Raw genomic sequence first — 144,179 nt, 5'->3', positions numbered from 1 at the left:
CAACATCTTTTAAATGCAAAAGTAAAGAGAACAATGGTTAAACATAACATGACATTTCATATAGGTAAAATAGAATAAGATACTTCAAGCAAAGCAGAGTAAGACATTTTAAGCAAAGGAAGACAAGAGCTCCCAGTTCTTGGGGAAAACCTGCACAGCCTGTTAACCTACATACAGACGGCGAGGTTGTCCGTTGATATCTGTGGGTGCTCCCTTTTTATATCATTTTGTGGGCTCCTTTGCACGCTACATCTACCTACGTATGCTACCCAAAAGCTTTGTCTGCAGATTTTACCAGACATATCGTCATTTACCCACTTAATGCTGACAATGGACTGGGTGAAAAGGTCAGTCTCTCAGGCCAATCGCTTATCGTAAGTTCCATAGAGCAAGCAGAAAATAATGGGTATTGTACAGGAATTCAATATATTCATGTATAAAATCTCCTCAGTTCTCCTAACTTGATGCTCTGCGGTTGCCACTTCCTTAAAAGCGGGAAACCTGCCCAGGAAGCAAGTACCAGTCCAGGATGCAGCCTACTGTATGTCGACAGCTTCAGGGGGATGTTGAACTTTGATACCGAGCACGGAGCACTCGGGTAGGGTGGGGGCTACTAGTTTGGAGCAGAAGGCCTCGCAGACCTGCCTTCAGACTGCTATACACTAAAATTGCAGAGCTATGGTCAATTTAACAAAGAGGCCTACATATTGAACAGAAGGGCCTACACAGGGGTTTTATGCTGGCTGAGTGGTAAGGATGTCTCAGGATAATTATATAGCAACACAGGACCCGCTGGTCAATTTAATACGGCCTACAAATGCGGCTGGCAGGGCAAGGACAAGGGTCTCATACTTCAGGTGTGGACAGAACGGGCCAGGGGCCCCCTGTGATACAAAATCTACCCTCCTTCAAGGCTGTGGCAATGTAATAGACCATTGTGGGCAGAAGGAAGAGGCAATGGTAGTACAACCATACATGCCAACAGACCCGATTCAGCCAGGAAACGTCCAATGTTTTTAAGCTCAAATGGGCTTTATTTGATCTGTCTCCTGTCTACAATATCCTCTTTTTCAATGTAACTCAAAGGGGAAAATCAATACCCCAGTTTTTTTTCAAAATCTCCCTCTTACCAAGTTCAAAATGTTCGCAAGTATGGTACATTGGATCATGGAAGGAAATTGGATAGGGACATGGACTTGGATAACAGAGGACAGGAGAGACATGGAGAGGTGCACCAAACTGACCCTGCAGGGCAGGCATCAGGGTTTGCAGCAGCACAATACACCACACAGGGCATGCAGGACGGGAGTGCAGCACAACAATCCATAGAAAGCAAGAGGGAGGGGACAGGACCATGCACATGGACAACAGAGAACAGAGGGGCAAGAGGCAATGGTAGCTAGCTGACCATAATGGACAGACAGGAGAGAAGGCTGCAGCATAACAGACCATAAAGGGCAGGAGGGACGGATCAGGGGCATTACAATGGAACAGACAAGCCAGGAGGGAGGGAGTAGGGGTCTGCACATGTAAACAGAGGGCTGGGGGCAAGGGGGCAGGGCAGGAGCAGCAAGATAGCCATGGAGGTCAGGCAGGATGGGCACTAGAAGCAAGACACAACATGAAGAGCAACAGTGAGACTGTGATGGCATACACACAGACCATGGAGGGAAGGTGGGAGGGGGTCAGGGGCAGCTAACTGACCACACAGGGAAGGTGGGAGGGGCCATGGCAGCACAGAAGACCATGCATGGCAAGTGGGAGGGTTAGTGGCAGCACAATGGCTATGATGGGCAAGGAGGAGGGTGCAGGGGCATGCACAAAGGACGATGGAGGATAGAAGGGAGGGTTAGGACCTGTGCACAGACAAGAAAGTTCAGGGGAAGGGGCCTCACAACAGACCACACGGGGCAGGCAGGAGGAGCAGTTGCAGCACAACAGACCAGGGAGGGCAGAAGGGTGTGGCAGTACAATGGACCATGTAGGACAGGAGGAAGAGGATAGAGGCATGGCATGTGGACAGGCAGGGTGGAGGTGGCAGGGACAGGTTACAGTCATCTGACAATGCTAGGCAGGTGGGAGGGGAGTGGCAGCTCAACAGAACACTCAGAGTAGATAGGAGTGGCAGGTCCATGGGACATGGTGGGCAAAAATGATGGAGCAGGGGCATGCACAAAGACATCGGAGGGCAGGGGGAAGGAGAATAGGGGCAGCAAGCTAAGCACAGAGTTTAAGCAGGAGGTCAATGATGGGGCATAGAATTGGGCAATGGAGGGCAGGAGGAGTGGACTGGTACATCATACTAAATTGAGGGCAGTGGCAGCACATCAGACCATGCATGGCAGGAGGGAGGAGGCTAGTCCATGGATTCACACAACAGAGGATAGGGAGGAGGGGGATGGGGCAGCAAGCTAACTGTTCAGAGAAGGCGGGTATTAGAAACGTTATTGTTTTTAAAACATTTTGTCTGTGCAAACTACTTAAAATATGAACAAGTATGCAGCATAATCTCACTTTTATTCAGGAAGAAGAAGACGTTAGTGACCGTGACTCCGGGCTCACTTGGCAAAAACACCCCCTGACCCTCCACCCCCTATCGCAAAATGTAATGCCCGTGAAAAGGGTAGGTGAACACAGTGTTATATAGAACATAGTCCTGAGAGCACGATTGAAAATGAAAACTAGATATAGTGTATGGTATAAACTATGCACCAAAAAGTGTGATATAAGATGAACCAGGCGTGAAATATAATATGCAATACATTGTGCGCAATGACAGATTCATTGGAGAGCGCGAGATAGCACAGGCACTAGCGCGTGCTATGCGATATGCGCCTTGGAGTGTAATATGCACAGGGCAGTGTTGTGTAACCTAACTAGTCTCTAAAGTTGTAATATAAAATATGTGCTGGGGAGTGTAACGTTGCACATGCACTGTGACAAAGATATGGATCCCAAATTGTAATATGTATGGCATAGCACTGTGCGTTATAACATAGGCATCGAGGAAGGCACGTTTGATGGGGCAATATAACCCGTGCGAAGACAAGTGTGGCATGACATATTCACGGGGTGGTGTTACAGTGCACATGGGCTAGAGAGTGTCATAGCATATGCACTAGCTAGTGGAATACAACACAGAGGTGTGTGGCACTCTGCAGGCAATGGTGGGTGTAACACAGCATTGGGCTCTGTCAGGAGCGCGCTGTGACTCGCAAGTGATGTTCGTCCCCTTTCCAGAGAGTAAAATAAAAAGTATTACACATCCGGCAGTGGATGTGTGTTTTATTAACCGTGAGGGGGGTTTCTTGCATAGTTTTGGTCGAATTTTTGTCGAATCCCCTTTGAATGGCTTGGTGTGCATGTGTATTAAACGTGCCCGTCAATAGCTACCCATGTTTGTATAAATAAACGACAAGGGTGTCTACCGGGATTAGGCACGGTAGAGCATCAGACATGTCAGAGCTTCACTAGTGGTGTAAATACATTCCACGTGGATTAATTGCATGCATAGTCGCCTTTTAATGAATATCACGCAAATCGTCATGGTGATAGGTACGTACGGTTTGTCCAGCATGTCCTAGGTGTGTCTATAAATATATATTTTTTAAAAATAATAAAAAACAGTGGCCGGCCCTGGGGATTGGGGTCAAAAAAATATAATTAGGAGACAGGCCCTGGGGGATGGGGTCATCAGGGCCAATAAATTAGAATAAGAAGGGGAAGCACACAGCCCCACTTCTTAAAAAAATAAAATAAATAAAAGACTGGCATCGTGCCGGAGGCCATGCCCCCTCCGTGCAGCACTCTGCAAACGCGCCCCCAACAGGCATCTCCAGTATGCGCCAGGGAGCTGCGCTGCAGACAGGTGTTCTGAGGCCAAGCCCCTTTTTACACCTCTCTGCAACGCAGCTCTGTGGCGCTTACTGGAGGTACCTAGTGGTCTAGTGTGACCCTAGGGACCCTTAGGATTCAAGGGGACTTAATCTCTCAACTTAGAACAGCCACAGGGCGCGTTTACACAGTGGTGAAGGGAGGGGACGGGTCCTGAGGTGACGTGTGCAAACACGCACCATGGCACGTTTTAAATTGGGGATATAATTTCCCTTCAATACTGAGGGCCCCTGGGGGCTAACTAGCCCACCAAGTGCTTCCAGTAAGCGCCACTGAGCTGCATTGCAGAGAGGTGGTCCAGGCTGTGCCACTTTTTACACCTCTCTGCAACGCAGCTCTGTGGCACTTACTGGAGGTACCTAGTGGGCTAGTTGGACCCTAGGGACCCTCAGGATTCAAATGAACTTAATCTCCCAACTAAAAACGGACACAGGGCGTGTTTACACAATGGTGAAAGGAGGGGACGGGGCCTGAGTTAACGTGTGCAAAAACGCCCCGTGGCCTGTTTTAAGAGGTAGTTTTAATCCCCATGCCCTATTATATACTAGGGGCTTATAGAGGAGGTAAGGCTAATCACAGGGGGACCCCAACGCATAATGTTCCCTAGTGTATGTAGGTGTTTTCGCTGTATTCTAAGTGTCTTTTAACATAGCACTGGCTCTAGGACTGGTTAGTCAGACTCAGTTACCACCAGTATCCGTCTGAAAAAGTTGAGGGTACAGGATGATTTTGCAACAAGGCTTCTTTCTGCTCTTCTTTTTGTTCTTTCTGCACGTTATCCTTCTTCCTGCACTTATCTTCGTATTTGAGGACTTCTGTTGCTTCTTTCTGCACTTCTTTTGTTTCTTTCTGTGCATTTTTTCTTCTTTCTTCACATGTCCTATCTCTGTAGGCATAGTTAGAAATTAGCATTTAAAAAACCTTTGAAATTAACAGAAAAAACCATAGGTTTCAGGCACGTTATAGTTAGGAATTAGCATTTAAAAAACCTCAGAAATTCACTGAAAAAACCATAGGTTTCAGGGGTGTTATAGTTAGCTGGACTTTTCACTTGTACAAAACCATTGAAATTCCCCCGTTATAGTTAGTTCAGCTAACTATAACTCGCGCGCCCGCAATGCACTGCTGATGACGTCACATATTACATCACTCATGACATGGTCAGTGACATCACTCATGACATCACTGATGACATCTCAAATGACATCACTGATGACATCACTGATGACATCATCCTTGTGATAGAGTGGCAGACCTCCTCTCACCCTAATATAACCTTTGATACACACATTCAAAAATAGAGACTAAAATTTTCAAAACAATGGACATACCAATACCAGTTACAACAACCTCTTCAGTAATTCTAAGATCCACATACACATCCACTCATTCACCAACAGTCCAATACAGTCACTCATACATGTACTCACTCATCATATGTACTCATACACCTATACATCCTGTTACACAATGCCACTCATCCATAGAGTTACTCACACACATAGTCACTCATGCTAATAAAGAATCAAACATACATTTACTTGCATATACAGTTATACACACACCACCACACTTACTTCTACGGAAACTTACACATACTTAGTCTTTTAAACAATCACTTATAGAAACACATACTTATTCATACAGGAACTCTTTCAATCTCTCACTCTCACATATACTCACATATATACACCAATAGTCACATATACTAGTTTAAAACATATGTAGTTACTCATAAAGACACTATTGAGACAGTCATTCACTCACTAACACACCCATACACACACTCATCCAACCATACAGTCCTGCACACATACTGTGTTCAACACATACAAACAGTGAGTCACTCATTCATGCACCTATGCACTACGTAATACCCCCCACCGAACCATGCAGACACTCAGACTGATACTCAAAAAACCAACTAATAACCTATATAGACACCCATGTAGCTACTCACCAACCCATGCAGCCACTTATACACAAAGTGAGAGACTGATACAGATATTTACATATTTAAACATTACTCACTAAGCCATGTATTCACTATGATACACTTAATCAGTCAGTTACACAATCAATTTTTCAAAAACAAATCATCCATTTAGACACTTATATACCCATTTATTCTTCCATCGACCTTGAGATATACATATATAAAACATATTTAATTTTCAGAATAACACACATTCACTGGATGATGTCATCAGTGATGTCATTTGAGATGTCATCAGTGATGTCATCAGTGATGTCACTGACCATGTCATGAGTGATGTAATATGTGACGTCATCAGCAGTGCATTGCGGGCGCGCGAGTTATAGTTAGCTGAACTAACTATAACGGGGGAATTTCAATGGTTTTGTACAAGTGAAAAGTCCAGCTAACTATAACACCCCTGAAACCTATGGTTTTTTCAGTGAATATATATATATATATCACCTACTGGCAGTCGCCAGTAGGTAGTTATAGTTAGGACCTATTTTCAATAGGAAATCCGCAACATTCTATTTGGAATAACATTGGCGTCGATTGATGAATCTTCGCGAAAGTTTCCAAACTTTTGCCCAGCTCCGGTCCGCTCCTATCCTGAAAATTTCACGGAGATTCGTCAAGCGGGCGCAGAGAAAAAAGGGGGGTCTCAAAACGCGTTTTCCCCATGCATTTTCCCATAGGACCTGTTGACGCAGCTACAGCCCGAAGTGCTGAACGGAATTACACCAAATTTGGCAAAGAGGTAGTCCTCAGTTCAGACTTGCTGGTGTAAATCCATTCAGTAGTTCCTGAGAAAATCAAAAGTAAATTCACATATATATCTGGGCGGAGCCTAACCACACATCTCATCGTGAGATTTGATTGGCTGTCAGCACTTCATCCAAGAGGTGTTGGCAGCCATCTTGGGACCAATATACATGATAGCACCTCATTAAAAAGCATTGCAGTTAATAAAAGGTTTTAAGACTTTAGTTACATTATAAATCATTTGTTGATGGTATCATACTCATTTTAGGAATTGTGGTGTGTTCTAAGGTGATTTTACCATGGGAAAAAGCTTTCTGCTGTGATATCATGAATCATGTTTGAGAGAAAACTATTTTCTCATGCTTTTCCCACAGAGGTTTGGAAGGTGATCTATAAGCTAACTGAGAGCATATTTTCTGTAAATTCACATTATCTTTCTCAGTCATGTGAGAATGAAGTCTGACATTCTCAGTAAAACATGTACATCCAACAAGGGCAGAGACTGTCAGTTGATTCCTTTGTGTTCTACTGCAGCTTCCCAGAGTGTTCTAAAGAACAACCAGAGTGCTAACAGTCCTACTTATGACAAACGTATGGCACACCTGAAGCCATCTTGATTGGAATTAAGTGGTAACTCTTAAAACATTGAATTTAAAAAGGAACAAAATGAGGGGGTTCATTTTGCCATAGAAACTATGATTAGTGCTGCAGAAAGAAAAATTAGGGCACATTTTGAGTGACTTCTCAAATACTCTACTATTTCATAAAACAATTCTGACATGCAGACTGAAACATGCACTTTCAATACCAGCAGCAGACTTCCCTGGTGAGCAGTAGCTTTACTACAGTGATCTAATGAGCAACTAGAGGGCTAACATTCTGAATTCATGGCAAATGTGTGACACATCTGAATGCCTTCTTGATGGAATCAAAGTAAAAAACTGAAAGTATTTCCTACTGAGGAGACTGTAGTAAATGAGGAAATTAGGAAACTTCATAACAAATAAGTCTCCCAAAATGGCCACCAGAGACAAAAGAGCCCAAATGTAGCACAAATATCACCCAGATGTAGCCCAAGTAAAGCCCAATGACAGAATGTCCCAGAGTGTTCTAACGAACAACTAGAGCACTAACAGTCTTACTTATGACAAAAGTATGCCACACCTGAAGCCATCTTGATTGGAATAAAGTGGTAACACTAAAACATTTAATTTACAAAGGAACACAATGAGGGGGTCATTTTGCCATAGAAATTATGATTAGTGCTGAAGAAAGAAAAATTAGGGCACATTTTGAGTGACTTCTCAAATCCTCTTCTATTTCATTAAAAAAATTCTGATATGCAGACTGAAACATGCACTTTTAATACCAGCAGCAGACTTCCGTGGTGAGCAGTAGCTTTACTACAGTGATCTAATGAGCAACTAGAGTGCTAATATTCAGAATTTATGGCAAATGTGTGACATATCTGAATACCTTCTTGATGGAATCAAAGTAAAAAACTGAAAGCATTTCCTACTGAGGAGACTGCAGTAAATGAGGAAATTAGGAAACTTCATAACAAATAAATCTCCCAAGATGGCCACCAGACACAAAAGAGCCCAAATGTAGCCCAAATATCACCCAGATGTAGCTCACATGTAGCCCAATGACAGAAGTGTGCAAAACACTTATTTTTTGTGTATTTGTAGTTTTATATAGTGCAGACTTGTCAGGTATTGGAGTGCTTTACAAGCGCATTGGTTGCATCACACAAGATCAAATTCATTTTGGTTGTAGACAAGGGAAGATTAAGTGATTTGACCACAATCACAGAATGTTGAGCTGAAGCAGAAACTCCAACCTGGTTCCCCAGTTGCAAAGTCTGCAGCTCTGGAACTAACACCACCTCCTCTCCCCTAGGTGCAACATTTAATTAAGTGGTCAACTGGATAAAAAAAACATAAAGATTACAAATAATTTAAAAGTTCTTTGTCGCTATTTGAAAACTCAGAAAATATGTCCTCATTTTAGTTTTTTAGAGCACTATCCATAATTTTGATGCAAATAAGACCCTCTCATATATGTAATTTCTAAAGGAAATGCTCTAGGTATTACAGTTTTGATTACATCAAGATGATGTCAGGCGTTCCACACTTTTGTAATAAATATAGAATGTTAGCAATCTAGTTGTTCATTGGGATACTGTTGAGAGGCAGAGGCCAGGGGCACGGACTCTGAAAATTGAAGACAGGTAGGAGAGTGCAGAGGCAACAATTTGACCACACTGGGCAGGCAGGAAGGGCAGTGGCAGAACAACAGACTATGGAGGGCAGTGGAAAGGGGGGCAGGTGCAACAATCCAACAATACAGGACTGGCAAGAGAGGCTGTGGCAATGTAATAGACCATTGTGGGCAGAAGGAAGAGGCAGTGGTAGTACAACCATACATGCCAACAGACCCGTTTCAGCCAGGAAACGTCCAATGTTTTTAAGCTCAAATGGGCGTTATTTGATCTGTCTCCTGTCTACAATCTCCTCTTTTTCAATGTAACTCAAAGGGGAAAATCAATACCCCAGTTTTTTTCAAAATCTCCCTCTTACCAAGTTCAAAATGTTCGCAAGTATGGTACATTGAATCATGGTAGGCAGTAGGAATTGGGGTAGGGACATGGGCTCGGATAACAGAGGACAGGAGGGACATGGAAAGGTTCACCAAACTGACCCTACAGAGCAGGCATCAGGGTTTGCAGCAGCACAATATACCACACAGGGCATGCGGGACGGGAGTGCAGCACAACAATCCATAGATAGCAATAGGGAGGGGACAGGACCATGCACATGAACAACAGAGAACAGACGGGAACGAGGCAATGGTAGCTAGCTGACCATAATGGACAGACAGGAGAGAAAGCTGCAGCATAACAGACCATAATGGGCAGGAGGGACGGATCAGGGGCATTACAATGGAACAGGCAAGCCAGGAGGGAGGGAATAGGGGTCTGCACATGGAAACAGAGGACTGGGGGCAAGGTGGCAGGGCAGGAGCAGCAAGATGACCATGGAGGTCAGGCAGGATGGGCACTAGAAACAAGACACACCATGGAGAGCAACAGTGAGACTATGATGGCATACACACAGACCATGGAGGGAAGGTGGGAGGGGGTCAGGGGCAGCTAGCTGACCACACAGGGAAGGTGGGAGGGGCCATGGCAGCACAGAAGACCATGCATGGCAAGCAGGAGGGTTAGTGGCAGCACAATCGCTATGATGGGCAAGAAGGAGGGTGCAGGGGCATGCACAAAGGACCATGGAGGATAGAAGGGAAGGTCAGGACCTGGGCACAGACAAGAGAGTTCAGGGGAAGGGGCCTCACAACAGACCACGCGGGGCAGGCAGGAGAAGCAGTTGCAGCACAACAGACCAGGGCGGGCAGAAGGGTGTGGCAGTAAAATGGACCATGGAGGACAGGAGGGAGGGGATAGGGGCATGGCATGTGGAGAGGCAGGGTGGAGGTGGCAGGGACAGGTTACAGTCATCTGACAATGCTAGTCAGGTGGGAGGGGAGTGGCAGCTCAACAGAAGACTCAGAGTAGATAGGAGTGGCAGGTCCATGGAACATGGTGGGCAAAAAGGATGGAGCAGGGGCATGCACAAAGACATCGGAGGGCAGGGGGAAGGAGAATAGGGGCAGCAAGCTAAGCACAGAGGCTAAGCAGGAGGTCAATGATGGGCCATAGAATTGGGCAATGGAGGGCAGGAGGAGTGGACTGGTACATCATGCTAAATGGAGGGCAGTGGCAGCACATCAGACCATGCATGGCAGAAGGGAGGAGGCTTGTCCATGGATTCAGACAACAGAGGATAGGGAGGAGGTGGATGGGGCAGCAAGCTAACTGTTCAGAGAAGGTGGGTATTAGGCACTTTATTGTTTTTAAAATGTGTGTCTGTGCGGACTACTTAAAATATGAACAAATATGCAGCATAATCTCACTGTTATTCAGGAAGAAGAGGACGTTTGTGACTGTGACTCCGGGCTCACTTGGCAGAAACACCCCCTGACACTCCACCCCCATCGCAAAAAGTAATGCCCGTGAAAAGGGTAGGTGGATGCAGTGTTATATAGAACATAGTCCTGAGAGCACGATTGAAAATGAAAACTAGATAAAGTATATGGTATAAACTATGCACGAAAAAGTGTGATATAAGATGAACCGGGGCGTGAAATATAATATGCAATACATTGTGCGCAATCACAGATTTCATTGGAGAGCGCGAGATAGCACAGGCACTAGCGCGTGCTATGCGATATGCGCCTTGGAGTGTAATATGCACAGGGCAGTGTTGTGTAACCTAACTAGTCTCTAAAGTTGTAATATAAAGTATGTGCTGGGGAGTGTAACGTTGCATATGCACTGTGACAAAGATATGGATCCCAGATTGTAATATGTATGGCATAGCGCTGTGCGTTATAACATAGGCATCGAGGTAGGCACGTTAGATGGGGCAATATAACCCGTGCGAAGGCAAGTGTGGCATGACATATTCACGGGGTGGTGTTACAGTGCACATGGGCTAGAGAGTGTCATAGCATACGCATTAGCTGGTGAAATACAACACAGAGGTGTGTGGCACACGGCTGGCACTGGTGGGTGTAACACAGCATTGGGCTCAGCCAGGAGCACGCTGTGACTCTCAAGTGAGGTTCGTCTCCTTTCCAGAGAGTAAAATAAAAAGTATTACACATTCGGCGGTGGATGTGTGTTTTATTAACCGTGAGGGGGTTTTCTTGCATAGTTTGGTCGAATTTTTGTCGAATCCCCTTTGAATGGCTTGGTGTGCGTGTGATTTAAATGTGCCCGTCAATAGCTACTAATGTTTGTATAAATAAACGACAAGGGTGTCTACTTGGAGAATACCCACCGGCAGGGGCGCCGGGATTAGGCACTGTAGGGCGTCAGACACGTCAGAGCTTCACTAGCGGTGTAAATACATTCCGCGTGGATTCATTGTATGCATAGTCGCCTTTTAATGAATATCATGCAAATCGTCATGGTGATAGGTACATATGGTTTGTCCAGCATGTCCTAGGTGTTCCTATAAATATATTTTAAAAAAAATAATAAAAACAAAGGCCGGCCCCGGGGGATGGGGTCCCCGGTGCCATAAGTGGCCTGAGGAGGGGGGCAACGCAGCCCTCCTACTAAAGATTTTTTTTTTAAAAAGGCCATGACCCGGGGGTTGGGGTCCCCAGGGCTGATTAAGGCCTTGGGAGGGCCAAATTTATTTTTTTCAACAAAAAAAATTAGGGTGCAGGCCCTGGGGGATGGGGTCCCCAGGGCCAATAAATTAGAAAAATAAGGGGGGCCACACAGCCCTCCTTCTTAAAAACAATAAAATAAATAAAAGACCGGCATTGCGCCGGAGGCCACGCCCCCTCCTTGCAGCACTCTGCAAACGCGCCCCCTGGCCAGTTGTAAGTTGGAGAATTAATTCCCCTTCAATACTGAGGGTCCCTGAGGGCCAACTAGCCCAACAGGTATCTCCAGTATGCGCCAGGGAGCTGCGTTGCAGACAGATGTTCTGAGGCCATGCTCCTTTTTACACCTCTATGCAACGCTGCTCTGTGGCGCTTACTGGAGGTACCTAGTGGGCTAGTTTGACCCTAGGGGACCTTAGGATTCAAGGGGACTTAATCTCTCAACTTAGAACGGCCACAGGGCACGTTTACACAGTGGTGAAGGGAGGGGACGGGGCCTGAGGTGATGTGTGCAAACACACCCTGTGGCGCGTTTTGAGTTGGGGAAACAATTCCCTTTCAATCCTGAGGGACCCTGGGGGCCAACTAGCCCACCAGGTTCTTCCAGTAAGCACCACTGCTCTGCTTTGCAGAGAGGTGGTGCAGGCCATGCCCCTTTTTACATCTCTCTCCAATGGCGCTTACTAGACTACCTAGTGGGCTATTTTGCCCCTAGGGACACTCAGGATTCATGGGGACTTAATCTCCCAACTTAAAAAACGGCCACAGGGCGTGTTTACACAGTGGGGAAGGGAGGGGACGGGGTCTGAGGTGACGTGTGCAAACATGTCCTATGGCACGTTTTAAGTTGGGGAAATAATTCCCTTTCAATCCTGGGCGCCCCTGGGGGCTAACTAGCCCACTAGGTGCTTCCAGTAAGCGCCACTGAGCTGCGTTGCAGAGAGGGGGTCCAGGCCGTGCCACTTTTTACACCTCTCTGCAACGCAGCTCTGTGGCGCTTACTGGAGGTACCTAGTGGGCTAGTTGGACCCTAGGGACCCTCAGGGTTCAAATGAGCTTAATCTCCCAACTAAAAACGGCCACAGGGCGTGTTGACACAGTGGTGAAGGGAGGGGACGGTGCCTGAGTTAACATGTGCAAACACGCGCTGTGGTTCGTTTTAAGTTGGGGAAATAATTCCCCTTCATTCCTGAGGGACCCTGGGGGTCAACTAGCACACCAGGTGCTTCCAGTAAGCGCCACTGCGCTGCGTTGCAGAGAGGTGGTCTAGGCCGTGCCCCTTTTTACATCTCTCTGCAACGCAGCTCTGTGGCGCTTACTGGAGATACCTAGTGGTCTAGTTGGACCTTAGGGACCCTCAGAATTCAAGGGGACTTAATCTCCCAACTTAAAACGGCCACAGGGCGTGTTTACACAGTGGGGAAGGTAGAGGACGGGGCCTGAGGTGACGTGTGCAAGCACACCCTGTGGCGCATTTTAAGAGGTAGTTTTAATCCCCTGCCCTATTATATACTAGGGGCTTACAGAGGAGGTCATGCTCATCACAGGGGGACCCCAACGCATATTGTTCCCTAGTGTATGCAGGTGTTTTCACTTTATTCTGAGTGTCTTTTAACATAGCACTGGCTCTAGGACTGGTTAGTCAGACTCAGTTACCAACAGTATCCGTCTGAAAAAGTTGAGGGTACAGGATGATTTTGCAACAAGGCTTCTTTCTGCTCTTCTGTTTGTTCTTGCTGCCCGTTATCCTTCTTCCTGCACTTTTCTTCGTCTTTGAGGACTTCTGTTGCTTCTTTCTGCATTTCTTTTTTTCTTTCTGTGCTTTTTTTCTTCTTTCTTCACATGTCGTATCTCTGTAGGCATAGTTAGAAATTAGCATTTAAAAAACCTTAGAAATTCACTGAAAAAAACATAGGTTTCAGGCACGTTATACTTAGGAATTAGCATTTAAAAAACCTTAGAAATTCACAGAAAAATCTATAGGTTTCAGGGGCGTTATAGTTAGCTGGACTTTTCACTCGTACAAAACCATTGAAATTCCCCCGTTATAGTTAGTTCAGCTAACTGTAACTCGCGCGCCCGCAATGCACTGCTGATGACGTCACATTACATCACTCATGACATGGCCAGTGACATCACTCATGACATCACTGATGACATCTCAAATGACATCACTGATGTCATCATCCTTGTGATAGAGTGGCAGACCTCCTCGTCCCCTAATATATCCTTTGATGCACACATTCAAAAATAGAAACTAAAATTTTCAAAACAATGGACATACCAATACCAGTTATAACAACCTATTCAGTAATTCTAAGATCCACATACACATCCACTCATTTACCAACAATCCTATACAGTCACTCATACATGTACTCACTCATCATATGTACTCATACACCTATACATCCTGTTACACAATGCCACTCATCCATAGAGTTACTCACACACATAGTCACTCATACTAATAAAGAATCAAACATCCATTTACTTGCATATACAGTTATACACACACCACCACACTTACTGCTGAAGAAACTTACACATACTTAGTCTTTTAAACAATCACTTATAGAAACACATACTTATTTATACAGGAACTCTTTCAATCTCTCACTCTCACATATACTCACTTATATACACCAATGGTCACATATACTAGTTTAAAACATATGTAGTTACTCATAAAGACACTATTGAGACAGTCATTCACTCACTAACACACCCATACGCACACTCATCCACCCATACAGTCCTGCACACATGCTGTCTTCAACACATACAAACAGTGAGTCACTCATTCATGCACCAATGCACTACATAATACCCCCACCAAACCATACAGACACTCAGACACTCATACTGATACTCAAAAACCAACTAATACCCTATATAGACACTCATGTAGCTACTTACCAACCCATACAGCCACTTATTCACAAAGTGAGAGACTGATACAGATATTTACATATTTAAACATTACTCACTAAGCCATGTATTCAATAAGATACACTTAATCAGTCATTTATACAATCAATTTTTCAAAAACAAATCATCCTTTTAGACACTTATACACCCATTTATTTTTCCATCGACCTTGAGATATACATATATAAAACATATGTAATTTTCAGAAAAACACACATTCACTGGATGATGTCATCAGTGATGTCATTTGAGATGTCATCAGTGATGTTATGAGTGATGTCACTGACCTTGTCATGAGTGATGTAATATGTGACGTCATCAGCAGTGCATTGCGGGCGGGCGGGCGAGTTATAATTAGCTGAACTAACTATAACGGGGGAATTTCAATGGTTTTGTAGAAGTGAAAAGTCCAGGTAACTATAACGCCCCTGAAACCTATGTATTTTTCAGTGAATTTCTAAGGTTTTGATCCGGTGGGCGTCTGGAGTGCAAGATGGCGGGTTGAACACGCCACTGAGCTGCAGCGCCGTGAGATGCTCTCTCTCTCCCACTCTGCTCTAGAACAGTGCTGCATGAGAATCACTTAAAGAATCGGAGAAAACTTAACCCGCTTTACATCTTTTTACCCGTTGCTATTTTTCTGCTGACCAAGACACCCAAGACATCGGATGCTGCGTTTCTTGCTGGGTCGTTACGGGCGGAGGATTTTCTTCACTCAACCGGCGATAGCCCTGGGAGTAGCCGGAGCCTTGCGGGACTCTTCACTTGGCTGCTCTGGTCTTGGACTACAATGGCCCCTGGCTGCGCGCTCTGCCCGCGGCGTCTGCTCCTGCTTAGGGAAGGAGACGCGGTTCATCTTGGATACTTGCGTCATGGCCCCGAAAAATGCACATAGATCGGCTCGGACCGGGAGGGGTCTCATTGTTGAGAGCTCAGCCTGCAGCGGAAACATTGTTGCAGGAACAACTCCGGCTTCTGTGGCGGCCCCTTTGACGGCCTTGGAGGCTACGGTAGAACACGCTGGGAAACTCGAGAAAAATGCAGCGATTCCCGGTAAGCAGATTATACGAGCTTCCTCATTCTCTGCAGATATACAAGGCAGGTCAGGCTCTTTATCGACTTCTGGGAATAATGCTGTTCTTGGTGCCCCCCCTACGCCCCTTCTGCCCCTTATGCATAACGAAGCTTTGTCTCCAATTGGTACTGGATGTGGGCTAATTACAAATCAACAATCAGATAACTATAGCGCCAACGGAGAAATAAACCCTAATCTATCTAATAAGGGGCGCTCAGAGACTCTTATATCGGCTAGGGGGGGGGACACTCACGGCTGATATATTGAAACCGCCTGAAAGCTCACAAGGGACCGGCCAGACGCATGTATATACAGAGAAGAGTCCGGTTACACTAATATCGCCCACCACAGGCGTACAAACTATTTCAATCGAAGAAGAAATGAATCATAAGGAAACAGAGGACTGCCCTATCAATGACTATGAAGATTCAGTAGAAGAAGAAGAGGATATGTCTAGCCCTTCCATGAGACACTCTGGTCCCAAAAGGGGAAAATCAAAAGCGAAGTATAAAATAAAGAAAGGCAAGATTCCCAATACTTCCATTTTGTCTGCTTCAAGTTCGGTCCTGAAAACACGCGGTAAAGCTATTACCGATGAAAGTCCCCTACGAAAGTGGATACAGGCAAAAGGAGGGGTTAAGAATATGGCCTTACGCCTTTCAGGTATCAATTCCGCTAACCCCGCTGAAGAAGAAGAGTACTTAAAGGAGTGCCCTGTTATGGTCGAAGGCAATATAACTAAACCTGCTCCGACTGTTTCATCTGCTACTGCTACAGGCATCCTCTTAGCTGACTCTCCTGTTTCTATTGCTTCTAATGCAGTAACAACTACTGATGTGGATAACCAACGACTATCTTTAAACCCTGCTAGTGCCTCTAGTGTCCTGCTCGCTCAAGAGCACACTGGGAGCATAGAATGTAACCTCTCTTCTTTTGATCAGATTTTAAAGATCTTGACTGACCATAGAAACGAAGCACAACACTTCTTACAGCTTAGAGAGGATAATTGTCAACTACAGAGGTCCCTAGTAGAAGCCACTAATAAATTTGGAATAATTACTCAAGAAGTGGCTGAGCTACAACAAAGGGTTGCAGGCATCGAAGAAATATCTGCTCGGGCCGAGACTTTAACTGGTCAACATGACGCACAGATATCTAGTCTTCAGAACAAGCTCGAAGATATGGAAAATCGTCAAAGAAGGCAAAATCTTCGACTTTTTGGTATAGCGGAAGGCTCAGAAGGATCTGATCCGCGGGCCTATATGGTAAACCTTTTCCAGAAAGCTTTCCCAGACCTATCAGATTGGGATTGGGACTCCCAGCTACAAAGGGTCCACAGGTTACCTCTGGCTCAAAGAAATAAAGAGAGTAAATTCCCACGGCCTTTTCTGATCTATTTTGGCAATTATCTATTAAGGCAAGCGGTATCCTCTAAGGCCAAGCCTCATTCCCCTATTAAAGTGGATAATGTTACGTTCTTTGTTAGATCTGACTTGAGCAAGGCTACCATGGACAAACGTTGGAAGTTACGACAACTTATTGACCCTTTTAAATCTTTGGGGGGGCAGATATTCCTGCAGGAACCTGCCCGTTTAAAAGTAATGAAGGGGGGTCATACATATTCTTTCACTGATGTTAAGGAAACTGAGACTGCACTATCGAAATTCAGTTAAGATCTATCGACAAATTTCCTATGTATATAATCATTCGCTCTAGGGCCTCAGGGCTCTAGGGGATTGGTCGTCACACTTGGTAATTTGGTAATTTGGTTCGGGCAAAGTGTTTACAAAGTGTACACATGAACTGGGTTACTAATATGGGAACTCATTATCTGATGTTTCTCATATGTGGTTTTTCTTAGACTCTTTAATTATTTTTTTTTTTCATATCTGTATTTGTACTTATACATGCACTGTTTGGTTTTTCTGTTGGTTTCTTTTTTTTTAGGCGGAGTGGGGGGAGGTTAGAGGGAGCTATCCGCTGTTGCCTCTCAACTAGGCTGCCCAAACAACAGCAGCATGGAACAAGGGGGTGCTTTCCCCCAGGGGATCTGGGGGAAGTTCTAGGCTGGGGTGGGTCTGGAACAAGGGCTCACGGGTGGTAGGTAATAATGTTAAAAATGACAACACAATAGTAATATTCACTGAAAATAATAAAAAAGAAAAGCTGGTACATTTGATAGTTATTATTAGAATAGCTGATTTTTTAAAATGATTAGACTTAGCTGCTTAGTATGGAATGTCGCTGGCCTCAATTGCAAGAATAAGAGACGATTAGTACAGGAAGAGCTTAAATTGTATAATCCCCATTTAGTTTTACTTACTGAGACACATATCTGTTACAAAGATAGGAATTTGTTAAGGTCATTAGGGTACGAGGTTGTCGCCTGTACAACTTTAAACGCTACTATTAGAGGGGTTGCCATCTTAAAGTTAAGACAACTGAAACTAAATATTATTAAAACTGCTGTAGCCAAGAGGGGTCGATGGATAATCACACAAGTTGACTTGGAAAGCTGTAAATATGTTATATGTTCTGTATATAGATCTAATATTGACGATCCTTATATTTTTGATTGGTTAAACATTGAATTATTGGAATGGGAGGGAGAACTCTTAATCGGGGGAGATTTTAACTGCATAATTGACTATGACATAGATACCACTAAACATAGGGGGTTTCAACGTATGCGGAAAACACGTGCGGTCATTTTGGAACTAGGTCGTTTACACAACCTAAAAGATGCTTGGCGAACTATTTATCCCAAAATACCAGGTTACACGTACTATTCCGCACCTCATAAACTATGCTCTCGCATAGATATGATCTGGGCTTCTGATAAGATTTTAGAATTTAGTACTATTGATATTTGCCCAAGACTCACCTCAGACCACAATCCCATTCTTTTTATTTTTAGTACAGTTTCAAGAAGACAAGATATAAGACTATTCTCATTTCCTAGATATCTTGTTTCAGATTTAGAATTTACACTACAACTTAAAGAACATATTTCTGAATTTATCAATATACATTTTGACTCTACTTCTCCAATCCATGTATGGGATGCTTGTAAGGCCAGTATAAGAGGATTTACCCAACAATTTATTTTTGCACAAAACTCAAAACTTCGCAAAGATGATAAGACTATTACGTCCAAAATTCTGCTCTTAGAAAATCAGCTAGCAGACGCTCTTATACAAGGCTCATCAGATGCGGCTAAATTAGGACTAGAGCTAATTAGCCTTCGATCTGCTACTAAAAATGTTCTTAGAGAACGAGCTAGTGCAAAATTACATAAATATAAAATCTCTCAATATGAGAGTGGCGATAAAATTGGTAAGATTTTGGCTTATAGAACTGCGGATGACAAAGCCAATACAATAATTAAATTTATTAAGGGACCTAATAATACTATTTATGATCAAACCCCGCAGATTATAGAACAATTTGTCAAGTATTGTAGTCATTTATATACTCCGGAAAATAACCCTACATTACACAATATTCAAGCATACATCGGTAATAATGTGACCAACAATACAGTAATTGAACATAATAGGCAATTAGGGGAGAATGTTATCAATGCCGAAATCAGAATGGCTATTACTTCTCTCCCGTCTGGCAAAGCTGCAGGGAAAGATACACTTCCTATAGAACTTTATAAAATCTGTATTGATGAAATACTTCCCCTTTTCTGCTCAGTAATTAATTCGATTGGTCAAACAGGGAAGGTTCCAAATTCTTGGAATTCTGATAAAATTGTTTTTTTTCTTAAAAAAAATAAGCCTGCTGAGGAATGCGGCTCTTATAGGCCTATTTCACTTATCAACGTAGATGCCAAAATATTCTCAAAAATTCTTGCACTTCGATTGGCTCCTTATATGCCTAAGCTAGTTAATCCACAACAACATGGATTTATTACCGGCCGAGACACTACAGCCCATGTTAATATGGCAATTACTGCTTTCGACGTAGCAGCGGTTAATTCCACCCGACTCGGTATGATACTTTTGGATGCTGAAAAGGCATTTGATCGAGTCGGGTGGGATTACCTTTGGGCCGTAATGAGGGCCTACGGCTTTAAAGGCCAATATTTAAGATGGATACAAGCCCTATATGACTCCCCAACTGCTAAAATTAGCTATGCAGGCATGATCTCCGCAGGTTTTAAAATACTTAGGGGTACGAGGCAGGGATGTCCGCTTTCACCTCTGCTGTTCGCGCTCTCTATGGAACCGTTTATAAATTCATTACTAACTAAACCTCACATTACCCCATTTGAATTCGGCCCTAACTCTTTGAGAATCACGGCTTATGCCGATGATATTGCCATATACTCCACTGATGTAGAAAAAGCTCTCTCAATGATAATTGAAGAATCTAACGCTTTTGGATCAATCTCAGGATACAAACTAAATCTAAGTAAAACACAGGTAATATTAAACTACAAACCACTGACTTTTGTCCAAGGTACTTGTCGGGTGGCGACGTATCTAGGTGTTAAAATATCAGCCAAAGTAAGTGACATAAATACTCTTAATTATGATGTTTTATTAAAAGAAACAGCTGGCCTACTTAAAAAATGGCACAAAATACCTTTAAGTTTTATAGGCCGGATTAACTTAATCAAAATGAAGATTTTGCCCAAATTTCTGTATTTATTTAGGTCTATACCCTTACGCGTTAACAATTCCTTTTTTAAGAAACTAGATGGGATTCTAAGTAGTTATATTTGGGGGTACAAGAAAGCTAGAAGATCGCTTTCCTTGCTTAAATTACCAACTAACAAAGGCGGTTTAAACTTCCCTGACTTCAAATTATATTTTATGGCAACCTTTCTTGGCCGTCTCCGTAGTTTATTTAACCCTAATAGTCAATACTATTACCACCAATTTATGTTGGGCACTGACTCTAATCGATTTCTCGCAAGAGTAAATGACCCTAACTATTTCAAAAGGGTCAAGTTTAAGACTGCCAGAGAGACAGTTGCGGTTTGGAAATCTTTATTAACTACATGCAAGACTTCTTTTTTTCATTCAATACTTTCTTTGTGGGGTAACCCTGGGCGACCAGGAATATTCAATGACGGACTTGGGATCGTCTGGGCCAATCTGGGAATTAACTCTTTGGGGGACCTTTATGGCAACCAGGGATTTTTAAATTTTACAACGCTTAAACTTCTCTTTAATTTAACTGAAGCTATGCGATTTAAATATATGCAAATTAGAGATTATCTGGTTTGCAAGATGAAAATCAATCAAATTTCGGACTCAGATTTATTGACGTGCTTCTATTCGGAAAATCAGAAATCATTAATTAGCAGGGGTTATAAATGTTTGAATAATTTCAAAGAGGATAACTGTCCAAAAATTGCTCTGAAATGGACATCTAGACTAGGGATTAATATTACCTCTACCAAAATTTAGGCGTCACTCTGTAATATTAATAAAGTGGTACAATCTTCGAGCCTGAGGATTCAGTTATACAAAACTATCTGTTTTTTATACTATACCCCGCTCAGAATTTCTAACTGGTCTCAAAACTCTTCATCAAGTTTACGCTCTAAGTGCCCTAAATGCTACCTTGTAGCGGCCGATATTACTCATATTTTTTTTTCATGTCCAGTCCTGTCTGAGTTTTGTTCCGGATTTAAAAATATCTTATCGCAAAAACGAATTGTCTTTGGTTCTCTTTCGCCATTGTCTGTACTATTAGATATACAATCTGAGAATTGCTTACATAAAGACTTATTAACTATATTATTTTCTTGTGCTCGATTGACAATTGCTAGGGCTTGGATCTCCCAGAAACCTCCACATATTCTGGAATGGTGGTTCTTGATTAATGAAATTTACCCTATGGAGCGTGCTATTGCCAAAATGAGGGGATTGAAATCAATGAAAAAATTTGATAAAATTTGGGGAACTTTTCTTTAAATTTTTTTTGTTTATCTATTTGAATGGCTTATTCGATATCAAATGTATATGTTACTATTATCAGCTAATCTTTGGTTTTTGATTACTTGTGTTGTCAATAAAAATACTTTCAAAAAACAAAAAAAAAGAATTTCTAAGGTTTTTTAAATGCTAATTCCTAACTATAACGTCTCTGAAACCTATGTTTTTTTCAGTGAATATATATATATATATCTGAAAAAAGGATAGAACAGGGAATGAGGATATCTTAGCACTTATAGAAGTGGTAGAAGTCACACCAAGAGGACTACATTCAATGCAGCCTGCTACCATTACCCAGTGCCAGGTCAATAGCTCCCAACTCACTAGTAGATACCAACTGATATAGGATTTAAATATGGATCCACCATCACCTATACAGGCACCATATACATCCCTTACTGACATACCTGAAGGAGAGTAGATAGAGTTAAGGAAGACGCAGAAGAGCCAATGTTCCAATGTGAATGACACCCCTGGGATGCACCAACTAGAAGGAGGGCCTGTAAGGTTTGTTGTAAGAATTTTGTTCAAGAATGAACGAGAGGAGAGAATTAAGCAGGGTCTAGTTTTTACCATATAGTGCCCTTGGCCCATTCTGTCCGTGTCTGAAGCATAAGAGTCTCAATTGTCCCTGCCAGCCCACAGACAGGGTTGTGTTAAAATTGTCCACACTGCATTGAGCATCCAGGAGGCAGTAGGCCCCTTGCCTTCCTGTATACTCAGATGTACATCTTTCCGAACATCAAGATGTAGCAATAACAAGATGTGTCTGTCATTTAGAAGAACAAAGTTGGCCAAGAGTAGGAGTGGGGGCCAACTGGTGAAGAACCAGAACCTATTGGACCTGGCGGCGCAGGGTATGCCTTAATCTCCTGGGTTCTCCTGCTTCAGCTAACAGAGACACTGGGACACTCTGTCGGCGTAAAAGATCAGATTTTTATTAGCTGCAGCTAGTACAGTTGCCCTAGAAGTACACACGGTATGTTCTCAGGAGACTGCCACTTCACTCCGTGGCGCACAATCTTATATTGGTATAGGAGACATATACATTAACCAGAAAACACACCTATCACACACATCGAGAACCAGTAAGGGAAGTTTGAGATAGGACAGAGCCAATAGAGAAGGTTGAAAAACAAGGTATCGAGTAACTTGAAGAAGCCTCTCCTTCAACTGTGTTTGTCGCTCCTCCTTACGGGTTAATTCATTAATGGGTCTGTAGCTGACTCGCAGGTGGCGAGATACATTTGTGTGTTTTGGAGGACAGTTGTGAAACGAGAGAATACGAGCAGAAGTCAGCGAAGGCCAGAGGATAAGATAAAGTCAGAAGAGAATAGTGTGAACCAACAGATAGTTGAGACAGGGATTAGGAAAACCAGACAGGGATTAGTGTACTCGGCCAGTCCCTAACACCAGCTTTGTAAACAGAGGCAGAAGGCTATTTTGACACAATATTGCAGGAAAAGCAGAAAAGACTTTGTTCGCCGTGCTGCCTGAGTGAGGGCAACACAAAATGGCGGCGGTTTACAAAATGGCGGGTCAATATGATCGAGATCGAAAATCGAATTTCCTCAGACCCTCCTTTTGCCAGAACTCAGGCAATAATAGACAGACTCACGTTAATCTGAGTCAATGTCAATCGTCATGAGGTCATCAAGCTGTTGTTGTAGCATCATTTTAATATTCTCTGTTCTCTGTGACCTAGAGTTTGGGATGCAGATAGTAGCACAAAGAGGTCAAAAATGGCGGGACCACAGTGCATACAGAGACAACAAGAGAAAATGATGGCCAAAATCATTCCAAGGAATGTTAATACCTTCCAACCCCACTTAAACAGTAGTCCCCAAAACCACCCCAATAACGACCAATCTCCTTCGTCCTGATGAAACGACTCGGAGATTACGTGTAATTTAGAGATGGCCTGGTAGACTGTCGGAGCATCGTCAGGTATATAAATACAGCAACTTGATTTGATCAATTTACAGACTCCACCACAATCTGCAAGAATAATATCTAAGGCAACTCGATTCTGTAATGTCATAAGACGATCCGCCAGTAGTTCAGCTGTGATATTACTCAAAGCTCCTACAGTGATGTCTATGGTAGTCTCTACAACACGAACCAGTTGCCTCATATTCCTACTGTTTGCCATAGGACCCCAAAAAGGAAGAAATCCTTTGAGGAAGTCTCCTCCCTCTTGTCCTGCTGTGTCTTTGGAATCAATAATTCCTCTGCCATATCTGTTTTTATGAAAATTTGAAGAAGCAGTGTATGTAGGGGGAAGAAGGAAAACGATATAGCAGGTTCCAGAAAAACCAGTTGGTAACCACGTATATGCTCTATCATGACAGATAAAATACGTGCCCTGAGATGGTACTAACGGCGGTGAATTCTGAGATGAATGGATGTACGTATGGGAGCAAAAGCTTTTTCTCTGTTCGGTGTCAGCAGTCTCACCATTTATTTGCAATCACAGAAATTACCTTGATGAGGTACAGTCCAAATTGGCGAAGATTTTCCCTGTTTAACCTTATCACTGAGACTAGTGATATAATGGGTGATGTTCCAATTAGTATATGCTTTTCTTTCATCAATAGAAATTTTACTATTTTCCATGATTTTAGCCATAGCTACCATTCCCTTTATCAATGAACTATGACTGAAATCTGGTCCACCAACATAAGAACTGACAGGTCGTTTAAATCGGCTTTGATAGGCATTAGAGAAAATTACAAAATAAGCCCAAGCAGAATCTTCATAAGAGAACGGAAGGGCTAAATATGACATTCCTTTGTCTGTGGCATGGGGCATTAGTCCACACACCCAACAGTCGGTTGTATTAATTACCAATTGATGTTAGATGTAATAACTGTATGAAGGAGTTATTGTAATATTCAGTTCTTCGAATCAGCTCATGTTGAGGAAGTGTATGAAATAGATGTGGAGAGATAGTGGAATAAGAAGGCACAGTGATAGAAGAAGGGACAACTTTTTGCTGCATAGCATGAACAATCCAACCTATACACACCATTAAAATACACAATAATATGAAAATACATAAAGTTACACCACAACGACTATACATTAATCTACAGTAGTTTTTCATCTTGTCCTTTTTCTCTCTTTCTCCTAATGTAGTCTCCATCTTCTAAATGGATGCTCACGGCAATCTTCCTCAATCACTTGGTTATGATTATCTGCCGTCCTATGACACTGCACGTCCTGCAGACCTATTGTCACTACTCAGGTCACAACCAAGACTCCTACCGTGACCCTGCAACCGGGATAGAAACTACACGGAAGAGAGAATCTCACGTTTTCTTCTTTGGTCTAGGTCTCAAATTATAACGAACCTTATCAGGTACAGTCTGATCCTGAAACAATGTTCGTGGATTTGTGGTATTCAGACGAAGGTGCGGTGGTACAGCTTCCTGGAGAATGTCGTCATTTTCTTTCTCTGACAATGTTCCATTCAGGTGTGCATCACTAAATGGTACAAAACGAGGAACCTTCTCGCTTTCAAAGTCACTTATACCCTTGCGGACCCGCTGATCGAAGGGCAAAGGCAAAGGCACCTTCTTGCAGTGCACACCGTGAATCCAGTTCTTCTTTCCTTCAACTTTCACTGCTGTACGGGTGGTTAGTAGCACCTGCCGGGGTTTTTTCCAGCAAGGCTCCAAATTCTTCGTCCTATGGAAATTCTTCACACAGACCCAATCACCCGGCTGGATGGAATGACCTGAGTCTGTGGAGGCCTCTGGCAAAGCGCTCTGAACCTGTTGATGGAGAACACACAATTTAGTTGTGAGGTCATGCAAATAATCAATCAACATCGGGTAGGGTATATCAGAGTACTTTTTAGGGCGAAGGACTCCCCATACATTAGCTGGGCGTCCGAAAACTACCTCATAAGGGCTAAGTCCCAAACGAGAATGCACAGCTGCTCTGGTGGATAGAAGAGCCAAAGGTAGGACTTTGGGCCAACTAAGGCCTTTACTGGCTTGTATTTTAGCCAGTTTAAGCTTTAGGGTACCATTATAGCACTCCACTAGACCCGCTGACTGCGGATGGTTTGCCGCGTGGAATTTTTGCTTGATGCCAAGACCCGCACAAACTTTTGGCATGATCTGGCGGCAATCCAAACCTAGGGAAGAATTCTTTTAGCAATATTTTGGCTGTGGATAAGGCTGTATTGTCTTTTAGGGGATATGCCTCTATCCATCTGGAAAAGGCACATACCACCAATAGAACATATTTGAGATTGTTGCATCATTCCATGTGAATGTAATCGATTTGCAACACCTCAAATGAATAGGTCAGAGGAGCAAAATGACCTGCTGGAGTTGGGGTTCCCTTTCCCGGATTGTACATTAAGCAAATGATGCAATGTTTTACTACATTTTCTGCACACCTCGGTATTCCTTCATTCTGCCACACTGGAGCCAAAAGCTTGCATATTCCTTTCGCAGGTGGGCTGGACCATGCGCCATAGTAACTACAGGTTACTATGGCGTCTGGTAACAGCCAACGCTGGTGCTCTGAAAATTCTACCCAACATCCCAACTCATCTAACATTCCTGTACTTTCTTTCCACTTACTCAATTCTTTCTCTGTAGCCTCTTCTTGAATTGATTTCACACTTTCTACTGTGTCCTCACACATTCCTCTTTCTCTGACCCAATTTGCAGGACCCGCAACATACATGCGACTTGTAGCATCTCTGGCGGTCTTTTTAGCTACCGCCTCCGCAAATGCATTCCCACGACCAACATCGTCAGTAATCTTCTTGTGTGCACTACACTTCACAATTTCTATCTGGGTAGGCAAAGCAAGTGACTCAAGAAGGTGAGTCACCAACTGACCATGTTGTATCTTAGTGCCATGGGAAGTAAGTAATCCCCTTTCTTTCCACAGACGTCCAAAATTGAACGCTACACCAAAAGCGTACTGGCTATCGGTATACACGTTCACTCTTTTTCCTTTGGATAACACACACGCTCTGGTTAAAGCTAACAGTTCAGGATGCAACAACCCTGCAACAACGTTCAACATCACCCAACACCAAAAGTGCTCACCATATATTCCCTTGCTCATGAACACTGGGACACTGCAAATAATCCAATTTGGGCACACCATAAGAACCAAGAGTGCACACAGAAATTCAAGGGGAAAATATATCTCTAAATCTTATCTATTCTGCTACCTGCCTTACCTGCATTCTGCACCAAAACTGTTGATGCTATCTGAACAGATGATCTAAGATAAAAAGCCTGCAGAGGATCAAACATGGTTCTAACTTTGAGAACTTATGAGGCAATGTCCCCAACAGATAACATTTTGACAGCAAATAAATCAGCATTGTTGATTGAATAAGCCTTAAGTCAAGAAAGGACTTGAGCCTTCTGGAAGGTTTGAAACCCTGAAAGTTTATTTAATAATAAAGAGCAATACAGAAGCCAAAAATAATAGTTAGTCAAATGCATAGTAGCATCAGACTCAGTCAAATGCAGTGAAGAGAATGACATAAAGTTAAATCTCAGAGTAAATGATCTAATCCTATCAAGAGGCCGACTAATGTGGGTGCGCTCTCTATAGCCGCAGCAAGCAAGACATGGCTCACTTCCATAAAGGACTCCATATAGAACATAATTCACTGTGAAAAATGCATCATCAGCATAAAGTGATCATGTGATTACACAAAATGGAATCAATTACAATGCCATACGCAATGCAGCATCATTTAACACCATCCTAACACCATGCCCTAATTGAATATTATTCAACCCCTTTCAACCTAATGCCGTTGCCATTGGGTGTGTTAGTACAAATATAGTTACACTTAAACAATTAAATATCATAACAAGAATATGTCTGCCATAGCAAAGGCAGGAAGAGCCTTAAAACGTGGAAAAGAATTCTTCCAGAACAGCATGGCAACAAAGCAATATACTGATGCACGCACAGTCAGTTACTTGTGGTGAGAGGGGAATGAAACAATAATGGTCATAGCTGTGTTAACCCCTTCAGCGGTGCGCGGATTCCCCCGTTCCGTCATGAGCATGGAAGGTGTCAAACTCAAGATGGAGCCTGGTTTGAATCTAGATTTGTCAATCACAGGAAAATGCAGCTTTGTTTTTGTTTTAGTGCATAACTTAGCCACACAATATACATAAATAAAAATCCTCTCTCTTTACAGAAAAGTTTTGATGGCTAGAATACTAAGCTATGTTTAAAGTTTTTTGCGTGTGAATAATGAGGGGTGAAAATATACCAGTAAAAATGACACCTATCGCAGTAATCTATCTTGGAGGGTTTGGTATGTTCTGTGTCGGATTCTAGTGGGTGTTCTACCAGAGAACAGTACTGTAATGTCATGGTGAGTATATTGGTAAGACTACATTTACTAATCTTAATTCCACCTTGATAGCATACCTATTGTCATGCTACATAGGTGTAAAGTTAAGAATAGAAAATGTGCAAAGACTTATACAGACTTCAGTATATCTACCTTGACCATTTAGTGCTATCCAATTCACTGCAGTAGATATTATTCAAGGTTGACATTTTGTCACTTTGTGTTGTGACACACAACTGTTTTGGTGCTATAAGTCTCAGTTGATCACTTGTTTACCCATTAGATATTCCTTGGTGTTGTGCTCAGGCCTAAGGAGGATGATGTAGATTTTGGGGATGAAGATACAGCCCAGCAGTCCAGCACTGGAAGTCAAGATGGCGAAGATCTCCACGGCCACCATGTACCTGCCCTTGGTGCTCAGGTATGCTGGGATGAAGGAGATCCAGACGCTGCAGAACACCAGCATGCTGAAGGTGATAAACTGGGCCTCGTTGAAAGTGGCCGGTAACTTTCTAGCTATGGAGGCGACAACAAAGCTCAGAAGAGCCAAGAATCCCATGTAACCAACCGCAGCAAAGAACGCAGCAACAGAACCCTCGTTGCACTGTAAGATCATCTTCCCAGTTTCTGATCTGGTGTCAATGTCTGGGAATGGGGCAGAGAGGAGGAGCCACACAGTACAGATCACCACCTCCCCCAGTGAGCAGAAGAGCACCAAAAAGCTGGACAGTCGTGGATCCACCCACTTTCTGAGCTCGCTGCCCGGCTTTGTGGCGTTGAAGGCGATGATCACTGTGATAGTTTTGGCTAAAACTGAAGAAACAGCAGTAGTGAAAATGATCCCAAAGGCAGTTTGCCGGAGGAGACAGGAAGTCTTTGAAGGGTGTCCAATAAACAAAAAACAGCAGAGGAAAGACAACAGGAGGGAGAGGAGGAGGATGTAGCTGAGATCCCTGTTATTGGCTTTAACCAGAGGTGTGTTCCTGTATTTGATAAAGATCCCTAGCACTCCAGCAGTGAGGAGGGAGAAGAAACTTGTAATGGAGGTTAAGGTAACTCCCAGCTGATCCTCATAGGCCAGGAACTCTACCACCCGTGGAATGCAGGCATCTCTCTTCTGATTGGACCACTGGTCTTCAGGGCACACTATGCAGTTCGCCATATCTGCAGGAAAAGAACATTGCTCAATATAAAAAAGGATGCTTTTAAATATAGATAGTTGAATGCAAAGTGACACGGTATAGTTATTCTGACCTATTCTATGTCCAGCGGTATACCTGTGTGTGGGTGAACTGTATGGGGAGCATGCACACTGAGCCTTGCAACTCACTAATAAAAGCACATTGACCTGACATGTCCAGAGAGGTGTCCAGAAGGACAGACAGAGGAACAACTGGCAGCTTGCAGGAGTCACTCTACAACCCTTGAGCATCTTATAAAATCCCTCACAAACCTAGGAGCAGCAGCAGAATATTTTTGAAGGTATTGACTGTAGGGTGTGGATTCTCTCATCCGGTCTACATACATGTATGTTTGAGTCTGTAATGGGTCACACACATAGGCAACAGGAAGATGCTCCGTTTCACAGAGGTATGTCCCCAAACAATAAAAGAAGACACAGATTTGAATGTTTACAGTAGGAGTTTACATCTGTCTTTGGAGAAGGGATCATGGAGGTGCACCTGTAATGTCGGAGTCTGGCCGCTGCTTGGAAAAAGTATTCTAATTGTATTTACCCCGGTGCTACTGGTTGGAAATGCTGCCCCTTCTGCTAGATTATGAGACTATCACAGTTTTTCTATCTAATCTGCTGATCTCACATGAGCCTCATTAACATTACAGCCCCACCTCTGCAGTATAGACACAATCCTGAAATGTTTCCTCTCTCTGTTCTTGCATCCCAATACCTCAACGCAAAGCTCTCTTGTGCTCTAAATAAGGTTTCCTCTATAACCATTTACACCTATAGCTATCTAAATATCATACTGTAAATAACAAAACTATATTTTAAGACACTGAAGAAATACACACATGCCATCTATAGATCTTATGCCAGAATGTTGTCTTCTCAAACACAGGTGGACTTTCTAAACCTTAGCAACATTGTCATTTCACTAACTTGTGTTATTCCTTTTTTCTTCTGTTGCTGTCAGACCTCTTGCACTTCAGGTCTCAGGTGGGGGGACACCTTCAGCGAGTGTTACAGAGTGTTGGGAATCTAGCTGAGGTGGGCTGCTTTGGCCTCAATATGCAGGAGTCCACAACTCTCATTGAGACCGTGATTACAGGTGTAGGGTTAAATTCTGATCCCTGTGCAAGCAAGTGTTTACACATGCATCAGAATGACGAGTTGTGGGATTATTTTCACACCCTCAAAGTTTTTCCCTGATGCATTTTGACTGGTCAAAGCTGCTTATATTTATTTTGGACAAATGCCCAGTATTGACCACTACATGGGAATTTGGGTGGGTTAAGCACAAAAATCTGCACGTTAATCCCCCAAAACTTGTGATCAGGAGATATTTGCAGCACCCAATAATTTCTGACTCTGTGGACCTGATTTAATTAGTTGAGATAAATATCACACAAGTCACGAGGGCAGGGGCGTAGCACAGGCCCCCGCAGCCCCCGAGGTGCGGGGGGCCCAAGCTCTAAGGGGCCCCCTCAGCACTGCACTCTGGCTGGAGAGCTCTTGATTGAGCCCGGAGGGGGCCCCTCTATGTACCGTGCACGGAGGCCCCCTCACTTTTCGTTACGCCAGTGTATGAGCCCCTCATAATGAGGGCTAGTTTCGCTTATAAAGGATGCTGTAAGCAACTTTTCGCTATGTTTTAAAGGACCTCCCACCATTACAATTATTCATGTGTTTCCTCAGCTGGTAGTAGTGCCTCCTTAATGTTGAATACACTAAGGTAAGGTAAAGTTAGGTCATTTTATTGTTTAGTTACTTACAGAAAATTTTGAATGAAAGATCGGATGAAATTACAGTATAAAACATTTCATAATTTACAAATGGAATTTCATATTTTATACAGTGACCGATGATCAGTGGAATTCGTTCACTTCAGGATGTTCTTAATTTTGCTACATAGGGCACCTAGAACATCGGGCAAAAGTCCATCAACTTCATTCTTAGTAAAGATAATGTTCATTTTTAGTAATTGAAGCAGACTTTTAATCCATCAAGTTCCACATAGTCAAGTAGAGGATGTATACAGTGCGCACATTGTGGCCACAAAAGATGGCTGGCACTTTGACGAGCGCGCTCTCGGCATGAAGTAGTGCGAGGCCGTTTGTTAATGTGCAAGAAAAATAATGGACTTCGTCATCTGCATTTTTAGCTAAATGTAAGAATCATGACATCAATTTTCTTTTGAGGTAAGGTACCTTGCGTAATCATTTGTCCTGCTGACTACAACATTGTAAGAAGGCCCCCTCCTTCTGCATGGCTGCCCCCACTTTTTGCTGAACTGCTGATGTACTTTGACCCTGGGCTCTTGCCAACCAGGTACCCAGGGCATGTGTACTTCCCCTAAATCTGCTTTGAAGACCAAACCCACTTGGCATCTCTGGCCACAGGTCAGCACCTGGTACCTCAGATACCCAGGGCCCTGTGACCAGGAACGACCTCTAAGAGCTGCAGCACTTATTGTGCCACCCTCAAAGGCCCTGTACCATTACACTCACACACTGCAATTGCAGGCTGTGTGTTTTGGTGCAGAAAAAAGAGAAGATTCGACATGGCACACATCCCTGTGTGCCATGCCTACAACCCACTGCCCTGGCATAGATCAGTCAGCCCTCTAGCTGGGTGCACTATATCAGTGGTGGGGGCACAGGTGCATGAGACCTGTATCCCTACAGTGTCTAAGCCCATTCTTAGACATTCTAAGTGCAGTGCTGCCGTTAAGAGTATATGTTCCAGGGAGTTTGTCATTATGAACTCCACAGCACCATAATGCCTACACTGAAAACTGAGAAGTTTGGTATCAAACTTCTCAGCACATTAAACCCACACTGATGTCAGTGTGGGATTTAATGAAAACTTCACACTGAAAAACGATCTACCACTAGTGTCCAGGCTGAGTGGCTGCTTTCAGTTGCCGCTATCAGACATGTTTCTCGATCCCTGGGTCTAGAGCCTGCTGCCCTCGGGGGCCAGAAACAATGCTAATCCTGGGACAAGGTGCCAAGCTTCCTCCCCCAGGATGGGCAGGGTCCACGAAGGGGAAGCTTCAAAGGCTTACCACCTTTGTGAGTTTTCCCAAGCCACTTGCTACTTCCAGCAACTGGTCCCCACTGGTTCTGACCCCCACTTTGGGTGGGAGAACCAGTGGGAAAACCAAGTGAAGAAGGGAGGTGTGCCCACCTCTGCCAACTCCACCCCTCAGGTGGGGGAGACTGAGGTGAAGCGCAACTCTCAGTCCGCACCATCTTGCAGATGGGGGAACCCAGCCAACCAAAGTGAAACATATGCCCCCCCTCCCACTGACGGGTGGCATAATAGGGAGTGTACCCACCCCAAGGAAGGGACCCAAAGGACCCACCCATTTACTTACCTATAACACCCCTAAATTTAGAATTTAGGGGCAACCCTGAAACTTGCCTCCTCAGACAAGAAATGTCTACAAGAAATGAAGAAGAAGGACTGAACAGCCATGCTGAGGCTTATAAGAGGAGGACACCCACTGACTTGGCAGCAGCCCTACCGGCCTGTCCCCACCTCAAACCTGCTGAAGCGAAAGCCCGGTGTGTCCTGCAGTCAGTAACCTCGAGAAACCTGAATCCGCACCACTCTGCACCCTCCGCCAGAACCCGCGCTTGAGTGGTCAAACACCACGAGGAGTTCTCCTCAGTGATCCTGACCTGAGATCCAGCAATCCCTGACCTGCCTCAAGCCTCCAGCTGATGCCCCCAACCGTGACCAGGAGCTGGTAAGAAGATCTGACCCTAAAAGGCACACCTGCACCCGATGCCCATAGGCCTTAGGTGGCCCAACCGATGGTGCCTAACCAAGCCCCAGCATCCCACTTACCTCTCCAAGTGGTGGTGGCACCCAGAAGACCTTTGTCCCTGAGCCTGCAGTGTGTTTGCAAACTGGAGACTCCCCATTGAAAGCTACAGGACGCCCGAAGCCAAAACAGCACTCTGCACCCGGCAGCCCAAGTGCTGCTGAGGGTGCACTTTTGTGCTGGCTTTAATCCCCATTTGCCCTGAGCTCAAGTCCAGGAGCTTTGCTCCCACAACCCTGTGGCCTGTTCATTAGCAGCCACCAACAGGAAGCCCCCTATCCCCGTTGGATAAAATTAAGCCTCAGCACTCTGCACCCGGCAGCCCAAGTGCTGCTGAGGGTGCACTTTTGTGCTGGCTTTAATCCCCATTTGCCCTGAGCTCAAGTCCAGGAGCTTTGCTCCCACAACCCTGTGGCCTGTTCATTAGCAGCCACCAACAGGAAGCCCCCTATCCCCCGTTGGATAAAATTAGGCCTCAGCACTCTGCACCCGGCCGCACTAGTGCCGCTGAGGTTATAACAAGGGTGCATCCTTGACCCTGGGGGACCCCTGAGTCTAACCCCAGAATACCAACTCCCACAACTGAATACCTACCTTTGAACCGATAAAACTATTTTCCTCCATAGGATTACAGTGACTGTTTTTCTGTGAAAAGTTTCCAAGTGTGGAGTTGTAAAATCTATGAAACCCCTTAAAATGGTAACTATATAACCAAAACTCTTTTACTTATGTGTTAACAGGAAATGTCCCAGGGTGGTATCCAGGTATACTGCACTGTGTAAGAAAAGTAATCTGTAAAGTAATCTACTTGGCACTCTTCTAAAAAGCCAATACAAAGTATATGTACAGTATTTCAAATCATTGATTACTAGTAGCTCAACTGTAATCAAATCAAAGTGCATATACAATTTCAGTTCAAACTGTTTACAAACTGCATTATTACGGCAAAGTACTTATCACTTACCTGATCCAGGCTTGCTTAAATCTAGGCAATAAAATACGTAAAAGAATATTTTTATTCAAAACCAATTGGTCTGAAGTTCAGTCTTTGAGTGAGGGATATCATTTGCTGAATGAGTGTGTACAACAAATGCCTAATTCTACCCTCTGATAAAGCCTTACTGCTCGACCACACTACCACAAAGAGAGTAAGGTATTATCTACTTTTTCCTCTGCCTACCTTTGGGGTGCCACTGGACTCTGTGCATACTGTCCCTCACTTTGGTATAGTATATAGAGAGCCAGCTTCCTACAAACGGGACTTCACTAACTACGATAACCAGTAATGTGTACCATTTCGATATAGAGAGTAAAATAACAGAATGCTTCAATTCTGCAGTGGATTTAAGAGCCTGGCTGTGAAGTCTGAGAAATGTTAACAGCCTGCAGTTCATTTGGGGATCTGACGCTTCTAATCCTTTCATTACAGCATCTCTTCCGGTCCTTGTTCCTCTGTCGATGAGGGCTTCTCTTAATAACATGGCTCGTGGTAACTATCGTTTCAGGAGGATACAGATAAAATGGAAAAGATCTTATTAATTGTGAAGCATGGTAGATTTTGTTTCAGTCGGTACCAAGCCTCTATTGTGGTGCACCTCCCTATTGTTTCATTTATGAGCCCAAGTCACACCTGCGCCGGCGAGGCTGACTGTGGCAGATGAAACACCTTTTATATGTGGTCGCTAGCAGCTCGTTCGGTAGATCGGCCTCTTTGCCATGTAGTGTGATGCTGGCATATGAGATAGTTGGCAGCATTTTTGCCGCTATTACAGAGAGCAGTGGTTTGGTAGGATGGGCCCTCCACTTTTGTTGCCAAGGTCCGGAAGGCAAAGGTTAATGTTCTGGTTCTCTGTGTCAAATACTTTGTCTGCTCTTGGTGGTCTGTTGTCAATGCAAAACCCTAAGTGTTTGTAGCAGGTTACTTCCTCCAGAGATTTACCATCTACCCTGATATTCTGATGGGGGCGAGGGCGTTTGCTAAAGATCGTTGTTTTGGGTTTAGACACATTGATTTCTATTTTATCAGCTGTTATGAATTCCAGAAAGTGTCCTTCGGAGGCCAACCTTGGTTAAGCTCATTAAAACATCATCTGCATGATGTGAAAGAGGCAGCGTTCCTAACTGCGATGGATGGGAGTTGATCTGGTGAAGCCTTTGGGATAAATCAGACATGAATAGATTAAAAAGGGGGTGGTGCTAGCACACATCCTTCTTTAAGGCCCTTGTTTGTGTGACATTTTCCTGACACTCTAGAGCCGCCGCCCAGCTTCGCAGTAGAATCACGTTGCGCCCCTCAGCATTCCTTCGGGAATATTCCATGCTCTGAGTTTGTTCCACATGAGCTGACGATCCGCGCCGTCAAAGGTTGCTTTTGAGTCAACAGAACAGAGATGCAGTTTTAGTTTTTTGCTTGCATTGTTCCGCCATTAGGGAGAGTGGTCAGATGTTGCTGGTCATTCTGATCCCCTTTCTAAAGCCTGTCTGAAGCTGAGCTTGACCAACCAAGAGATCCGATCTGCAAGATCGCAGAGGCGCGGCAGTCGCTTCTACATCGATCCGCGCAGACGCCCGTAGCTTGTTGGTTAGTGCTGTCCCCCCTTTAGATACTGGTTTAATGATTGAGCCTTACCCTCCGGATGGTGTTCAGTTCAGTCATTCTACTCTCTGAAAAGTATGGCCAGGCGGTTGTTCCAGAAAACGGGGCCATCTTTAAAAATGGCTCGAGGGACGCCGCGCGGCCCAGGTGACCCATCGCATCTGCTTCTTCTTAATATGAGAGTTATACAGTCCAATGAATAAGATGACAAATCTGCTTTATTTGGTTTAATCTGGATGTCATTTCAGTTCCGTAGTATGGTTTTGTTATTATTCCACTCCGCATTACACGATTTTGATGATATAAGCCGTCTAGGTGCTTTTGAGGTAATTGTGCAAGAATTATCTTCGCCGTACAGCTGTTTGTTAGAAATGTGCCCCTGTCGCGCTCTTGTATATTTGAAGCTGTGGCTTTCACTCGCCTATTCAAGTGATTTATAATTTCCCAAAAGCTGCTCGAGTTGGTTTGCCTGGCGCTGAATAGAAGTTTAGAGCCGAATCTCCACTTACTCTTTTCTTCATCTTCCCATGGCTTTTTTTGTATTCTTTGCTCCGTTGTCGAGCTGCCTCCCTTGCTGTTTGATCCGGGTCTGTTGCTCTTAATCTCCCAATAGCTTTCTTTAGGTCACGTTTCAGGATTTGGACTTTGCTTGTTGTACCTTTGTGTTTTTTGTTTCTTTGTTTAGGACTCGCCTGAGCCAGCGCTTTAGCGCTGCCCTGGCGAGACTTATAGTAAGCGAGTTTTGGAAGTGCAAACAGTGGCTTTTCAGGCCTCCAGCTTGCGTTCCCGATGTTTGTGCACACGCACTCGCACCTCCCTCTCTCTCGCATTCCCGGGTTTTCCTCCCCCTTTCCCACCCGCTGTCCCCCTCCTTGTAATACCGCTGCGCGCCTTAGCCAGGCAGAGCCAAAGATCCCCCATGCACCCCGCCCGCACAGCATTTGTCGACTCACACACAAAAGACTTAAGGCCCTTTCATTTGACCCATCTTTGCTTTATTAGGTCTCGACCTTGCTATCGCGTAAGCGATCACTAAGCGAGACTATAGAGAGCGGGTTTGAAAAGTGCTGCCAAAAAGCGGATTGCATGGCTAGCACACGCACAATCACACGCATCGTTACGCCATGCAATCCGCCTTTTCGGAGCTCTTCAAAGGGTCCGCTCCCCCGCCTGGAATGCGCTCCCGCCCCCAAGCGCGCGCGCCGTCACGCTCCGCCACGCTCCGCCGGGCTTGTCTTGTTTCGGCAAGAGATTGCCAATGATATGACATCAGTTAATACTTACCACACTGTGATGCAAGGCAGTCATTATAAGACGTGATTGGCAATTGTATCGTAGTGAGAAATACTTCCTCTAGTAAAACTTTACATTATAAAACTACATTATTCAGTATACTTCGAAGACTCATTCATGCTGATATGCGGCAAAGCAGGCTCCAATAATAAACAAGATATTCCCTTGTGGCCGACCCAACGTGCTTCTGTGCCTTCAACGCCTTCAATAAACGCGTTTCTTCAATAGGTTGGCAGCTGTGAAAATAGGCGGCTCTGAGATGTCGGCTGCAGTTCAACAATAGCGACGTTTTCCTCCGGTTATCAAACTGTGAACGGAAGGCAGCAGCGCCGCGCACCAAGGATACAAACACACCCCGCTCAGAGCGCGAGAGCCACGTCACTGCTGACAAGAGCAGGCAATGTCCATGTGAGGTACTCGGAGCTTGACAGCACAGGACCATTTAAAGCATGGATTATCATGTAGGGATAAAAATGACGGAGTTAATTTTGACTTAATTACGAACCGGAACCCCTCACTTTCTATGCCTTTTCCTAAGCTCTTTCATATGTCACAAATGGGAGCGCTTGGGAAAATGTCAAAATCCTGGTAGAAAAAGCACTATATCAAGAAAACAGCACTGCCTAAAGTCCGCAGACTTAAATATAGCACTGGGCCATGTAGGAAACATGCAAGGCCAAGAAGACGTGGTTCCGTAAACATGTGTAATAGTTCAGTTACAGGCCTATATGTCTTGGAACATCTCTCATGGCGTCAGACGCCTTGTGTACTCAGTAAGACATAATTTGCTTCCCCTGAAAGCTCTACATGCCAGCTGGTATGGTCATTCGGCATGCTGTGATCTTTGTCAATTGTATGATCAGGACTTAGATCATGTCATGTTTGTTTGTCCTGCACTGATGTCTTGCAGGCGTAGATGGTTAAGACCAATTTGCTTACAACTCAACATATTATCTGCTTCTTTATTTAAGGCAGCCTTGATTAATCCACCTAATGAAATGTTTGCTTTTAAACTGTACAACTTTTTTAAATGTTTTTTGGACCTGTATTAAGCTTGAGTAATTGTGATGGAATAATATATTATGTATTTTTTGTTTTGTATGTATATGTTGTTTTATGTGGACCTCATAAAGAGTTCCTTATCATAATAAAATAAACTTAAACTTACAGGCCTCACTTCAGTTTAGCTCTTCACCGGCAGGGAGGGAACTGCCGCCTCTCTGTGAATTCCAGGTAAACGCAACCATATGCATGCGCTCCTCAAATACTGTATCTCAAATGAAGGGGCTCAGCGCATTTCCACAGCCCCTTCAAGTTCTGAATTTATAAACTAACAGTTGGATGGGCGGGCTCGCCCCTCTGAACGACCCCCAACCCCCGTTCTTTGAGCTCCTACCCGTACACGGCAAGGAATCACCCAAAACGGATGTATGACGTTACAACGCATACTTTTACAACGCATGCACTTACAACGCAATTTTTACAACGCAACATCCACTACAACGCATTCCATTACATCGCATGACACTACAACGCATTTTTAAAAACTACCTTTACAACGCATTCCATTACATCACATACAACCTTTACAACGCATACAATTACAACGCATAATATTACATTGCATTTAAGGTAAGTATTGGATAGTATAGGGGTAAAAATTACTATTCTAACTCCAGGGGGTGCAACAGTAGGGTAAGTATTGGATAGTATAGGGGTAAAAATTACTATTCTAACTCCAGGGGGTGCAACAGTAGGGTAAGTGTTGGATAGTATAGGGGTAAAAATTACTATTCTAACTCCAGGGGGTGCAACAGTAGGGTAAGTGTTGGATAGTGTAGGGGTAAAAATTACTATTCTAACTCCAGGGGGTGCAACAGTAGGGTAAGTGTTGGATAGTATAGGGGTAAAAATTACTATTCTAACTCCAGGGGGTGCAACAGTAGGGTAAGTGTTGGATAGTATAGGGGTACAAATTACTATTCTAACTCCAGGGGGTGCAACAGTAGGGTAAGTGTTGGATAGTATAGGGGTAAAAATTAGTATTCTAACTCCAGGGGGTGCAACAGTGGGGTAAGTGTTGGATAGTATAGGGGTAAAAATTACTATTCTAACTCCAGGGGGTGCAACAGTAGGGTCAGTGTTGGATAGTATAGGGGTAAAAATTACTATTCTAACTCCAGGGGGTGCAACAGTAGGGTAAGTGTTGGATAGTGTAGGGGTAAAAATTACTATTCTAACTCCAGGGGGTGCAACAGTAGGGTAAGTGTTGGATAGTATAGGGGTAAAAATTACTATTCTAACTCCAGGGGGTGCAACAGTAGGGTAAGTGTTGGATAGTATAGGGGTACAAATTACTATTCTAACTCCAGGGGGTGCAACAGTAGGGTAAGTGTTGGATAGTATAGGGGTAAAAATTACTATTCTAACTCCAGGGGGTGCAACAGTAGGGTAAGTGTTGGATAGTATAGGGGTAAAAATTACTATTCTAACTCCAGGGGGTGCAACAGTAGGGTAAGTGTTGGATAGTGTAGTGTAATATTATGCGTTGTAATGGTATGCGTTGTAAAGGTAGTATGCGATGTAATGGAATGCGTTGTAAAGGTAGTTTTTAAAAATGCGTTGTAATGTCATGCGATGTAATGGAATGCGTTGTAGTGGATGTTGCATTGTAAAAAATGCGTTGTAAGTGTAGTGCGTTGTAAAAGTTGCGTTGTAAAGGTTGTTCCCCACCCAAAACAGCTGAAATACCCCTGAGAAAACACGCGCTGCTCCACACATTCCAGGCACTGCGAGGCAGCTACGCCGACCTGGGGGCTTCGCTTACCTCCTGCAGAGCCACACCCCCCCCTCGTGGGACCGGCCGCACAGCACACCCAAATGTATTTTTTTTCCAGTTATCGATTTATTTATTTTTAATTTGCAGTGTGCCATGCTCGCTTTATAATGCCGTACACTTATTTTACATCCTGCCCCACACAGCACTCGGGACGCCGGCTTCAACAATGGCGGGCGCTTTTAGTGTTTTATTGCAGCGCACCACGCGCGCTCTTACTTTAAAAATGGTGACTCGTCGTATTCAACTTCTTTTTCCCTTCCTCCGATCCGACAGCAAGCGCTGCTGCTTCTTCTCAACTTCCCGCCAAGACACCCTCGAACCCTCAGGTGAGTGCTCATACGTCACCACCCATCCCAAGACGTAACTGCTATTTGCTCCTAAACCACCCCCCCCCCAAAAAAAAACAAGCATGTGGCACCTATTCTGTGAAATTATTATTATTATTATTTAAAATCTTATATAGCGCGCAGCTACCCTTGGGCATCCCGGCGGAACACTCCTTTATCGTCCCTTTAGTATGCTGTGGAACTAGTCCTAAACACATGTGCCCTCCTCTCTGCCGGCCATTGACCGCGAGGGTCTCTGACGTCCTTCCCAGCCTGAGGGTGTTTTGCTGGCAGTGTCCCTTTCGCACCAGGCCCTACGCCTTAGTTACATAAATCCCTATGGTAAATGTGGTTACCGTCCTCTTCCCAGCACTACCCCGCCCACTCCAAACAACAGGATCCTTGTCCATCCCTCCTTCCCTTCCGAGGGCCGTCTCTGCGAGAGGACTTTTCACTGGGATGGGCTTGTCTACCAGGGTGACTTTTAGCCTGTCACGATTTTTCGTCCAGAAACAAATTATATGCTTTTAGTATCATGCAGGGGCATAGTCATTAATAATGCAACAGGTTCAGTGGCACCGGGGCCTTAGCGGTTCACAGAAATCAAGTTATGGAAATATGGTGGTATGTTACTCGTAATCCCCACTCGTCCCAATTATTACTTATGGGGTTATCCCACCTATCTGAGACAGGAACCAACCGGATATGGTAAAAATAAAATCCCACCCACACAGCTGGGTGTCATAAAAAGCTTACTTTCACTGCACCCTCGTACCATAACAATCCTAAATGAAGACCATGAATGTCAAGGGAGGGAGAGTGGGCTGTAATGACTCGGATGAGACTCAGAGCGATGAATATTGCTGGTAATTAATCAGGCCATTACCTTACCATCACATGTCCTTGTCCCAGTCATTACTTCAGAAACATACCCAAGTAACAATAAGCATAATCAATGATAACAAGTATAGATATATATATTTTTTATTTTGGAGTTTTATATCGCGTGAATTTGACCTGGAGGTAGCAGAGCGCTTTACATGAGTACTAGTTGCGTTGCAGACGATTACATTCATTTGGTTAGGCACCGGGAGATTAGGTGATTTGCCCAGACTCACAGGATAAGCGTCCCTGCCAATACGTTAACCCGGTTTCCCGGCTTCGAGGATGACCGCTCTCACTTCCCCTCTCTTCTATATCTCTGCTCCAGATCCACCACTGGCCGCTTATTTTATATTTATCCAGCGCCACTTTAGGTTGCATATTGTCTTTCTCTGCCTAAAAAAGCCTGCTAGATCTGGGAAAGATTCAACAAAAGCCCAGGCTCTTTGTTATCTCAGTAATGTGATAATTTCTCCGTTAATTAGGAGCGAGGAGCAAGACCTCTTTCTGTGTCCCCAGGCAAATGGCTGCGCCAGGATCTTCCGCAACGGGAGGAGGGAATCAGCCATTCCAATGCCAGGCTGCTTTGATCTGACTGACAAGAAGTGAGATGAAGGGGGAGATGTTTCCCTTTGAAAACCTCTCCCTAGCCATATTGCTTGTTGTGGAAAACATGAAACGAGGCAACAAAATACAGCAAGCAATTCTAGGAGGCATCACATGTCATATACATGGATGGTACAAGCATTTGCAATGCAATAGTTCTCGCTTTTGCTAAATTTTAAGATATTGCCATTGTTCAGGACAATGCCTTTTTAATCTATTTTATAAAACAAACACATAAAGTCATGCCATTATCATTTACAATGCCAATAGCTAGTATTGCATTATTAATAGCAATGCCAACTGCTCACACTTTCCTAATGTGAGACCTATTGCATTGCAAATGCTTGTTATAGTTCTTGTCATTGGTGATGTTAGCTTTAGTAAAAAGTCAGCCCAAGCTTGTCTCATATTGGGACAATCCTTTCTGGTAACTGTCAGTAGTTCTTTTGTTGTATTTTGTAATTATAGCATCATTTGTCCATTTAGGGTGTTTTGGATCAATCAAGGGACGCACTTAATCTTCTTTTTGCTTCTGCCACAGCCGCAGCAAGACCAACACTTACCTGTCAGTCCGCTGTGAGGGGAACGGCCAGCGGAGGGACTCCATCTCCCAGCAGCCCCGTGCTCAGCCTGGGCGCCTGCCATTGGAGTCATCAGGCAGCGCCGGGGCTGCTCTTAAGCCCTGCTGGTGCCCCGCAGCGCGGGACGCATGCGGGCAGCGCCCGGGCAAAGCCTGGGCAAAGGGCGTACCCGTCCTTGCCCATCATCGCCAGGAGGAGGCAGGGCAGGGCCATCCCTCTTTCGTTTTGGGCAACGGACCTCTGGGGACTAAAGGTACTGTAATTGAAAATCAGCAGTGATAGGGGGACACGGAGCTAATCTGGATCCCATGGGGACTGTGTAAATTGAGCAGTTTACTTATTTCAAAGTGTCATATCTGTTCATAATTGTGACCAATGGAGAAAAGGAAGTCACTGGAAGGAGGGGGCTTAGTATCATTGCTCCCTAACAAGAAAGGGAAAAAAGAAAAGAAACTAGGCTCCGCCGCTAGCAATTGTGTGCTTACGAGAATAGAAGCAATAGCTGAAGAATGCGAAGAGGTCTTGGGAGCCAACAATATTAATAATTCAGATGGTCCCCCGCCCCAGGCTTTGGCAGGTGTTGCGTGAGTTGGATACCCCCCCATGGTTCTGGATTTTATTAGACGCCTCCATGAGGGCAACTGTGCCAGGATTAGGTGGGGGACTCAGGACAGCTAACAGAGAGGATCGAGGCGAATAGGGGGGTACGCCAGGGCTGTGTATTGGCGCCGACCTTGTTCTCCCTCTTTATGAATGGGGTGGTAGACCATTTGAGGGAGTTTCCGGCCGACGCACCAGTCCTGGCGGGTGAAAAAGCCCCAACCTTCCTGTACGCCGACGATACCCTCCTGCTGCCAAAAAGCCCAAGTGGTCTCCAGAGGCTGTTAGATAGTTTTGGCCTGTTTTGTTCTGGACGAGGCCTGATCATTAATACTGCTAAAACAAAATTGATGACTATATCCCCCTCGAAGCGGTTTAGAAATAACATCACCCTTGAAGGAAAACCATTAGACCTAGTTGAGTCTTTTGACTATTTGGGTATACAGGTCACTAGTGATATGAAGTGGAGTTCTCATTTGACAAAAATGCTTCTAAACCACAAGCGGGTATCCGGGGTGATTTTAAGAGAACACCAACTCTCTGTAAGCAAACCAATATCTCCGGCCCTTGTGGTTTATGAAGGTAAAGCACTGCCCTCAGCCCTGTATGGGGCCGAACTCTGGGGTTTTGAGAACACCATTGACCTAGTGAGATCGGAGAACAAGTTTTTTAGAGGTCGGGTTTCCCTTCCCATCTCTACTCCACTAAAGCCCCTGTATTTAGACCTGGGCAGACGTTCAATCAAAGATATTGCACGCCTCCGCCCTCTACATTTTTGGGCCCGTATCAGATCGACCCCAGAGCTGTCCTTTTATGCAGCAGCCTTTAGCAATGTCATCCAAGCGGACATAGGCCAGAGGGTCAAATGGATCTCCAATTTGAGGCGTCTATTATCTGACATAGGTCTAGGGGAAGCTTGGGTTAGCCAGACCCCGCCTCCCAAACAGGTTATAAAAAAAGCTTATTGGAATTGGGTGGAGGGGGTTCAAGAGACCAATGCGGACAGGGGAACCCTCCTTGAGCGGTTCATGGAATACAAGCCTGTTCGGATGTTGGAAGCATATCTTGATTTTATCCAAACTCCTAGAGATAGGTCCCTATATATGAAACTGAGAATCGGAACTGTTCTTATTAATGATTTAATAGCGAACTGGAGGGGGATCGATCGATTGGCATTATTATCAGCAGCAGCGCCATGCCCAGGATGTGGAGCACGTACCAAGTCCATTGCTCACTTTATGTTTGCTTGCCCAATTTACAGACACATCAGAAGCAAGTGGTTAAGACCTGTTTGTATATTGCTGGGCTCAAGAAATTATCTGTCTGTTTTACGTGTTCTCAGGACAGATACTACCTCCCTCACTGTGATCTGCGGGGTGGCGAAATACCTGGGATGCGCATGGGTGCTACGTTCAAAGTTTTTGACACTAAAGAATATGGATTAGGCCTATACGAACTGTATTGCACTACACTGATGTATATTATTTTTATGATACTTACATTTTTGGGGGTTTTCCCCATTTTTTTTATTTTTTGTTTTTATATAAAATGGATTTTATCTTTTTATTATCAAATTGTAAATGAATTGCTATTGCTAGTTCTATACCAAATTATTTCCATGAATTGTATAAGGATTGATTCTGCTTTTATGATATATTTTGTATCGAATAAAGCTTCTATCTCTCTCAGAATGTTTCCCTCTATTGTTGTGGCTTGATGCTTAGGCAGGCTGAGATTAAAGTAGGTATGTTGATACGAATGGTCACTCAAGGTAGTTTATTAAAAAAAACAAATGTGAGAGAAATCATATTAGTGGTAGGGAGAGTTCCGTGAAGTCGAGTATGGTTCGCACCTTCACTCCATGATATGTATTTTATGGAGGGGTGTCTTCTACTGATCTGCAAATTACCACTCTCAATCCCAGGTACTCAAATGCTTTGACTAACTGTTGACCTGTGTGACTTGGACGAGTTGTCTTGAGTTGATATTGGGGGTTTTACATTACAGAATATATTGTCAGCTGCAAGTATTTAATCTTCGTCTGGCATGTAAATTAGATTAGTATTAACATCTCCTGTCAGCACTATGTTCCACAAACGTTGAGAGCATCATATTTCCGAGATTGTTGTGATTAATAGTGCGTTATGAACTTTTTTTACTTGCCTTTGGGTGAGCATATGTGTTGATCAGTACCACCCTTCTGAGGTCATATATAAACCAGTGAGTTAATTTGGTTAGTTGGATGCTGGGTCCAGAGAGACAACCTGTTCTGATTTGATGTTCAGTGCCGCAGATGCATAGACTGCCAGTCCTCCTTTAGCGTGGCCATGTTGCTATGTTTTTTCAGCAGCTACTGTACAACTAATAAAGCCTACTAGGGGTTACGTTCTCCAGTGCCTATGTCTCTTGGAGGGCTATTATATCACATGTTTCCTAACCATGGGAGACGTGCCATCTTCTAGCAGTCTTTTTTTCTCCGGCTACATTCCATGAGAGCATGTGAATGTTGCCCTTCTGGAGTTTGCGTGTTTGTCTTCCGATGTGTCAATCGCACTTCTTTGCATTGATGGTGCCTGGGAGCCAATTTCATTGACTTTGGTTTGATCATTTGTTTGCATGCAGGCCTTTATCACACCTTGTTAATGTAAAACTACTTCCTCCTTTTGCATTCTGAGGTACTGAATATACCTGTGGCATCACTTGAATTTTTGGTGAGGGTTCGGGGATAACGTGGAGTGATTGGTTTGGATAGTTTTATCCAAAACACAAGGGAGTCACACTTATACAGGGAAAAGGGACGGGGTATTTTTAATGTCACCACAAACAAATTCCCTTTTCACTTGTTAAATTCTCTAAATAAAATATTGTTTACATAATGATAGTAAAACCAAAAAGACCTGCCTATTATCTGGTAAAAAACAATCCTGTATATTGAAATAAAAACAAGTGAACATAAAATTACAATAAGCTAAATGATAACAATGAAACGCCACATATACATGAGAAAATATTGAAGAGATATATATGTATATATTTTATTCTTCATCAACAAATAAAATTACATGGTATACACTAAAAAATATATGCCTTGTCCTTATTACAATCTGTCTATATAAAATAGATTTAAAAAAATGTAAACAGCTTCCTGCCAGACATTGCTGGTTTTATGTTGTATGTGCTCCACCCCTGCCAAATCCAAAATATGGATCGTGGCAGGCACGACAGTAAATCCCCCCAATAGCACCCTAACCGACTTTGGCTTGTCAGGGAACCGACGATGGAACTTCCTGAGCAAACGAAGGGCATGAAGATGAAGTTTCCATAACTTTTCCAGTGGATGAGATAATGCAATTTGTGATGTATCCTCTTAGAGTCTAATCTATCCTCCACCACAAACTCAGGCGCATCATCCACTAGCACAGGCAAAGGCTTCCCCGGATTTTGAGCTCCACGTATGACAGGCTTAAACAGGGAGACATGAAACACATGATGTTCATGCAACATAGGGGGAAGTTCCAATTTCACAGCGACTTTGTTGACTTTGTGGATGATTTTGTAGAGTCCAATGAAACAAGGCCTCAATTTGTGTTACCCTTTCAAGGCAATGTTTTTTGTAGATAATCATACTATATCCCCAGTATCATAATCCAGACCAGGTCTACGATGATATTCAAAATGTTTTTTGTTATCTTCCTTAGCTTTCTCTAAGTTGTCCTGTTTTGTTTGTTCGATGTCATGTATATGATCAATTCACTCCTGTGCTGCAGGAACACATTGTTGTGAGTTGTGCGAGAGGAAGGAAGAAGTAAATGTGAGGATGGAAACCATAAATACAATAGAAAGGGGGGATGTTAGTAGAAGTGTGTATGTCATTGTTAAAGGCGAATTCTACAGCCCATAAATAAACATCACAATCAGTAGTATTATGCCATTACTGACAACATAAGTACTGTTCCAGACATTTATTCACTCTCTCTGTTTGACCGTCTGTCTGGGGATGATGACTAAATTACAAAAGCATATTGATATTTAGAGTATCATCGACCCTCTCCAAAATTTAGAGACAAACTGAGAACCCTGTTCTGAAATGATGACACAGGAAGGACCATGAAGGCATACAATATTTTGTAGAAAAATTCCAGACAACCCTTTTGAGGTGGGCAACCCTTTCATGGGTAGGACATGGAACATCTTGGTCAAGAAATCTACAACAGCCAAACTAGTGGAAAACCCTTGCTCCTTTTTTACAATTCTACAAAAAAGTCCATAGAAATAGTGTGTCAAGGGGAAGAAGGAGTGGGTAAAACTGTCAATAACCCTGTGGGTGCCTTATGAAAGTTGTTGCTTTGTGCACATGTGCTGCATTTCTGTATGTATTGTTTACTGTCAGTAGGAAGGGGAGGTCACCAGAAATATTTCCCAAGTGGGTCTATGGTCTTCTTTTCATCTGGATGTTCACTGAGGATATTTGGTTTACACAATTCTAGGGCCTGTTGATGCAAAGGGACAGTGGGAATAAACAAACCGCCATGGACATATATTACATCATGTAGCTTCTGTCCATTATGTCTGTAAGCAAATTCTTTTGCTTCTTTAGATTTCAGTGCCTGGGATGCTTGATTCATCAATCACCCGGAATTATATGTGGACGTTCATTAGGTGCACTGAGTATTTCATATCTGAAATGTAAGAGAGCATCAGCCTTTGCATGCTGGCGATGGGATTGCAAATGTACAACAAAGTCAAAATCATTAAAGAATTGTGTCCAACGTAATTGTCGCATAGACAAAGCTTGTGCAGACTTTAAAAAGAGCATAACAGAATGCAGACAAAGAAAGGAATACAATCTGCCAGGGAACCCAATGAGGAAGCTGCCAAGGAAGCTGAAAACAACAGGGAGGACCCAGAAACAGAGGTATGGGTAACTAACAGCAGGAAGCTGCAGGCAGGGAACAACTAGATTGCTAAGCAACTTTCGGTCCACCATCACTGGTTTTATGCCATACATGGCATATTAAACCATTCAACACTGATCATATATCTGCAGACAGACATTAACAGATCAAGGGCGGAGTGGGAATTGGACCCCTGGGACCTTGCAGCTTGGGAGTTTAAGATACTATTGATGGAGACAGGGATTCAAAACTTCCAAGAGAACTCAGGGACAGTAGCATCAGAGGTCACCCTGTGGGAGGTATACATGACCATTATTTCGAAGAAAACCTTGTTGAACACATTACGGGCAAACAAAAAGAGAAAGGTAAGAGTTGGTAGGGCATGAGGCACAGCTGGCTCAGTGGGAGGTGGAATATATTCAAGACCCCACCCCGGCCATGGCAGGCTGGATGGAGACAGAGAGGGAGGAATTGAGGCACCTGCTCCATCAGGAGGTAAGGCCAATTTACAGTGGAAAGCAAGTAAACTGTAGAGATGGATAGCAGAAATTCAGGGAGATTCTTGGACCAGGGCAGAGACCTGAGGGGAACATAGCAGAAGCCTTTGTAACACATTTTGAGACCCTTTACCGGGCTCTGGTGGGGGCCAACCAAAGGGCCCTTACTAACTTAGTGGGAGATGTGTGGGCACCTACATTAAGGGGAGATTTGAGTTATTCCCTGAAAGTGTACCTCTCTGATGAAGAGTTAGCTGGGGCAATCAGCCAAATGAAAATCAGAAAGACTCTGGGGCCAAACAGATTTCCCCCATAATTGTTCAAGTGTGTGAAAACTCATCTAATAGGCCTGCTCCGATCAATGTACATCAGAGCTGTGGAGGAGGGGGCTTTGTCTAGGGAGCTCCTTAGAGAATCAATACTGCTCATCCACAAACATGGAATGACTAGAGAATACTGTGGCTCTTACCGTCCAAGTTCCCTCTCGAACATTAAGACAAAAATCATAGTGAACGCCCTGGCTAATCACCTCATAAAGTTGATTGACACATTGGTGTGTCCGGACCAGTCAGGCTTTATGTCCTATAGGGCCACGAGGCACAATCTCTGCAGATTGGTTGGCTGCCTGGCACATTGCGATTGTATTGCTGAGACAACACACCTCCTCTCTGTGGACATCGAGAAGGCATTTGACTCTATGCAATGTCCATATCTAATGGCAATCCTAAAAAAAATAGGACTCAATGGGAGGTTCTTGTCATGAGTGAGGCTACTATACAAAGACCTATTGGCCAGGGTCAAGGCAAAATGGATCCCCTTCCAGGGATTTTATTTTGGGAAGGTTCACCAGTCAGGGGTGTCTGCTCTCCCCCCTGTTGTTGGTGGTGGTTATCGAATACCTGGCATGCTGGTTGCAAACACATGTGCTAATACACAGGTTATGGTGGGACCCTGATTGGGAGGTTGTCATTTCCCTAGATTTGGATAATCACCTGCTTTCTCTTGCTGACCCAGATTGATCGGTCCGAGGGTATTGCAAATCCTTGAGGTGTTCAGCTCCTTTTCAGGGCTCCGCATTAACTGGAATAAATCAATTGTGTTTCCATTTTCTGGGAAGCTGATGAAAGCAGATTGTCAAAGATTCCTGGCATGGCATCCCGGGGGGTTCAAGTACCTAGGCATATTTCTAACATAAGATAATGTTGTATTCCTGGCAGAAAACCTGGAACAAACCATTGATTTATATAAAATTGCAGTGGACCATTGGAGGACGATATACCTTCACAAGTTCCTCTATGTCCTACAAAACACTCCATTCCTACTGCCCAAGTGATTTTCAGGTCAGCAAAGACAGTCACAAGAGGTCGGATCTGGGATGGTAGGTCCCCTAGAATAGCATGGGTATTCCTTATGACAAAAGTGTTAGATGGGGGCATAGCTCTCCCTGTTCTCCACTTATAGTACTGGGGAAAACAAACTACCGACAGTCAATGACTGGGTTTCTGCACCTCAACACGAACCATGAGTAATGGCGGACAGGACAGCAATGGACCAGGAAGGGTATGTCTAGAGTCTGTATGACAACAAGGGATTACTTACACTGCAGGTGTCTACGGAGGTGGTGGTGGAGACATAGAAAAAAGCCTCCAGCACCCTGGGCTGGAGGAGAAAATTGACATTGAAGAACCCTATGGGACTTGAATCTCTGAGAGGGCTATGGATAATGAACGACCATGAAAAATGAGACTTATTAGATAAATTCAAGGTGGGGAACATATGGAGGGGTAGGAAATTATTCCATACCAGAAACTTCAAGACCAATACAAACTCTTATGATGGGAAATATGTCAGACGCCAACAACTAAGTAACCTCCTTCGCCCGCTTATGAAGGCCCTGATGGAGGCCCCAGTTGAATCTCCCGTGGAGTACAGCATTTTAGGTGCACCCCTTATTAGCCACACAGTGTCTTGTCTACACTCCACCCTACTACAAAAATAGCATTTCCCCACAGGATATCCTCAGGGAGAAGTGGGGAAAAACTCCACCACACAGTGGTTGGTGGAGTTTTCTTGGATTTCTGTGTTCCAAGTCAAATGCAGAGCGGGCAAAACTCGGCAAACTTTGCCAATGGAGAAGAATGTATCACCCACCCCTGGTCGTCAGGTCCAGAAGCAGAAAAGGTGGCAGACCAACGTAGATTGGTGTATGGGCAATAAAAAATGGTGTAAAAAGCACAGAGATCTCCTAAGAAATTTGACAAAGTTTGGGGATCCTAGAGAGACGTCATGGGTGACCTGCCCTCTTACCAGCCATGCAGTGTCTCATGTATATTCCACCCTAATACCAAATAGCACTCCCCCACAGAATAGCCTCAGGGAGAAGTGGAAGGGGGACTAGGCAAAATGGAGGCTGATGACTGAGAGGGCACCTGCAGATACCCCCGAGAAGAGGCAATTAGGGCCAGGTTTTTAGCTGATCTACCCAGAGCTGTTCCACAGGGTTTATTATTCCATTTTGAGACTGTTCTGAAATGGAATGAATGAATCAGACAGCTGTAAGAGAGGCTGTCGACAGAGAAGAACCTTACTCGACACCATGTGGGACTGTCCATTCCTTTAGAAATACTGGGAAGGATTGATAGGGGCTCTCAGATGTCCTAGACTGTACAATCAAACTGACCCCCCAGCTGATAGTGCTGGGCATATGGCACAACAAGCCTCTACACAGATAAGCTCACTCTTTTGCAATATAGCTCTTATGATAGCCAAGTGGGATGTCATTAGAATGTGGGGGAGTAGTGAGTAGGGGTGGGTGCAACACGCAGAGTTTTCATGTAACACGTGCAGTCAAAATATGCATGTTGCACTGCTTGTTCTGGTTTTTAGCACTTGGATATTGTCCTGCACTGTCAAAACAGCGCAAACTGAACCATGTTGCATCAGAGGGTGCTGGGGTTCTTTTGTCACTCAAGTAGATTTTCTACTCGAGCTGCACCATTCTCAACACGAACCTTCGCAACTTGCCACAACCGCACCCGTTGTGAAAATCACATCAGGAGACTCAAATTCTCACTCACTCTTGCCAACTTAACATGGGTGCGTATGAGAAGGTGGCCAGAATTGTTCTGGAACTCTGTTTTACAAGTGAAATGCGGAGTAGGTAAAACTCCCAAAACTCTGCCAGTGGAGTGGAATTTATCACACACCCTCCATAGTGATGTCCCGAAGCAGAGAAGTTGGAAGATCAACATGGATTGGTGTATGGGCTGCAAAAGAGGGTGTAAAAAGCACATGGATATCCTAATAAGTTCAACAGAGTGAGGGGAAACAGAAGACAGCCCATGGAAGACATGCCCCTATGAGGAAGGAGGTCAGGGATGCAGGGCGAATCCGGGTGGCATCTCAATTGCATTAGTAATACCGTGTACTGTGACTCTCTGGAGTATATGTTTTTCTTTACCAATGGATTCTTTACAACTAAGGGGCCGATTACGACCTCACTAGTTAAGCCCACCATACGACTTGGATCCAGAGGACTTTCCGAGCAAATTGCGGTCCGCGAGTCCGAGCGACCTATTCCGATGCACCCGTATGGTGACGGACTCTGTTCGCTCGGACTCCCATTGAACTCTATGGGACCCTGTATATGGAACATGTACACAGGCTCCCATAGCAAAAAGAGGTGGTTGGGTAAAAATGTACACCCACTGTGCATGCATGGAAAGGGGGGACCCATGGGTACCCCCACGGGACTGATGCGAAGGGCCCAGGTGAAGGGGGCCTACTACAGCCCCCCAAAGTCTGTATCCCACAGCTGAGACCAAGTGGATACAGCTGTCCGAATCTTGAATCACACTCGCTCATTCAGAAGCCGGCTCCATTGCGTGACACGATTCGGCTGCAAATGAGTCGAACTGAGAGGATCGGGTTCGGAAACGATTCAGTTGACGTGGACGAGATCTTCGCATCATACTTGGTTGTTTGGAATGGGGTAAGATTCGGTCAGAAACATAGGCTCCGAATCAGATTTGTTCTTTTCTGAACCAGTCTGGGGGCCTTCCTATCGAAATGGTGCAATGAGGGAGTAAAACAAGTTATGTAATAAAGCCTAAAGTTCATGCTGTATTTGTTGAGGTAGGGTTGCTCATTTTCACTCATTTATAAAAAAAAAAATCAATAAAAAAGAGAATTAAAATATACTAAAAGAAATAACCAGTAGCAAATGAACGTCAGCCAAGCCACGGAGTAAGTTTAACATCACACAAAGTCACTCACAGTTTCTACAATCCAGTCCCATATTGGAGGCAGAGATTAGGGCCTCATTATGAATACAGCAGTCCTGGGACCACTATACTCACAGAGAAGGTCCGACCATCACCACCAGTCCACCCTATTACAAGTGTGTCAGTGGGACCACCAAAATATGCGGCCTCCACCGGGATCAAGGTCCAGAATATGCTGGTGGTACCGAAGACGGCACTGAAAAGCATAATACAACCTGCATATATACCACGCTTTTCATGGCAGGGTGGCAGACATGCAGGTAAGGGGGCTCTAACAGGGCCTCCATCCGAATCTGGTCCTGTAGGTGTGTGGTAGTGAACATGTTGTGCCCCCTGGAATTGAACCCTTGTTCATGCAGCAGTAACGGTCCTAGCCAAAGACTGCCAAATTTGTAATAGGGCCCTTAATATAGCAACCCGTAGAAAAAATGTTACAATTATAAAATTATTTTTACTTTTAAATTATGTTTGTTTGTGTTTTTGTGTGTGTGCCTTCAATAGTACACAAACTTCATAGTTAAATATTTTATTAGTAAACAATTAAAAGTTAACTTATTTAAAAAATATTTAAAATGAATTGTCATTTCCATTAATTAAACCCAATTTTTAGTTAAGCTTACTAAATACTAATTGAAAATAAAAGTGCCAGGTCATTTTACATAAAAATTAATATTTCTTTCATTGCACTTGCAAATGGTGAGCAACCAAAAGTAGGAAATTCATGCCAAAGTGTAAGACTAAATTTATGGGACCTATTTACAAAGGTAAGTTCACGAATGAGAAAACCTATAGGTTTAACTTTACCCTTACACATTGCAGTAAATGTAATAGTTTTGCTTATTCACCTTTTGTGAGAGTAAATTTACTACATAGTGTAGACTTATATATCACCATGTCATGAAGCACGGAGAAAGAGCCTCAATTTATAAGTATAAAGTTACTACTAATAACTTTTCACATATAGGCGGAAATCTTCACTACTGGGAATGAGCTCTCCCAATGGTAAAGTATAGTGACATTTTAAAAAGTATGTTAAACTTTAAACAATATCAAAATATATTTCCCTGGCAAAAATTACTGCAAATTAATATTACATCTGTGTTTTATCAGTTGAACGAGATCAAAAAAAGACTACAGCACAATTAAGTTAATTTAAATTAAATGCAGAATTTAAATATATTGCATTTTTTTTAAATACCACCTAAATTAACACATTTATATTTATTTATTTATTTTTAGTGTCAATTACCAAAAATTATGTAGAAAATAATTTTTTTAAATAATTAATGTTGCGTTTGTTATTAAATTTAAACAGTCATTAATATATCTTACAATACCATAATATTCATTTTGTATTAATATATGATTTTATATTGCTAAATTACATCTAAATATATCTTAAAATTCAAAGCAAATTAATTTATTTTATCATCATTTGCTGTTCTGTGTCTTATTTGAAGTACCTGCCTCCATTGTTTATATAGGAGTGTTGCAGTACCTGCGATTGGCTGTGCGTGGTGCTGGGAGTTCATTAATTTATTTTATCATTGTTAGACCTGGCACCATTGGCGTGGGTCTCCCTTCCATTTTTTCACTGCCGCCTCCTATGTTTTTGCTATATTTTTGCTCGTCTAGAGCCTTTGGGAACTTGCCACTGCTGTTCAGTGCCAAAGTGCAAGTGCTCCCTTTTGTAAACTGTTGTAATGGATTAGTGACTCCATGATTGGTCTATATGATTTACTTGTCAGACCCTAGTACAGTGCACCATGAGTGCCCAGGGCCTGTAAATCAAATGCTGTTGTTGGGCTTTTCGGTCCAGGGAAGACCTGGCTTGGCAGTTCAGGCTCGACTGTTCCCATAAGGCACAGTGTCAAGACTGATTTGCATATGGCCAGGTCTAAACTGGGGTAATATGGTGAGCAAAAGAATGATGGATTTAACCCAGATCTCTTGACTGGGGGTGAATGTTTTGATGTGTTCTGCATTCCGTCCATCAATTTTGTGTCTTTCGCTGGTAGGATCTCAGCACTGATTGTGCCACCTACCGAAGCAGCCTGTAAAATATGGATCAGGCCTGCCATTGCAGAGCCTGTGTGCAGTCTGGGACTGTCATGTCGACTTGGCAAGTGCTCACACATTCGCCTGTCACTAAACCTTCCCTTTTCTACATGTTAGTCACCCCTAAGGTAGGCCCAAGGTACACCTATGGGCAGGGTGCAGTATATGTGAAAGGTAGGACATGCCCTGTTGTGTGTGGCATGTCCTGATAGTGAATTACAGCCAAATCTGTTTTTCACTATTGAAAGGCTATCTGTTCCCAAAGGTGAGAATGGGGAGTTAGTTTATAACATCTTATAAACATAACTGACCCTAGGAACAAGATACAAAAATAAACTTTAGTATGACTGAACTCAGAATGTTAAAATACATCTTTTAGTGTAGGTGATTTTTACATTATGGGGCCGATTCCGGACGCAAAACGTACCGATCGTCAAAGACCCGGAACGGAGACCGACCGACACGGACTGGCGCCGTACGACCCGTGCAGTACGATGCAACGCGTGTGAATTACAACCGACAGGTACGGAATACAAGCCGTACGAAAACAGTGATTCGCCCGGAAAACAGACGCGATTTGCACCGACGGACATGCACCAGGATTGAGCCCGACCGACACGTACCCGCGATGTCCGAACCGCACAGTACGATGCAATGTGTGTAAAACCAGACCGACTCGCACGGAGCCCAAGCCGCATGACCGACACGCACAGAAAACAGGGACCTGAAGCAATAGAGATCTCCGCGACCGATGCGTATGAAACGCAGAAGAAAGTCAGCGTGAAAGAGCCGGAGAAGCCCGCACAAGCCAACATCAGCGTCCGTCTTGGTCAGAAGAACGTCTCTTTCATGCCTAGAAAACCCAAAGGCAAAATGCAAAAAAAGGACCAAACAAGCAATGACAAAGTCAATAAATATAAAAAAAAAAACTTGGAACAAAGACACACCCACAACTGCACCTATATAAAGGACACAAATCACTACCATGATCCTTTGCAAATTGAATACAACAGCCAGCAGAAAACACCATCACACAGCAACCACAGACACACTCACAACTCACCCATCACACAACTTTCATACCATTAGCACCTCACCAAAAACACCTACACATACAGCTAGCAAAACCGACACTCACCCACCCTCACTTGCACCCTCACACACACATCACTCACCACCACCACCCATCACCATGCCCCCAAAGAAGAATCCAAAGTTCACAGATAGTAAGTTAGAAGTGCTGGTAGACAAGATCATCAGAGTAGAGCCACATTTGTTTGGTACATTGGTCCAAAGGACCCCCATGACACAGAAAACAAAGATGTGGGTGAGGATTGTGGACAAGGTGAATGCACATGCACCAACGTTGCACACAAAGGACGATATCCAGAACAGGTGGTATGACTTGCGTAGGAGGGTCAAGAAAGGTGTGGCGCTGCGAGGGAAGATGTGTGTGGCGCCGCGGCCAGGGTGACTGACTCCGGAATCTGGGGATCATGGTTCGATCCGTGGCACCGGCGGCAGATTAGTCCAGCACCATGTGACTCTGGGCAATAGCTTGCTTAATCTCCCCGACGGCCCCCAGCGCCTAGAGACCCTTACGGGTGATTGTTCGTGCTTTTCAAATGTGCATTATGAAACTCATCGAGAAAGATCACGCCTGGTGGTGGCCCTCCTGAGAAGGTGCGGGACATCCTACCACCAGAGAGCATCTATGGTCTAGCAGACATACCAGAGATTGGTGAGTACACAACCAACATACTCAATAATGTGTGGCAAGAGGACAGTGAAACCATGCACCGTTAGCAAAGCTACAGTAACCAATAGATAATTATCCCAAGATGTGTATGCTAGTCAGACAAACATAATACCTGCTATTTCATAGTGACTTGTAACTGTGTCATGACATGCACAAACCTACCAACAGATAGAGCAAAGCAGTGGCACAAAGCCAAATAAACACTGTCAGACAGTTTGCTACCACAAACACACTACCTCACAGTGCAGCTGACTGACAGGAAGGAATAGTGGGTATGCAGATGAAGTGAGTGTATCCAAAAGCATGATGGGGTCTGTAGTCACAGATAATGCTCCCCCTCCAAATTGGCCCATCAAGACCTCTCTGAACCATGCCCTTATCACAGGGAGTGGAAAATAACTGACAAGATGGCTGACACTGGGTCCTGCTGTGGGGGAGCATAAGGCCCTGGTAGGGGTTGTGCGCAAATCGGAAGCAGAACACCACTGCCTGACATCCTGATAGCCAACTCGCACGCCCTCCAATGCAAGCACGTTTCATGGTGGGATGTCTAGCCGGGTGGGAAGGAGGACTGACAGCTCTGACTATACTTACCAGCATGTGGAGGCACACACACCTCTCAAAACAAACTCCACACAACTCACTGGGTAGAATGTATTGACTTACATTGTAGTGAAATATCACCCAAAGATACACAGCACTGGGTGCTGCTGTTTGAAGCACAGGGACTCTCCTTGGACTTGTAGCCAAACAAACACCAAGACTTCACAGTCAGCCATCTTGCCATTGCCGTCACACTCCCTCACAGGGAAGCAGAGTCAAAAGGAAGGAAGTATGTGCATGCTGGGAAGGGGTGTGTAGCCAAGAGCATGATGGGAGTTGCAGTCACAGACATTCCCCACCCACCCACATGGCCCAGCCAGCTCACACTGAACCATGCTCACCTCACAGGGAGTGGGAATGGACTGACAAGATGTCTGACACTGGGCTCTGTTGTGGGGAGCACAAGGCCATGCTGGGAACTGGGCACCAACAAACACCAGGACTGCACAGTCAGCCATCTTGCCATTGCTGTCACACTCCCTCACAGGGAAGCAGAGTCAAAAGGAAGGAAGTATGGGCATGCTGGGGGTGAATGACCTAAATATCGATTCCAAAATATAGAATGGACAGAATATCGACTCCAAAATATAGAATGGACAGAATATCGAAATTGGGGTACAAAATATCGATTTCCATAATAGAGAATGTAAAAATATAGAATTCCATAATATCGACTTTAAAAATATAGAATCCCATAATATCTATTTTTTTTTAGTGTTATGTATGGTAGTATATGTGTTAAAATTATGTATTATTTGTGTAAAGTATGTTTCATTTTTTTAAACTAATGAATGTTATGTAATTTAATTATTGCGTAATTTAATTCCATAGCGGGTTGTGGGTTTATAGGGGAATAGGGTGGGAAGTAATTTAATTATGGTAAATTAAATATTAATTATATGTAGATGTTTTGATAATTAATTCATTGACAATTAATTATTAATTGGTCATTAATTTTTATTAATTGATAATTAATTCATATTAATTGATTAATTGATAATTATGTTAATTTTAATTTGGATTATTAGCAGCGGGTTGTGGGTTTATAGGGGAATTGGATGGGAAGTAATTTAATTGTAATAAAGTAAATAATAATTATTTAATTTATGTGTATTGATAATTAATTGATAATTAATTATTAATTGGTAATTAATTTGTGTTAATGGGTAGTTAATTTGTATGAATTGCTAATGAATTTTTATGAATTGCTAAATGATTTTTATTAATTGATAATAATGTTAATTGTATTTTGTATTATTGGGAGTGGGTTGTGGGTTTATAGGGGAATTAGGTGGGAAGTAATTTAATTGTAATAAAGTAAATATTAAATATTTAATTTATGTGTATTGATAATTAATTGATAATGAATTATTAATTGTAATTCATTTTTATTAATTGGTAAATATTTTTTTAACAATGGTAATTAATTTTTAATAATTGTAATTAATTTTAATTAACTTTTTATTGGTATTGATAATTAATGTAATTTTATTTTAAAATTAAAGCATTACTTTCCCTACTGTTGCACTCTCAGGAGTGGGAATAGTGTTTTTTACCCTCCCTCTATCCAACTCTTTCCCTATTGTTGCAGTCTCTGGAGTGGGAATAGTAATTTTTACCCTCCTGCTATCCAACACTTTCCTTACTGTTGCACTCTCTGGAGTGGGAATAGTAATTTTTACCTTCCCGCTATCCAATGCTTTTCCTACTATTGCACTCTTTGGAGTGAGAATAGTAATTTTTACCCCTACGCTATCCAACTTTTTCCCTACTGTTGCACTCTCAGGAGTGGGAATAGTATTTTTTGCTCTCCCGCTATCCAACTCTTTCCCTACTGTTGCAGTCACTGGAGTGGGAATAGTAATTTTTACCCTCCCGCTATCCAACACTTTCCTTACTGTTGCACTCCCTGGAGTGAGAATAGTAATTTTTACCTTCCCGCTATCCAATGCTTTCCCTACTGTTGCACTCTCTGGAGTGGGAATAGTAACTTTTACCCTCCCGCTATCCAACGCTTTTCCTACTGTTGCACTCACTGGAGTGGGAATAATAATTTTTACCCTCCCGCTATCCAACGCTTTTCCTACTGTTGCACTCATTGTAGTGGGAATAGTAATTTTTACCCTCCCGCTATCCAACGCTTTCCCTACTGTTACACTCTTTGGAGTGGGAATAGTAATTTTTCCCCCTACACTATCCAACGCTTTCCCTACTGTTGGACTCTCTGGAGTGGGAATAGTAATTTTTACCCTCCTGATATCCAACGCTTTCCCTACTGTTGCACTCTTTGGAGTGGGAATAGTAATGTTTGCCCCTACGCTATCCAACGTTTTCCCTACTGTTGCAATTACTGGAGTGGGAATAGTAATTTTTACGCTCTCACTATCCAACAAAATCTCTACTTTTTTAAACTTTTTTTTTCTTATGTTTACATTTTAAGCTTTTTTATATTATATTATGTATGTTTTATTTAACTGTTTTTAATATTTAATTAATTTTATATTATTTTTAATACATTAAAAAAATTCGATATTTTGGCTAACTATATTTTAACATTCTATATTTTGGAATCGATATTTTAGTACTTACCTGTTTGTAGATAGGGAGTCGATATTCTGTCCTTCTATATTTTGGTGTCGATATTTTGTGTAGTCGATATTTTGTCCCTCGATATTTAGTCACTGAACCCATGCTGGGAAGGGGGGGTGTAGCCAACAGCATGATGGGAGTTGCAGTCACTGATATTCCCCACCCACCCACGTGGCCCAGCAAGCGCACACTGAACCATGCTCACCTCACAGGGAGTGGGAATGGACTGACAAGATGTCTGACACTGGGCTCTGTTGTGTGGAGCACAAGGCCATGCTGGGAACTGGGCAACAACAAAAACCAGGACCGCACACTCAGCCATCTTTCCATTGCTGTCACACTCACTCACAGGGAAGCAGAGTCAAAAGGAAGGAAGTATGGGCATGCTGGGAAGGGGGGTGTAGCAAAAAGCATGATGGGAGTTGCAGTCACAGACATTCCCCACCCACCCACATGGCCCAGCAAGCTCACACTGAACCATGCTCACCTCACAGGGAGTGGGAATGGACTGACAAGATGTCTGACACTGGGCTATGTTGTGGGGAGCACAAGGCCCTGCTGGGAACTGGGCACCAACAAACACCAGGACTGCACTGACAGACATCCTGAAAGTTGACCTGCACCCACTGCAATGGTGGCACGCTTCATGATGGGATAACTGGCCTGGGGGAGAAGGAGGTCCTGACTTGAAAACAAATACCACCGATGCTGACCATACACACACCTTCTATGCTAAAACATATTGCACACGTGGTGCCAGTCACTCAAAAAGATGATGCCCGGGCAAGATGTCTGATACGTGGGCCTGATAAATGATGTGGCTGAAAATCACACATATGCACAGTTCAAACCAAACACGGTCGCACACACAGCCATTGCAACCATATGTTCAAACATATGGGCAAGGTAGCACTCTGGCTTTTCAATGCTCATGACAGTGAGAGCTGGTGGTGTGTGTGTTGCAGTTTGGCTGCTGTGAGTAGCATGTCTCCTCCAATGCAGTCCAGGTTAGACCTTGTCTATAGTGTCTATGTCAGTTTGTAGTGGTTGTGTGAAGGATACATATGTTGCAGCACGATGTGGGAGTGGAATGCAGCTCACAACAGCACCGAGTGTAAATGAAACCATGCTATGATGTCGGCTATATTGGTGTGTCCATTCCATTTACTGTGATGTGCAACTGCACAGTTATAGGTATGAGTCATGGACACAGTTTCAGGTTGGATATGTTTAGGACATGTCGCATACACCCTGAGAACTGGGGATGATGGTATGTACGTCACAGTGAGACCTACAGCCCCAATTCTGATGTACACCCACAGTCTGGGTGCATGTTGTGTCTCAGATGTGGCTGATCAAATATGCCCAACGGGAGACAGTCTCCACATCCATGTGGTTTGTGCATCAACATTGATGTTGTGTGTGTGTCTACGAGACGTACATGTAGGGCCTGCAGAGACAACAGTGGCCACTACCTGTGGGACTCACGGTTGTCTTGTGGCGTGTACATGATACGCCATGTCATGCCAGTGTCCATTTGGCAATACAGGGACCCTGGGTATTTGCATGTCAAAGATCTGTGATGCCTGGGAGACATCAGGCCTCACTTGTCACTGTGGTGTGTGTTTGTAAAGTGACAGCAGTACATAGGGACTGTGACACAGCCCAATGATTGGCCATTGCACTACATGTGGACTTGAGATATGAGGTGATGGGCATGTAGATGACAAATGTGTCCATACCCAACAACACACAGCTCAGTACATTGTGTATTGTCATGATGTATCATGTGATATTTTGCTTGGTCATAGCCACATGGGGGGATGAATCGGCAATCTTCCTTTGTTCATCTCTGTACTGCCTGGCACCAGCTGTCCATAGACCGTTCCCAGATCTTGAATCCATGCAGGAACGCGACTGCATCCGACGGTACCGCTTCACCAGGCCACTGATTGAGGAGTTGGCGGAGCAGTTGGCGCCACATCTGCCTGGCAGTACATACCCTACAGCACTGACCTCAGAGGTGAAGGTGATGGTTCAGTGACTAAATATCGAGGGACAAAATATAGACTATACAAAATATCGACACTAAAATATCGAGGGACAGAATATCGACTCCCTATCTACAAACAGGTAAGTACTAAAATATCGATTCCAAAATATAGACTGTCAAAATATAGTTAGCCAAAATATCGAATTTTTTAAATGTATTAAAAATAATATAAAATTAATTAAATATTAAAAACAATTAAATAAAACATATATAATATAATATAAAATAGCTTAAAATGTAAACATAATATAAGTAATTTTAAAAAGTCGAGATTTTGTTGGATACTGAGAGCGTAAAAATTACTATTCCCACTCCAGTGAGTGCAACAGTAGGGAAAGCGTTGGATAGCGTAGAGGTAAAAATTACTATTCCCACTCCAGTGAGTGCAACAGTAGGGAAAACGTTGGATAGCGTAGGGGTAAAAATTACTATTCCAACTCCAAACGGTGCAACAGTAGGGAAAGCGTTGGATAGCGTAGAGGTAAAAATTACTATTCCCACTCCAGAGAGTGCAAAAGTAGGGAAAGTAATGATTTAAATTAAATATAAAATGACATTAATTATCAATACTGATAAAAAGTTAATTAAAAATAATTACCAATTAATAACAATTAATTACCATTTAAAAATATTAATTATCAATTGATAAAAATTTAATACTAATTAATAATAATTAATTACCAATTACAAATTAATTATCAATTATCAATACACATAAATAATAAATTAATTATTTACTTTATTACAATTAATTTACTTCCCACCCAATTCCCCTAAAAACCCACAACCCGCTCCTATTAATAACAAATACAATTAACATAATTATCAATAATCAATTAATATAAATTAATTACCAATTAATAAAACTAAATTACCAATTAATATTTAATTATCAATTAATTAATTATCAAAACATATAAATATAATTAACATTTAATTAACCATAATTAAATTACTTCCCACCCTATTCCCCTATAAACCCACAACCCGCTACGGAATTAAATTACGCAATAATTAAATTACATAACATTCATTTGTTTAAATAAATTAAACATACATTACAACAATAATACATCATTTTAACACATATACTACCATACATAACACAATTTTTTTTTCGATATTATGGTAATCTATATTTTAAAATTCAATATTATGGTATTCGATATTTTTAAGGTCTATATTTTGGTAATCTATATTTTTAAGGTCTATATTTTGGTAATCGATATTTTGTACCCCAATTTCGATATTCTGACCTATCTATATTTTGTAGAGTCGATATTCTGTCCACTCTATATTTTAACTTCGATATTCTGGGCAGTAGATATTTTGGAATCGATATTTTGGGTGTTTACCGAAGGTGATAGCAACCCTGCACTTCTTTGCTACTGGTACCTTCCAGTACACTGTGGTGGTGGTATGTCGTGTGCTACGCGATGTCTTGGAGGGGATGTTGCATTTCCTTGGCCTGTACATCAAGTTTGATGGTACACATGTGGCCCTGGTACCACCACAGGCACATGAGCAGACATACCGGAACAGGAAACATTTCCAGTCCATCAATGCTCTGGTGGTATGTCTTGCAGACATGTGTATCACACATGTGTGTGCACGTTCCCTGGTTCTGCGCACAACACCTACATCATGAGGAGTAGTCGCATTGCAACGCTGATGTCACAGATGCCAGAACAGCATGCCGGGCTTGTCGGTGTGTACTGACTGTTTACCATTGCGTGTGTTTGGCAATGTTGTATTCCACCCTCTTTCAAAACTCAGCTAATTGTCCAATTGTTTGTATGTAGGTGACTCCGGATACCTCAACATGCCGTGGTTGCTGACACCCCTCAGGAACCCTGTGACACCAGCCAAGATGTGCTACAATGAGGCACATGGTCAGAGCAGGAGGGTGATTGAGCGGACATTTGGTCTCCTGAAAAGCCGCTTCCTCTGCCTGGACAAGACCGGAGGGGCCCTCCCATATGACCCTGCAAAGGTGTACAAAATTATCCTTGTATGCTGCATGCTACACAACATGGCAGTGCGAAAGAAGTTGCATCTCATCCAGTATGATGATGACCTACACCCGCCACCTGTGGAGGATCCAGGCCTGGGTCATGATGCCAGTGATGATGATGATGAAGGTGACATCTGCACGCAGCTCATCAACAACTTATTCACCTGAATGTGAGTTTACAGGGTTGTTGTGTCAATGTGTTGAGTTAGCCTGAAATGTGTTGGGGCTGCTCTATTGCTGTTTGAGTGTGTCTGTGTGCCACTTGACTGGATGCGTGCAGTGATGTGTCCTTTCAGGAGGTCTGTACTTCACAATAGTGTCGTACTGCTAACTTGTTTCTGTGTAGGTTTATTTTGACATGTTTTGTGAATGTGTATTGCATTTCTCTCCTGTTCTGGTGTGCTTCTGACTGAGTCTTGTGTCTGTCCTTCCCAGGGTATTTTGCCTGTTGTTTGGTCAACATTGACCCTCAACACCCAGAATCCAACACCAGTGTGGAAGTTGTCAATTCCCATCAAGTGATGTGCCACACACCCCTGGACTTCAATTCTCTGACACTTTGTGACCGTGTGTCCACTGTAATGTACAATTACCTTGCAACTATTGTGGAATAAACATGTTGATGATGTGTAATGAACCTGTGCTATGCTTTGTTAGGTGCGTTGTCTGTCTTCCCACATCTGACTGACATTTGCTTACCTCACAATGCGGAAGACGTGTACGAGACGTACAATTCCATGGATTGGTCAGATTCATAGAATGCAACCGTGTTGGACCTATCACTTGGGACACATGGCACAGATTCTGCCTCTGCAGCACAGATATAAGGCTGGCTGGCTGGCTGGCCCCCAGGGAGCTCACTTGCCTGCACTACATGCTACTGGACCACATCTCTGATACCACTGCTGCTGTCTCTGCATCCTCTGGCTCCTGCTATGGCACGTACTCTGGAGAGGGTCCCAGCCTTCACTGAGGAGGAGAACCAGGCCCTGCTGCATGGGCTCCTTCCACAGTACAGCAAGCTGTATGGGAAACCAGGGGAGCAGGTGAGTGTCGGTCCACTGCCTTCCTACTTGTGCATGTTGTCTGACTAGCAGTAATAGCAGTGTGTACACCAGTGACAAGCGTACTCACTAAGTGCTTTTATCCCCCAAAGTGTGTAGGTACATGTAATGAATAGGTGTTCTGCAGCTAAAGTGCATTTGTGCAAGCTTAAACTTCACAGGCATTTTTAACATGTCAGACATGCAGGGCATTTGTCCATTTCCATGGGTGCACAAATATGGGGCATGTGTTTTAATGGACTTTTAACTTTGTCATCCTCACAGGTTGATGCCCACCAGAAGCAGGAGATATGGCTGACGATCGCCCGGGCAGTTCGATCGGTGGGGGTGTGGAAATATGGATTTTTCTGGTCAGTTATGTCCCCTATCTTGGACCCCAACGGTTTCATGTATAAATCACAAGTACATGTATGTTCCCTCCAGTTCCAGTTATGAAGACGCAAACACATGTGCGTCCACCGCCAACATGTCCTCTTTCAGATCCGCCATGAATGGGCCGGATATTCCATTCCTAAGTATGAAAGGCCACCGGCTTTATATGGTTCACTTATGACATTTTACAGTCCAGGCAAGTAGGCCCTGATTCTGCCATCAAGCTTTTCTTGCCTTCTGCCTCTGAAAGCTCCAGTCCGAGCTCGCATCTGTATCCATGAACTTTGTCCTACTCTCTGCGCAGCTAACGGTGCCTGACATCAGCCTGTTGCCTGCCAAAAACTGTATTTCACCTTCGAAATTATCTGCTCCGCTCCCTACCCAATGCATTCCTGTCTAGTAGTTTAAGTAAACATTCTTCCAGCTACCGAGCAAAAGGCCCGGCTTCTCTGTCTTTACGCAAGTGATTCATAGCCCTGTTACTATGGAAGATTCCTGCCCTCGCATCTAGTGTAGACACTTAGACGCTTGTACACGCACTCACAGTCAGTATAGTCAGTATAGAATAAGATTCTACTCTAAGAAGGCCTCTCTTTTGGATAACATAGTTCTTTAAACATAGGATGTTAGATATGATTTGGGATTAGGTTGACTTGACCCTCCAGACTTCTGTCGCCACATGTAGAGCTAAATGTCAAGTCCCCTTCACCCCCTAGTTGCACGACAATCACACGTCATGCTGCTGCGCGCGCATTTCTGCCAAGTATTTCTGCTGACATTGCGAAATTCTTTCATGGAACCACCCTATTATGACATCATACCTGATGACGTTCTTTAGTTACGCCCAGTTATACCCACTCTAGCTACGCATGTATGTTTTATCTTTACTATCAATTGTTACGCCTCCTGCATTTGCTTCACTGTAATGCCTATTGTATAAAAATGATTACTTGTCAATAAAGTAACGGTCTTCACTTCCTGAACCTTCGTGGTGATGGAATATGGAGCTCATCGATTTAAATTGATTATGGAATAAAGCCTGTTCCGAACCTCTAATACCACGGATTCTGCCTCTTATTTTACTGAGCTATTGTTATAGATTTTCCGCATCAAATTAAGTCCCGGTAATTAAATTATTTACCACATAAATGGCGCCCGAATAGGGACACTTTCTCATCTCACGCGCCGGCGGTGCGTTGCAGGCCCGGTCTCCTGTCACAGCTGGACGGACAACAACGCGTACCCACAGGATTTCCTGTATCTCCCTCCTGCCGAGCGGGGGTAACTGAGGCTGCGATCAACACCCAGACGAGGCGGTGAGAAGTGCGAAGTATCCCGACCAGAGCCTAGCTGAGAGAGCAAGATCCGAGGTATACAGAGGCCCACCAGTTTCCGAAGTTTCCGAAGTTCCGAGTCGAGTCCAGTCCGGTTCAAGTTCAGTTCAGTTCCGAGGCCTTCCGTTCCGAGCTACCCGGTGAGTACCATTATCGGGGAGGCGTTCTGACGTGCACATAGGTTGTGCCGGTCAAGACGGGTTTGGGTACACAAATCCGGTCTGCACTGTTTCAGCAGTGTATCTGTACTGTTTAGCAGTATATCAAGTATGTCTAGTATATAATTCAGATTTACCTAGTTAGTATCGAGTATTATGCTTAGTGACTAGTTCCCTAAATGACCATCATTGTTTATTCATTAAATGTTAAATGTTAAAATGTTTTAAATACGTTCTGTATATTGTGGTGTGAATGACTGTTCATTATTGTGTTTTATGGTATTAAACGTGTTCAAAATTAGGTATCAGATCAGTTCTCAATATGCCGCTCTTTTCGAATTAAGACAGATCAAAACCAGAAAAGGGGTACTCAAAGAAGCTGTTCCCATTCCTCCTAGGGACACTCCAGGGTACTTCATGTATCATAAACATGGCCTAGACGCCATATTATTTCTTGATCTATGGGTAGACTACACCAAGGAATTACCAGAAAGTCAGAGGTGGCCCGCAGCTGGGACCTGGGATGCAGATTGCATTATGAAAGTAGAAGAAGAATTATGGAAAAAGAAAGCTAGACAGTCACAGAAAGATGCCATTGAATTATGGCGTAAAGAATCATACAGACGTACAGAAAAAGCGCTCAGACAGGAAGAGAAAAGTAAGGAGAATTCAAATAAAGTTCGAGAAAGTGTATTAATTGAAGAAGGTACTCGAGTAAAGTCAGAACAAACAGACAGACAAAGAAATGCCCTTGTGAATGGTATGTATCCTCTTCTGGCCGAAGGACTACCTAAGGCTACCCCGGAGATACCAAGAGACTTGCCACCCCCATTGTTTCCGATAAAAGCACATCCCAAAGGGCATCCCAGAACCGCAGAAGATGTTTTTCTTTCCTCTTATTTAGACGACGCAGCTCCCGCGTATGCTAATGCTGCGCCACATAGACCGTCTGCCGAGGGGGTTCAACGCCAAGACCCTCCTTCGTCGGTACCTCTACAACAGCAAACCCCGACACAAGTTCCGGCAAGCACATCTGTTTCTACATCCGCATCCACACCTATGGTTGCTATATCTCGTTCAACGAATCCTTTCACATCCAGCACCCCAGGTGGTGCTACCGGAGGTACATCAAGCATTTTTTCTACGCCACCGAGAACAAACAAACTTTCCTTTCAAGAATTAGCCCACCAACGTACGCCCAAACTAGTAACTCCCAACACGCTCAAGGAACTTCTAATAGACTGTAGATATGACCCTGTGCCCGGAATAGGGGACGAAATGATGCTGGCATCATTACGTATCCGACGAGCTGCAATATATTTAGGGAAGCTACCAGGAATGACTGCACATTTAGAAAATATATATCATTTTGTTCAATCAGGGCGAGATCCTGAGAGTATTAACAGAGCCATGGAGTACCAAAAGGTGGAAATACAGGGGGAACTGTTACGTTTCCTCATAAACTGTGTGATCAGAAATCAAGATCAACCAGGGGTAAATACGGAAGAAATGCAGATTCTTACCACATGGGGTAAAAATATATCAGAGGGGAGACACGATAAACGATCATGTATAGTAGCTATGAGCCGAAAGATCCGCAAAGAAATAGAACGAATACACGAGGAAAGATTAGCAGTAGACGAACCAGAACAAATCGTGGACGAGGAAGAATTAGAACTGCCCACAGGACAGTTAGAAACCATGGCCTATGTAGGTAGAGGAAGATCTTGCAATAATACTAGATGCTTTACTGATCCGATATGTCCGATACGTCCAGATAATAACAGAAAATTCCAAACTCCTATAATAAATATAAGGTCCCCCGAACATTCATTCCAAGCCGCTGACAAATTACTCCGAGAACGAAGGGGTTATCATATACTCGATTCTATGGACGAACAAGAATTAGCCAGGTCAGCCGTTCACTGGATTGATAGTCCTGGAAAATATGGTGATGATATACTAGTACATACGTTTTTGAACCTCGCCCCAGATGAACAGCGTTTAGCTGGTATCTATATGATTCAACAACTCCTTATATTATATAAAAGCCAACACTCCGATCCTGGCCCCTTACCTGATATATTGACTGAATTACTCACGAATAAATGGAGAGGTTCCGGTACTAAGTTAATTAGAGAAATACTAGAATCCAGAAAGCAGTACATCCTTTTTGTATGTCCTGAACATGTCTCACTGCCCATCAAGGAAAGAACGACGTATTACATGGATAGACAGAATCCCTTACGCGAAGTGCACCCGATAAAAGGTGATGACAATGAGTTTAAACGTGTGTTTGTATACACACCCATATCTAAAATAGAACTATTAGAAATGAAGAAAGTGGTACCCAGTCATGATAAAGACCCAGCAGGTTTCCATCGTGAAATTAAAGATATGTTACTCATGGGAGAATATACCTACCCCGACATTGTGACAATATTGAAGGTATTAATGCCTGCGGGCATTTACGAAAAACTCAAGGAAAAGGATTGGGAGGTGGGAGACCAGAAGATAGATTGGACAGCATTAGAAAACGAAGAAAAAGCTCGAGGTCCAGGTTCAGGGCTCGGGGACAAGATCAAAGCACTACCAGGTCTACTAGTACAGGTACTGCCACATTTATTAACTACGAAAAAGGAAGACTGGGGTGCAATCTCAGCCTGTAAACAGAAATCAGATGAAGACACCAGTGATTTCTATTCCCGATTTGAGAAATGTTTTGGTATAAATAGTGGACTAAAAGCAAGTAGCGAGTCGTATCCACATCTGTTTGTGACAAAGTTAGTTGAAAATGCCTTGCCCCAAGTTAAGAATAGAGTATTGAAGTTCGAGAGTACCTGGCAAGGTAACACTCCGTCACAAATGTTACAAATGCTACAGTACCATCACAATAGAATCAGAGAAGAACAAGAACATGAACATAGACGCATGAAAGACACGAAAATGAAAATGCTAGTTTCCCAGACAGTGCCAGCTGACGGTCATAAGAAGGGTATAACACAGTCCAGCGGTTCAACAGGTCCTGTAAAAGGGACGTGCAACTATTGTAAACAGCCAGGTCATTATGTACACGATTGTCCAGTTTTAAAACATAATATTGCCATAGGTAACGCAAAAGAAAGACCACGACCAATTAGACAGGATCAGAATCAACAAGGAACTCCGCAGCATGCACAGTCCATGCCAGCTCCGCAACAGTCTATGCCAGCTCCACCACCGCAGCCTATTGCTGCCACACAAACAACGACCCGACAGATGTATCAGACCGCACAGTATGACTATCCTGATTATCAACGATACTCATGAAACAGCCTAGAGAGGGAAGTTGGCTTACCCCTTATTGAGGTCCCTGTAGATCAAGAAGGACCTTATGTACACAGTGAACTGTTAGGTCAAGATAGAAAATTCTTACTTGATACAGGGGCAAGTCGAACAACAATAAAACGTAGTGAAGTTCCAGGGGCACCCCTCTCAGGCACACAGAATATTTCCCTTGGCTTTTCAGGAAAACCCATCATTAACGAAGTAACACAGCCTCTTCCACTTACGATTGGTCCCTTGACACGAACTACAGATTTATTACTTACTAAATCATGTCCAGAAAACTTGTTAGGCATAAAAACTTTGAAAGCTCTAGGAGCTATAATATGTTGTTCTCCAGAAGGAGTAAGATTATTTTTACGTGATTTCAAAGGGCACTACGTGTCCCGAGACATGGATCACCGACTACAGACTTTACCGACACATTTATGGGCGCAAGGCCCTACAGATGTTGGTTGCATGAACATTACACCATATCGAGTCACACTAAAGGCAGGAGTGGTACTTCCACGAATGCGACAATACAAGTTACCCCCAGATGCTGTAGTGGCTTTACTACAAATCATTGACGAGCTTATTACCCAAGGAGTGGTTGTGGAAACTGACTCCAATGTATGTAATTCACCGATAATTCCGATTCTTAAACGAACCGATCCAACAGCCCCGCCAGTATATCGATTGGTTATTGATCTGCGCGAATTAAATAAATGCATAGTACCACAATACCCCGTAGTCCCAGACATTTCTTCATTACTGACAGCCATTGATTCCGAAGCAACATTCTTTACTGTAATTGATCTCAAGAATGCCTTCTTCAGCGTCCCAATAGATCCGGAAAGCCAATACTTGTTCGGATTTAGTTTAAATGGACGTAGCTTTAAATTCACACGCGCACCTCAAGGATTTACAGAAAGCCCCAGCATTTATAGCCAAGCACTGAAACGAGAACTCGACAGTATCCACATGCCAGTCAACACTGCCCTGCTTCAATATGTCGATGATCTGCTGATCACCGCTAGGAGCGAACCTGAATGTGAGAAAGCCTCACTGACGGTATTACAATTTTTGGCCGAAAAGGGGCACAAGGTGTCCCCTTCTAAGCTGCAATTCTGTGTCCAGCGAGTTGTTTACCTTGGTCACTCGCTGTCCAAGGAGGGAAGGCAGCTTACACCAGATCGCATCCAGTTAATTGCAAATATGCCGATACCCAAGACACAAAAGGAGGTGCGGGCTTTCATAGGCCTCACTTCATATTGTAGGCAGTGGATCCCTCAGTATGCATTTCTAGCAAAACCCCTCATTCAATTGACAACACAGGAGGCAGCCACATCGACTGTTCTCCCTTGGACTCAGGAACATACACAAGCTTTTGAAAGCCTAAAGAAAGCCTTATGCCAAGCACCTGTTTTAGCAACACCATGTTACAATAAACAGTTTACACTCTTCGTTACAGAACGCGAAGGTACTGCCTTGTCAGTACTCACACAGGAACAAGCAGGATCACACAAACCATGTGCTTATTTTTCTAGTACATTAGATCCCGTAGCTCAGGCTTTGCCTGCGTGCCTGAAATCAGTGGCAGCAACAGCTTTAGCAATCAGACAAAGCGATGCCATAGTATTAGGACATCCATTAACAGTACAAGTACCACATGCAGTAGAGGTTCTCTTGAACCGCACACAAACACAACACTTGACTATAGCACGACTTACTGGTTACGAATTAACATTGTTTCAGCCACATATAGAAATCAGACGTTGTAGTACATTGAATCCTGCCACACTGTTACCTGTAAATGGAACAGACCCACTAGCACATGATTGTATTGAAGTTATCACTATCACGACGAAACCCAGACAAGATTTGACAGACGTCCCATTGTCAGACCCAGACCTGACGTTGTATGTAGATGGTTCATGTATGAGAACAGGTACAGGAGAGCTAGTGGCCGCTTACGCAGTCACAACAGACACTGAAATCATTGAAACAAATTGCATAAATACCTTGTCCGCTCAAGCAGCAGAGCTCATCGCTCTGACACAAGCCTGTATTCAAGCCACAAATAAAAAAGTCAACATATACACTGATTCACGTTATGCATTCGGAGTTGTACATGATTTCGGCGTGCTGTGGCGAGAGAGAGGTTATTTAACTTCTCACGGTGCCCACATTCAGCACGGACCCCTTATTCATGCCTTATTAGATGCAATACATCTACCCACTGCAATATCAATTATGAAATGTAAAGCTCATACGAAAGTTACTGATATCATTTCTCAAGGCAATGATCTAGCTGACAGAACAGCTAAACAGACTGCTCAAACTCAAACATCCGACATGACAAAGACAATAGTCCCGACACCAACACATTGCATGATGGTTAAGGATCCCGCTCTTGACGTAATCGACATACAGACACATGCTACACCAGACGAAATAAAGAAATGGACTGAATTAGGAGGGATCCAAACGGATCAAGGATGGATGACGGAAGAAAAATCTGTGTGGTTCCTTCCTGATTCAATGGTCCAAGTCGTTATTAACACTGTACATAGTCCAGCACATCTAGGAGAAAAAGCTATGCTAGACAGCATTCAACACATTTGGTTCAACAAACATTTACGAGCAGCAGCTAAACAAAAAGTTCGTACCTGTATGATCTGTTGTCAGTTTAACCCAGGTAAAAGTATTCCCGTAGAACAGGGTGGATTTCAGCCTCCTGATCACCCTTTTGAAGTCCTCCAGATGGATTATATCCAGATGGAACGATGTCGAGGATTCAAATATGTTCTCGTAGTTGTCTGTGCTCTTTCCCGTTGGACAGAGGCATACCCGGTTTCAGATTACACTGCCCCGACTACTGCCAAACAGTTAGTTCGAGAATTCTTCCCACGGTACGGTTTACCACGTGTTGTCTACTCAGATAACAGCCAGCCGTTCTCATCCGAACTAATGAAACACGTTGCACTTTTGTTAGGCTATCAGTGGAAATTTCACTGTGTCCGACACCCCGAGGCAGCAGGTCTCGTGGAAAGACATAACCAGACCCTGAAAATTAGATTGTCCAAAATATGTAGAGAGAAAGGTGTCGACTGGGTAGTAGCCTTACCCGTTGCACTCTTTTACATGAGAATGGTAGCACACTCTCGAACAGGGCTATCCCCTTATGAAGTGATCTTCGGTAGACCACCAAATATGTGGGGGACGCCTATACCACGCAAAATAACTGATATTGACTGTAATATGCTGACAGATTACTTGGCTTCCTTGATGTCTGCACTACAATCTTGTCGTTCACAGGTAGCTGCAGCCTTTCCCGACAACACCGAGGTGAAACCCCATGACGTAATTCCAGGGGATTTAGTTCTAGTGAGGAACTTTGATCGGAAGTCTCAGCTGGATCCTAGGTGGAAGTCGCCTCAACTCGTATTGCTAACGACGAGGACAGCCGTAAAGATCGAAGGACGAAAAGGCTAGATACATTCAAGTCATATCAAGAAATTTCATGGACTACCGTCAGACGTAAACGACACACCTTGCGTGTCTTCCCCGATTGACTCTAAACTTCCTTTGGTTGAACAGAATAACCATGAACAATACAAACTAAAACTTAGGTCTAACAAGTCAGGCAATTTGATTGTTTAAGTCCTCTCCAAGGTGAATCGGTCGAATTTGTCTCTGACATGTATCCCTTAGACCTGTATAGAGAAAGAAACAGAAGGATAAAGTTGAAACGACATGCGTACTGTAAATCACTGCGTAGTCATTGCACAGTGACGTTATTAATTTTGTTTTTCTTAAGTCTTTTAGTAATTACTGCAAGTATATTGTTGCACACATATTATCCTATTTCTAGACATGTTTACAATATTACTGCTGAACATTCTTTTAGTGAATTACCTCCGCATGAATTGTCTTATAGATTTGCGCTGCGCAATAACACTTTTATTAGTATGTTACATCATTCCCATCAGGTTAGCAATGCTACAAATTGTTGGATATGTGGTCGACTCCCTCCCTATCAGAACTATAAAGGAATTCTACCTCTCTTTCCATACCCGTTCACACACAACGGCTCCTGTGGAGCATGGTTTAGTTTAATTAAATCCCTAGATTCGAATTCTGCAGTTTACCAGGATAACTGGGTATGGGGAAATCTGAACTTAGTTTTACTCAAAATCTGTCACCCCAACAAGGAGGGACTTCCCAAAAGAACAGGAACTGATCTAGAAAATGAAGTGTATGGATTAGGTAATTTTACGCTTAATCTCATGATCTTGAATGTCGAATCCGAAGCTACTCCAATTTTGCCCGCCATGTCAGTATTTCCAGTTAAAGGTGAATTATGTGTAAGAAAGAATGGTTCCATACATATGGGCCATAGTAGATGCACCACTGTAATAGAATTTAGTGATCAAGGCAAGTCTACATTTAGAGCTTCCCGCCATTCCTACTTCATATGTGGTCAGACGGCATACATACGTTTGCCACTAGATTGGGATGGTACCTGCTACATCGGATTCCTTTTGCCACCTGTTTTCCTAGCTCCTCCTGATTATCACAGAAATACTCATTTAGTACATAATAGAGAAAGGAGAGATCTCCCAATAGTCGATTACACTGAGACAGCATGGGAAAAATACACAGATTTCAATAAAGGTCTCTTTCCCTATATAGGTACAGTTACCAATAGTAAGCTGATACGTAGATTAACCAGAACCCTTGAAGCAGTAGTGAATGAAACTATTTCCGCCTTAGGCAATTTAACAGAAGAACAGTCTGCTATGCGGATTGTTGTGCTTCAAAATCGTCTTGTCCTTGACGTCATCCTGGCCGATAGGGGCGGAGCTTGTAGGGTCATCGGATCAAGTTGTTGCATTTTCATACCAGAAAATTCGCCATCTGTATATAAAGCCATAACTCGCCTTCATAAGATTGTAAGCCAGATACACCAGAATCCAGGCACCTGGACTTGGTCCGGTTGGTTTTGGAGTGTATTATCTACCTTTGGATGGAAGGTCCTATCCTTCCTAGGTATTGGCTTCCTCATATTATTCAGTTGCTGTCTATGTCTACAATGTGGACCAGCGATCTGTGGTCTGTGTGCCACATCGTGTATTCCACCACCAAGATTTCATTCATCACGGAAGAAGAAAGAAGAACAAATGATGCTATATGAACAGATCGATGGATTAATGAAGATTGATATCTCTTGACGGGCAAGTAGGGGACAAGGAGGGAATGTGGAAATATGGATTTTTCTGGTCAGTTATGTCCCCTATCTTGGACCCCAACGGTTTCATGTATAAATCACAAGTACATGTATGTTCCCTCCAGTTCCAGTTATGAAGACGCAAACACATGTGCGTCCACCGCCAACATGTCCTCTTTCAGATCCGCCATGAATGGGCCGGATATTCCATTCCTAAGTATGAAAGGCCACCGGCTTTATATGGTTCACTTATGACATTTTACAGTCCAGGCAAGTAGGCCCTGATTCTGCCATCAAGCTTTTCTTGCCTTCTGCCTCTGAAAGCTCCAGTCCGAGCTCGCATCTGTATCCATGAACTTTGTCCTACTCTCTGCGCAGCTAACGGTGCCTGACATCAGCCTGTTGCCTGCCAAAAACTGTATTTCACCTTCGAAATTATCTGCTCCGCTCCCTACCCAATGCATTCCTGTCTAGTAGTTTAAGTAAACATTCTTCCAGCTACCGAGCAAAAGGCCCGGCTTCTCTGTCTTTACGCAAGTGATTCATAGCCCTGTTACTATGGAAGATTCCTGCCCTCGCATCTAGTGTAGACACTTAGACGCTTGTACACGCACTCACAGTCAGTATAGTCAGTATAGAATAAGATTCTACTCTAAGAAGGCCTCTCTTTTGGATAACATAGTTCTTTAAACATAGGATGTTAGATATGATTTGGGATTTGGTTGACTTGACCCTCCAGACTTCTGTCGCCACATGTAGAGCTAAATGTCAAGTCCCCTTCACCCCCTAGTTGCACGACAATCACACGTCATGCTGCTGCGCGCGCATTTCTGCCAAGTATTTCTGCTGACATTGCGAATTTCTTTCATGGAACCACCCTATTATGACATCATACCTGATGACGTTCTTTAGTTACGCCCAGTTACACCCACTCTAGCTACGCATGTATGTTTTATCTTTACTATCAATTGTTACGCCTCCTGCATTTGCTTCACTGTAATGCCTATTGTATAAAAATGATTACTTGTCAATAAAGTAACGGTCTTCACTTCCTGAACCTTCGTGGTGATGGAATATGGAGCTCATCGATTTAAATTGATTATGGAATAAAGCCTGTTCCGAACCTCTAATACTACGGATTCTGCCTCTTATTTTACTGAGCTATTGTTATAGATTTTCCGCATCAAATTAAGTCCCGGAAATTAAATTATTTACCACAGGGGTCTGCAAGCGCCAGATCCGCAACTGCCAGAAGAGGTGGCAGGACCTTCGGGGCTGGACCTGCAGGATCGCAAGGGTCCAGCTGAAGCTGTCACCTCCTCGCAGGAGGAGCGGACACCGGACCTGACCCCCCACATGCTCAGGATTCTGGCGGTGGTCTTCCCGGACCTGGATGGGCAGCTGAAGGCCAGACAGCAGCAAGGAGGGGGTAGGTCCATGGCTAATCTGTGTACTACGTCTGACATCCTATTTGCAGTCTTTTGGCCTGGTCACACTTCCACATTACGTCAGTCTTGTAGTCCCGGACTCATGTCCCGTAATTGTGTGTTGCACCCTCCTCATCTGATCCACAGGTGTGGACCCTACAGTTTGCGGCTTGTGTCACTAGGGCACTGTGTCCCTGCAGTCAGCTATGCTTCAGGTTCCGGACAGCATCGGTTACCGTGACTCTGTTGTGGGTTTCATGGGTGGGTCGATTGTTTACACAATGCCTGAGATCTAACATATGATCTGTGTGTGCCCTTGATATGTGTTCCAATTGCTGGTCTGACTCGCCACATGTGCCTAGGGTATTTCAAACCAGGGGACTCCAATTTGTGGGCCTCAGGAGTATGTATATCAAGTTTGTCACACTTGCTTAGCCACCTGACTACTGTCCAGGGCTATACTCTGTTTCATGTAGACCTGGGCAGTCATGCTTACTAAAGGGCATTTAGAAACACTCTGTAATCCCACTCCTGTGTATCAACTTACAGGTTGTGCTTAGTGACATGTGCCTTCAGGTGTCTGCCTCTGTGTCATTGCGGTGTGGCTTTCTTTTCTGGCCACTCCACGTGGAGAAGTGTAGCTCAATGATTAGAGTGGCAGACCCTGATGCACTGGTCTAGCCCGGGACCAGGGTTCAATTCCCCGCCTCGGCGGGTCTTGGGCTCAAAAATTCCACGGACATGATAATTCTCACCTCGGTGCCTATTCCAATCATGGAGTCCCACTCTGCAACTCTGGGCAATAGCTTGATTAATCTCCACAAGTGGATGCCTCACAGGAAAAGCCAGGATGGGTTCCACAGCGGTATTCATACAAGCGCCTTGAGACCCTTGTGGGTGAGTAGTGCGCTGTACAAGTATCAATTTACAATTTTTTTCTGGACAGCTGGGGTGTTCATGAGTTTGAGGGTCAGCAGGACATCTGAGATATGACTATGAGAGACAAGACCTGTGTGACATATAGGTGTGTGATCACTTGACAGTGCACAATGGTGTATGCAACTGTGAACCTCAGGCAGCTGTGTTTCATGCAGAGCAGACTGTGATGTGCTCATGTACAGGGAGTTGTGTTCACAGAGACTCATATGTCTGTTTTGGGGAACAACCTTTACAACGCAACTTTTACAACGCACTACCATTACAACGCATTTTTTACAACGCATAATCCATTACAACGCATGATATTACAACGCATGACACTACAACGCATTTTTAAAAACTACCATTACAACGCATTCCATTACAACGCATACTACCATTACAACGCATACCATTACAACGCATAATATTACACTATACTATCCAACACTTACCCTACTGATGCACCCCCTGGAGTTAGAATAGTAATGTTTACCCCTATACTATCCAACACTTACCCTACTGATGCACCCCCTGGAGTTAGAATAGTAATTTTTACCCCTATACTATCCAACACTTACCCTACTGATGCACCCCCTGGAGTTAGAATAGTAACTTTTACCCCTATACTATCCAACACTTACCCTACTAATGCACCCCCTGGAGTTAGAATAGTAATTTTTACCCCTATACTATCCAACACTTTCCCTACTGATGCACCCCCTGGAGTTAGAATAGTAATTTTTACCCCTATACTATCCAACACTTACCCTACTGATGCACCCCCTGGAGTTAGAATAGTAATTTTTACCCCTATACTATCCAACACTTTCCCTACTGATGCACCCCCTGGAGTTAGAATAGTAATTTTTACCCCTATACTATCCAACACTTACCCTACTGATGCACTCCCTGGAGTTAGAATAGTAATTTGTACCCCTATACTATCCAACACTTACCCCACTGTTGCACCCCCTGGAGTTAGAATAGTAATTTTTACCCCTATACTATCTAATACTTACCTTAAATGTAATTTAATATTATGCGTTGTAATGGTATGCGTTGTAAAGGTAGTATGCGTTGTAATGGTAGTGCGTTGTAAAGGTATTTTTTAAAAATGCGTTGTAGTGTCATGCGTTGTAATGTCATGCGTTGTAATGGATTATGCGTTGTAAAAAATGCGTTGTAAGTGCATGCGTTGTAATAGTGTGCGTTGTAACGTCATACATCCGTCTGTTTTGTATGATGTGGGGTCTTCTGGGTCCGGGATATGTTGTTTACAGGGGATGGACAAGTGCACTTGTCAGCTGCAGAGTTTGCTTTACCTATGACCTATGATTGTGACAAAGTGCATACTGTTGTTGTCTGGATGCCCTGCCCCTGTGACAGGAGACAGTGTTGACTGACTTTCTAGGCATGCCAGTGCCATGGCATTTAACTTGCTATGAGTGATCCTGCATTGTGTTCAAATGTGCTCCATGCACCCCATTGTGGCATTGACTATAAGGACATGAGAACATCATAATGTGTATTGCTGGTATGCATAACAAGCATGTGAAATGAGACTCTGGCCATCCCTTCATCCTGACACCTGTACTGAGTCAGTGGCAAGAGATGTATTGCGTGTATAGTGACATACTCCTACATGTTCACTTGCATGTCCAACAAATGTGTAGGTGGTGCAAGTCTGCACATTGGGGTATTAGCATCCAACATGCAACAGACATGTGGGTGCAAGTCCAGGAGGGATATGAGTGCCATGGTTGATGGTGAGACTGACAATTGGCTTATTCTAAACAGTGTGAGCACTTTGAGCTGTGTTCAGATGATGATGCCAGGGCTTGCCCTGTGATGTGCTGTACTCACTGTGGTATGTGCGGTCAGTGCAGGTGACTGATGTTGTTCTTTGTTTCCTAGTTCTATCCAGATACATACATGGCCACAGGAGGGGACAGCTCCAGGGACCAAGAGGAGCCACATAACCTGACAGGGACAGAAGGAGAGGAGTCGGAGGGGCCCAGTGGCACGGAGGGCGAGTGGAGCCACACCAAGGAGTCCTCAGCACCATCCACCCCAGCTGAGGGCCACAGCAGCTTGGAGGATGACTCCCTTGTGGAGGCGGTTGTCAGCAGCCACCAAACCCCAGCTAGTGAGACTGTCCCCGCCACCACCACCACCATCACCACCCTCCCATCGGCTCCCATCCCAGAGGTCCGTGGAGGCTTCCGTGTTCCGGAGCATGTCTCCTTTGTGCCAGGCACCGCACCCCCTACCCCTGTGTCCCCTGCTGCCCTGAGTGTGGAGGCTGTGGACTTGCTTGGACAGATCCATGTAGGGCAGACATCAATGCTGAGTGTCCTCCATGCACACACCAGTCTATTGGCACAACTGATGTCGTTCATGGAGGGCATTTCATCGGGCATGTCTGCCCTAAAGAGGACCAATCAGTCCGTGGCCTCCTCCCTGATGGCAGCAGTGTCCCTCCTCCAACAGTCCTGCACCCCTCCTACCCCTGTCCCACCCACGATTCCTAGCACTCTACCTGTCCCAAGCACACACGCACCAGCACATTCACCCAAACCCAGAGACACGGGCAGCACACAAACACCCAAACCAAGGGCTAAACGTGCACACAAGCAACCTCAGGGGACTGATACCACACTCACAGGGGATGGTTTGCAAACACACACACAGTCATCCACAACCACTCCGCAGTCATCCGATACCTCTCCCTCCCAGCCCCCTTCCCTTGCCTCACCTGCAACCCCATCTCCCCAGAAGCTTTTCCTCTGTGACCTTGGCCTCTTCCCCACTGACCCAGCAGATCCAGCTTACAAGGGGAAGAGGAAGTCCCCACATACAGAGGGGAGTTCCCCTCACACCTGGACACCCTCCCCCAGGCGCAGTCAGACTGAGGCCCCCACTCACAAGTCCCCCCAGAGCAGGAAGGGCAAGACCCCATCCCCGGCCCGCAGCTCCACGACAAAGTCTCCGTCCTCCATCCCCAGGCCACCACTCCACAGGTTCCACCGCCACACCCTGCCCCAGGTTCCCCCACCCACAGATACACCATCCCCAAAATGCTCAGGCCCTCCCCCCCTACCACTTGCTCTTCCACCCCCACCACCCCGGTCAGACAGTTTGTGCCACTGATGTGGGGACCGTGTTCCCCCCTCTGTCCTGCCGACCTCCCCTAAACCCCATTCCGCTCCCATTGAGTTAGGCACTGCAGTGGAGTCCACGGCCACCCCGTCTGACTTGGGCACTGCAGTGGGGACCCAATCCACTCGATCTGACCTGTCCACTGCAGTTGTGCTGGCACACACCCCATCTGACTTGTGCCCCACAGTTGTGACTGCACCCACTACTTCAGTCAGCTCCACTGCCAGTGACTCTCCTTCATCCACCACCCCTTCACTGCCTCCGTCTGCTGAGCCCTGATCCTGTCCCTGGCCTGCCCCCATGTATGCCCCTCCGAGGGGATGTCCCCTGTCCTTACCAGTGAAGGCAAGCAACGTGTGACAATTGTCACTTTAAATCACATTGTTGACATTTGGATATAGACTGGCCATTGGCCTTTGTCTTGAAAGGACTTTGCATTTAAAAGTTGCTGAATAAAGCATTTTTCTTTATCCATGTCAATTTGATTTAGCTGTACATTATGTTGATGATGTTTAGCATGACCTTGAAGTTGTAATGCTGTATTTCCAATGTTGAATACTGAGGTGTTGATGTGAGGTGCTCCATGTGGTCCATGAGATATGTATCCTATTCTGGGCGGTATCCATGTCATCCTTTGCAGCTAACTGGGTGTGCTATGAATAACAATTTGTGAACATTTATGTAACCATTTCATTTGCATGGTCACATCTGTGACTTGCACACATGCACATATGATGTACTTCCTTTTGTCCAATTTGTCTATTTCCCTTTGTGCGCATCTCCACTGGACATGCAGGTATGGGCATCATTGGTGTAGGAGCAACTGGGTCCTCTGTGCAACTTGCTGGACATATGTATTGAGTATGTGCAGATGACTTAAGGGACACTACCGTACCCAGGCTGTTGTGACCAAAGCCTTAATTGTGTGGTAACTGATGGCTGACTGACCAAGTGTTCTGCTGACATGACTGATGCCTGCTGGGACTATGTTTGGCACAGCTGAGCTTCCACAGGAGTTGAGTCCCCTCAAGTAAGTGTGTTGTTCCGTGACATTGCCTGGGCCCATGGTGTGTGTTGTGTGAGCATGTGTGTGTGTGTCCACATCCCTTTTCATACACAGGCAGTGTTCCCTTGATATGTTCCTGTTGTTGATGCTTGCTGAGTTGTACTGTGTTCATCCCACATCTTTGCCCTGGGCTACCAGATGTGTGGGTGCATGACACACTACTGTTAATTGGTGTTTCATCATTGGGATTTGTAAGTTCTGAGTGGTGATGATGTGACACAGATGGGACACAGTCAGGTGTCTCCAAGGCACTTCTTTGTTCACAATATCATGTAGTTGTCCCTAGGTGGTATCTTTCAGTGATTGAGACATGTGTATGTGTGTGTGACTGCTCCCACTCGTCAGGTTCAGGGCTGCAATGTTGACAGTTGTCAGCATGTGTGCCTTGTGGTTCTCCTTGGCTTCTACATTGTCCTGGGACTGTGGCAGGTATCCCGAAGGTTACGGGAGCTTTGACGTCATGGCCATGTAGTGCTTACTGTGCAGTATGTCTGTCATTCACCAGGGTTGTAGACTGTCCTTGTGTGATGAGTCTGTGCACCTTAGTTCCTCCCAACATTACTGTGTTTGTCATGGGTGCATGTGCAATGTCACCTGTCCATGTGGGCTTCACAGATGCACATTGGTGCAGTTCAGGTGGTGTTGAGGGTGGACTGATGTAGATGTTTGAATGGATGAGCCCCTAGCTCCCGTTTGTCCATGGATGACGGGCCATGCTGAAGGATTTGTGTTTGTGCAGGTGTGATGTACGTTTGTGGCATAGGACACGTCTGGGTTTCACAGTTTGTATGACATCTACCTTTGTCATCACAGTGGACGTATCATGCATGCTTGTGCACCCCAATGTCTGGTCCCTGGGGGTAGTGCTGTTGTGTGTCAGTCTCTTGCTGTGTTAGTTGCTGTTCATTCCAGCTTGTGCCACATTTGTCTGTTGTGCTCCCTCTCATCTCACAAAGCCTAATTGCCCACTAAGGGGGGCCCAATGATGGGTTACTTTTGTATGGCACTGTGTCCACATCTGTCTCACTGTGATTTAGCCCCCCTCATGTGTTGTTTAGTTGCCCGGGGATACTGAGACACACACACACCTGCTGTGTCATATGTGCAGTGTGAGGTTGCCTGTTTGTGTTTGTGCATCTGCACCAGTGCATTGGTATTGCTGTTGTGGGCCATTGTCTGGATGTTGTTTTTGTGATTTTCCCTGCTGTCCCTGTGAGTAATATCACATAATTCTGCACATTCATCCTGGTTGTTAGGTCCCATTGCAGCCATGGAATGGGAGTTTGTGACCTGACGCCTACAGTCTACACAGGATGTTTTGATTTGTGTGTCTATTTTTGAGATGTGTGCATGCTTTGCGATGGTCACTTCTGCTTTTGTGTCATTGTGCACTGTATGCAATGTCAGCCCCCATGGGTGGTGCTTGTCTGCACATGGCCAAGAGTATGTTAGTGTTTCACAGCACTGTTAGCCTCACCACATCTCTGTGGGTATGGGACACAACCACTACTTTGCCCCAAAAGGGTTTCATGTGTCGGGACCAGAAATCATACATGCTGTTTGGCATTTGCAGCCTTGACCATGATGACACTTACCTTTTGGTCACTGTGATGAGGGGGGTTTTAGACCCCATCACCACAATGCTCAACATTTGCTGCAGTTTGGAACCCCACAATTAACTTTTGTTCTACAAAGTGAGGAGGTGTTAGATTTACATTGACACAGTGCTATAGTGATGCCTGCCTTGCGTAGGCCACACTCAGTTTATGGTCACACATGTGATGGTAGTTACATTGTATGTTCAAAGTCATAGTCACTGTTGTGGGCATTTGTCACAGACTACACACTGTTGTCATGATGTTAGGGCGGATGTATTTTGCTGACATACCTAATGTTGGTGTATGATGGATGTGTGGTGCATCACCCATCCTATGAGTGGAGTGGCAGGGGTGATGGGCAACATAAGCCCTATGAGTGGGGGTGGCAGTGGTGATGGGCAACAGGTCCCCTATGGGTGGGGGTGGCAGGAGTGCTTGGAAACATAAGCCCTATGGGTGGGGGTGGCAGTAGTGATGGGCAATAGGTCACCTATGGGTGGGGGTGGCAGGAGTGCTTGGCAACATAAGCCCTATGAGTGGGGGTGGCAGTGGTGATTGGCAACAGGTCCTCTATGGGTGGGGATGGCAGGAGTGCTTGGCAACATAAGCCCTATGAGTGGGGGTGGCAGTGGTGATGGGCAACAGGTCCCCTATGGGTGGGGGTGGCAGGAGTGCTTGGAAACATAAGCCCTATGGGTGGGGGTGGCAGTAGTGATGGGCAATAGGTCACCTATGGGTGGGGGTGGCAGGAGTGCTTGGCAACATAAGCCCTATGAGTGGGGGTGGCAGTGGTGATGTGCAACAGGTCCCCTATGGATGGGGGTGGCAGGAGTGATGGACAACATAAGCCCTATGAGTGGGGGTGGCAGGAGTGCTGGGCAACATAAGCCCTATGAGTGGGGGTGGCAGTGGTGATGGGCAACATACCCCCTATGAGTGGTGGTGGTAGTGGTGCTGGCCATGCAAACCCTATGGTGGCCTGTTGCTAGTGGCCAGGATATGGATCCTCTGGGTGTGTGTGACATTTGGCGGATATGTGTTGTTTGTTTGTGTGGTGGGTGTCTAACTTACCCTCTGTGCCGTCCGCATCTGTTCCTGATCCGGTCATAGATGTACAGTACTGGTATGACCTGCGCGATGGGATTCATGATGTGTTCATCTCGTACACGCTGCTTGTTGCTCCGTCTCGTACCTGTTGCTAGCTGGTCCGTCTCATAGCTGTGGATTGTGTTCTGGTGCGAATCTTACCTGATATGCTTCTTTTCCAGATGCTGTGATGTGCTGTACGTAGCGACCGGTCCGGTGCATACGATTTGCGCATCGTACTTGTCTGGCCGGAAACTGCTGTGGATACTGCTTCCGGGCGACTCAGTTCTGCATTCGGAGGTACGGCTCAGACGGAGAATGAAGCTTGAATCACAGCCTACGTGTCGGTCAGATTTGTGTCAGTTATGCAAATATGCACATCGTACTTCATCACCCGGATGGACCGGCTCCAGGTATGAGTCGGTCACAAGGTAAGGCTACGGACAACTCTCAGAGAGCTGTCTGACCCGGATCAGAATTGACCCCTCTGTGTTTGAAAATACCACATTTAGAAAGTAGGTATTTTCTTGCCTAACCATCCAGTATGCCTCTGTTAGGTTTGTGTATTCCATGTCTGGTTTGTGAGGGACAGGGGGCTGGAGACTTCACCACCAGCACCCTCTGAATTTCCTTACTGGGAATTCTACCTGCAAAGAGGTGCCTGCTGTTGTTTTGGGCCCTTTAGAGACTGCGTGGCACTGGGAGCTGGAAGCGTGACTCAACGAGGGAGAAGCGTGTCGCTGCCGCAGCTGTTGCTGTCGCATCGCCGAAGAAGTGTGCCCCCGCCGCAGCTGTTTGCCGACACATCGACGAAGAAGCGTGCCGCCATCGCAGAGGTTGCCGTCGCATCACCGGAGAAGTGTGTCTGTCAGGTCCCCAACTAAGAGGTCTCACATCAGGAAAGGAATGATGGTTGCCGTGTTGTCCAAACTGTGTAAAAAAGATTGGGCGCAAGGGCGATTGCAACATAGCGGCTGTGTGTTCCATAATAGGAAACGGGTCAGCGCTCTAGTCAGATTGGCAGATTGGAGAGTTACCGGTGAGGCGCGCGGAGAGCTGCGCACTTCACCTGAACTGTAGGAGGAGTAGGAGGTGTCTTCAACGCGTCGCATTAGTTTAGGGAAAAGAAGCTACGCGTCGCAGGAGTCCTGAGGAAATATTTGAGTTCATGTACAGCCAGCTATCCTAAGTAAGACAATTCCAATTTACCTGAGAAACGGTCCGTTACAACTGGTAACAATGCATGCTTGCCAGAAGCTCCTGAGGAAATATTTGAGTTCGTGTGCAGTCAGCAATCCTTAGTAAGACAATTCCTATTTACCCGAAAAGCGGTCCGTTAAACTGGTAACAGCGCATGCTTGCCAGAAGCTCCGCTTCCTAAGGGCGAGAGCGCAGTTTCTTCTGAAGTAGATTTTCAAGTGCGAGTCTAGAGTCAGCACAAGTCTTGAACAAAAATAGTACTAGGTTATTCGACGTGAATTGAGAGGCGTCGGCTTTTTCGTTTGAAGCAAATGCCGTTTCCTAACAGTTTTTCACACAACTAGAGAGTGGAAACACGCATGAGGTAGAATCCATATTACAACAAAAAGTGAGAGAATATAATACCACAGCGAATCAGCAGAAGTTACATAATAAGATATACATACACATAGGTGAAGAAGAAAGAGTATACTTAACGAGGCTTCAGTTCTCTGTCCTGTAAGTGAGCACCAGTGAAGAGAAATTGAGTTTAGAGATAAGAGAAAGAATAACCAATAACACAGGCCCATTATATTACAGTGAATAATACTAATAACAGAAGAACAAGTAGCCTTAGAAGAGAAGCAAAGGCACACAGCTCCTGGGTGGGTTATCAAGCGAATGAGGAGAATAAGGTTAGAAGGAGAAGACGAGTCAGAGAGTGATTTACATGTAATTTATTTTTCAGCATACAAGAACAGTAGAGCAGAAGAAAAGAATAGACAACATAAGCAGAAGAAGAAGAAAGGAAGACTACACGTGTGTGCATTCTCTTCTCTGTCCAATTCCCCTTTCCCCCTTGGGGCTTTTCTGGCTACGCATTTAAGACTGTGCGTGGCTGGGGAGTTCGGAGGAGGAATTGGGAGCTTACGTCGTTCTGCTCCTGTGTCACCCACCAGCGAAAGAGAAGAGCTGGTTCTGACAGAGTCGCAGGGCCTGTCGCGGCTCGAGAATCCACCCAGTTCGCTGCACGGCCGTCGGGCGTGCACGCATCGCATCCAAGTTGTCACATCGCATCAAAGACGCCACTTTGTCGCATTGCACCGGATCATCCCATCGAGGCGCCATCTTGTCGCATTGTAACCGGAACACAATAAGAAACAGATGCTTCGCCTCCTCTCCGGTAAGGAACAGACGCAACGTCTCCCCTGCGCTGCAGTAAGGACCAGGTGTGCCACCTCCCCCGAAGCAAGGAACTGACGCATCACCTTCCCTGCGACCCTTTTGTTTATGTTGCTTTACGCATCCAAGGTATTTTGAGAGTAAAGTGTTGCATTTAGCATCTACATTGAACGAAGCTACTTCTACCATCTGAAAGTCATATTTTTGAATACTATATTGTGCATTTTTGTCGTTTGATCTTGTGTTAAGTCTAGATAAAGATTTCTTATTTTTCTAAACTGGTGTGGTGTCCATTTTTAGTGTTTTCACTGTATTACTGTATGTGTTCACAAATGTTTTACACACTGCCTTTGAGATAAGCTTGCCCGCTAGTGCCAAGCTACCAAGGGGGTGAGCAGTGGTTATTTTAGGAGTGTAGCCCCCTTACCCTGACTAGAAGCAAGGACCCCTACTTGGGCAAAGGTACCTACCTCTGCCAACTAGAGACCCCCATTTCTAACAATCATCATTTGCTGTTTGGCGTTATTTGAAGTCCTTGCCTCTATTATTTCTGTAGGACTGTTGCAGTACCTCTGGGGGGTTGGGGTCTAGGTCTGAGCTGGAGTACATTTAGAACTGATGTTGGACCTTTTCTGCTGTAGTAACTTCTAAAGTGTAGTTTGTGAATGCCAATGGCCTTACTCTTTTGTGGGTGAACGTTTGTCCCTTTCTAAACCCCCTCCTTGAGCTTCCCTTAACCCCTCCCTAATCTTCTCTTGACCCCTCCCATTTTGTAGTAAGTATTCCCCATAAAAGATGATGAAGAGAAAGGCAAACTATTGAAAGAGAAACTAAGGAGCATAGGGAGGAGAGAGAAGAAAACCATGGTTTAGGTGTAGGAAGAGAGAGAAAAAACGATGGAAAAGAGAGAAAGTGAAACATGGAGAGACAGGGATGGAGACAGAGAGAATTGGAGAAAAGAGAAAAAGGGTAAGAGAGGCAGAGTATACACCTCCACCATTGTGTAAGGAAATTTGAGTGATGTAAATCTTAGATTTTATATTGAAAGGGTACCATTCCAGCATAGAATGCTATGTTTGACAAATGTTAACCCATCACCATTGAGTATGTGTGTTACACTGTGCAGTCTATATGTAAAGTATGAGAGGTTTGGAGAAAAATATATCTTTTCAACTTTAGACCTGGCTCAAGGATGCACATTTTGTTTTATATCAATCCCTTCATGGGTGAGTAGAGAGCAGGTCCATGTGCCCCCATGGTATGCCTCCGCTGCTTTCCTAAAGAATGCACAGTGCTACTTTGTGTTACTTAGGGCTAATGTCAAACATAATTTAGTATTTGTGCTGGAAAGTGAGCCCCAAAACAATGCTTTGCACTTGGTTTGCATTACAGAGTCTTTGTAAATCCACCCCATGAATGTAACACATGATTGAGTTTCTATCCAAAGGACGCCTTTCATAGCACAATGCATTATATTTGAAGGATTGTCACTTACGAACAACAAATAACAGAAGGATTTTTGTGATAAAAACAATAACCCACAATGCTGTCTACATAAAATGATAATCTGTGATCTGCATGTCGCATGGTGTGCTGTGCAGCAGGAACATTCGCCCTCCATGCTACTGTATCATGAGTCAAAGCTGTGACAGAATAATCTAAGATCACTCCCTCTAGTACGTTAACCACTAGAGGTACATTCTGTTGTGAATGCCCCATGAAAAATGCTGTGCAAACACATATCTCTGCAAAATATTCTTATCTCCATTCAGACTGCTATGCAGAGGGTACATCCTAGACCTTGGCGAAAAGTGTGACTGTACCAGTCGCACAACCTCAAAGCTGGCTCTGTGTTGGGAGGATGGAGGGAGCGAGAGAAACAAAGAGAGAAACAGAGATGCGGTTTAATTGATGACTATGGACTAATTCTAGCTTTGGCCAGTCCTAAAATTATGTCATCAGTCTGTTCAAATAACTTTATTTCCATGTGACCGATATGATGAAAATATGTAAAGTAAATATTTGCAAATGAAGGGGGTCATTCACAAAGATAACTTACAATTGTGAGTGATTTAAAAGTTGTAATTCTTCTTATTTGGGTCTTTGAAGAGGATCATTATTTGGCATGTAGTGTTTTATTGCCTACCAGTCTTATTGGTAATCTCTCCTTCTGAGCAGAGGGTGCAGTCATAGCAGCAGACAGGTTTCTCCTTTAGAGGGACCTTACGGTATCCAGGAGGACAACTCTCACTGCACACTGAGGAAGGGACCTGGAGAGGAAGAGATGGAGGAGATGAGTGAGAGATCAACGTGGAAGAGACAAAGGGGAAATCTGACATTATCACACACCCTGCGGACTCAGGGAGAATTTGTATATTTGCTCATGCGGGAGATCAGAGAAGAAAAAAATGAAAGGTCGACGTCATTCATCAGTGTGTGAGAGATGCGGGAACATGTGATCACATCAGTGTGTAGGAAACATGGAGGAACAGATCCGGGCAGATGTATTGCATCAGTGTAAGGGATCCAGGGAGTGGGGAAATACCCCAAAATAACTATCTAAGGTCGTAATTAGCCTTATTAAGCAAGCTTAAACTCAAAATGGCCCTACAGGTTCATCTGAGTGGTGTGACACATTAGTTGAGTTTTTCTAAAGTAAAGTGAACAATATCCGGCTTGCCCTTCCCACTAACAACACTTGATGCTCTACTAACACCCCGGGTGCCTCAGTGAGCGACACTTCAACAGCTTTTCCCAAGCTTCAAAGTGAGACAACCAAGGAGATCCTCCACACAGTGAAACCAGGCTCTACCCTAGACAGAGCTCCTCCAGATCTCCTAAAAAACAAAGAAGGAATATCTTGTTGGCTGATCTAACAGACCTACTAAATTGCTCGTCGGAGAGCGGCATGGCTCCACAGCCATGCAAACCTGCAATAGTGAAACTTCTTTTAAAAACCTACCGCTAATTCTTCGCCAGTGGAGGGCTGCCATCCTGTATCACTTCTTCCTGGGCAGAGCAAGATCCTCAAAATATTTGTAAATAGATATCTATCTTCCTTCTTGGAAACAAACCTGATCCTGTACCCTACTCAGACCGGATCCGCGCCAGGCAGTAGCACTGAGAGAGCTCTCTTAGTGGCAGCCAAAGCGCCACTAGGAATTCATGATCAAGGAGGTTTGGACGCAATGATGTTGCTTGATGTTAGTGCCGCCTTTGACATAGTAACCCGCGCAGTCCTCATTCAGAGAATGAAGGACGCAGGAATACATGGAATTTCCCTCAATGGCTAACTCATTTTCCAGAGCTGAGAAGCTTTCAAGGTCAGGAGGAGTCCTTCCTCTCTGCAAATTATGCATTATATTCTGGAGTACCTTGGGGAACCTCCTTGAGTCCCACCCTTGGTAATGCTTAGGTATGTCCACTGGCAGGAATTGTACAAACTTATGGTTTTGCCCTTGCCTCGTACGCAGACAACACCCAGACTGCCGTTTCACTTTGTACAGACATAAGGAACACCTCACAGCAGCTGAATGCATGCCTTAAGCATGTTACGAACTGGAAGTCCGACAGCCATCTAAATCTGGAGATAAAACAGAGGTGTTGGTCATCGCAAACAAGCCTTCACTCTGGAATGAACTCAATTGGCCACAAGACCTAGGACTGCTCCAGGCTCCTGCTCCATCAGTGAAGAGTTTAGGATTCTCGATTGATGAAAGACTATCTGTGGAATTCCAGGCCAAACAATTGGCAGCTTGTTGTTTTTGACTTCTTCACACTTTAAGAATGTTTTTGAGTTGGCTCCCAATCCAACTGCACAGAATAGTAGTTGAAGGTCTGATTAATTCACACTTAGACTACAGGAACTCCCTCTATCTGTGCAGACCCAAATATGTTACCAACCATCTGTAGGTAATTCAGTACTCAGCAGCAAGGCACTTTTTGAAATTCCTACGTGCACATCAGCAGCCCCGGCCTTAGATGCACTTCATTTACTGCCAATCCAGAAGAGAATACAGTTTACGTCTCTCTGCTCAGTCCACCAAGCTTTACACAGAAAAGGACCCCTGCCCATTCAGCATCTGATCACTCACTACATGCCCCAATGAACTTTACGCTCCAAGAGTCAGAATCTTCTTCTTATGCCCAAATTCAAGAAAGCTTTTTTTTCATTTCCAGCTCTAAAGCTTTGGAATAAGCTTACTTTTCATATTAGGAAGTAGAAATCATAAATTATCTTTAAGAAGCTATTGAAAACATACCTATTTGAGGGACATATCGATATTTCACCAGAACAGAGGTCTTTACCAGTGCTAGAAGGCCCGTTGGATAGCCATGCGCTACATAAATCCAGGAAAATAGAAACAGAAATAGAGATGTGGAATAGAATTGATAGCATTAGTGTGAGGGATCCAGAGAAGAATAGATGTGGGCATATGTCTTGCATCAGTGTGAGGGATACAAGGAGGAACAGATGTGGAGCAGGTATGATTGCATGAGTGTGAGGGATATGTGGAGTGAGTGATGTGGGACAGATGTGATAGCGTCAGTGTGAGAGATCCAGGGAGTGAGAAATGTGGGAAAAATGTGATTGCATCAGTGTGAGGAATCCATGGAGTGATAGATGTGGGGATGAGGGGATACTGGGCACATGTGACAGCATGAGTGCGACAGATCCATGGAGTGGGAAATGTGTGGCTCATGTGTTTGTAATTTGTAATTTGTGGGGGTATTTGTAGAGCGCAACGGTCGCTCCGGAAGGAGCATCTTGGCGCTGATTTCCAGGTAGAAGATCAAGTAACTTCCTAAAGGTAGAAAAGTTAGATGGCTGCCATGGTGTAGTCATCGGGAAGATTAAAAATCCAAGTTTTTAGTGCTTTCCTGAAGTGTTTTTCTTGGGTTAAGGACCTCAGGAATTTGGGCATGCTGTTCCAAGCTTTAGTTGCAAGATGATTTAAGGTTTTGCCACCTTTGGTTTTCAAAGAGAACCTAGTAGGAAGGATTAGATTGTCCTTAGAGGAACGCAGGGATCTGCTAGGGTTGTAGTGAGGGAAACGCTTGATAAGATATTTTGGGCCGGAGTGATTAAATGCCCGAAATGCTACAATAAGAATCTTGAAAAATATTCTTTTGTGCAGTGGGAGCCAATGTAAAGATTTTAAAGCAGCGGATATTGAAGATTTTCTGGGTAACTTCAGGACTAATCTGGCTGCAGAGTGAAGTACACTTTGGAGTTTTTTAAGTGTAGCTTTCTTGGCGCCAGCCAGAAGACCGTTGCAGTAGTCCAAGCGAGCAAGAACTAGGGACACTGCGACGGTTTTTCTAGAGTCTATTGGTAAAAAGTCAAAAAACTTTTTTAGAGATTTAATGATTCCGAAACAACGGCCGGCCACAGTCCTCACGTGTTGGTCGAAAGACAGATCAGTATCAAACAGGACTCCAAGGTTCCTTGCAGTTGTTACAGTCTGGGGGGAAACAGCTGAGTCTTCAGGCCACCATAGGCTAGGACAAAAATTGACATTTTTTCCCATAGGGAGGATCTCGGTCTTGCTGGAATTACATTTTAGATGGTTTAGATCCATCCAATGAAAAACAGCTTTCAGACAGCATTTGAGGTTCTGCTCCGCCTCAGTCGAGTGTTCCTCTAGGGGCACAATGAGTTGCGTATCATCGGCATACCATGTTACGAGTATGCCGAATGACTCAATCAGAGAGATGAGTGGAATTAGGTAAATGTTGAAGAGGAGAGGGCTCAGGGTGGAGCCCTGAGGGACTCCAGATGAGACCCTCTTCTCTTTGGAGAGGAAAGGACCTAGGGCGATCGTTTGCGATCTGTCCATTAGAAAGGACGTTATCCAAGCTAGAGCCACCTCTGAGATACCAATATCTTTCAGTCTGCTAATCAGAATGGAGTGCGAGATGGTGTCGAATGCTGCCGTGAGGTCTAAAAGAATGAGGACGGCATTCTTCTTCTGATCCTGCAGCAGCTTTATAGAGTCTGTTAACTCAATCAGTGCAGTTTCTGTAGAGTGATGGGGGCGAAAGCCTGATTGTTGGGGATGGAGTACATTGTGTGCTACAAGATACCTTTTAAGTTCTCTATAAACCGTTTGTTCGGTGATCTTTCCTAGTGCTGGAAGGAGCGATATTGGGCGGAGATTAGTAAGTTCAGAGGGGGATTTGTTAGATTTCTTCATCAGGGGTTTGACTATTCCCTGTTTCCACAGGCGAGGTACAATTCCAGTGCTAAGAGAGGAATTAACAATCTTGTTAATAATTGGGTTCACCACGTCAATGAGTTGATGGAGTATTCTAGGGGGGCAGGGGTCAGAGGGTGAACCAGATTTGCATGCCAAGATAATTTCTCTAGTTTGATCTAAATTAACTGGAGTGAAGTTTTTAAGACTTCCAACAGGGATTTCTTTCTGGGTGGATTTGCTTAAGGTCTGTGTTACTTGGGGAGGAGGAATTTTTTTTTGGATGGCATCTATTTTCTCCTCGAAGAAGTCGGCAATTTGGTTACAAAACTCTTGGGATGGTGGAATTTCAGGTTGTAACGCTCTGGGCTGGGTGAACGTCTTCACAATTGAAAACAATGTTTTTTGTTTATGTTTGGACTCTTTAATGGCGTTTGTATAAAAAATTTTTTTAGCTGTTTTAATGTTGGAATGATAGGTTTTCCTCAGCTGGATATATGAAAGTTTGTCTGCCATGCAGTACATACTATGCCATTTGCGTTCAGCTTTTCTGCAAGCTAGATGGGCTACTGCTAGCTCTGGGGTGAACCAGGGGGCTCTGGTCTTAGATTTTTTATCTCTTCTTCGGGGACGATTGGGAGGTTCACGAGCTTTAATTTCCTGACGAATCCAACTGTGGAAAAGGTTAGCGTCATGTTCGACGTGACCGGTAAAGTTAGGAATCTGAGAATTGGTGATGGGATTTAGGTCGATGTTTTCCTGTACCTTTTTCCAGTTAACGAGGTTATCCGGGTGTGAGCTAGGTTTACTGGTAGTTAGCACGTGTGAAGTTTTAATTTGGAACGGGATCAGGCTATGATCAGTCCATATTTGAGGGACAGGAGGTAGGGTTGTTAGAGGGGAGAGGTTAGTGCAAACCCCGTCAAGTGTATGCCCTAGTAAGTGAGTGGGCTGATTAACTCTTTGATGGAGATTAAAGATTTCTAGGGTCTGAAGAAAGTTGTTGACTTGTACATCGGTTTTGGACTCAAGGTGTAGATTAAAGTCCCCAACGAGAGTGAAATGTGGATATCTGAGGAGGAGGTGAGCCAAGGAGTCACTCAAAGAGTCTAGGAATCTGGTGGCATTACCAGGGGGGCGATATATCAATCCTCCGGAGAAGGACGAAGAGTCGTTAAGTTTGATAGAGAAGCCAAGACCTTCCATGTCTTTTAGGGGGTCTAAGTTAAACGTGTGGCAGTTGAAGCTGTTTTTGAGTACTACAGCGACACCACCACCTCTTCCCTTCAGTCTGTCTTGCCTAAAGATGGAAAAGCCCTGGGGGAGGGCTATGGCTAGATCAGGGTTACTATCGTCCGTTAGCCAAGTCTCAGTAATCAGGAGGCAATCAAGATCTACATTTTGGATAAGGTCCCTTATGTCTTGGCTGTGCCGACACATGGAGCGAGCGTTGATCAGCCCTCCTTTAAAGTGTGGTGAGTTATCCGTGGAGTTGGTTACGGAGGTAGGTGATTTAGCTGGGTCGCTGTCAGAGGACCAACGGCAGAATTTACAGCTGAAGGGACCATATAGGTTCTTCATGTCAGGTTTTCAATTGCAATTGTACATCCTGCGTAGGCGGTATAATTCGTTAGGCAGATACCTTACTAAGGGGGGAGTTAGGACAGAATTTCCTGCGCCTGTCGCGGACTTGGCGCGGACGGGCGCAGACGGGCTTGCCTTAGGCGCTCCCGCTGCGCTCGTCCGCTGCGCTTCCTGTGCATGCACATATCTAAATGAGGGGGGTGTGGCCTCAAGGGGGCGTGGTCAGCGAGCACGCCTGTGGGAATGGCGGCCGCTCGAGTAAACAAACAAACGCTACAGCGTTCAAATCGGCTGTGCGTGAGAAGAAGGAGCGAATGGCTGCTGCCCCAACCAGAGTAATGAGGGCGGTAAGCTTTGTATTGTCAGTGCGCAATTAAAACATAGCAAATTAAGTGACACCAATACAATTTTTAAAACCAGGAAGAAACAAGAAATCGTACCGCCACCTCCCGGCTTCTGCCTCAGGAGTGGGTTAGGAAATCGACGTGAATGCTAGTGATCAGCGTTTATATAGGCTGTGCAGGGGGGCGTGGCCTCAAGGGGGCATGGTCAGCGAGCACGCCTGTGGGAATGGCGGCCGCTCGAGTAAACAAACAAACGCTACAGCGTTCAAATCGGCTGTGCGTGAGAAGAAGGAGAGAATGGCTGCTGCCCCAACCAGAGTAATGAGGGCAGTAAGCTTTGTATTGTCAGTGCGCAATTAAAACATAGCAAATTAAGTGACACCAATACAATTTTTAAAACCAGGAAGAAACAAGAAATTGTACCGCCACCTCCCGGCTTCCGCCTCAGGAGTGGGTTAGGAAATCGACGTGAACGCTAGTGATCAGCGTTTTTATAGGCTGTGCAGGGGGGCGTGGCCTCAAGGGGGCGTGGTCAGCGAGCACGCCTGTGGGAATGGCGGCCGCTCGAGTAAACAAACAAACGCTACAGCGTTCAAATCGGCTGTGCGTGAGAAGAAGGAGCGAATGGCTGCTGCCCCAACCAGAGTAATGAGGGCGGTAAGCTTTGTATTGTCAGTGCGCAATTAAAACATAGCAAATTAAGTGACACCAATACAATTTTTAAAACCAGGAAGAAACAAGAAATCGTACCGCCACCTCCCGGCTTCTGCCTCAGGAGTGGGTTAGGAAATCGACGTGAATGCTAGTGATCAGCGTTTATATAGGCTGTGCAGGGGGGCGTGGCCTCAAGGGGGCATGGTCAGCGAGCACGCCTGTGGGAATGGCGGCCGCTCGAGTAAACAAACAAACGCTACAGCGTTCAAATCGGCTGTGCGTGAGAAGAAGGAGCGAATGGCTGCTGCCCCAACCAGAGTAATGAGGGCGGTAAGCTTTGTATTGTCAGTGCGCAATTAAAACATAGCAAATTAAGTGACACAAATACAATTTTTAAAACCAGGAAGAAACAAGAAATCGTACCGCCACCTCCCGGCTTCCGCCTCAGGAGTGGGTTAGGAAATCGACGTGAACGCTAGTGATCAGCGTTTTTATAGGCTGTGCAGGGGGGCGTGGCCTCAAGGGGGCGTGGTCAGCGAGCACGCCTGTGGGAATGGCGGCCGCTCGAGTAAACAAACAAACGCTACAGCGTTCAAATCGGCTGTGCGTGAGAAGAAGGAGCGAATGGCTGCTGCCCCAACCAGAGTAATGAGGGCGGTAAGCTTTGTATTGTCAGTGCGCAATTAAAACATAGCAAATTAAGTGACACCAATACAATTTTTAAAACCAGGAAGAAACAAGAAATTGTACCGCCACCTCCCGGCTTCCGCCTCAGGAGTGGGTTAGGAAATCGACGTGAACGCTAGTGATCAGCGTTTTTATAGGCTGTGCAGGGGGGCGTGGCCTCAAGGGGGCGTGGTCAGCGAGCACGCCTGTGGGAATGGCGGCCGCTCGAGTAAACAAACAAACGCTACAGCGTTCAAATCGGCTGTGCGTGAGAAGAAGGAGCGAATGGCTGCTGCCCCAACCAGAGTAATGAGGGCGGTAAGCTTTGTATTGTCAGTGCGCAATTAAAACATAGCAAATTAAGTGACACCAATACAATTTTTAAAACCAGGAAGAAACAAGAAATCGTACCGCCACCTCCTGGCTTCCGCCTCAGGAGTGGGTTAGGAAATCGTGTTAGCATCAGTGCAAGAAATCCAGGAAAGAGGAGATGCGGGCAGATGTGATAGCATCAGTGTGAGGGATGCAGGGAGTTAGAGATCCATGGAACATGTGATAGCATCGGTGCAAGGGTCCATGGAGGTATAATGAGGGATCCATGGTGGTACAGACATGGAGCCTGTGTGATAGCATCAATTTTAGGAATACAGGAAGTGAGAGATGCAGGGCAGATATGAAAACATAATGTGAGGGATCTAGGGAGTAAGAAATACAGGGCACATTGATAACATTAGTGTGAGATATCCACAGAGTAAAATATGCATGACACATGTAATATCATCAATGTGAGAGCCCATGGAGGTACAGCAAGAGATCCATGGAGGTACAGACGGGGAGCACATGTGATAGCATCAGTGTGAGGGATCCAGGGAGGAGGAGATGCAGGGCAGATGTGATAGCATCAGTGTGAGGGATCCAGGGAGGAGGAGATGCAGGGCAGATGTGATAGCATCAGTGTGAGGGATCCAGGAAGTGAAAGATGCAGGCAGATGTGAAAGCATCAGTGCAATGGATCCTGGAAGGAGGAGATGTGGGGCACATGAGATAACTTCAGTGTGAGGGATCCAGGGATTAAAAGACATGTGGCACATGTGATTGCATCAGTATGAGGGATCCATTGAGTGAGAGATGCATGGCTGATGTAATAACATCATTGTGAGGGATCTAGTGAGGGAGACATGCATGGCATATGAGATATTGACTTCAGTGTGAGGGATAAAGTGAGGAAGAGATGAAGGCAGATGTCATGGTATCAAGCAAGGGATCCACGGAGCAAACTATGCAGTTCATATATGAGAACATCATTGTGAGGGAACTAGGAGAGTGAGTGCTATGGCCAGATGTGATAATTTCAGTTTGAGGTATCGAGGAAGTAAGAGATGCGCAGCAGATGTGATAATGTTATTGTGAGGGATCCAGGAAGGGAGAGATGCAGGGCAGGTGTCATACCATCAGTGTGAGGGATCCAGGGAAGACAAGTTGTGGCAGATGTGAAAGCATCAGTATGAGGGATCCAGAGAGAATGAGATGTGAGGCAGATAGATAACTCAGTATGACAACCACTTTAGAAATACGATTTCTATAGAGTAAACATACTTGTTTGAGAAGATTGACACGATTTTACTGACCCATTCACGCCTAGTAATTGGTGGTGCTACACATCAATCAAGGGCAGGTGTAGATCCATTTACAGAGTGTGATTGTGCAGGACACAACCCCAAAATTTGTGAAAATGCAACGAAAGTGGTTTCTCCCCAGGGAAAATATTGTTCACGTAGAAAAAAAGTAAAAATGAGCAAGTACACTTTCAGTTCCTCAGGATTTTTTGATGAATGTATATGTATATTGGCCCATTCAAAGAAGGGATTTCCACATTGATATCAGCAATAGTGTGTAGAAGGGTCACTTCCCTTGGGGACCTTTCATTGTTTTGTATTCCACCCCCAAGCGCAGATAAGCCACTTTTAGGCCAATTAGTCTTCTGTGGGGTGGATTCACACTAGACACCAGGGATTGCATTTTGAATGGGAGTGATTCTTGGAGACTATATTTGTTTTCATTCTGTAGTTTGGAGTATTTTTTGTCATATCTGCCCTCTGAGGGGTGATGGAGCCCACTATACACCAGGGATTGTGTATGGGAATGTTCCCTTGGGCATGGGTCACTCTTTTTGAGGGGCATATTATTTTTCATTCCATCCTCCCTTTGAGGACAAATATGTTTGGTTTTAGGACTTTTTTGAGTGGGTTGGGTCTTAGGGTGGGTGGTAATACTTGAGGCAGCGGAGAATAAGGTTACATGGCTGATGGTGGTATGCTTCTGGAGTAAGGTTTACTTCCATCTGGTGGTGTTTTTTTATGGCTTTTCGTGCCTTCTTTCAGGGAAATATAAGTGTCTTTTGACTGATATTTTATCATTGTTATGTTTTAATTTTCTTTTTATTATTGTAGAGCCAATCATTTCCTTGGTTATTGTGGTGAATTGTGTTTGCTGGTGCAGCTTTGGCAGATCTGTAGTTTGTGGAGTTGTGGTTGGTAAGTAACTCATTTTGCAGTCTTTCCATCTAATGTATATCCTTGGCCTGTTTGTATAATTAGTTTTACTGCTGTGCTGATGTTTGAATCTTTAGCTCCTTGTGTGATTGTCTTTCCAAATAATGTATTGATTTGTGCATGTTCTATACTGCCTGTTTGTTTCCTGTCCAGAGGGACTTCTTTGGTGCTTGCTGTGTCTGTGCAGACGAGGTGCAGTTAACCCTGACTCTAGCTGTCTCTGGCAAGGGCATAGTATCATTTTTAAGAATGCGTGTTTGCTTTGTATTGATTGACTTTTCCTTCCAGATTACTCAATGGCAGTAGTTTTAATTTCTGTTTGATAAAGCTACACTTATTTCTTATTTTGCACAGTGTTGGTTTTTGTTGACTTATTTGTTGTGTTACTTTTATTAGTAAGGATTATGGCTAACCACAGGTTGACCACTCAGCAGGTTGCTGGTTTGCTTTTTGAATCTTCCTCTGACTATAGTTCTGAGAGTGGCTCTGCATTTGAGGCAGACGATGAACTCCAAGATTCTGTCAGTGAATTTTCTATCCGAGAGGAATCATCGGATGATAAAAACACTATCAGTGGGGAGGAATCACCTCAATTTTAGGAGGAAACTGATGTTCCAAAAGAACGGCAAGAGAAATCTGGATTACAGCACAATGCTGAAAGGCTTCCCATTGGAAGTGTGGACATCTGGTTGCCCCAAACATGGTATTACCAGCCTTTAGTGGTGTCACAAGGTTTAGAGCCAATACTCAAAATGTTTTGTCTATGAATGTCTTTCAGTTGTTTATGGACAATGTATTTTTTGATTAACTTCTAGCTTTGAAATTTTCAGCCAGGAGAGATGTCCATATGCTGACAACCATTCATGATGAAAGTACTTCGGCTGTGATTATTTGGGGTCAGGTTGCTGAAGTGCACAAAACTCTGTGCATTTTGGACTACAATAAACACCTGGGTGAAATAGAGTAGATCGAAGGTTGGAGCGATTCCTTGCTCTTGGTAAGTCATGCATTTGGTGTAAGAATTCGGCTGTTCATTTGTTTCATTTGACAAACTTTAACTTTTGTTGTGTTCAAGGATTTGTCTCCAGATTCAAGTTCAGTTTCAGCAGTCTGTAATAGACAGCCTTGTTGTAGTTGGGCAGGCAAAAGTTCCTAGATTTGGAGTGGTGGAGGATGTGGCCAGATTCAAAGATCACCATGTTCTTTATTAACTTTCTCCCACACTCCCAAAAAAGTTCCCTGTGAGAGATACAGAGTCTGTGTTTGATGAGACACGCATAAGGAGAGTTGCATGCACTGTCCGAGAGTCCTCCAGATCCTGGGCTTTATGCTTTTATGCTTTAATTGTACCACATGCAACTAAAGTTTTGGGAGCAACTGTAAGAGCAAAAGTGAACTGACTGGTCTATATTGTTATATATTTTTTGTTCAATTTCAAGGTCGGCGGTTGTTTGATGTATTTAGTCAGACTGGTTGTGTTTGCAGTCACAGTTAGGTTTTCATCTCCTTAGGTTTTCTTGTTTATTAAAAAATGTGATAGGAGTGTGTATGTACTGTCTCTTGCATGGTGTTGTGCATGGACTGGCATTTGGCTGGCAGTGTGTGCAGGCTGGTTCTGTGAATTGGCTGGCGTTAGGGTGGCAGTGTGTTTGTGCTGTGATCAGAAGCAAGTCACTAAACGCACACAGTCACCAAAATGCCAGTCCAGAGATTTTACCTGCTACTAGGTGGTGTGATTGATGTGCCTGAACTGGCATCTGTATGGTGGTGTGTGCGCTGGCAATATGTGTAGTTGGCCTCCTGTCATGTAGTTCCTATAAACTGTGGTAAATAATTTAATTACCGGAACTTAATTTGATGCAGGAAATTAATAATAATAGCTCAGAAAAATAAGAGGCAGAATCTGTGGTATTAGAGTTTCGGAACGGGCTTTATTCCAAGATCAATTCAAATTGAGGAGCTCCATATTCCATCACCACGAAGGTTCAGGAAGTGAAGGACCCTAATTTATTGACAAGTAATCATTTTTATACAATAGGCATTACAGTGAAGCAAATGCAGGAGGCGTAACAATTGATAGTAAAGATAAAACATACATGCGTAGCTAAAGTGGGTGTAACTGGACGTAACTAAAGAACGTCATCAGGTATGATGTCACAATAGGGTGGTTCCATGAAAGAATTTCGCTATGTCAGCAGAAATACTTGGCAGGGATGTGCGCGCAGCAGCATGACGTGTGATTGACGTGCAACTAGGGGGTGAAGGGGACTTGACATTTAGCTCTACGTGTGGAGACAGGGAGTCTGGGGGGTCAAGTCAACCTAATCCCAAATCATATCTAACATCCTATGTTTAAAGAACTATGTTATCCAAAAAGAGAGGTCTCTTAGAGTAGAATCTTATTCTATACTGACTATACTGACTGTTAGTGCGTGTACAAGCGTCTAAGTGTCTACACTAGATGCGAGGGCAGAAATCTTCCATAGTAACAGGGCTATGAATTACTTGCATAAAGACAGAGAAGCCGGGCCCTTTGCTTGGTAGCTGGAAGAATGTTTACTTAAACTACTAGACAGGAATGCATTGGATGCGGAGCGGAGCAGATAATTTCGAAGGTGAAATACAGTTTTTGGCAGGCAACAGGCTGGTGTCAGGCACCGTTAGCCGCGCAGGGAGTAGGACAAAGTTCATGGATACAGATGCGAGCTCAGACTGGAGCTTTCAGAGGCAGAAGGCAGGAAAAGGCTTAATGGCAGAATCAGGGCCTACTCGCCTGGACTGTAAAATGGCATGAATGAACCATATAAAGCCGGTGGCCTTTCATACTTAGGAATGGAATATCCGGCCCATTCATGGCGGATCTGAAAGAGGACATGTTGGCGGTGGACACACATGTGTTTGCGTCTTCATAACTGGAACTGGAGGGATCATACATGTACTTATGATTTATACATGAAACCGTTGGGGTCCAAGATAGGGGACATAACTGATCATAAAAATCCATATTTCCACATTCCCTCCTTGTCCCCTACTTGCCCTTAAGAGATATCAATCTTCATCAATCCGTTGATCTGTTCATATAGCATCATTTGTTCTTCTTTCTTCTTCCGTGATGAATGAAATCTTGGTGGTGGAATACACGATGTGGCACACAGACCACAGATCGCTGGTCCACATTGTAGGCATAGACAGCAACTGAATAATATGAGAAAGCCAATACCTAGGAAGGATAGGACCCTCCATCCAAAGGTAGACAATATACTCCAAAACCAACCGGACCAAGTCCAGGTGCCTGGATTCTGGTGTATCTGGCTTACAATCTTATGAAGGCGAGTTATGGCTTTATATACAGATGGCGAATTTTCTGGTATGAAAATGCAACAGCTTGATCCGATGACCCTACAAGCTCCGCCCCTATCGGCCAGTATGACGTCAAGGACAAGACGATTTTGAAGCACAACAATCCGCATAGCAGACTGCTCTTCTGGTTAATTGCCTAAGGCGGAAATAGTTTCGTTCACTACTGCTTCAAGGGTTCTGGTTAATCTACGTATCAGCTTACTATTGGTAACTGTACCTATATAGGGAAAGAGACCTTTATTGAAATCAGTGTATTTTTCCCATGCTGTCTCAGTGTAATCGACTATTGGGAGATCTCTCCGTTCTCTATTGTGTACTAAATGAGTATTTCTATGATAATCAGGAGGAGCTAGAAAAACAGGTGGCAAAAGGAATCCGATGAAGCAGGTACCATCCCAATCTAGAGGCAAACGTATATATGCCGTCTGACCACATATGAAGTAGGAATGGCGGGAAGCTCTAAATGTAGACTTGCCTTGATCACTGAATTCTATTACAGTGGTGCATCTACTATGGCCCATATGTATGGAACCATTCTTTCTTACACATAATTCACCTTTAACTGGAAATACTGACATGGCGGGCAGAATTGGTGTAGCTTCGGATTCGACATTCAGGATCATGAGATTAAGCGTAAAATTACCTAATCCATATACTTCATTTTCTAGATCAGTTCCTGTTCTTTTGGGAAGTCCCTCCTTGTTAGGGTAGCAGACTTTGAGTAGAACTAAGTTCAGATTTCCCCATACCCAGTTATTCTGGTAAACTGCAGAATTCGAATCTAGAGAATTAATTAAACTAAACCATGCTCCACAGGAGCCATTGTGTGTGAACGGGTATGGAAAGAGAGGCAGAATTCCTTTATAGTTGTGATAGGGAGGGAGTCGGCCACATATCCAACAATTTGTAGCATTGCTAACCTGATGGGAATGATGTAACATACTAATAAAAGTGTTATTGCGCAGCGCAAATCTATAGGACAACTCATGCGGAGGTAATTCACTAAAAGAATGTTCAGCAGTAACATTGTAAACATGTCTAGAAATAGGATAATATATGTGCAACAATATACTTGCAGTAATTATTAAAAGACTTAAGAAAAACAAAATTAATAACGTCACTGTGCAATGACTACGCAGTGATTTACAGTACGCATGTTGTTTCAACTTCATCCTTCTGTTTCTTTCTCTATACAGGTCTAAGGGATACATGTCAGAGACAAATTCGACCGATTCACCTTGGAGAGGACTTAAACAATCAAATTGCCTGACTTGTTAGACCGTAGTTTTAGTCTATATTGTTCTTTGTTATTCAGTTCAACCAAAGGAAGCTTTGAGTCAATCGGTGAAGACACGCGAGGTGTGTCATTTACATCGGACGGTAGTCCATGAAATTTCTTGATATGACTTGAATGTATCCAGCCTTTTCGACCTTCGATCTTCACGGCTGTCCTCGTTGTTAACAGTACGAGTTGAGGTGATTTCCACCTAGGATCCAGCTGAGACTTTCGATCAAAGTTCCTCACTAACACCAAATCCCCAGGAATTACGTCATGGGGTTTCACCTCGGTGTTGTCGGGAAAGGCTGCAGCTACCTGTGAACGACAAGATTGTAGTGCAGACATTAAGGAAGCCAGGTAATCTGTCAGCATATTACAGTCAATATCAGTTATTTTGCGTGGTATAGGCGTCCCCCACATATTTGGTGGTCTACCAAAGATCACTTCATAAGGGGATAGCCCTGTTCGAGAGTGTGCTACCATTCTCATGTAAAAGAGTGCAACTGGTAACGCTACTACCCAGTCGACACCTTTCTCTCTACATATTTTGGACAATCTAATTTTCAGGGTCTGATTATGTCTTTCCACGAGACCTGCTGCCTCGGGGTGTCGGACACAGTGAAATTTCCACTGATAGCCTAACAAAAGTGAAACGTGTTTCATTAGTTCGGATGCGAACGGCTGGCCGTTATCTGAGTAGACAACACGTGGTAAGCCGTACCGTGGGAAGAATTCTCGAACCAACTGTTTGGCAGTAGTCGGGGCAGTGTAATCTGAAACCGGGTATGCCTCTGTCCAACGGGAAAGAGCACAAACAACTACGAGAACATATTTGAATCCTCGACATCGTTCCATCTGGATATAATCCATCTGGAGGACTTCAAAAGGGTGATCAGGAGGCTGAAATCCACCCTGTTCTACGGGAATGCTTTTACCTGGGTTAAACTGACAACAGATCATACAGGTACGAACTTTTTGTTTAGCTGCTGCTCGTAAATGTTTGTTAAACCAAATGTGTTGAATGCTGTCTAGCATAGCTTTTTCTCCTAGGTGCGCTGGACTATGTACAGTGTTAATAACGACTTGGACCATTGAATCAGGAAGGAACCACACAGATTTTTCCTTCGTCATCCATCCTTGATCCGTTTGGATCCCTCCTAACTCAGTCCATTTCTTTATTTCGTCTGGTGTAGCATGTGTCTGTATGTCAATTACGTCAAGAGCGGGATCCTTAACCGTCATGCAATATGTTGGTGTCGGGACTATTGTCTTTGTCATGTCGGATGTTTGAGTTTGAGCAGTCTGTTTAGCTGTTCTGTCAGCTAGATCATTGCCTTGAGAAATGATATCAGTAACTTTCGTATGAGCTTTACATTTCATAATTGATATTGCAGTGGGTAGATGTATTGCATCTAATAAGGCATGAATGAGGGGTCCGTGCTGGATGTGGGCACCGTGAGAAGTTAAATAACCTCTCTCTCGCCACAGCACGCCGAAGTCATGTACAACTCCGAATGCATAACGTGAATCAGTGTATATGTTGACTTTTTTATTTGTGGCTTGAATACAGGCTTGTGTCAGAGCGATGAGCTCTGCTGCTTGAGCGGACAAGGTATTTATGCGGTTTGTTTCAATGACTTCAGTGTCCGTTGTGACTGCGTAAGCGGCCACTAGCTCTCCTGTATTTGTTCTCATACATGAACCATCTACATACAACGTCAGGTCTGGGTCTGACAATGGGACGTCTGTCAAATCTTGTCTGGGTTTCGTCGTGATAGTGATAACTTCAATACAATCATGTGCAAGTGGGTCTGTTCCATTTACAGGTAACAGTGTGGCAGGATTCAATGTACTACAACGTCTGATTTCTATATGTGGCTGAAACAATGTTAATTCGTAACCAGTGAGTCGTGCTATAGTCAAGTGTTGTGTTTGTGTGCGGTTCAAGAGAACCTCTACTGCATGTGGTACTTGTACTGTCAATTGGTGTCCTAGTACTATGGCATCGCTTTGTCTGATTGCTAAAGCTGTTGCTGCCACTGATTTCAGGCACGCAGGCAGAGCCTGAGCTACGGGATCTAATGTACTAGAAAAATAAGCACATGGTTTGTGTGATCCTGCTTGTTCCTGTGTGAGTACTGACAAGGCAGTACCTTCGCGTTCTGTAACAAAGAGTGTAAACTGTTTATTGTAACATGGTGTTGCTAAAACAGGTGCTTGACATAAAGCTTTCTTTAGGCTTTCAAAAGCTTGTGTATGTTCCTGAGTCCAAGGGAGAACAGTCGATGTGGCTGCCTCCTGTGTTGTCAATTGAATGAGTGGTTTTGCTAGAAATGCATACTGAGGGATCCACTGCCTACAATATGAAGTGAGGCCTATGAAAGCCCGTACCTCCTTTTGTGTCTTGGGCATTGGCATATTAGCAATTAACTGGATGCGATCTGATGTAAGCTGCCTTCCCTCCTTGGACAGCGAGTGACCAAGGTAAACAGCTCGCTGGACACAGAATTGCAGCTTAGAAGGGGACACCTTGTGCCCCTTTTCGGCCAAAAATTGTAAAACCGTCAGTGAGGCTTTCTCACATTCAGGTTCACTTCTAGCGGTGATCAGTAGATCATCGACATATTGAAGCAGGGCAGTGTTGACTGGCATGTGGATACTGTTGAGTTCTCGTTTCAGTGCTTGGCTATATATGCTGGGGCTTTCTGTGAATCCTTGAGGTGCGCGTGTGAATTTAAAGCTTCGTCCATTTAAACTAAATCCGAACAAGTATTGGCTTTCCGGATCTATCGGGACGCTGAAGAAGGCATTCTTGAGATCAATTACAGTAAAGAATGTTGCTTCGGAATCAATGGCTGTCAGTAATGAAGAAATGTCTGGGACTACGGGGTATTGTGGTACAATACATTTATTTAATTCGCGCAGATCAATAACCAATCGGTATACTGGCGGGGCTGTTGGATCAGTTTGTTTAAGAATCGGAATTATCGGTGAATTACATACATTGGAGTCGGTTTCCACAATCACTCCTTGGGTAATAAGCTCGTCAATGATTTGCAGTAAAGCCACTACAGCATCTGGGGGTAACTTGTATTGTCGCATTCGTGGTAGTACCACTCCTGCCTTTAGTGTGACTCGATATGGTGTAATGTTCATGCAACCAACATCTGTAGGGCCTTGTGCCCATAAATGTGTGGGTAAAGTCTGCAGTCGGTGATCCATGTCTCGGGACACGTAGTGCCCTTTGAAATCACGTAAAAACAATCTTACTCCTTCCGGAGAACAACATATTATAGCTCCTAGAGCTTTCAAAGTTTTTATGCCTAACAGGTTTTCTTGACATGATTTAGTAAGTAATAAATCTGTAGTTCGTGTCAAGGGACCAATCGTAAGTGGAAGAGGCTGTGATACTTCGTTAATGATAGGTTTTCCTGAAAAGCCAAGGGAAATATTCTGTGTGCCTGAGAGGGGTGCCCCTGGAACTTCACTACGTTTTATTGTTGTTCGGCTTGCCCCTGTATCAAGTAAAAATTTTCTATCTTGGCCTAATAGTTCACTGTGTACATAAGGTCCTTCTTGATCTACAGGGACCTCAATAAGGGGTAAGCCAACTTCCCTCTCTAGGCTGTTTCATGAGTATCGTTGATAATCAGGGTAGTCATACTGTGCGGTCTGATACATCTGTCGGGTCGTTGTTTGTGTGGCAGCAATAGGCTGCGGTGGTGGAGCTGGCATAGACTGTTGCGGAGCTGGCATGGACTGTGCATGCTGCGGGGCTCCTTGTTGATTCTGATCCTGTCTAAGTGGTCTTGGTCTTTCTTTTGTGTTACCTGTGTGGAGAGGTGTGGCTCACTGGTTAGAGGCGGCAGATCCGCAAGCAGAGAATCGGCCAGGGACCAGGGTTCAATTCCCGACGCGGCAGGGTCGTGGACCAGGGTCAAAACGGACTCGATAATTCTCGCCTCGGTACCTACTCTAACCAGGAACACACTCGGCAACTCTGGGCATTAGCTTGCCTCATCTCCACAACGGCCCCCCACATTCGCCGGGGATGCCTGGTTTCACCTTGGAGATACCCAGGAGGGACCATCTCACAGGGATAGCCAGGACGGGTTCCCCAGCGGTCTACAGTGCCACGACGCCTCAGGGCAGCAGTGCGCTTTACAAGACACATACATTTACATTTACCTATGGCGATATTATGTTTTAAAACGGGACAATCGTGTACATAATGACCTGGCTGTTTACAATAGTTGCACGTCCCTTTTACAGGACCTGCTGAAACACTGGACTGTGTCATACCCTTTTTATGACCGTCAGCTGGAACTGTCTGGGAAACTAGCATTTTCATTTTCGTGTCTTTCATGCGTCTATGTTCATGTTCTTGTTCTTCTCTAATTCTATTGTGATGGTACTGTAGCATTTGTAACATTTGTGACGGAGTGTTACCTTGCCAGGTACTCTCGAATTTCAATACTCTATTCTTAACTTGGGGCAAGGCATTTTCAACCAATTTTGTCACAAACAGATGTGGATACGACTCGCTACTTGCTTTTATTCCACTATTTATACCAAAACATTTTTCAAATCGGGAATAGAAATCACTAGTGTCTTCATCTGGTTTTTGTTTACAGGCTGATATTGCACCCCAGTCTTCCTTTTTTGTAGTTAACAAACGTGGCAGTACCTGTACTAGTAAACCTGGTAGTGTTTTGGTCTTTTCCCCAAGCCCTGAACCTGGACCTCGAGCTTTTTCTTTGTTTTCTAATGCTGTCCAATCTATCTTCTGGTCTCCCACCTCCCAATCCTTTTCCTTGAGTTTTTCGTAAATGCCAGCAGGCATTAATACCTTCAATATTGTCATAATGTCGGGATAGGTGTATTCTCCCATGAGTAACATGTCTTTAATTTCACGGTGGAAACCCGCTGGGTCTTTATCATGACTGGGTACCACTTTCTTCATTTCTAATAGTTCTATTTTAGATATGGGTGTGTACACAAACACACGTTTAAACTGATTGTCCTCACCTTTTATCGGGTGCACTTCGCGTAAGGGATTCTGTCTATCCATGTAATACGTCGTTCTTTCCTTGATGGGCAGTGAGACATGTTCGGGGCATACAAAAAGAATGTACTGCTTTCTGGATTCTAGTATTTCTCTAATTAACTCAGTACCTGAACCTCTCCATTTGTTCGTGAGTAATTCAGTCAATATATCAGGTAAGGGACCAGGATCGGAGTGTTGGCTTTTATATAATATAAGGAGTTGTTGAATCATATAGATACCAGCTAAACGCTGTTCATCTGGGGCGAGGTTCAAAAACGTATGCGCTAGTGTGTCATCACCATATTTTCCAGGACTATCAACCCAGTGTACGGCTGACCTGGCTAATTCTTGTTCATCCATAGAATCGAGTATATGATAACCCCTTCGTTCTCGGAGTAATTTATCAGCGGCTTGGAATGAATGTTCGGGGGACCTTAAATTTATTATAGGAGTTTGGAATTTTCTGCTAGTATATGGACGTATCGGACGTATCGGATCAGTAAAACATCTAGTATTATTGCAAGATCTTCCTCTACCTACATAGGCCACGGTTTCTAACTGTCCTGTGGGCAGTTCTAATTCTTCCTCGTCCTCGCTTTGTTCAGGTTCGTCTACTGCTAATCTTTCTTCGTGTATTCGTTCTATTTCTTTGCGGATCTTTCGGCACATAGCTACTATACATGATCGTTTATCATGTCTCCCCTCTGATATATTCTTACTCCACGTGGTAAGAATTTGCATTTCTTCCACATTTACCCCTGGTCGGTCTTGATTTCTGATCACACAGTTTATGAGGAAACGTAACAGTTCCCCCTGTATTTCCACTTTTTGGTACTCCATGGCTCTGTTAATACTCTCAGGGTCTCGCCCTGACTGAACAAAGTGATATATATTTTCTAAATGTGCAGTCATTCCTGGTATTTTCCCTAAATATATTGCAGCTCGTCTGATACGTAATGATGCCAGCACCATTTCGTCCCCTTTTCCGGGCACAGGGTCATATCTACAATCTATTAGAAGTTCCTTGAGCGTGTTGGGAGTTACTAGTTTGGGCGTACGTTGGTGGACTGATTCTTGAAAGGAAAGTTTATTTGCTCTGGGTGGCGTGGAAAAAATGCTTGATGTACCTCCAGTAGCACCACCTGGGGTGCTGGATGTGAAAGGATTCGTTGAACGTGATATAGCAACCATAGGTGTGGATACAGATGTAGAAACAGATGTGCTTGCCGGAACTTGTGTCGGAGTTTGCTGTTGCAGGGGTACAGACGGAGGAGGGTCTTGGCGTTGAACCCCCTCAACAGGCGGTCTATGTGGCGCAGCATTAGCATACTCGGGAGCTGCGTCGTCTAAATAAGAGGAAAGAAAAACATCTTCTGCGGTTCTGGGATGCCCTTTGGGATGTACTTTTATCGGGAACAATGGGGGTGGCAAGTCTTTTGGTATCTCCGGAGTAGCCTTAGGTAATCCTTCGGCCAGAAGAGGATACATACCATTCACAAGGGCATTTCTTTGTCTGTCTGTTTGTTCTGACTTTACTCGAGTACCTTCTTCAATTAATACATTTTCTCGAACTTTATTTGAATTCTCCTTACTTTTCTCTTCCTGTCTGAGCGCTTTTTCTGTACGTCTATATGATTCTTTACGCCATAATTCAATGGCATCTTTCTGTGACTGTCTAGCCTTCTTTTTCCATAATTCTTCCTCTACTTTCATGATGCAATCTGCATCCCAGGTCCCCGCTGCGGGCCACCTCTGATTTTCTGGTAATTCCTTGGTGTAGTCCACCCATAAATCAAGAAATAATATGGCGTCTAGGCCATGTTTATGATACATGAAGTACCCTGGAGTGTCCCTAGGAGGAATGGGAACAGCTTCTTCGAGCACCCCTTTTCTAGTTTTGATCTGTCTTAATTTTGAAAAGAGCGGCATATTGAGAACTGATCTGATACCTAATTTTGAACACGTTTAATACCATAAAACACAATAATGAACAGTCATTCACACCACAGTATGCAGAACGTATTTAAAACATTTAACATTTAACATTTAATGAATAAACAATGATGGCCATTTAGGGAACTAGTCACTAAGCATAATACTCGATACTAACTAGGTAATTCTGAATTATATACTAGACATACTTGATATACTGCTAAACAGTACAGATACACTGCTGAAACAGTGCAGACCGGATTTGTGTACCCAAACCCGTCTTGACCGGCACAAACTATGTGCACGTCAGAACGCCTCCCCGACAATGGTACTCACCGGGTAGCTCGGAACGGAAGGCCTCGGAACTGAACTGAACTTGAACCGGACTGGACTTGACTCGAAACTTCGGAAACTTCGGAAACTGGTGGGCCTCTGTATACCTCGGATCTTGCTCTCTCAGCTAGGCTCTGGTCGGGATACTTCGCACTTCTCACCGCCTCGTCTGGGTGTTGATCGCAGCCTCAGTTACCCCCGCTCGGCAGGAGGGAGATACAGGAAATCCTGTGGGTACGCGTTGTTGTCCGTCCAGCTGTGACAGGAGACCGGGCCTGCAACGCACCGCCGGCGCGTGAGATGAGAAAGTGTCCCTATTCGGGCGCCATATGTGTGGTAAATAATTTAATTACCGGAACTTAATTTGATGCGGGAAATTAATAATAATAGCTCAGAAAAATAAGAGGCAGAATCCGTGGTATTAGAGTTTCGGAACGGGCTTTATTCCAAGATCAATTCGAATTGAGGAGCTCCATATTCCATCACCACGAAGGTTCAGGAAGTGAAGGACCCTAATTTATTGACAAGTAATCATTTTTATACAATAGGCATTACAGTGAAGCAAATGCAGGAGGCGTAACAATTGATAGTAAAGATAAAACATACATGCGTAGCTAAAGTGGGTGTAACTGGACGTAACTAAAGAACGTCATCAGGTATGATGTCACAATAGGGTGGTTCCATGAAAGAATTTCGCTATGTCAGCAGAAATACTTGGCAGGGATGTGCGCGCAGCAGCATGACGTGTGATTGACGTGCAACTAGGGGGTGAAGGGGACTTGACATTTAGCTCTACGTGTGGAGACAGGGAGTCTGGGGGGTCAAGTCAACCTAATCCCAAATCATATCTAACATCCTATGTTTAAAGAACTATGTTATCCAAAAAGAGAGGTCTCTTAGAGTAGAATCTTATTCTATACTGACTATACTGACTGTTAGTGCGTGTACAAGCGTCTAAGTGTCTACACTAGATGCGAGGGCAGAAATCTTCCATAGTAACAGGGCTATGAATTACTTGCATAAAGACAGAGAAGCCGGGCCCTTTGCTTGGTAGCTAGAAGAATGTTTACTTAAACTACTAGACAGGAATGCATTGGATGCGGAGCGGAGCAGATAATTTCGAAGGTGAAATACAGTTTTTGGCAGGCAACAGGCTGGTGTCAGGCACCGTTAGCCGCGCAGGGAGTAGGACAAAGTTCATGGATACAGATGCGAGCTCAGACTGGAGCTTTCAGAGGCAGAAGGCAGGAAAAGGCTTAATGGCAGAATCAGGGCCTACTCGCCTGGACTGTAAAATGGCATGAATGAACCATATAAAGCCGGTGGCCTTTCATACTTAGGAATGGAATATCCGGCCCATTCATGGCGGATCTGAAAGAGGACATGTTGGCGGTGGACACACATGTGTTTGCGTCTTCATAACTGGAACTGGAGGGATCATACATGTACTTATGATTTATACATGAAACCGTTGGGGTCCAAGATAGGGGACATAACTGATCATAAAAATCCATATTTCCACAAAACCTATATAGGATCTGCACGTTTAGACAACATAAACTGCAGGATTGGTGTCCAGACTGATTCCAGACACCCCCCCAAATATGTTTACCTGTATACCAGCTAGCTCACAGTGCTACTTTAAACTCCTCATACCAAGGAGAGAATAGTTCTTGGCAAGTATCGAACATGATAACTCTGTCCCTTCAGGGATAGTGGACACAGTACAGTACTTTTCGCTCAGTCATGTTAGGTCACTTTATCTCAGAGAGATACACAGAAATAAATGGTGGGACATTTCCAATAAGTATTTATTGAACCATTATTGAGTCATTCTAGTAAAAAATAAGACGGGAACAGATATAAATGATTATAAGCAGGAATAGAGTAAATGGATGGTAGATTTCTACCATATTGCTCAAAACAGTGAATACATGCAAGCATATAAATACATGACAGTAACGATGCGTACTCCTACGATGCAACCCTAGCTCGATGTACCTAAGTGTACCTGCCATGTATTTAGGTATAGAGCCAAGAATCCCCCTCGGCTGAAGCCAACCCCATTACCTGAAGTGAGAGACTGTGGGACCCCATCTTGGTCTCGAGATGGACACCCCGCGAGGGATGTCAGTCACTGGGAGCTGGAGTGTCTGTGTGAAGGAACCGAATCATCTCACATCAGCGTGTCAGCATGGAAGCCTTTATCCTCTCTTTTCTCTGGCAAAGATGTGCTGTATATTTACCCAAAAAGATACCCTCAGGGGATTCTGCCCTGCTGTGCCATGTTGGCCGAGGATGATGGAAGTAAAGACCCTTATACATAGGTATTATACAGAAGATGGCAATCCTTATGTGATTCTGAGAATCCTTATGCATAATTAATGAGGCTAGTTTTCGTGGTAAACCACATTACATTTATGCAGTGCCTAACTAGGTAAAAGGTCAATACCAAAACCCGTTATGTGGTGTAATGGTATGGTAAGTGTAGGTGAAGGGTTAGGAGACTAAAACTGCACATTTTTCTTGCATTTTTGTGACATATTCTCACAGAATTAGAAGGAATCCCTCAAATTTCTCCACTTGTCCCAGTAAAAGTACTGCCCTGATTATGTGGCTGTGCCTACTGCCGGCGACAGGAACAGATGAAGCTAACATCAATGAGAATCCTCACAAATGGACACCTACTGTACTTAGTTTGATCTGTTCCTGCTATGGGTACTAGGCTCAGCCACACAAGTATTTTTATTGGCATAAGTGGGAAAATGCTGGATGAAAGTAATGTTCTGGATTCTAGCTGATTCCAGAAGTTTACATCACAGAAATGCAAGGAACATTTGCAAAATTAGGCAAAGTTTGAGGTTTGCAAGGGCCTCTGGGTAGAAAAACCTGATGAGAGCTATACAAGTCACCCCACCCAGGCTTTTCTAAGTGTCTAGTTTAAAATTGTTTACAGGTTTTATAGGTTTCTCTAGGTGCAGTCTAAGCTAGGTACCAAAATCCACAGCTAAGCACATTCAAAACAAGCATTTGCAATGCAATAGGTCTCGCATTTACACGAGTTTGAGCTCTTCACATTGCAAATAACAATGCCTTTTATTTTTAAAACATAAATAAAAGTCATTGTTGTTTACAATGCCAATAGCTTAAACTCACGTAAATGCGAGACCTATTGCATTGCAAATGCTTGTTTTTAATAGTAATCCTCCGTAGGTGTGGAATGCTATGCGATTTAGAGGTCGTGTTTTGCACCTTTCCTTGAGAGAGGCAGTTTCTGTGACTCTGGTGTCTCAGATGAGGGGGCAGATGGGAGATGGTGGGGCAGTGGCATAGATAGGTAATGCTAAAAGTGTCTCAGGTGAGGGGGCAGGTGGGAGACAGAGGGGCAGTGGCATAGGTAGGAGGGTAGATGGGACTGCAGAGAGGTGTCTGAGTTGAGGGGGTGATTGGAGATGGGGAGTCGCATAGGTAGGAGGGCAGGTGGGGATTGCAGAGAAGTGTGTCAGGTGAGGGGCAGATGGGAGGTGGTGGGGAAGAAGCATAGGTAGGTGATGCAGAGAAGTGTCTCGGTGAGGGGCAGGTGGGAGACGGTGAGCAGCAGCATAGGTAGTAGGGTAGGTGGAATTGCATGCAGAGGCGCAACTAGAGCAGAATTTCGGTGGGGGGGGACTCATTCTTTCAGCAATAGTCAGAGTGGAGATGCAGGGGCCCTAAGAAGGGGTGAAAAAACAAGAAAGCCTTGTTAACAAGTAAATGGTCTTTTAAAGTCCTGTGAAGTACTCGGGTGCGGCTGCAATAAGATGAACGCCAGACCAGCCATCCCACAGCAGCTCAAAAACTGCCTGTGTGTGTGCCCGGGAAGCTGTCTCAGCCCGGGCTGACACACGACGGGTAAAGGGGATTCTAAAGCCCTTTGAGCCCTATGGGCGTAGCATGCCTGATTGCATGTAAGGGCAGGTGGGAGACAGTGGAGTAGAGGAATAGGTAAGAGGGTAGATGGGGATCGCAGAAGAGTGGCTCATGTGTGGGGGGACAGAACTGATTCAGACAAAGGGGCAGGTGGGTAATGACCAGATGGGTGCGCTGCTCTTATAAAACATCCTTCAGTAAATTAGGTAACACAGTGAAGTCCAATGTAGGTCCAGGACACAACAGATTTCTAGGAACTCCACTCAAAATACCTAGAGTTAAGCTAAACAGAAATCCTTCACAAAGCCTCTGGTTAAAGTCAGAATATGGCATGGATCCTGTCCTCCTGGACCTAGGTGGGACATCCCTGAGGTAAATGCTGTGCTCACTAAGATAGCAAGGCTTTTGGGACTTCACAAGACAGCATTAGCCACTGGAACAATGACGGGTGGAGCAACAGCAACAACAAGCATTTACAATGCAATAGGTCTCGCAATTGTGAGATTTTGAGCTATTGGCATGGTAAATGGCAATGTCTTTTATAATATTAAATGGCTTTGTCATTTACAATACCAATAGGTCAAACTTTGGCAAAAGCAAGGCCTATTGTATTGTAGAGCGCGGTGTCCGTAAAGCGGGCGCCGCGCTCATCAATAAAGTAAAAAAAAAATCAAATAAACAGAGCGCTGTGTCCCTGAAGTGGGCACTGCGCTCACCATTAAAGTAAAAAAAAAAAAATTGAAACAGAGCGAGTGTCCCTGAAAAGAACGCCGTGCTGCACATTATATTTGTTTTCAAAAAATGAAACGGAGCATGGTGTCCCTATACAAAGTGCCACACTCAGCATGCCAAGTTATAAAAAATTTTTTTTAAAGGTGATAGAACGTCGCCATTGTGCAGTGAGTGCTGTGAGGGAAGGGGGCAGCCACTAAAAGTTAGAGCGGCATAGCGCTCTATACGAAAAGCAGTCACCATTGTCCTGTGTGGGTGCTGCAAATACAAAAAAAAAAACATTGGCATAGCCAATAGGTCTCGCTTTTGGGACCTTATAAGTGTTTAGTTATGCAGCACAATATCCTTGGTGCAACAACATAAACAGTTGCATGGCTAAACACTTATAAGGTCCCAAAGGCCAGACCTATTGGCTATGCCAATGCTTGTTCTGTAAGGCTCCCAAAACCGATATATGCCTGGCGTAGCTAAGGCCTTTTGATTTTACTAAAATTATGCATCTGATACACTGGCTTATAGGGGCTTTCAGCCAGCACTGTTTTAAGCATCATCTGTTGTGTCATTCACATGCCCTTCTGTTTATTACACCATACAGCATGGGTGATAGGCCGGCCACTGGAGTCACTAGCTAACTTCACTGTGAGTGACTGTATACTGCTCTTTCACATGGAGCAGATCCGCAAACAAAGTAATTCCTTTCAGTGCAGGGACTAGTACGGCAATAAGAGTTTTTTAATATTCCAATATATTTGTGCCTTCAGTCAATGTATTTTTTTTATTGGTGATGGCCTGGCAGGGCCCTAATACTAAAGTTTTTTTCAAACCATGACAAAAAGCCAAATGCCAAAGTCAAAAGGCTGATTTAAGTTTGAATTTAGCCAAGACCTTTTCGGTACTAATTTTATATATGCAAATATTGTACTTACTTATAAGGACTTTAAGCCAACTGTTCAAATACACCAGTTAATTCCCCGCAGTACCCTTTTACATTCCCATTTTTCTTCCACCCACTACGCCATACAGCAGCGGGCAGCCCTCTTTGGCCATTGGCTAACTTCACCGTGAGCATGTTATGCAGGCCTCGCACAATGAGCACATCCACACAAAAGCAGCCCTCTTCAGTGCCAGGGGCAGCAGTGGCAAGGTGTGCATTTTGAAAACAACAAAAAAAAAGTGGTGAACACATGTGTAGCAGCCAGGCGCACAACACCCATTGGACTCACAGGGCTTCAGCCCCCCCCGTCGCGTGTGGCAGCGCGGGCTGAGACAGCTTCCCGGCGCTCACAGAGCCGCACCTGAGCACTTCACAGGTCTTTAAAAGACCATTTGCATGTTAATGAGGCCTCGCTGGTGTTTCACCCCTTCTAAGAGCCCCTGCAGCTCCACTCTGCCTATGGCTTAAAAGATTCAGCCCCCCCCAAAATTTTCTTAGCCCCCCCCGAAATTTGGCTCTAGTTGCGCCTCTGGTAGCAGCCAATGTAACTTTTTTGCAAAACTTTATTATAAAAATAGTTTTAGATGGCCGCATGTACACCCATCTTTATGATGGTTTTATAAGGTCTCGGCAGTGTTGCAATACTTTCATTCCTGCTGCGGGTACCTCCTTCCCCATAAGGTGTGCCTATTTGCACGTGTAAGAAAGTTGCCAACAATGGATGCCTTTTCTCGTGAGGGTGATGAGTGTAGGCATGCAGGAGTAGTTGAGCAGTCTGTAACATTTCTTACGGGTGCAATCAGTATCTCCATCCACATGAGAATGTGTTTGTGTGTATATGAGAGCAGTTAGAGCCCTTCCGTGTGAGGTGTGTGTGAGCAGTTTGTGTAGTTCTAATGAGAGTTGTGTGTCATTGTGAGAGTGAAATGTGAGCAGCTGGTTTTAGTACTTGAAGTTGTGTGCGTGTTTGAGTGAAAGAGAGACCAGCCTGTATTCATTCTAGTGTGTGTGTGAGCGTGCGTGCGTGCAGTTTGTGTACTTCCTAATGAGAGTTGTGTGTCTTCTATATGAGAGTGAAATGTGAGCAGTTGTTAGTACTTGAAGTTGTAAGAGCGACCAGTGTGTATTCTTTCTAGTAACATGTGATTTTCGGAGTGTGTGGGCGTGCATAAGCAGTTTGTTTACTTCCTAATGAGGGCTGTGTCTGTATCTGTGTGGGAGTGACATGTGAGCAGTCCTGTTAGTACGTGTGAGGTGTATATGTTCTTGTAAACAGACAGATTGTCTCGGTCGTAGATATTACGCTCAGACCAGCGTATTTCTCTCTGCAGAAGTGACATGGATTTAATTTCACGGTTGGACAAGCCACGAAGGGGCTGCGTGGGAGGACGATCGAGCTGGAGGGGGGGCAGTGTGCGTGGGTGGATCGGACTCTCCTCAGGAGGGCTGTGTAGGGGAATCGCGCAGTGCAGCGAGACAGCGTCGACTTCCAGGGGCAGATGAGAAACGGAGGGACCTGATGGAAGATCAAGGGAACGTTGCCGATAGATAGGAAGCAGTGAGACAAGAGAGAAAGGGAGGAGCCACGGGGGGAGGGGGGCTTAAAAAAAGCTAAGCAGGACAGGTAAGGGTGGGGGCTGGAGTAAATGAACCTGGGGCAATACAGAGAGCAAGGAAGAGGGATGCGAAGGGGACGCAGCACACACAAGGGATAGAGGCTGAGTGACTGAGGCGCAAAAGTGAAAGCAGGCTGGCAGGCGAGTGGTGTGCGATGTGCGATCAGGCAAGCAGAAAGGAAACTGATTAGAAGGGAGGGGGTAGTGTGAAAACAGCGGGGAGAGAAGGGAGGGTGTAAGAAAAAACAAAGGAGCCAAAGCTATAGAGAAGGGAGGGGGGAGTGGGAGCAGCTGTGCACGTGCATGTGATCGTGCACTCAAGGTTTAGGCCAGCCAAAACTGTGGGTAGCACTTTGAAAATCCCACATATAAAATGTCTCTTCGAGCCTTTGGCTCGCGAGACCTAAAAAGGGTCAGTTTTCAGTAGAAAAATGTGATGGGTGCATGTTGCATTTTGGGGCCTTTACTGTCACGGGTACTAGCCCTAAGTCCTACCTCAACAAGTGAGGTTATCATGTTATTGGGAGACTTGTGGAAACTAGTTGCTCCTGGCAGATTCCAGAACTTTGCATCATAGAAACGTATGAAAAATATGTATTTTAATCAAAGTTTGAGGTTTGCAAGGGCTTCTGGGTAGAAAAACATTGTGGGGGTCAGACAAGTCTCTGCACAGTGCTTTTTCCTAGGAATGTAGTTTAAAAAAATGTTCAGAATTGCTATGTTGTCCTAAGCGCCGGTTGAGATAGGGCCCAAAATCTACTGCTAGGCACCTTGCAAAAATAGGGTCAGTTTTCTGTGGAAAAATGTTGTGTGTTCATGTTGCGTGTTGGGCCCTTCCTTCTCAGGGGCATTAGGGCTATCGACACAAGAGTGGTGCTATTTATATTTATTGAGTAACCTAGAAGAACACAGAGTAGTAAAAAAAGTGTTTATCAATTGTAATTCTCTGCATTTGTGCCTTCCAAGTGTAAGTCAGTGTGTAAGAAAGAAGATGTTTTGAGAAATGCCCTCTAATTCGCATGTTATTATGGGCACCCACAAATTCCGAGATGTGCAAAGAACTGCTGCTTCTACACTCCCTATCCTGTGCCCATTTGGAAATACATATGTTTCCTTGATAACTATTTTCCACTCACCATTTACAGACCCACAAGGCATTCACACAATCATATAATTACCCATACAACAACTTACATACCTACTCACAGACCTACCCAGCCACATATACAGCCATGCAAACACCCATACAGCACAACCATTGACACAGCCACTCGCATACCCATAGAGCCACCCACACAGCCACTTATATATTCAACCATATTCCCACAAACCACACACTCACACACCCACTTACACACCCACACAACCACTCATAAACCCATTAACACACCCATACAGACATTCACACATCTACTCAAAGACCATTCACAAGCCCGATGCAGACCTACACAGGCATTAACACACCTACTTATACACTCACTTACACACCCACACAACCACTCATACACACCCATTCAAGCACTTACAAACCACTGACACACCCACTGTATTAAATGTGTTTTTCTTTTTTATTGAATGTGTGCTTTTGGTTGATAATGAATCAGCAGAACCATTGTGATTCCACTTGCAGTATAGCCTGCAGATACTTTATTTGTCCAAGGATTCATGGTGGATCTGCGGATTCAAGAGAGATATTACAAAACACCATTTGAAACAACAACAACAAGCATTGGCATAGCCAATAGATCTCGCCTTTGGGACCGTATAAGTGGATGGTCATGCTGCACATTATCTCTGCAGAAATAGCGATCAGAGTCACGGTGTGGGACGGCTGATGGAGGAAAGGAAATGCAGACAACGGGAGGGGGCGGGAGCATGGTGAACACGGCGGGAAGTGTCCATGTCATCATGCACACTAGGTTAGAGGCTTGGGCTTTCCCTACAAAAGAAATAATTGTGTTCAGATGGGTTGATGACACAAGGACTACACCTCTCAAAATGCATAACGTTATTGAAGGAAAGACGAGAACTGGAAAATTGTGTCCCTGGTGACATCCAGTTCCCTCGTAGCCGCACCTCAGAAGGACGAAAGGCCGATACAGCCCAACTGTGATTCAGAGTTGTCAATTGTGGAGCGATGGCAGTTGGCGGCAGAGGTGTATTAACATCCTTTTCTGTGAAGTTTACAATCTGTGCTGAGCATGCAGCTATGTCAGAACAGAAAGTGTTCCATTTACTGCCCGGAACAGGAAGCGAAATGTCACCTCAGCCCTTGTCCCGATTGGGTAGGTTTTTATATCTGCGCTGCGGCAGAGGGCAGAGAAGGATGTAACTGCAAGTGTTCCATTCTGTTTTATGCCTTTAAATTCAGTTGAGTTTGAAAACGAGCGTTCTGGTGTTTATGACTGTGGTTGCAGCTAAATTTAAAACACTTTTTTACCCTACAGCCGGGGGAGCACACCCTGCAGTCACTGCTTATACAGCCCACCGCTGTGTTACATATAGTGTGCCTTTGCTCTGTTAGCGGATGATAAGATGCGCATCGGTAACAATTGTGACTTTAGAGCCAAGAGAATAAGTTTTATTGCAAATATGGCCTGCAAAACGGGGAGACAGATTGCGTGGAAGAGAAGCCCGTCCATGCTAATTAGTAAAATAAAAAACAAATGCCCCCTGCACACTGATGTGTAAACATTATAAGTAAAGGACAACAAAGGTGTATTATAAGCACGGCGGTGAAGGTGCATGCACTACAGTCCTAAGACCGTCCCTCCTTATAAAATTGCTTAGTGCTTTGTGAAAACATTATACATGTACAGGGTATGAGTAAATGGAAGCCAGGAGCGTGAACCCGGTTAAGTGTGTGCTTGTAACTGGTGAAGTTCTTAGTAAAAGGTGTGTGAACAGCAGCACTATGTGTGTGGGGAAATATAGTGTGTGCTTTAGTTAAATAAATACAAGCACAGGGTTTGCATGTAAACAGCTCGTGTGTTTAGCCCCCCAAAAAAGCATATCCCAGACACAAAAGTGAAAGCGACTGCGCGTATCCCAACAAGAATTGTGACAACACCGTCCCTCCTTGCAGGCGATAACACTACGTCCCTGGTTGTAGTTTAATTCAAAAGTTCCCTGAAGGCAATAATTATGGCTTTATTGGATGCTTTGCGTTGTATTAAAAGCAGTTGTAACATAAGGGTGTGGCGGGAATAAGAATAAATAAACAAGAAAGAAGAACTGGAGAGTGTTTAGTCTAAAAAATATGGAGAGTTTAAGAGGAAATAGGGGTTTGCGGGAATAGAAAAGGTATAGGGGACAGGAGAATGCTATAGAAAGTGCTTTAAGTTGTGCGGAAACATATGAGATATTGGAAGGAAGTGTATGAGGAACAAAACATGGCCTGGAGGAAAAGAGTACTGTGTGAGATCTGTTGTACCTGCCTGCTGTTCACATGGCATTGGTGGTCTGGGTCCTGTAAAGCTTTCTGACAACAACTTGTTAATTTTTGTTAATAGGAGCGCCGGACGCCGAGATCACATTTGTGCTAAAGTTTGGCGCTAGGCGAACTGAAGTTTATTTGAAGTGGGGGAAGTGTGCTGCGTATGCCTGCAGGAACTGTAAGCGAGTGGGCTCTCATAAGGCTATTCCGAAGGCAGGATACGTAGTATAGGTATATTTGCAAGTGTTTATTTAGAATGTTTAAAAAATAGAAAGGGAAGCAAAACAAACGTGTTTACAATGTTTCTAGAATTTTTTTTTAAAGAGAGTGCTAAGCGTCCCGTCACACACTGCCCTAATTTAAGCCCCTTGCAAGTACTAATATTACGGCTGAAATTTGAGTACGACCCAACATATTTGCCAAATACATCCCAAAAATGGCATAAAACTGTTAATATAATGCCACAGCACGTGATAACATGTAAGGCCCCTTAACACGATAACATTACGGCCCTGATAGAAGATTTCTGTTAGTTTGAAAGCAGGTAAATGTAAAAAGGTGACGGAAATGAGACTTGTGCCTTGTTTATTACATTTTTCTATATCTATGCTGTGGCACAGGGCAGAGAAGAATGTAACCGCAAGTGTAAAGGACAACAAAGGTGTATTAAAAGCACAGCGGCGAAGGAGCATGCACTGCAGTCCTAACACCGTCCCTCCTTTTTTTGCTGAGTGCTTTGATAAAAATGTAGACATATACAGGGTATGAGGAAACAGAAGTCAGGAGCGTTAGCCTGGTTAAGGGCGTGCTTGTAGCTAGTGAAGTGCTTAGTAAAGTGTGTGTGAACAGCGGCACTATGTGTGTGGGAAAATATAGCTTGTGATTTAGTTAAGTAAATACAAGCATAGGGTTTGCATGTAAACAGCTCGTGTTAGCCCCCCCAAAATAGGCATATCCCAGACACGAAAGTGAAAGAGACTGCGCATTTCCCAACAAGAATTGTGACAACACTGTCCCTCCTTGCAGGCGGTAACACTACATCCTTGTTTGTAGTTTAATTCAAAAGTTCCCTGCAGGTGATAATTTTCTGTATATGAGCCGTGGCAAAGGACAAAGAAGCGCAAGTGTCCCATTATGTTTTATTCCGATAAATTCAGTTTAGTTTGAAGATCAGCATCTCAATGTTTAAGACTCTGGTTGTAGCTAAATGGAAAACACTTTATTACCCTACAGCTGGAGGAGTACACACTGCAGTCACTGCTTGTACAGCCCGATGCGACCTAAAAACATATGACCCCTGCGCACCATGTCTGGCATTTACCTGCTCGCTCCCGCATCACTTTTCAAGGACTGCACTCGTGATTGTGGCAGCATCTACCTTGCGGGAGCGAGCAGCAGCCATATGTTTGTAATTAACATGGCCGCGCCGCTGCTAGCTCCCTCAAGGTGGATACCGCCACAAGCACGAGTGCAGTGCTTGAAAAAAGTGAAGACCGATGGCTAAAGGCCCTCCTAGAGCAGCGCATGTGCACTGCCTAGGCGAGACCTAAAAACAGTGTTTGGAAAAAGAGTTTGCTCTAAAAAAATCCTTTGCTGGTATTGTGTGTATATGAAAACTACACATAGAATAGGATGTAGTCTTTAAAGTTGTTGAGGAACAACGAGTTGCCTGTGAAATGGACTTCGTCTTTTCTATAAAATAAATCAATGTCGAAGTGTAAGTTGTTATGATTCATAGAGCCCAAGTTGTGGTCTCCGAGAAATACAGATACAGCTTAATTTACAGGTTTCCTAGATTTCTCTAACTGTGGAAAAATAGGGTGAACACTGCTACTTCTGTCTTTGACAAATGTTGGAGAACACTAAGGCGGCATATTTGGAAATTGGTATTAATTTCCCAAAGGTATCCTTCATTAGGATTTACAGTACTAGCAAATTTACTTTGAGGCGCACACAGGAAAGGCAGGAAGTAGTTCTAAGGAGATATTTTTGATTATGAAAAGCTCTATGTTTCCAGCAGCCTGTGTGCATACGAAGACATCCTCAGTAGATTGTGTGAAATCTTGGGAAACTTTGTCATTAATAAAATTAATAATATTCAAGCTTCTCTAGCTTGGGGAAGGTTTGTGAAGTTGATGCTGAAATCTTACAGCTAGCAAAGATGACTCCAACAGCAAGAACGAGCCTTGGTGGTTTTGAGCCCATTCAGTTGGAGCGCACAATGAGGGCGCTCCAGACCACTAAATCTGGCTCTGCAGAGGATCCATGCCCGCCGAAAGTGGTGGCTCAGGCATCAGGGAACATTGATCCTTTAGTAAATGAGATTATTAACACCTCACTAAGCTCAGCCACAGTTCCTCTAAGCTGGAAACAAGCAAAGGTCCTCCCACTTATTAAAAAAAACAACAGCAGGCCTGGCCATCCTGGCCAAATATAGACCGAGATCATTGCTTTCTGCCCTTTCTAAAATATTGGAGAAGCAAGTTAATATGCAATTGTCTATCTTTCTCAAAGTTAATAAACTGATTCATCCTAGTCAATTGGCCTTTAGAGCCCGCTAAAGTACAGAAATGGCACTGGTCGAGGTATCAGAGTACATCAAAGGTAGCTTTAGTTAGAATCTAGTTTCCATAGAAAAAGTGTGTTTAACTAATCGTCACGAAATTTTCAAAAAAAAGTGTCAAGTTGGATTTTGCATGGAAAATGTCTGGGTGATCCGTGAAAGGTGGGGGGTGAGAATACAGGGCTAAAAACGGTGTTTCCCTTGTTAATTTCTATAAAGAGTTTAGACACTGCTGGACAGATTTACACCAAATCTGGCAAAAAGTTAGCTGTTGGTCCCGGAAGCAGGACTATTGTTATTTGGTATAAATCCACTCAATAGTTTTTGAGATATTAAAGAAAGTCCAAATCTGTATATCTTGGGTCATGACTAATTTGTGACTTATTTGCGGCAATTCAAAAATTTGCGTGCTAACGGGAATGTCATGATTGGCTGGCTGCAACCTGAGCAGAATGTTGTAGCTGACATTTTAATTTATGGGCACATTCCCCAAAGCTATAAAAAAACAAGCATTGGCATAGCCAATAGGTCTCGCATTTGGGACCTTATAACTGTTTAGCCATGCAACAGTTAATGTTGTTGCACTGAGGATATTGTGCTGCATAACTAAATATTATAAGGTCCCAAAAGCGAGACCTATTGGCTATGCCAATGCTTGTTTTTCTTTAAAAACAGAAGTACATTTATATAGCGCGAATTGGACCCAAATGCATTGGAGCGCTTTACACGCGCACCAGTTTATAAAGCAGCTCAATCTGCAACTCATGGATTCCATTTCCAATAAATAGCCGACTGTAGAAGTATGCAATGATAGTAATATAGTTGGAGGGTTTGACATCATTAATAAATGCGAGTTTAGAATCAATCAACTGTTGCAGAAAAGAAGCGCGGCAGGACTTTTATATAGTTTTAAGGCACAAAGAGAGCGCAAGAAGAGGTGCTTATGAAAGTTTTCACATTTTCAAGCAATTTGAATAAGCTCCTTTGAGTCTTTTTTTTTTTGCAAAACAGAAGTACATTTATATAGCGCAAACTGGACCCAAAGGCATTGGAGCGCTTTACACGCGCACCAGTTTATAACGCAGCTCAACCTGTAACTCACGGATTCCACTTCCAATAAATATCCGACTGTAGAAATATTGAATGCTACTGATATAGTTGGAGGGTTTGACATCATAAATAAATGCGAGTTTAAAATAAATCAACTGTTGCAAAACATCATAGCCATGCCCAAGGTGAATTTACAAATACAACTTCTCTTTTTGTATTTTTATCAAGCCTTGTGCTTTTAAATCTGAGGAGATGCTGAAAAAAATAAAAGGAGACTTGTATGTGGAATATTCTCGGATAGTTGGTGTGTGAAATGATGAAATTGGGCGAACAAAGTTTGAATAAAAATTGACCACGCAAACAATACTGTTTAAGACAGTATCCTTTTAAAAAAAAAATGGCTTTTGATATAGCAAAAAGGTTGGAGTTAAGCGTCAACTAATTGGCCTCAGAGGGGAAACAGCAATTTCGGAGGATGTCTCTGTGTGGCTCCTGCTCTCCTGGCGCATCGGGTCTGATTACTGTTCACACGTGGAATTTCAAAACCATTCATCAAGGAAGAGGTCTCTGCCTGCCTTGTGGCCCAGTGGTGCCTGTTGTCTGTTCCCAGCAGAGAGGAAGGAGCTGTAGAAGCAGGATTCACGCGCTTGTGGAGGAGGATTAATTGTTCACAAAAGTTAGCCTTGTCTCCAGCTTACACAGAGTTCTGTTCTTACTTAAACCTTCCAGGCCTGTTGTTTCTAAATATATAGAGCGCATGCATTTAGCTATTCACAGTGCACCTTCTGAGCGTAATTACAAAATGCACGCGCTGTGTATATTTTAAAACAACAAGCCGGTAATGTTTGACTAAGAGGGCAGGGTGCTGGCATTTTTTTTCATGTAAGAGTGGCATGGGTTGAAAGTAAATAATAAAAAGACGCGCTCTGTGGTGAGGGAGGGGGAGGGAGTTAAAGCGCGTCAGGACTGTTATATTTAGTTTCAAGGCACAAAGAAAGCGCGAGTAGAGGTGCTCATAAAAGTTTTCACATTTTCATGTAATTTGAATTAGCAAATAAGCTCCTTTGAGTTCCTTTATTTAAAAAAAAAACAGAAGTACATTTATATATTGCAAACTCGACCCGAAGGCATTGGAGCACTTTACACGCACACCAGTTTACAATGCAGCTCAACCTGCAACTCGTGGATTCCACTTCCAATAAATAGCCGACTGTAGAAATATTCAATGATAGTAATATAGTTGGAGGGTTTGACGTCATAAATAAATGCGAGTTTAGATCCTAACTTGCAGAACAGAAGCGCGGCAGGACTGTTATATTTATTTTCAAGGCACAAAGAGAGCGCAAGTAGAGGTGCTTATGAAAGTTTTCACATTTACAAACAATTTCAAGAAAAAAATAAGCTACTTTGAGTTCATTAATTTTTTTTAAAAACAGAAGTGCATTTATATAGCGTGAACTCGACCCGAAGGCATTGGAGCGCTTTACACGCGCACCAGTTTACAATGCAGCTCATCCTGCAACTCATGGATTCCACTTCCAATAAATAGTCGACAGTAGAAATATGCAATGATAGTAATAAAGTTGGAGGGTTTGACGTCATAAATGAATGCGAGTTGAGGATCAATCAACTGTTGCAGAAAACTATAGCCGTGCCCAAGGTGAATTTACAAATACAACTTCTCTTTTTGTATTTTTATCAAGCTGAAAACAATAAAAGGAGACTTGTATGTGGAATGGAGAAAGGAGGAAAAGGTAAAGCGCCGGGGAAGCAATTATACCAAAAGTAAACAAATACTTTTTTTTCCGAATTCTTTTGTTTTGCAGCAATCGCGGCACCGGAGGATTACATTTTAGCATGTTAAAGTAAAGCGCCGAGGCCGCAATTAAGGTAAAGGACTCGCGCTTGTGAGACAGGATAAGGCTGATGAGGGAGCTCACGACGGAATTTTTTGTTTTGGAGCAATCACGGCACCGGAGGATTAGCTTTCAGCATGTTAAAGTAAAGCGCCGATGCCACAATTAAGGTAAAGGACTCGCACTTGTGAGACAGGCATAAGGCTGATGAGGGAACTGACGAGGGACGATCGTGCGATTAAGAAAAAAAGGATGCGCACTTGAGAGACAGGCATGAGGCTGATGAGGGAGCTGACGTGGGAGTGAAAGAAGGGAGGGGGTAGGGGACGTGATTAACGCGATACGATGGCGCGATTAAGGAAAAAAGGACGCCCGCTTGTGACACAGGCATGAGGCTGATGAGGGAGCTGATGTGGGAGTGAAAGAAGGGAGGAGGTAGGGGAGCTGGTTAAATGAGAAAGGCAAAGCAAATGCCAGCAGCTGTGCACGTTGCACGCACTTGTGCACATAACAAACAGCTGGTGGCCTGCAAAAGCCCGTGGTGGGTAGCACTTTTGAAACCTGCTTACTAAATGTCTCGCAAAAGCAGCGCATGCGCTGGCTCTGGCGAGACCTAATCACAAAAGCTGGCATTAGGGGTCAGGTTGGATGTACCCTGGCCATGTAGGTGGGATATAGGGGTATTTCTGGGACACAGCATAGTCAGAAAACATTAAAGAACAGGTTATTACACCCCATGTGTGATATCCGAGAATTCACTGTGATGCTCAACAGGCCCCTGTGTAACATAATGATAAATTAAAGAATAATGTAAAAAAGGACAAAAATAGCCCAATCACATCTTCCCTTTTGCAGTCACTCACAGACCCACTCAGACACTCATGTAGGCACTCAAAGACCCACACAGACAATCATGTACCTACTTAAAGATACACTGAGCCACTTATGAACTCACTCATACATCTACTGAGATACTCATGTACCCGCTCACAGACTCACTCAGAGACTCATGCACCAATTCACAGACTCACTGTGACACTCATGTACCTACTTGCATGCCCCTTCAGACACTCACACATTAAATTACAGTCCCACTTAGACACTTATGTACTCTCTCACAGACCTACTGAGGTACTCATTCACCTATTCACAAATTCTCTCAGACACTCATGCGGCCAATCATAGACCCACTCAGAGACTCTTGCACCTACTTATAGACATATTCAAAGACTCATGCACCCACTCACAGACTTCTCAAACACTCATGCACTTACTCACAGATGTATTTGGACACTGATGCACTGACACAGAGACCCAGTCAGCTACACATGCACCCACTCAAAGACCCAGTCAGAAAATCATGTACCCACTCACAGACCCACTGACATACTCATGGACCAACTGACAGGCCCACTGAGGTACTCATGCACCCACTCACATAGTCACTCCATGACTCATGCACCCATTTATAGATCCAATGTGACACTCATTCATCTACTCATAGACCCACCAAGACACTCATGCACCCACTCACAGATCCACTGCCTCACTTATACACTCACTCACAAACCAACTGAGGTACTCATGCACCCACTCTCAAAGCTATACAGACACTCTTGTAGGCACTCACTGATCAACTCAGGCACACTTGTACCCACTTATAAACACACTAAGAGACTCGTACATGCACTTATAAACTTATTTAGATAGTGATGTACCAAGTGTGATGCACAGAATCACATAAATAGCTATGAATATTGAATGTGCTGGTGTCTATTGAATTTCTGCTTTTGTTTTGCAAATTCTCAACATATTTGCAAATGCCGATTTACATTTTTTGTTTTAAATAAAATGGACAACTGTTTTGAACATAGGGTGTCTCTGAGAAGAGCCTTTGTGTTTATTGTGTGAACAGGACAGCTACACATAAGACAGGATGCAGAGTTTCAAGTTGTTGAGAAACACCCAGTTGCCTTCGTCTGTGAAGTGAACTCCATCACTTCTATAGAATCCATGCATGTCAAAACACAGGTTGTTGTTGTAGATATAAGCCATGGTATGGTATCTCAGGAATGCAGAAAGAGTATTATTAACATGTTTCCTGTCTTTGTCTTTCTGTGGACAGAATTCATTTGACTACTCTCATTACTGCCTTTGGACGCCAAGACAGTGTGAGGGAAAACTGTCATTAAATGTTTCTTTCATTAGGATTTCCAGTCCTACCTCGGTAAGTGTGCTAGGTCATTGCCACCACAGTACACTATCACAAAGTAATCAGGGGATTGGCAATACACAATGCTTTCAACCAAAGGCAGCAATTGATGCCAATTTAACCCTCCCAGGCCAATGAAATAAATGTGCTCATTAGCCAAACCCAAGTCTCTGTCAATGCCACTCTTTCAAGCATACTCTCCATTGCTCAGAACACACAACTATGACCCACATTCCACTCTCTAACCGTTTTGAAGGGAAGGAGGAGTAGCACACAGGAGAATATTGGAACTGAATGAAACAGGTTTCAAAATGAATGACAGTTAAAATGGAGGAGACAGTTTATGGTGTAAATATGCAGGTTGAAAAAAATAGGTTGTTTCTTTTAATAGATAAGTAAGTAGATTCGTGATTGGCTCTGGTAAAAATAAAAAATATAATGCAAACTTTAAATTTGTAATAGCCAACCACACCTTTTGAATTTAATGTTATAACTAGTATGCACCTTCTAGTATATGTTGTGAGCTTCTGACCTACTGGTTCTAGTGGGTTGCTCTGGAGATTCTGCAAAGAGAGTGTTAGGTTAAGGGTGTTAAAGAAAGTGCTGTCTGTTATTTTTAAATTAGAGGTGTTTAGAATCCTTGTTAATGAATGAGGCCTTTTCTACCCAGTGAGGGTATATAAAGCAGGGATACTCAAAGTATGGCCCGGGGGCCGCATGAGGCCCTCCTGATCTTTTTATGCTGCACCCTTGTGCACACCAGCACTGAGCTGCTGTGTAATTCATTGAGCACAAACATTTAGAAATCTCTAAAATAGGCATGCAAAATAAGATAATTTAATAAACCACAGGAGAAGGTTTTGTGCAGGACATATCCTGAATACATGCATTTGAAGATGCTCTCATATGTGGTAATGAAAAGGAAGGAGTCAAAGTAAAATAAAACAATTGCCTAAAATCACATAGTTTGGCCAAGTGGGAAAGCTGGTATTGATCCCAGCTCTTCTGCTTTTACACTGTGCAACCCACCCACAAGGTGAGTTTTGCTTTCCCTTTCACCTTTTACACCAAAAGCATATTCTTTGTCTTTATTTTGTGGAGCATGAGTTTAGAGCGTTGGAGGTAAACAGAAGCTATGTAAAGGCTTTCTGTTTTGTCTGTACCATGTACATATTTTACTTCTCCCTACACCCACCTTAAAGCATCCCAACCCTCTCCCTGCTGGCACTGAGGTGGCCCTTGGACATGTTACAGACCATCATTTTTGGCCTCAGAGGAAATGTTTGTGAGTGCCCATGTAATAAAGTGTAATGTAGTTTTAAGGTGATAAACCTACCAAGCTAAATATGTTTTTGGACTCCCATAATTATTCACAATTTCATCAGAAATATACACGGGGGTCCAAGCTGACAGTTGCAAATAGTGAACATGCACAAATACCCTTCCATATTGGGCTTCTTTATAAAAGGGCATGAAAGGGTTAACACATACTCACCATTTAAAAGTGGACTAACACAACTAAAATATGAAACACATATTTTTATTTACTGCCTTCGACTGCATCAGAGAGTGCAAAGTTTTCACATTTTCTGAGAGTAGTGGATCTTTCTAATTAGAGCAAATAAAACAATTTGACCAACAAACTCAATTTTTAGGTATGTGAATTAGACTGAACTTTCAAGAAGAAACATTTATTGAAAAGGTATATATGTATGTGAGGTTGATAAAAGTGAGTATGAAATATATAGAAAGATATTGTAACTTAATGAGACAATCTATGAGTGGTAGTTTGAGTGTTTTTATACATTTATTAATGGGTGAATAAGTCTCTTTCTGGGTGCGTGAGTATGTGATTGTTTAACGTTCGGATTAGCTATGTGAAAAGCTGCTTAGCAATGTGCTGCCCTAGAATTATACATTGTACATTGGTTGTTTTAGTGAAGCACTCATTAGCATAAACAACTGCTTGCTAAGCTTTAAACTTATACTTAACAATGTACTAGAATCCCTTTTACAGGCCCATACATGATGTGCTGCTCAGATGTGCTGCTCAGAAAGAATGTGTTTCTTTCAACTCTGGGACTTGTAGTCATATTTATTTCATTTTTAAAAGAAGACTACAAGTCACAGAATTGAAAGAAAAAAAAAAGCACAAGAGCAGTACATAATGCATGAACCTGTGAAACTTGGCAGCCATTTATTAGATACACTTTAGGGTGTCTGTTGGTACATTATAGGGCAGATGTGTATGTGCTTAGATGGTAAGATATGCCCTTTTGAGTAATACTGAATCACATGTCTAGTAGGCCTGGGCGGTAAATGTCGTTCCGCTCGCGGAATTTGCGATATTTTGACAATTTTGCGTTCCGCGGAGAGCACGAAAATGTCAAAACTTTCACAATCTGCCGTGAAACTGAAGTATTTTTTCTTGTTCACGCTTTAAAAATGCATTCTTGTGGTCGCGGCCGCGACTTACCGTGTCCCTGCGTTCGCCGACGAGTTGTCCTATCCGTTCGCATGCGCCACAAGATGTTGAATTGTTGGTAGCCGGTTGCGCTATCCCGCGAGAGTTTGCGATCGCGAACACGTCATTCGACCCGGAACAGGAAATAAGCATCGCGAGCAAGATGGCCGCGCCCATTAGCGACCGCATGGGCAAGTTGGAGATATATTTCTCCGTGAGCATGCAAAAACACATCGCGAACGGGCGGGAAAAGCAATCTCCGCATCTTTACGAAAGTTCCGTGTGCTCGTGGAGATTTTGAGCAATTACGCGATAATTTGCAAAAGTCAATTTCGCAAATTCCACCCACCCCTAATGTCTAGTTTGAGACTCCTAGTCATAGTTAAATATACTGTGTTTCACATATAGTGCAAGTTGTATACATTTGTAGAAAACAATCATTACTCATCTTGTCTGCGAGAGAGAGTCAGAGGTATGAAGATATTTAGTGACATATCTACATAAATTCTGTATGCATCAGTAATTACATATGGCTGATTCCTATGCTAAGCTATAGGTAGGCTAACGTACAGAGAGGCAGATTTACAAGCCCCTTGCGACACTTTTGCGCCACTGTTGCGTCACTATTTTGATGCAGCGGCACTGTTAACAATGCGCCACATTGCAACACATTTACAACGTGATGCGTCTCAACAGATGTGTCACGTTTTAAAGTCCTGTGCCACAATATACCTGCGTCAGGTATAATGTATGTAGGGTGGGTGTTCTGACTCAAGAAAGCCTCATAAATGTGATGTTGTGAAATCTACAAGCTTTCACTGTGCCAATTCTACAACGCCACTGCGTCAAAACTTTACGCCTGCTTGAAGTAGGCGTAAGGAGTGACGCAGCACAATAGGTATAGGGCTTCCTGAGCATTGCTGGAGATGCGCTGTGCTTGCGACACAACTCCAGCAATGCATGACCTTTGAGCCAACAGATGTGTGACTCATCTGTCAATCCTTGTGTCATGGTGGCGCAAGTGTTTTTTTACGTGACGCTAGAAAACTGACGCATCTCTGCTATGATGCAGAAATGCGTCAGTTTCTTGTAAACCTGCCCCAAAGTGCTGTGCACTTAAATGTAGGTGTAAGTTTACTAAACTGCTAGTCCTAGGTATTTTGCACTTTGATGACCTAAGGAATAAGGAAGCCCAATTTCTACGTCAGGAACTAGAGGCGCTGCAGTTAATACTCAAATCCACTCTTCCTGCACACCAACAAGGGTATATACTAGACCCTATTGTTTACCAACTGTGCTGAGTTCGCAACTGAACCCCCATGGTAGTCCCATGGTCTGACCACCACCTCGTGGCATTCTCTATCCCGTTAGCTAATACCTTCCCCTTAGCGACTAAAGCATCATGTGCTCCACATAGAAGATGGGCCAGAATTACCACGACAAATTTTACACATGCCCTCTAGCAGAATTGCCCTTCACTGGTAAAAGATATTAACGAGGCTTGTAGTTCTGTGGATAGGTGGGTTAAGGATGCCCTGGGCGTGGTGGCACTATGGACCGCTAGAGCTCCATGCAGGCAACTAAATCCTCACCATGGTTTAATCAAACATTAAGATCAGCCAAAAAATCTTGTAAGCACCGGCAGCGCATATGGAGGAAGGACTTCCCAGAGTGTAACAAGACTACCTATAAACTGAAGTTAAAATAATATCATTCTCTCATTAAAAAAAACGTGCTCACTAGCCCACTGGAGTCAAGCTATCCTGGCTGATGACGGCTGATAGCCAGAAACCGGTCCTAGGATGCCTGATTCCGGTCCAGGGAAGACATGGCTTGGCAGTTCGGGCTGGACTGTTCCCATGAGGCACAGGGTCAAGACTGATTTGCATATGGCCATGTCTGAACTGGGGTGGCGTAGTGGGCAAAAGAACGATGGATTTAACCCAGATCTCTTGACTGGGGGAGAATGTCTGCATTGTCAGCATTCCGTCCATCATTTGTTTGTTGTAACGCTTTTCGCCCTAAGTGGGATGGGTATTCCCAGACGTGGGACCCGTGCTCACTACGCCACTGGAGTCAAGCTATCCTGGCTGATGACGGCTGATAGCCAGAAACCGGTCCTAGGATGCTTGATTCCGGTCCAGGGAAGACATGGATTGGCAGTTCGGGCTGGACTGTTCCCATGAGGCACAGGGTCAAGACTGATTTGCATATGGCCATGTCTGAACTGGGGTGGCGTAGTGGGCAAAAGAACGATGGATTTAACCCAGATCTCTTGACTGGGGGAGAATGTCTGCATTGTCAGCATTCCGTCCATCATTTGTTTGTTGTAATGCTTTTCGCCCTAAGTGGGATGGGTATTCCCAGACGTGGGACACGTGCTCACTACGCCACTGGAGTCAAGCTATCCTGGCTGATGACGGCTGATAGCCAGAAACCGGTCCTAGGATGCTTGATTCCGGTCCAGGGAAGACATGGCTTGGCAGTTCGGGCTGGACTGTTCTCATGAGGCACAGGATCAAGACTGATTTGCATATGGCCATGTCTGAACTGGGGTGGCGTAGTGGGCAAAAGAACGATGGATTTAACCCAGATCTCTTGACTGGGGGAGAATGTCTGCATTGTCAGCATTCCGTCCATCATTTGTTTGTTGTAACGCTTTTCGCCCTAAGTGGGATGGGTATTCCCAGACGTGGGACCCGTGCTCACTACGCCACTGGAGTCAAGCTATCCTGGCTGATGACGGCTGATAGCCAGAAACCGGTCCTAGGATGCTTGATTCAGGTCCAGGGAAGACATGGCTTGGCAGTTCGGGCTGGACTGTTCCCATGAGGCACAGGGTCAAGACTGATTTGCATATGGCCATGTCTGAACTGGGTTGGCGTAGTGGGCAAAAGAACGATGGATTTCACCCAGATCTCTTGACTGGGGGAGAATGTCTGCATTGTCAGCATTCCGTCCATCATTTGTTGTAACGCTTTTCGCCCTAAGTGGGATGGGTATTCCCAGACGTGGGACCCGTGCTCACTACGCCACTGGAGTCAAGCTATCCTGGCTGATGACGGCTGATAGCCAGAAACCGGTCCTAGGATGCTTGATTCTGGTCCAGGGAAGACATGGCTTGGCAGTTCGGGCTGGACTGTTCCCATGAGGAACAGGGTCAAGACTGATTTGCATGTGGCCATGTCTGAACTGGGGTGGTGTAGTGGGCAAAAGAACAATGGATTTAACCCAGATCTCTTGACTGGGGGAGAATGTCTACATTGTCAGCATTCCGTCCATCATTTGTTTGTTGTAACGCTTTTCACCCTAAGTGGGATGGGTATTCCCAGACGTGGGACCCGTGCTCACTACGCCACTGGAGTCAAGCTATCCTGGCTGATGACGGCTGATAGCCAGAAACCAGTCCTAGGATGCTTGATTCCGGTTCAGGGAAGACATGGCTTGGCAGTTCGGGCTGGACTGTTCCCATGAGGCACACGGTCAAGACTGATTTGCATATGGCCATGTCTGAACTGGGGTGGCGTAGTTTCTTTGATCCTGAACAAGAGTGTATGGAAAATGAGTACTTGGTATCTGCAAGTGAAGAGGAAGAGGACACAGGTATTACTGCTAATAGCATTCAATGAGAGAGTACAAAGTTTAAGTTCATAGAAACCAAACTGAAACTATAGGGATGCAGACAGGTTCTGCTCTCCATGCCGCTGGAATCAAGCTATCCTGGCTGAAGACGGGTGAAACCTCGAAACCGGTCCTAGGATGCTTGTTTCCAGTCCAGGGAGGACCTGGCTTGGCAGCTCGGGCTGGAATGTTCCCATGAGGCACAGGGTGAAGACTGATTTGCATATGACTGGGTTCAAACTGGAACTGCATGGTGAACAAAAAAACGATGGACTTAGGCCCAGATCTCTGTAATGGGGTGAATATATGACATTGTTCTGCATTCTGCCCATCAACTGTTGTTTTTGCATTTGTAGGTTTTGAAGAACCACCTATCATTCTAGTCAATGGTGTCCCTACCAAGAACAAAAAAACGACAAGAGTTAGTGGATTTTAGTAAACTAAAAAAAGCACCATTGTATCTGGTACAAAATAATATTTATTTCATAAATGTAGATGTTCTTTAATATATAGCACATATGGACGGTGAAACATTACCGTCAAAAGATCAGATTGAAAAGGTGGATCTATCCAGTTCAGAAGAAATGTATGAACAATACAGTATCCATGCTCTGCATTTTAAAGAGATTATTGGTGATGCTATTGATCACTTTTAAATGAAAGAAGCAAAAGAAGCTCCCTGAGAGTGTGGGAGAAAAATTTGAAGCTCTCTGTTTCCCACATCTGTTTCCCACTGTTGTAGGTGGTATGATGTATGATGACCGGCCTGTACAAATATCAGCAGCCGAGAACAGATGAACTAGACTATATTCAGAAGACCCTAGATTTCGCCAGTGAATTCTGTATATATACCATTTGTTATTTTAGAGTAATTTTTTAGGCCCATTTTATGCAGTAAAGAACATTCTAAGTACAGGAGTGAATCCGCAAAATCTCTCAGCAAGGGAATTTTTTGAGGAAGTTCAAGGAAAAGATGAAAACCGGGAATACAACTTGATTAATTTGATGGCATGCCAACGTGGCACCAACGAGTATTGGTATTATCGTCCTGGCGAGCTGAAATGCATGTTGAGAAACTTAGGTGTACCTATTTGGTTTCTAACACTCAGTTGTGGTGAGTATTCTAACTAAAAAAAGCACCATTGTATCTGGTACAAAATAACAGATGTACGGAGCGGTTCGGACCCGGAAACGACTCGGTCGGTGATTTTCATGTCGCTCGCATCGTACTTGCTCGCTCGTACAGCTGTACAAGTCGGGCGGAAAACACGAGTACGGCTCGTAGTTTTTCTGGCTGGATCGCGTTCGGTGCACTTCCGGCCCGGATCGGAATCGGCTCCTCAGTTGTGGTGAGTATTCCTAAAATGGCCTGCTTGAATTTTTGCGAGAAGCAAACTCAAACATAAGGGACATCAAACTGAAGTCACCTGGAGAACTTTGCTCCTTAGATCCTGCAAATATTTGCAGATATATTAACCACAAGGTTCAAGCAAAGATGTCTTTCATCTGCAACAAAACAATCCTCCTCTTGATTAAGTAACTGATTTTTTAGGGTGTAAAGAGCAGCATGTAAGAGGTGCTCCACATATTCACATGGTGTTGTGGATAAAAAATGCACCGACATTTTGAACAGACAGTGATGACCATCCTGTGCTTCATAGAACAGCATGTAACATGCACCATCCCACAAGACAGTGGTAATAAAGTCATTAAACAACAGGTTTTGGGGTTTCAAGCTCATAGATTTTGCAAGTAATGTTGTCAAAAATGTAGATGCAAAGGATATCTTTACACAAGATGTCGGTTTGGATTCCCTGACCCGTAATTTCAGAAGGAAGAGTAAACAGCTTTTTATCTGCAGTCAGACATACACTGACACGCAAATTGCCAAAACACCAGTCCAACCAGTGAAGAACAGAGACCTCAAAATGTATTAATGAATATAATCCTGTCATTCTAGAGATGAAAGAGATGTGGGAGGACATTTCAGCAGAAAAGAGTCTTACCAAGATATTGTACAGTTCCAGCTTGAAAATGCTTTGTTACAGAGAAGCAGGATCCTTTGTGACCTCGGACTGGTTGAGCAACTTTACGGCCATTACTGTTTTGGGTCCGCCTGTGGTCAACAGATGAACTTGTTCATTATAGAGAAGGCCTGGAGGAAGTTTTTAGAATTAAAAATGGTACAAGGCTGCCATGGTTAAACCATGTTCATGATTGGTTTTGTAAACTAGGACTAAAGCACTTCTGGGATGACCCTCGGGGACTGTCGATGGGCTCAAAAAAACTGTTGAAACAGACTTTTTGGGCTTTTAATCAAGTTATTTTATCCCACAGCTCAAAAATAGGCATTTTATCTACAAGGTTTCTTTCAATAAAAACAAATGGGAAATTTGAGTCATTTTTAGATGAGATACAACCACAGCTTGTTAAATCTCTTTATCTGAAATTCCGCTACGGTGTTCTACAGATAAAAGCAAATACAGTAAAATGGGCACGTAGCGATGGGGATGTAAGCCACGGTTTTTGTGCTATTTGCCACACAGGTGCAAAAGAGAACGAACTGCATGTGTTATTCTTCTGCCCAGCTTATATAAATTTAAGGAAGAAATGGATTAAACCTATTTGTCAGCTTTTGGGCATTAGATCCTGTTATGAAGCAGCAAGAAAATGCGATCAGATACGACACAAGCAGTAGTTTTTAGTGAGAGCAGATACCTCTTTGGGGTTAATTTAACAAGAAAGAGAAGAGGACTGAAATTTTAGAAATTTTAGGAACCTGTGTGTTTTACCTGAACTTTTACTTAACCTTACACCTTGCTGGTTCTGCATGAGAGGGATTATGCCCTATTATGTATTATTTGAGGTGTACGCCATGGAACTTTGTATATTGTATATTTTTGGACAGAGCCATTGATTGATTAGATTATAACATGTACTTGTTCTATGAAGGTATGAATTAAATTATTGTTAAAATGCTATCCTATTACTAAATGTATCTATTGACGGAATTTTAGTTATATTTATTGATTCTTTTAATATCTAAGAAAGGTCTAGTATTGGGACATTGATTCTCAACAAACGCGTATCTGTCGGGCGGGGTACCCTTTGAAAATTATATGATGTCTTTTATATGAATTGAATGTACTCTTATGGTTTTTTAAATTGAAATAAAGATCATTGAATTGAATTGAATGTTCTTTGTTTAAGGCAATACTACTATACATCAGTGGTCAAGCTGGCACTGGGAAGAGCTTTTTAATTCAAGTTCTCATCAATTATCTACAGAGGACTGTAGCATATATTTGGTTATGTGTAGGATCAACTGCTCACAACATTAAAGGATTTTAATGTTGAAGAAGAGTTAGTCAATGGTGCAATGGTTAAAGTTATTGATTTCATAAATTTTCCAAATAGAGATGAGTTTGAATATTTTACAATATAAATTGATCAGATTGATGGCAGGATAAAGATAGGCTTATGTGCTGAAAATTTTTTGCTTCTGAAAGACTTGTATATGGGGCGGCAGCAGTTCCCACTCTCTGAAGCGTTTGCTGTAGCTATCCATAAATCACAAGGTTTAAGTACAGAAGTAGCTCTTATTAATATTGAAAGTGCAGTATTTAAAGAAGGAATCCAATATGCAGCATTCTCACGAGCACAATATTGTCCGGGTTGTTTTTGATTTATTTTGATGATAAGGAAGTTAGTGCCAATGCAAGTTTTGGAAGTGAGTACAATCGGTTAAGAAGTCTATATATTTCTCACTTCGGACAGTATGCTATTTATGAGCAACAGATAATCTGTCCTTAGTGGAAGCTTTTAAAATGAAGGACAAGGAAGATGATGTTAGGAAGAAAAAGATGGAAAATGAGGGAGATGTTGTAGGTTACCAGTTGGAAGAAGAGTACTGGTGCCCACTGCGGTGCTATGTTTGTCTCAATGTACTCAATGTACTCTTCCATTCACCACATCTTATCAATGCAATTCAGGAAAGAAAAAAGGAAAGCATTGTGCTCAGCACTCTCTCATTTGCTCTGATGTTTCCATAGTGAACAGACCGTAGTACCTTCTGCTCCTGGTATTCGAGAATTAGTAGACATATATACTGGATCTGTAGTATTTACTCTCAACACTCCACAAGACACACAGGAATTTATTATGGTGATCATTGGAGTTATTGATAAAGAAATAGTAAATATTGATGATTTATTAGGACTGAGCTACACATGGAGCAAGGACTGTGAAGATTATTATTTTCTATCTACTATTCAAATACATTTTGAGCGTTTTCTGTATTTGACATTAATGGATTTCAAAACTGTGTCTTTTGACAGATTTATGAAAAAGGCTAACCAAATTGCAGATCAGAAGTTATCTCTACGTTGATTCTAGAACCAACTAGAAAATACCTTATAATAATGCTACAATGATGAAGAGCAGATGGCTCTTAATAGGAAACTGAAATTACAAACTGCAAAGCTTGACAAATATCAATTTCTGGAAGACATTTTACTACTTTGGCTACTATTTTTCACAAGGACTTAATATAATATCTGGACACTAAACTTTCAATTTAAAGAGTGAAACCGGATGGACAGAATGTAATTAAAACAACACCTTTTGTAAAATTGGCCTTTACACCTGTATTTTCCATGACAGTACTTGCCACATCCATGTGTTTGAAAGTGCAGAATGTATTGTCTTAAGCCATTATCACCATTGACTTTCCTGTTTTACATGTCTCTGCATCTTTGATGCATTACAACATGTGAATATGAGGAGCACCTCTTGCTTGGTACTCTTTATGCCAAAAGTAATCAGTGACTTTACCAATTGGAGCAAGAGAATGATTTAATTTGTTGCAGATGGAAGACAGCATGGCTTAAAACCTGTGATGACAATATCTACAAACATTATCAGGAATGAAAGAGCAAAGTTCTCCTGCTGTTTTCAAATTCATATCCAAAAGTTTGAGTTTGTTTCTCTTAAATAGTCAAGTAAATCATCTCACATATATTTTGCACAACTGAGTGCCAAAAACCAAGTAGATGCACCAATATTTTGCAACAAACATTAAGGTTCTCCATGATGATAATACCAATACTTGTTGGTACCACCTTGACACACCATCATATTAATCAAATTGTATTCTAACTTTTCATCCTTACCTTGAGCTTTGTCAAGAAATTCCCTTGCAGAGAGATTTTGTAGATTAACTCCTGTCTTCAGAATGTTGTTCACAGCATATGATAGTCCAGACAATTCACTCTCAAATAGCAGATGAAATATGTATGGAATACACAGACAAAATCTGGGGTCTTCTGAATACAGTCTAGTTGACCTGTAGTCAGCTGTGTAGGGTGATCATTATACCGGCCACTTGTTCAAAATAGCTGTGGAAAACAACGAGCCTCTAAACTTTTCTCACACACACTCACTGGAGCTCCTCTTACTTGTTTCATTTGAAAGAAATCAATAGTGTGGCCAATAACCTCTGTGCAATGGAGCTGGTGGATACTACAGTGTTCACATATTTCTTCTGTTTCGGATCTATCCAGCTTTTCAATTTGTCCACTTGATGGTAACATTTCACACTCTATAACAGTCACATCTCCAACAACAACAACAGTTATATGATACATATTATTTAGTTTCAGGTATAATGTAACTTGTTTACTTTATTATCATCCACTAAATCTTGCCAGACTTTTTTGTTTTTGATAGGGTTCATAAATATCTCTCTACACCCACTGTTTCAATATTCCATTTCAAATAAATAGACAACTCTTCCTTTAAGACATTTCTGTAGTTCAATTGGTGGTAGATTCCCAGTATTTGGTTCCATACAATATACTTCCTGAAAAGGTGTAACCATTGTACCAGAACTGAGACATTATATGTTTAGATGTTGAAGTTCTTCTGGAATTGACACCGTTTCTAACGCGTTGTGCATTTTGTTGTCCTCTAACTCCTCATAGCAATACTTACATATAATTTGCTGTGCTCCCAATTGAAAGCATTCCTCCACAAATAAAGATACAGCAAACTATTGTCACTTATCTCTGTTCTCCTGTTCAGTTTCTGAAAATACAACTACATTGTGAGTTTGGCACTGAGTGTGTCAACAATAAATATAAACACAGTTTTGTGTCCCTGAAGTTACTGTGTTAAGCTTTGCAAGGTCATCAGTCCTAATACCAGTGTCCTGTTCCTCTACACCTCCAGTAACCAACCCTTCATTTTCTCCAGAATCTTCTTAGGGCCAAAGAACCAAAAATGAACATATTCACATACTTTTTCTACCTCTGCAGGTGAATCATGCAATAGAGCTCTATTCATCTCTATTCATCTCTCCTAAACAAAACACAGGAGTTTTAACAAAATAAAGTCTCCTAACTAAATTTTGCATTTTAGAATGATGAACAGCTAACATTCTGAAGTGATGAAAAGTGCTTCTGTACACTTTCTTTGATACACATGCCAGTGAACGTCCCTGTATATTAGTGTACTTCCTCACTTTGCACAGATCGAAAACTTTTGTTTGGAAATTTACATAGGAAAGTTCTAAATATATCTATTGATTCATGATGAATACTGCAAGTATTGTCATAGTTCCATTTGTATACAGCGGCCTGTCTATGTCTTTCTTATACCTCTTCTGATAATACTTCCTCTACACTCTTAGGACCCAATAGTAGTACCATCTTTAACCTCATAACAATGACCAATTATATCAACTGCATGCACTAATGTGTTCTCTTGTAAGCAGCTTTCTTCATTAAAGAAAGGCTCAGAACTTGACATGTGCCTCAATTAATCTTGAACATTCTAGCATAAATTAGTTTTATTAATAAGTATTTTGGAGCTATTTTCTATGTAGACACAACTGTTTTGTCTAGTGTCCTCATTCTATTCAATAGCAAGATAAACGGTTGCCTCTCCACAGCAAATACTTTGTCAACTGCACTCACTTATTGTTGCTTTTGCTTAAGTGCAGCACTCCTCGTATACTTATTTTTCACAGCAAATTCTGTATTTCTCTAGTACGAAACATTTGAGCTCATATCTGCTTTAACTCTTTCTGCCTCCAGACTAGGCTGCACATGCACTGTCTCTTCAAGACATGCTGTATTGAACTCTGTGGGCTTAAGGCCTGCCTCCTGTTTTTTAGTTGTTTCCTTCAGTATCCTTTGAAAATCATTACTTCTAAGTGGTTAATTTTCCTATTGGTCTCTTTTTTATTTATGTTCCCTCCTATGGAGCAGGCCCCCACTACTTGTAGTATTCCACTTGTCCAATTATACTTACTGGCTCAGGGACTTTTATTTTAAATCTGAAATAGCATTTCACAGGAATGTTTTGTTTTGATTAGCTCTTGATACTTGTTGATACTGCTGCAGGGACTCTGGGTTCCAGGTGACACCATGCGAGGAAGCGCCAAATGGGAGACTGGGAAAAGGGTGGCCACATCCACTTTTCACTGTGCAAAGCACTTTAATGGCTCCTGTTGTTGGGGGGCTCCACTTGTTGATACTGATGCAGGACTCCGGGTCCCAGGTGACACCATGCCAGGAGGCACCAATGGCAGACTGGGAGAAAGGCGACCACACCCCTTTATGCGCTAGACAGCAAGTTACGGGATCCCACTGCATGGGACGCACACGGGTTGCACCTGGGCCAAGAACGGGCCTGTCATAGTCCAACAGAGGCCAAGACGGGACCCACCTCTTGACTCACGAGTTCAAGATCTGCTTCCCTGTTCGACTGAGGTTCCGTGGAATCAACTCTTTCAGTATCCAAAGGTACTTGTCAGGGCAGTAATGAAAAACAGGAAGATTAACCCACCACTTAACTCAGAAAGGTTGTTGGGCTCTACAAACCTACAATTGAAAATGAATAACTGTTTGATTGTATCTGCGATAATGCAAACCTCATCAGATTGTGAGGGCGGTACTGTTTTTAATACTGCTTCCTGACATGTCGCGGAGGGCTGGCATGTAATTTTATTTTGAATAAGCAATATACTGTTTCTCGTGCCTTATTTCCTGTAAAGCTTAACTGCTATTTTAATTTTTTTACTTCCCTCAAATAGGGAATCCTCAGTATTTCTTGGTGGTCCGTAATGGTAGCCTGCTGACCTTTCTGCTAACTGCCCTACACATTGTAGTGTTGTATAGGAAGCTGAATGTGCAAGTGCTTCATAGTCAAGTGTTCAGTACATGTGTTTTCAGTGTTCAATTGCATGCTGCTGCATCACACGTATGTGACACCATTTGGTCACAAACACAAGTACCTCAGCTTTGTATGTTTGCATTCATAAATGTATAGTTAATATTTCTACCATACTATCTATACATCAAATACTCCTTTTCATGAAAGTCAGTGCTGGTACCTTCCCAGGTATATCTGTGCATCTTTTCTACAAATGGCTGCATAATCCATCCTTTAAATGTCCTCCAGCCACCTTAATGTTTGAAGTTATTGGTGACTAAGCTTTGATAACTAAATACTGATGGTTCTTCATCGGGCATGCTGAAGATGCTCTATATAGATGTGATGGCCACGACTATGATGGCTACCGATTGCGTGTAGAGTTTCCCTGTAGTGGTAGCGGGACTCGAGGGCAGAGTGGAGGCGGTGGCAGCACCGGCGGTGGTGCCCCTAGAGGTAGTTATGGGCCCGCATCTAGATGTTCTGAACACAGAGTGATTATTTTTAGATGAGCATTTTTATTTTGATTGCTGTGGGTGTTTGCCTGGCGTAGGGAAACATGACTAGACACTACACACCCATGGGTAATGTGGGTCAACACTAACCACCACATTTACGCACATTACAACACCGATTCAGACTAATTTCTTGAGAGGACACTATAATAACCTCCCGTTTTACTACCACACAGCATCAACCACACACACCCTAGCAGTTTTCTTTTGGTAAATGTACACGGTGCGGCCACGTGAGGAACGGGTTGACTCTTAAGTCTGAGGTCCTGATTATGACCCGTTCAGAGCTTTGCAATTTAAAATGGAGACTGAAGTTAGACTTTCGATTCTTCCACTTCACAAACAGGATAT

At 43.7% G+C, this 144,179-nt stretch overlaps 1 protein-coding gene across 1 annotated transcript; it reads right to left on the bottom strand.

Annotated features, from left to right (window-relative positions):
• Window positions 1-28,446: 28,446 nt before the first annotated feature.
• LOC146788696 (vomeronasal type-2 receptor 26-like) lies at window positions 28,447-89,022 on the bottom strand. Its single transcript, XM_085630075.1, has 2 exons — window positions 88,905-89,022; window positions 28,447-29,354 (listed from the first exon to the last, which is right to left on the bottom strand). Exon 2 carries the CDS (start codon window positions 29,350-29,352, stop codon window positions 28,447-28,449), a length of 906 nt encoding a protein of 301 aa, XP_085486201.1. The 5' UTR covers window positions 29,353-29,354; window positions 88,905-89,022.
• Between the last annotated feature and the right edge of the window lie 55,157 nt (window positions 89,023-144,179).

The sequence above is a fragment of the Triturus cristatus genome, chromosome 10 (assembly GCF_964204655.1).
Source record: "Triturus cristatus chromosome 10, aTriCri1.1, whole genome shotgun sequence".
In the NCBI taxonomy this organism is placed as follows: Eukaryota; Metazoa; Chordata; class Amphibia; order Caudata; family Salamandridae; genus Triturus; species Triturus cristatus.
This window is presented reverse-complemented; position numbering and strand designations above follow the sequence as displayed.

Coding starts and splice junctions, on each gene's coding strand:
- LOC146788696 (XM_085630075.1), bottom strand. CDS start 29,352: ATGGCGAACTGCATAGTGTGCCCTGAAGACCAGTGGTCCAATCAGAAG.